Below are 144,179 nucleotides of genomic sequence, written 5' to 3'. Positions count from 1 at the left end.
TCTGAGGCTGTTGCCTCTGGACCTAGGCTCCCCCGTCATTGAAAACATCCTCTCAACATCCACTCTATCTAGGCCTTTCAATATTCAGTAGATTTCAATGAGATTCTCCATCATTCTTCTCAACCAGAGATTCCCAACCTAGGATCCACAGACCCTTTGGTTAATGGTAGGTGTCCACGGCATTAAAAAGTTGGGAACTCCTGTTCTAAACTCTAACTGTAGTTATAGTGAGCAATACACAAAACAATGCTGGAGGAATTCAGCAGTTCTGGCAGCATCTATGGAAGGAATGAACAGATGACAATTTGGGCAAAGACCCTTTGTCAGAATTTGAAAGGAAAGGGGCAGAAGACAGGTTTTTTTTAAAAAAAGTTAAAAATTAGTGCTCTTTTATATCAGACCATACAGATATTGGCAGTATGCAAGGTTACAGTTTGAGTGGAAGAATAAGAAACAAGGTTAACTAAATGGTAGAATCATAAACACAACAGTTTCTGCAGATGCTGGAAATCTGGAGCAACACACACAAAATGCTTGAGGAACTCAGCAGGTCAGGCAGCATCTGTGGAAGGAAATGAACAGTCAATGTTTCAGGTCGAGACCCTTCATTGGAACTGGAAAGGAAGGGGGCAGAAGTCGGAATAAAAATTTCAGGTTGAAATCCTTCTGAGATGTTGACTGTTCATTTCCTTCCATAGATACTGCCTGACCTGCTGATTTTCTCCAGCACTCTATGCGTGTTGCAAAATGAGAAAGGAGGAAGTGGATGTTTGCACATAAATTTTCTGAGCTGACTGACCAAGTTGAAAGTCTGTTAAAAAAAATCATACAGATTCTTGGCTTTATTATTAGAAGTCTTGGAGTAAATGATAACAGTTAAATAGCTGAAGTTTGGAGTTAGGTCAGAAGTTGAAAGTATTTTTTTAAAAATGCTCACCAGTTCTAGTCCTTTGATTTCTACTTTGTCTAGGTAAGGGAAATTCTGCTCCAATCAAGCATGTTGCCAACTTCAATACTTTGGTAAGTTTAAAAGCCTCTGATTTCATGCTTCTTACAAGATGTACTATGAGCAGCCAGGTTTCTAAGGACTCAGTGTTTGAAAAGAAATGGGTATGAGTCTAGGAGAAGACGGTATGACCCTCCCAGGTATCTCCATATCAGCTCCATACTTCTCTAGGATTAGACTCCATTCTTCAGGGCATAGCTGGACCTGGCTTTGCTTGCAACTGGTTCAATCTCCAGGGTAGGGATTTCCACATCTGCACTGTTGGCAATCACATCTATCTAGCCACCCAGCCTGCTCAGGAGTCTTCCACACTTGACTGAAAGCATGCATACCAATGCTGCTGATTTCCTGTCAATGATTAAAGGCAGAAACCGTGGAGTTAAAAGTCCAATCCTCAAATTACTGGTTTCCCATCCAAAACTCCTCCCTTCACCTAGGTAACTGACTCTTGGTGTTTGACCCTTCTGCTCTCTGTATAATTTTATACATCTCAGTTAAGCATCTCCACAGCCTCCCCTCTTCTAGAGAAAACAATCTGAGTTTATCCAATTTTCCCTCATAGCGATAAATCATCCTCATAAATGTCCTCTGCACTCTCTCCAGTTCAATCACATCTTTCCTCTAAATGATGTCCAGAACTATGCGCTGTTGTTATCAGAGCAGGGGAAAAAAAATCAGCAAATATTTGACAGAGATGTTCACAAATATAAACAGCTCAGATGGAGTAAGATAGAAAACTATTCCCAGATTAAAAAAGGGCTGGAGTAAGTAAATGGCAATGCAGACTTCTAGGTGAATGTAAAAGAACGGGCAATTTATTAAGATAACGTATCTCCTTGAGTGGCTTGGATCTGGAAAGCAGTTTTTGAAAGGGCAGGCAAAATAGATTCAAAAATAACATAGGGAAGGGAACTAATCCTTAAAACACAATTTTCAGGGCGATGTACAAAGTGCAGCATGGTAACAGCGCACAGTAATCACCACTTAGGGTTCAATGCCCACTGCTGTCTGTATGGAGTGCATACATACTCTCTGGGTCCACCTGAGTTTTTCTGGGTGCTCTGCTTTCCCCCTACCTTCCAAAGGTGTACAGTTACAGTTAGTGAGTTGTTGGCATGCTATTTCGGCACCAGAAGCGTGGCGACACTTGTGGGCTGCCCAGCACAATCCTTGCCGATCTGGTTGGACGTAAACGATGCACTTCACTGTATGTTTCAATGTACATGTGACAAAAAGCTAATCTTTAATCTAGGAAAAAGGGCTGGCGAATGAGATTAATATGATTTGTTCTTCCAAATAGTCAGCATGAACTGTAACCCGAAATATCTCCTTCTACAGTGCTTTACAGGTTGGGCCAGACAGAGTGAAGTCAACAAATTATAATATGGATGTACTTTGTGATTTATGGGTGTTGCTTGTGGGTTATGGATGGTTAAATTGCATTCAGGTAGCCTCCAACCTGATGGCATGAATATTGATTTCTCCTTCCAGTAAAAAAAAAGCCGCCCCCCGCCCCCTTCCTCTATTCTCCACTCTGGCCTTTTTTTTCTTCTCATCTGCCTACACCTCCCTTTGGGTCCCTTCCTCCTTCCCTTTCTCCTACGGTCCTCTCCTATTAGATTCCTTCTTTTCCAGCCCTTTACCTTTCCTACCCACCTGGCTTCACCTATCACCTTCCAGCTATCCTCCTTCCCCTCCTCCCACCTTTTTATTCTGGTGTTTTCTCCCTTCCTTTGCAGTCATGAAGAAGGGTCTTGGCCCGAAATGTCGACTGTTTATTCATTTCCATAGATGCTGCCTGACCTGCTGAATTCCTCCAGTATTTTGTATGTGTTGCTTTGGATTTCCAGCATCAGCAGACTTTCTCATGTTTATGATCGGGTTAATAGGTTAGGTGATGTGAGATGGGGAGGGGGTGGTGGGTGGGGTGGGGGTTGTGGGGAGAGAGCTGTAGAGGTAAGCTAATTTCCAGATCATGTTTAGTGCAAGCAGGCCGCTATGTCAGGAAACCAACTGACTCCTGTTCAAACCTGAGAACACTCTCCAGGTCTAACTAACTGGCAAACGCAAGAATAACATCAGTCAGCATCCATGGAGCAACTATTAACATTTAAGGCCAAAACCCTTCATCAGGATGGCCCAAAATGTTGACTGTTTATTCCCCTCCATAGATGCCCCCTGACCTGCTGAGATCCTCCAACATTCTGTGTGCTGTTCAGTATCATTGGTGTTGCTCCAGCACTGAAGGGCAATTCTCTATAATCGCACCTTTCTAAAGGAATGTAGTGTGAAAGTGAAGTACTGCCGATGCTATGCTCTCCTGCTCCACGTGGTTGCCTCCCAGCCCCTCCTGCCTCCACTGACTCTATTAATTCAACTCATTTGTCTTAAGCGCCTTTATAAATAATGGAGACCTTGCAAGGGGACCTTCTGTGTGGAGCTTCAACTTCCCTTATTCCCGCGGGAGAAATTGTGAGCAAAAAAACTAATTTTGCTGTAAATAGTTTGTCAGTAGACCCACAGAAAGCCATAAATTATCAGTGTAGAGTCAGGAAGCAGCATGTCACTGGAAGCAGAAGGGAGAACAGTACAGTCCAAGTGTGACTAACTTTTCCACATAGATTAATAACAGCTTCCAAAGGGGATTTGTTGTGAAGTGGTAACACTGTAAGAAGGGTCAGTCAGAAGCAAATGGTGATGAATTGGTCCAGGCTTTTTTCCCATTTCTTATTTTAAATCTGTATACTCTTGTACCACAGGCCAGAATCAATAACCTTCTTGGAAACATGTCGTGTGGCAGCAAAAAGCCTAGAGGAAGCTACAAAACAAGCAGATTATAGTGTCAATGCTTACTCTGTGCTTTTCATTGTTCGATTGATTTATAAAATTGTGTAGCTCAAGCGGATAAAACTTTATTAGATTCTGGCAGTTAAACCTTTAACCCCGTTGGGTAAAAGGTCATGTAACAAGGTCCATCTTCTTTTAACTCTCAGCAGTTAAACTGAAAACCAGTTTTCTTTTCCCCTAATTTTTCCTGTCGCATGAGTTTCTTTGTAAACTCATCTTGTTCTCTGGATCCTACCTAAAATTACTGCACTATTCCCCACCCCAGCCCTAATATAAATGCTAGGATGTTTCCCTACCAGAACAGAGAATTTGCCTCAGCCTCTTTGTTCTTTTCAGAAGTTCTTTTGCAGGGGTTAAAACCCTGGGGTCCATGGAACCCTCAGTTAATGGTAGGGGTCCATGGCATAAAAAAAGATTGGGAACCCCTGCTTTAAGGTGTTATTGGCTTCTAAACTAAAAGACCGTGCTTCCATTTTTTGCTTCCCTCCAGGGCATGGTTGATCTGATGTAAGTTTCACACTGCTTTCATACGCTTTGCTTCCCCGCATTGGAATCAAAGCTCACCACACTGTCCCCTCCTATAATTCATTGTTTCCCAGGACTGTAAAACTGTAGAGTTCCTTGACTCCTTCATTTTTCCAATCCAATCCTTCTACAATTTACAACTTTTTAAAATACTGAGGCATTCTTTATGTACATTGTATACTGTACTTTCAAGCCTCTATTGACCAAGATATAAGAGAGTCTGTGAGTGGAGTGAAAAGCCCTAACAAGATTCCTGATGCTATTGCCTTCAGTACTGAAGAAGAAATACCTTAAAAGGTGACATGAATAACCTTATGGAGATAAATAAGATTGTAAGTGGATTACAAAATGTAAATCCAGAGCAGTACAAGTAATAGACCAGAAGGTTGTTAGATCTTAAGACACAGGAGCAGAATTAGGACATTCAACCCATCAGGTCTGTTCCACCACTCAATTGTGGCTGATTTATTTTTCCTCTCAACCCCATTCTCCTGCCTTCACCCCAAAACCTTTGACGCCCTTACTAATCAAGAACCTATCAACCTTTGCTTTAAATATACCCAATGATTTTGCCTCCACAGCTGAATTCCACAGATTCACCACCCTCTAGCTAAATAAATTCCTCTTCGACTCTGTCCTAAAGGGATGTCCTTCTATTCTGAGGCTGTGCCCTTTGGCCCAAGACTCTCCCACTATAGGAAACATCCTCTCCATGTCCACGCTGTCTATGCCTTTCTATATTTGATAGGTTTCAATAAAATCTCCCCCCATTCTTCTAAACTTCAGCAAGTACAGGGCCAAAGCCATAAAATGCTCCTCATACATTAACTCTCCCATTCCTGGGATAATTTTCCTGAACCTCCTCTGGACTCTCTCCAATCCCAGTAAATGCTTTCTTAGATAAAGGGTCCAAAACAACTCACATTATTCCAAATGCTGTCTGACAAATGCCTTACTGTATAAAGCCTGAGCATTGTATCTTTAGAACGGTAAGGCAAAGGAACACAACTTCAGAACTAAAACAGATCATACCAGAAAAACTCAACAAATCAGGCAGCATATTTGTGTAAGAGAGGCAGTTAACATTTTGGGTCTGAGACCCGTCGTTTCTCTTTCTACAGATGCTGCCTGACCTGCTGAGTTTTACCAGGATTTTTTGTTTTTATTCCGGATTTCCAACACCTGCAGTTATTTTTTAAAGTTCAGAATAGCTTTTTTGTCAAATATTCATTTTCAGGCTATTGGCATCAGAGTGAGATCAGCTTTTATTGCCCATCCTTGACTACTCTTGAGGAGGTAGAACAAGCTGCTTTCTTGAACCACTGCAGTCCTTTCGATAAAGGTAACATTTCTGGTGTAACATTGGGAGATTCTCTATACTGTATAATGTGCAGACAGGATGCTTGAGTTGGGCTGTGGAAGCAAAATTTCTGGCATTACTTAAAATACACTTGGATGTTCTGAATGGTTCCTACAGAATGGAATGGCTTCTTGTTCTGAAAAAAAAGGTGTGTGATTTTGATCTGGAAAATTGTAATTAATTTTCAGATGGGCCATATCATTCTGGACCTTAGGGTACAAGGTTGTGTTGGAACAACAACTTTGCACTCAATGTCAACAAGACCAAGGAATTGACTGTGGACTTCAGGAAGGGGAAGTCGAGGGAAAACACACCAGAAGGCATGACAGCGGCTATATTACATTAGGAGTTTGAGGAGAATTGGCATGTCACCAAAGACACTTGCAAATTTCTACAGGTGTAGCATGGAGAGCATTCTAACTGGTTGCATTGCTGTCTGGTGTGAAGTGGCCACTGCACAGGATCAGAAAAGGTTGTAAACTCAGCTAGCTCCATCATGGGCAATAGCCTGCCCAGCATCCAGAACACGTTCAAAAGGCAAGGCCTCAAAAAGGCAACATCCATCATTAAGGACCCCTATCACCCAGGGCGTGGCCTCTTCTCACTGCTACCATCAAGGAGGAGGTACAGGAGCCTGAAGACACACACTCAACTTTTCAGGATGTTGTGCAGTCATGCCACATGCAAATCATTTTCTAATTATCTAATAGTTTGGTGATGAAAATGTGTGAGCTTAATTTTAACATCCAAAAGAAAAAGGGAGTATTTTCATTTGTATGGTATCTTACAAAATAGAACAACGATCCAAAACACATTCTTGACAAAGTCATGCTCGTTATTTAGACAAACTAGGTAAATTAAAACTTTTGCATAAGACGGACATTGAGATATAGTCAATTTAATCTCCTTTAGTGGCACTGACTAATGAATAAATATTGGTCAGGACACCGGGAGAACTTGCTGTACTTTTCAAATAGAACCGGCATGGGAGACCTCAGTTTTATGTACCAAGGCTTGAAATTTTTGGCAGTGTTACATTCCCTCAGCTGGACCTCATGATCCTGAATAATAATCTCGGAGTAATGAATCACTTTTCCTCATGAGGAGGGCAATGTGTACCCAATTTATCCTGATGAGGTAGGAACACAGCTAATAAGTTTTGCACCTTGATTGTTTGTCAGTGTTTGTTATTAATAGTTTTTCATAAATTAAAATCATACAGCACAGAAACAGTCCCTTTGATCCATCTAGTCCATGCCAAACAATTTAAACTGCCTTGTCTCATTGACCTGCACTGGGACCATAGCCCTCTACACCCCTGCCATCCATGTACCTTTCCTTAAACTTTGAAATCAAGCTCACATTGTTTGGCAGCTCGTTCCACACTCTCATGACCCTCTCAATGAATAAATTTCCCTTCATGTTCCCCTTAAACTTTTTACCTTTCACCCTTAACCCATGGCCTCCAGTTGTAATCCCCACCCAACCTCACTGAAAAAAGCTTGCTTGCATTTACCCTGTCTATTTTGCATACCTCTATCAAATCTCCTCTCAGTCTTCTATGTTCCAAGGAATAAAGTCCTAACCTATTCAATCTTTCCTTATGACTCAGGTCCCCCAGTCCTGGCAACATCCTTGTAAGTTTTCTCTGTAAACTTTCTATTGTATTTCTTTATTTTCCTGTAAATGCCTGCAAGAAAACAAATCTCAACATAATAATAGTGACATATATGTACTTTGATAATAAATTTACTTTGAACTTTGAATAACTGGATACTGAAAAGAGAACCCAACAATACTTATTAATTTCAAAAATGGAGCCTGGATGCTGTGTCTAGAAGTGGGGATTGCAGTCTCAGAATATCACATAATTCATTTAAGAAGGAAGGTATCACAGGCTGCAGAGGGAGACGAGGAACGTCGTATTGAGATCATCAGAGATCCTCACCGCCCAGCTCATGCTCTCTTCTCACTGCTGCCATCAGGTAGAAGGTACAAGAGCCTCAGGACTTGCACCAACAGGTTCAAGAACAGTTACTACCCCTCAACCATCAAGCTCTTGAACAAAAGGGGATAACTACACTCATTCTATTTCTGGTGTTCCCACAACCAATGGTCTCACTTGAAACACTCTCTATTTTGTTATTTCATGCTCTCGTTTTTTATTGCTATTCATATTTGCACTTGTGCAGTTTGTTGTTCATTGATCCTGTTTACAGCTACTTTTCTATAAATTTGTTAAGTATGCCCACAGGAAAAAGAATCTTAGTGTTGTATGAGGTGCCATGAGGTATATGTACTCTGAAAATACATTTTACTTTGAACTTTGGTGGAGCAGGTAGGAAGGATTGTTCTCTCTTCTTCCATTCCCCATTCTGGCTCCTCTCTTACCCCTTCTCCTCAACTGTCCATCGCATCCCTCAGATGCCCCTCCTTCTCCCCTTTCTGTGATTGTCCACTCTTCTCTCCAATCAGATTCTTTCCACTTCTTCAGCCCTTTACCTCTTTCATTTATCATCTCCCAGTTTCTCACATCACTGCCCCCTCCGCCACCACCTGCCCTCTTACCTGGCTTCACCTGGCTTCACCTATCACCTGCTGGCTTATACTCCTTCTCCTCCCCCACCTTCTCATTCTGGCTTCAGCCCCCTGCCTTTCCAGTCCTAATCGGCCTGAAACATTGACTGTTTACTTCTCTCCATAGATGCTGCCTGACCTGCTGAGTCCCTGCAGCATTTTGTTTGTGTTACTCTGGATTTCCAGCATCTGCAGAATCTCTTGTGTTTATGGCGTGCTTCCCTGGCACCTGTTTTTCTATGTTGGATGCTTTTCTGTTTCTATAATCTTTAACAGTGAATATCTGTCAGCTATCTAACAGTGACTTTCTTTATTTTCACTTTTGGGCTGCAGAATATTTGTGAATACTCTAACTAAGATACAGAACCTATGAATTAATTTTGATATACTCACCTTTTGGTGATATTTGTTTGAGGAAGAAGGAGGTTGATTCGGGCAGGAAGACAATATTTTTAAATAACAAGAATTTACTCATTAACTCCATCCAGAGAGAAAGAAACAAATAAAGAAGCTCTGAAACTAATGAAGAGGAGTTCTTCTAATCTTCTTTCTCTCTTTAAAAGAAGCACGGTGACAGTGAAGTATTTGACTGCATTCTCTGGCAGCTTAAGCATCTAGGTGACGACAGTCTTATCACCTTTGAGGAAATGCTGACAAATACTGTTGCAAGGGAGTTGTTACCCACCGACCTTGCCACCCCCCACTTTCAATCCTAATATTACTGTGCTCTCTCTTCCTGTTTCTAGTCCTGTTCAAAGGCAGGCAGTGCTCGGGCTCCCTCACTGTTAAAGCTGTTTGCTTTTGTCAGGAAGACAAAGAACTTCCCACTCGCTTTGTATCACACTGTCAGGCACAATTATCAGCTGACAGGACGGGGCGGCAGGGGGAGATGGGCACTGAATAGCACAGGATGGAAACGGGCTTTTGAGGAGCATGCTGGCGCGGGGTTAAAGGCCGGACAGGACAGAAGGGAAAGTGGAAATAGGAGGCGGGGGAGACAAAAGAGGAGGATGAACCAGGAGCTGACAAGCAGAGAAGGAGAAATAAAAGGCAGAGAGTAAAAGGCAGGAAAGAGATCCTGTCGAAAAGGAAAAGATGCTCATGAAACAGATGGTTCGGAGTTAAGCTGAAAAGCAAAGTAAAAGCAGATACATTAAGGGCAGACATAGAAATACAAAAGGATATATAGAGTAGTAAACAGAATGTGATCTCTCCTAGTGACTCAACTGGTAACACTATGAGGAGCTGAGATATTATGACCAAGAAGACACAGGTCATTGGTAGACCAATGTGGATTTTAAAACTGGTGGAGATGGAAGGCCTCCCTAGTCTCCTCAAAAGGACAGAATGGCTGTGTAAATATGGGAAGTAGGGAGAATCCACCTGGACAATGACACAAGGGCAGACCGCATTTGGAGCATTGTGAGCAGTTCTGGGTCCCATATCTAAAAAAAGACTTGCTGGCATTGGAGAGGGTCCAGAGAAGAATGATCCCAGGAATGAAGTGTTTAAAGTATGAGGAGTGTTTGATGACTCTGGGCCTGTACACACTGGAGTTTAGAAGAATAAGGGGGAATCTAATTAAAACCTATTGAATATTAAAAGGCCTAGATAAAGAGGAGGTGGAGAGGCTGTTTCCAGTAGTAGGTGAGCCTAGGAACAGAGGGCACTCCCTCAGAGTACAAGCATGTTCCTTTGAAACAGTGATGAGGAAAAAATTCTTTAGCTAGAGGGTGGTGTTTCTGTGGAAGTCATTGCTACAGATGGCTGTGGAGGCCAAGTCATTGAGTATATTTAAAGTAGAGGTTGATAGGTCCTTGGCCGGTAAGGACATCAAAGGTTATAGGAAGGAGCAGGAGAATAATGGAGCAGGATGGCCTAATTCTGCTCCTATGTTTTATGGTCTCATGGCTGAACACAAGGCCAGTGTGTCGGCTTGTATGTAGACTGGATGAGAGGGCAGTGCCTGAGCCTTACATTACAGCAGATTTAGCATCCTCAGAGTGAAGGTCATTGTGTTTTTATTTAATTTGTTTTAATGCCCTAGTTAACATGTTTTTGTGAATAAAACTCTGTTGTTACAAAAGTTCACCTCCTCAGACTCAACTCTTACTTGCAAGATCTTAGAGCTAATATTTGGAATCACAGATTAACAGTGTGGAAATGGGCCTTTTGGCCCAACTTGTTTTGTACCAACCATTATGCCCATCTATAAGTTAGTCCTATATCCTTCCAAACCCCTCCTATCCTCGTGCTCATCCAAATGCCTTTGAACTGTTATTATTGTACCTCCCACAGCCACTTCCTCTGGTAGCTCATTCTATCAATGCGCCATCCTCGGTGTGAAGAAGTTGTTCCTAAGGTACCTTTTAAATCTTTCTCCTATTTTCTCTGTCAGAATCAGATTCACGTTTATTATCACTGACATATGCTGTGAAAATTGTTTTATTGTGGCAGCAGTACAGTGCAAGACAGAAAGAGAGATAGGCTCAGAGACAGGCCATTTGGTCCATCAAGTCTGCTCCACCACTTCATCATGGCTGATCTAATTTTCCTCTCAACCCCAATCTCCTGCCTTCTCCCTGTTTCCCTTCATGCCCTGACCAATCTATCAACGTCTGCCTTAAATATACATAAAAACTTGGCTTCCACAGATGCCTGTGGCAAAGAATTCCACAGATTCACCACCTTCTCGCTAAAGGAATTCTTCCTCATCATTCTAAAAGGATGCCCCTCTATTCTGAGGCTGTGTCCTCTGGTCTTAGACTCCGCCACCATAGGAAACATTCTCTCCATATCCACTCTATTAAGGCCTTTTACCATTCGACAGGTTTCAATGAAGTCAGCCCTCATTCTTCTGAATTCTAGTGAAGTTAGGCCCAGAGCCATCAGACGCTCTTCATATGACAAGCCACTCAATCCTGGAATCATTTTCATAAACCTCCTTTGAACCCTCTCCAGTTTCACAACATCCTTTGTAAGGTAAGGGCCCCCAAACTGCTCACAAAACTCCAAGCGAGGCCTCACCTGTGCTTAAAAAGTCTCAATGTTACATCTTGGCTTTTATATTCTAGTCCTCTTGAAATGAATGCTAATATTGCATTTGCCTTCCTCACCACAAACTCAACCTGTAAATTAACCTTTAGAAAATCCTGCACAAGGACTCCCAAGTCCCCTTGTGCCTCAGTATTTAGTATTTTCTCTCCATTTAGAAAACAGTCAACCCTTTCATTTCTTCTACCAAAGTGCATCACCATACACTTCCCACCATCTGCCATTTCTTTGCCCATTCTCTTAATCTGTCTAAGTCCTTCTTTAGCTTCTCAACTTCCTCAAAATTACCTACCCCTCCACCTATCTTCATATTGTCTGTAAACTTTGCAACAAAGCCATCAATTCCATCATCCAAATCATTGACATGTAACATAAAAAGTATCATCCCCTACACAGATCCCAGTGGAACACCACTAGTCACCAGCAGCCAACCAGAAAAAGGCTCCCTTTATTCCCACGTTTTGCCTCCTGCCAATCAGCCACTACTTTATCCATGCCAGAACCTTTCCTTGTATAATATGACCTTGTAGTTTGTTAAGCAGCCTCATATGTGGCACCTTGTCAAAGGGCTTCTGAAATTCTAAGTACACAACATCAACTGATTCTCCTTTGCCTATCCTGCTCGTTATTTCTTCAAAAAATTCTGACAAATTTGTCAGGCAAGATTTTCCCTTGAGGAAACCATGTTGACTGTGGCCTATTTTATCATGTGCCTCCAAGTACCCTGAGACCTCATCCTTAATAATCAACGCCAACATCTTTCCAACCACTGAGGTCAGACTAACTGGCCTATAATTTCCTTTCTTTTGCCTCTCTCCCATCTAGAAGAGTGGAGTGACATTTGCAATTTTCCAGTCTTCCGGAATCATTCCAGAACCTAGTGATTCTTGAAAGGTTATTACTAATGCCACCACAATCTATTAGCCACCTCTTTCAGAACTCTGGGGTGTACACCATCTGGTTCGGGTGACTTATTTACCTTCAAACATTTTCCAAGAACCTTCTTTCTCTTTATGGTAAATTCACACACGTCATGCCTGACACCTGGAAGTTCCACAATACTGTTAACATCATCCACAGTGAAGGCTGACACAAAATAATTATTCAGTTCATCTGCCATTTCGTTGACACCCCTGTTACTACCACTTCAGCATCATCTCCCAGCCGTCTGATATCCACTCTCACCTCTTTTTTACACTTTACGTATCTGAAGAAACTTTTGGTATCCTATTTAATATTATTGGCTAGTTTACTTTTGTATTCCATCTGTACCTTCTAAATGACTTTTTTAGTTGCCTTCGTTTGGGTTTTAAAAGCTTCCCAGTCCTCTAACTTCCCACTAATTTTTGCTCTATTATATGACCTCTTTTTGGCTTTTAACTAGGCTTTGACTTCTCTTGTTAGCACTGGTTGTGTCATCTTGCCTTTAGAATACTCTTTCTCTTTGGGATGTATATATCCTGTACCTTCTAAATTGCTTCCAGAAATTCCAGCCATTGCTGCTCTGCTGTCATCCCTGCCAGTGTTTTTTCCCCCAATCAATTCTGGCCATCTCCGTTCTCATGCCTCTGTAATTCCCTTTACTCCACTGGAAAACCGACACATCTGACTTTAGTTTCTCCTCCTCAAATTTCAGGATGAATTTGATCATATTATGATCACTTACCCCAAAGGGTTCTTTCACCTTAAGCTCTCTAGTGTATGCTGACCATCAAGCACCCACTCTTATTCTAATCTTCCTCTAACCAAAATGATTATCTCCACCTCCCCAACAATTCCATTCAACTCCTACCTCACCCCCCCCACCCTCTGCACTCACCACCTCCCCCGCCCCCCCAAACACACACACACAAAATTCACATTCTTCACTTCACTCTCCTATAACATTGGGGCAATTTAAAGCTGCTAATTAATCTTCTGAGCCACACAGTCACAGGGAAATTATGCAAACTGTCCACACAGACAGCACCAGAGGTCAGGATTGAACTTGGGTCACTAGAACTGTGTGGCAGGGGCTCTGCCATTGTTTCACCTAACCATTCTAACTCCTCTAACAATTATTGCTATTTTTAAAATTTATTTGATTCTAATTTCTTTGGGTTTCTGGTTAGGCCAACATTTTGTCCTTCCCTATTTGTTTCTTGAATATTGTTTCTTACTGGGCAATTTTAGATTCTGGATTGGCCCTTCGCTCTCAGGTCTTCTGCTGGTCTCTTGTATTTAAACAATCTCCCTCAAAAGGTAATTGGCAGGTCAGCTTTTTTTTTGAACTAGGCTCCTAAACTGTGGAATTCAATACCTAAAACCATAAAGGACACAGACTCAGTGGACACTTTTAAACACCAGCTCAAAACTTATCTATTTAACATAATTTTTTCTTTTATTTTCACGTTTATTTATATTCTTTATTTTTTATTTTCATATTTGTACTTTTATTCCATTGTAAAGTACTTTGAGCTGCATCATCTGTATGAAAAGTGCTCTATAAGTTATTATTATTATGCTTATAGATATTAGCAAACTGGTCAAGTGTTTAAAGAGATTTGTCACATGTACAGTAAAATTCATCATTTGTGTCAAATCAAATCAGCTGGGAGCAGCCTACAAGTGTCACCATGCTTCTGGTGTCAACATAGCATGTTCATAACTTACTAACCCTAACCATACATCTTTGGAATGTGAGCACCCATGCGGTTACTGGGAGAGCCTACAAACTCCTTACACTTACAGCACAGAGGCAAGATTTGAATCTCAACTGGTAATTGCTGGTGCTGTAAAGCGATTGGTGCAAAATGATAGTTTACTATTTATCTTTGCTAATTTTAGATTTGTTTAATTACTTGCTTAAATCTGCCAGCTGCTGGGATGAGGTTCAAATGCATGCCTCCAGCACAACAGTTCAAACTGCCACCTATTCTTTCTGCACACAGTGGTACCTTGCGTTGAGAGCCTTTATCTGAAATACCTGGGTTTCTCAGTTTAAAAGGAAACCCGCTTCACACATTCTGTCACATCAGTAAGATGAAAGAGCTGATTGTGGACTTCAGGAATGGTAAGATGAAGAACACATACCAATCCTCATAAAGAGATCAGAAGTGGAGAGACTGAGCAGTTTCAAGTTCCTAGGTGTCAAGATCTCTGAGGATCTAACCTGGTCCCAACATATCAATGCCGTTATAAAGAAGGCAAGACAGCGACTGTAGTTCATTAGGAGTTTGAAGAGATTTGGTATGTCAACAAATACACTTGAAAACTTCTATAGATGTGTCGTCGAGAGCATTCGGACAGGCGGGGTGCTACTGCACAGGACCGAAAGAAGCTGCAGAGGGTTGTAAATTTAGTCAGCTTCATCTTGGGCACTAGCCTACAAAGTACCCAGGACATCTTCAAGGAGTGGTGGCTCAGACAGGCAGGGTCCATTATTAAGGACCTCCAGCACCCAGCCTCTGCCATCCGATTCCTAAATGGACATTGAACTCTTGAACACAACCTCACTTTTTAATTATATATTACTTCTGTTTTTTGCACGATTTTAATCTATTTAATATACATATACAGTTATCGATTTATTTATTTATTATTATTATTTCTTTTTTTTCTTCTATATTATGTATTGCATTGAACTGCTGATGCGAAGTTAACAAATTTCACCTGCTGGTGATAATAAATCTGATTCTGATTCTGATGAAACTTATTGTGATGTGCTGTAGCCCTTAGCAGGGTGCAGTATGAAATACTGTGCATCACAATACCCTAAAGGTGGCAGATATATTCAGAGCAATACTGGAGATGCAGCAAGGAGGAGTGGATAGATGATCCAAGATATAAACCAAACCTCAGCTTCCAGAGACTGAAAAGTAAGAAAGAATTCTTTATGTGGATAATCTGCACAATATCCCTGTGACCGCGAGGGTTTTGTCCAGGTGCTCCGGTTTCTTCTCACATCCTAAAGACGTGTGCGTCAATAGATTAATTAGCATTTTTAAAGTACCTCGGGTGTGTAGAATATGGGTTGTGTGGGGGAGGGAGGGGGCAGGGAGTGGTGGAACAATAAAATGGGTCAGAGGAAGATGCTCGAAGAAGTTGCAGCGGTGGCAAGAGCAAAAGAATCGAACCTCTTCATCACGAAGGATGATTCCATTTCTTACTTTAATGGCTAGAAGGTCCATTTTGTTGAATTGGAAAGAGATTAACCCTCCTAAGGTATTTCATTGGTTTTCACAAACTATAGCGTGTTTGAATTTGGAGAAAATTAGAAGTACAGTTTATGACCCTTCCATTAAGTTTGAAAAAACTTGGAGGCCATTCATTCAGCATTTTCACTTGATGTAATTTGATCATTTCCAAACTTGTTTTATCTCTCTGTACTGTTGTTGGAGGGGAATGGAGTCGTCGGCACTAAGGTTTTCTTCTTTCCCATTTTTAAGTTGTTAGGTTTGCCCAAGTCTTTTAGTTTGGTTGATTAATTCTGTTTTTCTTTGGGGATAGGGTTTTTTTTTTGGTTTTGTTTTTTTTTCTTTTTCATGATTTTTCTTCAGTTTTTTTTTGATTTGTATTATCCGTTGTCAGTTCTACATGATTGGGAGCTTTGTTAACTTACACTATTTGATTTTACAATTACTTTTCTTAAGTGTAACAATATTTCTCCTACTATTTGTATTATTGCTATGTTTTGTTTCTATACTTCGAAATTAATAAAAAGATTGAAAAAGAAAAAGAAAGAAAGAATCGCGCTGAGTATTTTGATAGTGTAAATGACCTGCCTGTGGCTTTTCGAAAAAGAAATCTACAAGGAACACTCCAAAAGGCTTAGTGTTCTGAGTAAAGTACAAATGGTCGCTCATCCTCGACTATCATCACTTGCCACCTTGAGAGGCTCACAGCACAGAGAGCAGCTCCTCTCCCCGGAGATCACTCCCAGACAGAGGGAAATACACAGGGGAAGCTGCAGAGTGTTAGGAGGATGGGATAGAAAAGCTGTGGAGTGGGGGGAACAGATGAATTCAGTAATTTATTCAGGAAACAAAGCATTTTTCAAAACTCTGTGATGAATTGCTTTCAGAATAGAATCACAGCTTTCAGTCCAGTGCTGAAGCTCCAGAGCTGGTTGCTGTTGTCACCTGGCAGTGTTTGCTAAGAAACAGGCAGTTATATGCTGTTTGTTAATGCAGTGCATTTATTCAGTAAAGCAAGGAGATCAGGAAGATCTCTGATTCAATCTTTCCTCTAACCCAGGGGTTCCCAAACTTTTTTTCATGCCATGGACCAATACAATTAAGCAAGGGGTCCATGACCCCAGGTTGGGAACCTCTGTTCTAGCCTGTCCTGGTGAACAGCCAGACCAGCAACATCATCTACAATGGGACGCAGTGCTCTCATGTCAAACTGAACAAAAACCAAGCAGAATTCCTGTTCTTACATCTGCATGGTGGAATTTAATTTCAGGATCTATTTACACAACATGGGGTGGGTACCAAGAGCCACAGCTATACAGTACAGAAAACATGTCCTTTGACCCAACTCACTCAAACTGAACCATTTGCCTGCTTGGCCCAGAGGATAGTGAGTACCTGGAATGAGCCACCTGAGCAAGAGTCGAAGTGGGTACAATTGCAACATTACATTTGGATAGGTACATGGAGAGAGGAGGGACTTGGAGGTTCATGGGCTGAATGCTGGCAACAGGGATTAGCAACATGGATGGTGTGATTGGTATGGACCGCTTAGGCTGAAGGGCCTATTTCTATACTGCATTCCTGAATGACACATTCTTGTAAACCAAGGGCCCCCAACCTGGGGTCTATGGATGCCTCGGTTAATGGTAAGGGTCCACGGTATTAAAAGGATGTTGGAAATCCAAAGCAACACACACAAAATGCCGAAGGGTCTTGGCAAGCCAGGCAGCATCTATGCAAAAAAGAAAACAGTCGATATTTCAGGCTCAGTCCCTTCTTCAGGACTGTTTACTCTTTTCCAGAGATGCTGCCTGGCCTGCTGAGTTCCTCCGGCATTTTGTGTGTGCCCCTTTTAAATCTTTCCCTCTCATTTTAAATTTGTACCCCTTAGTTTTAGACTCCCATACAAAAAGATCCTTAATGAGAACATTAAATGAGAGGAAACTTAAATTCTTGGGCCATGTCATCAGAAAGGGAGAAATAGAATGCCTTACATTACAAGGCCGTATTCCTGGGAAATGTGGTAGAGGAAGGCAAAGAAGAAAATATATGGACACTGTGAAAGAATTAACGGATCTAAGTGTGAGAGATGTCATTGATGCTGCGAGGGATCGTTCGATGTGGAGAGCCATGATCGCCCAAGCGTGTAACGCACAAGGCACATGAAGAAGAAGAAGTTTTAGACTCCCATACCTTGTGGGAAAAGACCGTGGATATCCACTTTCTCAATGCCTCTCTTGATCTTGTGAACTTGTGTAAAGCTGCCCCAAACAGACAAGGCCTATTAACCAAAAAGTTTATTGTTAGGGAGTGCAGATGTGGATATCAGGGTAGGATAAGACTTGGTTGCTGCAGCTTAAATATGAAGAATGGTGGCTTCGCTGACATAGGTGCTCACCTGATATCAGGATTCAGTGACTTAAGTGTGGAGACCGTTTAGAAGTAATAATGCACCTCTCAATCAAACTTGTCTTTATCATACCTCCTCCTTGGACCCCCACCCCCAAATCCCTAGCTCTCATTTAACTTACTGCCTCTCCAACATGGAGGTAAATATGAATTTGATTCGTTTCTAAAATTTCAAGTGCTGCTTCAATTTATACACTCAGTGGCCACTTTATTAGATACCTCCTGTACCTAATAAAGGGGCCACTGAATATGCTCGTCGACTTCTCCAGCTGTAGCCCATCCACTTCAAGATTTGACATGTTTTGCATTCATCAACGAGCTTCTGCACGTCTCTGTTGTAACACAAGGTTATCTGAATTATTGTCACCTTACTATCAGCTTGGACAAGTCTGGCCATCATCATGTGACCTCTCTCGTTAACAAGGATGTTTTCGCCTACAAAACTGCCTCTCGGTGGATGTTCTTTTATTTTTGAACCATCGTCTGTAAACTCTAGAGACTGTTGTGATGAAAACCCAGGGCATCAGCAGTTTCTGAGATACTCAAACCACCCTGTCTGGCACCAGCAATCGTTCCATGGTCAAAGTCACTTCGATCACATTTCTTCCCCATTTTGATGTTTGGTCTTGAAGAACAACTGAACATCTTGACAATGTTTGCATGCTTTTATATATTGAGCTGCTGTCACATGATTGGCTGATTAGATATTTGCATTAACGAGCAAGTGTACAGGTGTATCTAATAAAGTAGCCGCTAAGTGTATATGTGTTTTTATGTGAAATAGCAAAGATTTCTCAAATGAGTTAGCTTGAGATCATTTGATGTTTTGTATCAAAACAAAAGATTCCTGATTGAGAAACGGCATGGTAATAACCCACTGAGCTCTTCGCACCTTGTCTGGTGGCTCGCCCATGTGGAACATCATAGGTGACCTGGATTGTGCCCCCAATGTATTTCTGCCGGGATGCTACATTGTCAGATGAGGTTAACTTGAGCTTCTACCTGCTTGCTCATGTAGATATTGGTAGTCTAGCAGTACCCATAACAGCATCAGCAACCTGGATTCAATCCCACCACTGTCAGTAAGGAATTTTTATGTTCTCCCTGTGTCTGTGCGGGATTTTTTCTGGGTGCTCTGATTTCCTCTCACATTCCGAAGATGTTCAGGTTAGTGGGGTAACTATTCTTATGGGTGTAATTGGACAGGGTGGGCTCATTGGGCCAGAAGGGCCTGATCTCTAAATACAACAAAATAAATTATTAAAAACTGAGGGATCAGCTTTGCATCTGACCATTATTAATCTCTCAATCAACAGAACAAGAATTGCTTAACTGTTCAATACCTTATCAGTTATGTGGGACATTGCTGTGTCTCCTCCAATCTATATAACAATGGTGGCCATGGAGTGCATTGGGATGTCTGGAAATTAAGATGGTGCTGCATTCCTTTGTTATCTTCATTTAAACCAATATGCTCTTGAGAAGAAGACACTTCAGATATTTGGGTTTGATCTGACCTTGGTTGCTGTTTGTGTGGAGTTTGCACACTCCCCCACTCCCACCACCTCCACCCGATGACCTTGTGGGCTTCCTCCTAGTTCTGTCATTTTCCCCCAATTTCCAAAAGCACGTGGGTTAGTAGGTTTATTGGCCATTGTAACTTGCCCCTTGTGTGCAGGTGAGTGGTTGAATTTTGAGAGAGTTAGAGTAGAGTGATTGTTTCACTCAGTACAGAAACAGGCCCTTTGGCCTAACCTGTTCGTGCTGACCAAGATGCACCTAAGCTAGTCCCAATTGCCTGAGTTTGACGAATATCCCACCAGAGAATAACTTCACTAATGGCTAATTATGAGGCAAACATCTCTGCAAGGGCCTCTGCAATTTCCTCTCTAGCCTCCCATGAAGCCCGAGAATGCACATGGCGAGGCCCTAGGGAGTTATCCTCCCTATCGCGTGGTACGGCTGCAGATACCTCCTCCCTAGCAATATGAATGTCCTCCAAAACGTCTTCACTTGGGGGAATAAAATGGCTTAGAGTGGGATTAGTATAAAAATGGCAGACTAGGTGGGCTGAAGGACCTGTTTCTAGTGTTGTCTCCCTCTATGAGACCAAGAACAGAATCCTGACCTTTGTTTCACCTCCTGTGCTCTGAGCCACTGAAGGGACAGTTACAACCTCTCCTGCTGTCCATTGTGATCAGCAGAGGCCAAGGATGTAATTCAGGGACCCCTCCTACTCATTTGATCAAACCCTGTGCTTAACTACCCAGACAAAGATTTGTTTTTGTATGTATGTATGTATATATATATATATATAAGCTGCTCTATCACGGCGAATACAACAAATTAATTTACACTCACCACAAACTTGAATAGTCAAAGAAACTTCTTGAAAGACAAATAGTGTCATTACGACACATGGTTCCTCTGTTATCATTATGTAATTATCTGATTCCACTCGACTCACTAACCGCAGCAAATCTGTGTTGAAGGAAATTTGTAACATTTGTCATTAAGTGGAATTTAACATACTGTCATTCATCTTCTCATGGTGCTTGAGTGACAGGCAGGAGCTGGCGAACTGATCGGGCAATGTATCATTCACACACACCAATCTGATTAAATAAAGGCCTAAATGAAGAGATACTGTTCAGTGCCAGCTGTTTCTTGAGAATATCAAGTATGGTGCAATTAGTGATTAATAAACAAAGTAGAAACTGTGCATCTTATAGCATGTCCCATCCAGTTTGTTTGGCAGTGTTTAAAAGGGCAATGCCCTTGCAAAGCAGACTTTCCCCCTCCTTTTACAAAGGTACTGGGTTCCAGCATCATCTAGCCTATAAGGTTCAAACATGTATACTCTGTGGCCACTATATTAGGTACACCTGCTCAATTATGCAAATATCTAATCAGCCAATCATGTGGCAGCGACTCAATGTATAAAAGCATGCAGACATGGTCAAGAGGTTCAGTTGTTGTTCAGACCAAACATCAGAATGGGGAAGAAATGTGATCTAAGTGACTTTGACCCTGGAATGATTGTTGGTGCCAGACAGGGTGGTTTGAGTATCTCAGAAACTGCTGATCTTCTGGAATTTTCATGCACAGCAGTCTTTAGAGTTTACCAAGAATGATGCGAAAAGCAAAGAACGTCCACAGAGAAGCAGTTCTGTAGGTGAAAATGCCTTGTTAATGAGAGTGGTCAGAGGCCAATGGCCAGACTGGCTCAAGCTGACAGAACGTATTACAGAAATTGTGTGCAGAAGGACATCTTTGAAATGAATGGGTTACAGCAGCAGAACACTACGACCATTTTCTAATGGCCACTTTATTAGGCACAGGAGGTATATGAACCAAATACTGTGTTGTTGGCAAATCATTTCTGCAGAGCAAATATAGCATGTGTTCTGCTGTCAACTTCCAGCAGAAAATCTCGATCCGTTCTGAACCCTGAGCCACAAAAATTAGGAAAAGCTCCTGACGTCGACTGTTGATACCTCTGCGTAGATCTGCTGAGTTACTCTGGCATTTTGTGTGTGTTGCTCAAAATTTCCAGCATCTGCAGAATCTCTTGTGATAAGGGACAGAAGCTGGTCACTCGTCTCTTTAGGCTGCTTATCTTTTGTCAACATCATGGCTGTTCTTCTATCTCAGTGCCATTTTCTTGCACTATTGCCACATCTCCTCATTCCTATCCATTTCTTTTTCAATGGCCCCAGAAACCTCTCAGGTAGAAAACTCCCTAAAAATTACCTTTGTTTATAGTATTATAATGGATACTGACCTTCATGAGTCAGGGGTTTGATATAGAGTCGTGTACCTGGAGTTCTGTGGGCAGCTCTAGTCTCCAAACTATAGCAAGGATGTGATAATGTTGGAGAGAGTGTAGAGGTAATTCACCAGGAAGTTGTCTGGGACAGAGAATTTCAATTAGAAGGAATCAGAATCAGAATCAGGTTTATTATCATTGAAATATGTCAAAATCTCTCATCGTTCCTGGAAGTTAACTCTCAAATTCTGTCTTTTCTTTCTGTATCAATTCACACTTTACTAAGTTCTGAAACTCCACCAATACTCAGGCTAAATGCTTTTCTGGGAACTTTATGTGTTATTTAAAATTAAATACTACCTTTAATTCCTCCTGTCAATCGCAGCATTTCCTGTTGGGGTTTTTGCATTTTGAAGGAACAATCTTCTTGCAAATGCTGCCTTATTTCCATAAATGCCTGTCCACCAAAGGCCAACAGTAGCAGCCCAGTCACTCAGCACAGACCAAAAAGTAATTTCTCCTGGTCCATGTGTTTCAGCTGCCCACTGAGAAAGTTCACTGAACCATTGAGAATGTGCACTTAAGGCTTTTACTGGAATAGGAATTAATGACTTGCATTTATAAAGCATTTATAAAACATCTTTCAGACTTAGGTTGTCTCAAAACACTTCGCTAGCAGTGATATACTTAGGGAGAATGCGTTTAGAATCCAAGATATGCAGCTGGCAATAAGAGCACACCATGTTCCAAAACATAACCATGTACAAATGTCTGGCTAATACTTTATGTGATGTTGATTGAGGAACAATTACTGCCCGAGGTATTAGGGTAATTCAGCTGTTCTTCATCATATTGTGCCATGAAATCTTTACTTACAGGGCAGATCAAGACTTGATAATATCTCGTCCATAAGCTGGCCCCTTCATAGCATCCTCTCAGACTGTTAGCCGTGGTCGGATGTCAGGCCGGCAGACCAGCGCAGAGAGGACAGGTTCCCCTCCCACCAGGGTCATGGGTTCCAGAGTCGGAGTCCCATGTGGGCAGGAGGAATAAGGTTCGATGACCCCCCCGAGTTTGCAAATCAGTGAGACTGGAATTCGAGGCCCAGTGTTTGAGGACGCGCCATTTGAGGCCTAGTGTTCAATGACTGGTGGGTCCTGCAGTCGATGACGAGGATTGAAGACCAAGGGTTGAATCGGAAGCCTGGAAATCAAGGCCTATTGGCTGCCGCTCGAGTCTGCAAATCTTTGCAAATGCCCTGGGAAAGTCAAAGCCATAAAGTCTGCTGGTCTGAACTCAAGCCTGCTGGAGCCTGAGGCTGAAGATGGCCTGTTCAGTGTTTGAAGGACTGTGTATGTGCATGGCTGGGAGGGAGGAATAGGAATGAGGTTTCTTTTGCTTTTGTTATATTCTGTGTTGTTCTGCTGAGCACTGTGGGCATGCTACGTTGGTGACACTTGTGGGCTGTGCCCAGCACACCTTTGGATGTGTTGGTTGTTAAATGGAGATAACACATTTTACCGTAACACACACAAACTGCTGGAGGAACTCAGTAGGTCAGGCAGCAGCTATGGAAGTGAATAAACAGTCGATGTTTTGGGCTGAGACCCTTCTTCAGGATTGAAAAGGAAGGGGGAAGACACCAGAATAAAAAGGTGGGGTTAGGGGAAGGAGGAAGAAGAGCCAGGCAAAGCCAGGTGGGTAAGAAAGATAAAGGGCTGGAGAAGAAGGAATCTAATAGGAGAGGAGAGTGAAGCATAGGAGAAAGGGAAGGAAGAAGGGCCTTTTTCTGTATGTTACTACGTACATGTGATAAATAAATTTGAATCTTGAATCTTGAAATCTTTTTGCTAACATTACTGAAATAGCAAGAACTGCCAGAATTAGCTCTTGCAACTGGGAAATGAAAAGTACAGTTAGAGAGTTGTTTGTTTATGCAATGAGTCCTAATTCACAGGATTCCTGAAATCAATTCATAATTCAAAGTTCAAAGTAAATCTAGGATCAATGTCACCAACCTGAGTTTCTTTTGCTTGTGGGCACACTCAGTAAATCCAAGAACCACAATAGAATCAATAAAAGACCACACCCACCAGAGTGGACAAACAAGAAATGCGCATATACAAAAAAGAAATAATAATAAATAAATAAGCAATAACTCTCAAAAATATGAGATGAAGAGCCCTTGAAAGTGGGAACATAGGTTGTGGGAACAGTTCAGTGATGGAGTGAACTAAGCTGAGTGAAATTATCCCCACTGGCTCGAGAGCCTGATGGTTGGGGGGTAATAACTGTTCCTGAACTTGATGGTGTGAGTCCTGAGGCTCCTGGACATTTTTCGTGATGGTAGCAGCGAGGAGAAAGCACGGCCTGGGTAGGAGGGGTCTTTAATGATGAATGCTGCTTTCCTGCGACTGCGCTCCATGTAGACGTACTCAATGAAGAGAATTTTACCCATGATGGACTGGGCTGTATCCACCATGTTATACATTTATGATTTTATTTGTAGAGTGTAAGTAGCCATTGCATGTGGGCCATATGTAGTGATGCTTAGGTGCAGAAGAACAATTGTGTTTATAGATTTAGTGATACAACATGGCTCTTCAGACCCAACGAGCCTGCACTGTTCAGTTGCACCCATGGGACCAATTAACCTACTAACCCGGAGGTCTTTGGAATGTGGGAGAAAGCCCATGCAGACACGGGGAAAATGTACAAACTCCTTCCAGGCAGTGGCAGGAAATGAATTCAGGTTACTTGCATTAGGATTATGCAACTGCTATACTACTGGACCAGAGTGGCAACCAATATACCTCAGAATGTTTTTTAAAAATTCCTGTGCAACAATGACTGAGTATGAGCTGAGGTCCCTGGAACTGAGACTGTGGGAGTGAAGCTGCTGAATTTTGGGGCTGTCTGAGTCACAAACCAGAATTAGCCATAGGGATATGACTTAGAACCCCATTTCTGTGAGATGTCTTATAAGTGAGGAAACTAGTCTAACAGAACCGAATAATTATTCAATGATGGAACATAATTGTATCACTGACATGTATCCTCACGTTCTTTTTCACAGAATAGAAACATAGAAAACCTACAGCATGATACAGGCCTTTCAGCCCACAATGCTGTGCTGAACATGTACTTATTTTAGAAATTACTTAGGGTTACCCATAGCCCTCTATTTTTCTAAGCTCCATGTACCAATCCAAGAGTCTCTTAAAAGACCCTATCGTATCCGCACACACCACTGTCACCGGCAGCCCTTTCCACACACTCACCACTCTCTGCGTAAAAAACTTACCCCTGACATCTCCTCTGTACCTGCTCCCTAGCACCTTAAAACTGTGCCCCCTTGTTTTCATCATTTCAGCCCTGAGAAAAAAGCCTTTGACTATCCACACAATCAATGCCTCTCATCATCTTATACATCTCTATCATGTCACCTCTCATCCTCCGTCTCTCCAAGAAGAAAAGGCCAAGCTCACTCAACTTATTCTCACAAGGCATGCTCCCCAATCCAGGCACATCCTTGTAAATCTCCTCTGCATCCTTTCTGTAGTTTCCACATCCTTCCTGTAGTGAGGCGACCAGAACGGAGCACAGTACTCCAAGTGGAATGCGAAAGTAAATTTTCATTTTTATTTTTATGAGGCCAAAGAATGTTGGTACTGAAATCAATATGCTTTAGATTACGGAGTCAGTACTAAACATGCCCATGTTATCATATTAGCTCATTAGACAATATCAAATATAAGTGTACCAGATTTTTAAAGCTAAAGCAGAGGTCTTTCCTCACTGTCCCAATTAAATTGTTCTTACTCAGGTATTATACTAATTAAATATTTTGCACAAAAATCACTCCAACTTCATTTTATGTCCATCTTCACTACTGTTGTGTCTTGTTACTCAAATCCAGTCAACCCTGCAATGACCTTCTCACTGATTAGTAGGTAAGACTGCTCTCCCACTTTATGCAAGTCTCAGCAATCTTACCTACTAATCAAGCAACAGTTCAGCAAGATCATCCTCAAAGAATAATGCAGTTATTACTGCAGAGGGCTGTAATCCCAGCCAGCTCCAACATAGACACAAGCCTCCCCACCATTAAGGACATCTTCAAAAGGTGATGCTTCAAAAAGGTGCCTTTCATTATTATAGAAACATAGAAAACGTACAGCACAATACAGGCTCTTCGGCCCACATGTCCCTACCAGGCTCATATCCCTACCTTAGAACTACCTAGGCTTTACCCATAGCCCTCTACTTTTCTAAGCTCCATGTAGCCATCCAGGAGTCTCTTAAAAGACCCTATCGTTTCTGCCTCTACCACCGCTGCTGCCGGCAGCCCATTCCACGCACTCACCACTCTCTGTGTCAAAAACTTACCCCTGACATCTTCTCTGTACTTACTTCCAAGTACCTTAAAACTATGCCCTCTTGTGCTAGCCATTTCAGCCCTGGGGAAAAGCCTTTGACTATCCACACAATCAATACATTATCTTGTACACCTCTATCAAGTAACTTCTCATCCTCCGTCGCTCCAAGGAGAAAAGGCCAAGTTCACTCAACCTATTCTCATAAGGCATGCTCCCCAATCCAGGCAACATCCTCTGCACTCTTTCTATGGTTTCCACATCCTTCCTATAGTGAGGTGACCAGAATTGAGCACAGTACTCCAAGTGGGATCTGACCAGGGTCTAATATAGCTGTAACATTACCACTCGGCTCTTAAACTCAATCCCATGATTGATGAAGGCTAATGCACCGTATGCCTTCTTAACCACAGAGTCAACCTGCGTAGCAGCTTTGAGTGTCCTATGGACTTGGACCCCAAGATCCCTCTGATCCTCCACTCTGCCAAGAGTCTTACCGTTAATACTATATTCTGCCATCGTATTTGACCTTGTTGTGTGTTCATCCATCGTCGTCGACGAGGACCTCGACACCATTATGATGGTGTCAAGACTAGCACATGATTTGGATTTAAGTGAGGGAGCGTTGCGCAGCATCAGTCTCACTCTCTCTTCCCAATTCCCATCTGGGTCCAGTGGCAAGATAGAGTCGAGACGGCTGGAGATGGGACTAGGCGCAGTGGATGACCAGGACGTCTCCTGTGTCTTGTCATGCTCTACATGATCCACGACGCTTGCAGAGACTGCCTTCTTGACCGTTGGACCTTCCATTGGTCTCGTCCGCTCAATCCATTGGAGTCTGCCTTCACATGCTGGGATAGACAATTCCCTATCTCACCGAGGGTTTGAGACCCGTCGGCTACCCTCACCTGGTTTAGCCGGCTTGTCGAAGCCGTTGCCCGGGGTGTGGCCGCTGTCACATGCAAACAGCTACGGGGAGCCACAGGTGAGAGCTGAGTGCCAGGTGGGGACCAATGGTGGACTAACCACCTTGAAAAGGATGCGACATGTTCCCCCACCAGAGGTGCTACCCCTCCCTGACACCCCATACACCCCATTGACCTACAAATATTATGAACCCCCACCACCCAGGACATGCCCTCTTCTCATTGTTACCATCAGGGGAGGAGGTACAGAAGCTTGAAGACACACTTCACATTTTAGGAAAAGCTTCTTCCTCTCTGCCATCAGTTTTTCTAATGGACAATGAACCTATGAACACTACCTCAGTATATATATTTCAAACTTATAGCATATTTTGTATATTGTACTGTACTGCTGTCGCAAAACAACAAAATTCATGATGTATGTCAGAATAAACCTGATTCTGATTCTGAATACTTTTGGACATAACCTGCAAGGTAGATTCATAAGAGGAAGTGCCACACAGTATTTACATGAAGCTCATAAAATCACAGGTCAAATGTAGGCAAGGAAACCGCAGTCACCTGCTATCCTCGCTCGCTAATGAATCAGAATCGAGTGGCTCACTTGTGCTGATACCAGGGCTGCTGTCTCACGGCTTAACCTCTTGACTTCAGTCCTAACCTGGTGCTGTCTGTGTGGAGTTCTCCCTGTGATGGTTTGGGTGCTCAGGATCCCTCTCATATGCCAACAGTGTATGGGATTGCAAGTTAAGTAGCCACTCTAAGTCACCCCGTGTGTGTAGGTAAATGGTAGAAGGTGGGGGAGGGTTGATGGGAATGTGGGGAGAGTAAAACGGGTTAGTGAAAGATTGGAGTAAATGTGTGCCGCCATTTGCGGGCTGTCTCCAGCACACCCTTGTGTGTGTTGGTTGTTAACGCAAATGATGTATTTCACTGTATGTTTCAATGTACATCTGCTAAATGAGTCTGGATCTGAATCAGACTAATAGGTGGCTCAGTGAGAGGAGGTACTTCTTTCTGTGCTGCATCTGGTTTCTCCTTATTTCAGCACAGAAAGTAAAAGCAACGCACAATAGATTTTGCATCATCAGGAGTGGCTTTGTGGTACTGGTTTGATTGACATGTGAAGTTATAAAGAACAGAGGCTGTCCAACTGAGGCAGATGGTGAGGGAACTAACACGGAGAAACCTCATCTTCACCATCCTCATCTGAGTATAAATGTACTGGCTGGAGTAGTGTGTCCCTGCACAATTTGTAACCCGAAGGCTAAGCTTCATAGTTTTCTATTAATATAAAGCCAGGCAATGAACCTGAACATGGTCAAGCTATGACACAGAATGACATGCATGCTAAATAGCAGACGCTTCATAATACAGATAGAGTTAAGCAATCCAGCAACCAGCAATACTACAGTCCTCCCACATTTGGACAGGATGGTGGTACACAATTAAACAGCTGAGGAGACTCCATGACCATTCTCATTTTGAGTGATTTTGTGGGTACATAACTGGTATCCACCCAATACTGTAGACAATTGAACATGTGAACTCTGTGGTTGGTATGGACTCATTGATCTGAAGGGCCTCTATCCATGCTATATTGCTCTATGACTCTATCTATGTTGTTTTCATAGACATGAGAGGAAATTACAACCCCTCACACAGCCCTTGACCACTAGCAAACAATCAAAGGTGTCAGGTACGACCACTGAGCAACCCTTACTCACCAATATTGTGCACACACTCTTATCTCACATACTGCAGAGACCACCTGACTGCTGACCTCATTTGGCAAAAGAGTTGAACTTCTGAGGGAGGAATGGAAGGACTTACATAAGAGCACAACATAGTACAGCATAGTACATGACTATGATGTTGTGCAGAACTTTTAAACTACTCCAAGATCAAGTTAACACTTCCCTCCCACGTAGACCTCTATTTTTCTTTCATATATGTGCCTAACAGAGTCTCCTAAATGTTCCTGATGTATCTGCTTCTGCCACCACCTCGGGCAGATACATTAGGGACATTTAAGAGCCTCTTAAATAGGCTCACCCTCCACAATCTGTGTAATAATCCTACTTCTGACTATACGTTCCTCATATCCAGTCACTTTAAAATTATGCCCTCTCACATTAGCCATTTCCACTCTGGGAAAGAGGCACTGGCTGTCTATTTATATCTCTTATCATCTTATACACCTCTAAAAAGGACTCTCTCCTCCTTCACTCCAAAGAGAAAAGCCGTAACTCGCTCAACCTTTCCTCATAAGACCTGTTCTATAATCCAGACAGCATCCTGGTAAATCTCCCCTGCACCCTCTCTAAAACTTCCACATCCTTCCTATAATGAGGAAACCAGATCCGAACACAATATTCCAAGTGTGTTCTAACCAGAGTTTTGTAGAGCTACAACATCACCTCACAGTTTCTGAACTCAATCCCCCAACTAATGAAGGCCAACACGCTATATGCCTTCCTAACCAACATCAACTTTGAGGGATCTAAGGATGTGGGCCCTCCACACCACTAAAAATCTTGGCATTAACCCTGCCTTCAAACTTGACCTTCCAAAGTGAATCACTTCACACTTTTCCTGATTGAACTCCATCTGCCATCTCTCAGCCCAACTCTGCATCCTAACAATGTCCTGAAGAAACATAAAGCAACCTTCCACAAGGGTTCCCAACCTGGGGTCTGTCCTTGCTTAATGGTATTGGTCCATGGCATAAAAAAGGTTGGTAACCCGTGTTCCACACTATCTGGAGCACTACATATTTAACTTGTTAATAACAGGTAATAACACTTACCTGTTAACAGGGTAGAATTTAACCAAGTATAGATGAATGAGTCTTAATTAAATAAGCTTCACTGGGAGCCATGGGAAGAACTATCAATTGGCTGGAGTAATTTGTAGCAGGTCCACATGGGATTCAAGGCAAGTGATTAATTGGATCCAAAATGGCGTGGTGATAGGAGGCACAGGGTTCTGGTGGAAGGATTTTTTTTCTCTGATTGAAAGCCTGGTGTACAATAGTGTTCAGTAGTGGGACCTGTGCTGTTGTGTTAAACAGTACAGAGGATTCCAGTTAATTAGGACACATCGGGACCAGTACATTTTGGTGCAATTAAGTGTCTGCCCCAATTAGTTGAAGTTTCATGGAAATAGTTAAAAAGATATATAAAGGACAAACTGAGCAGAAAATTATGTATTTAAATGAAATACAGAACAAATTAGAACACTACCAATAGAACTACAGTACTATAAAACATGTATTAGTTCCTAATAGTTATTGATGGAGGAACTTCTCAATTGCCACGTACTTTTGATTGACTGTAGATAAACAAAATCAGCCCAGAAACCTAATGCAGATAATTAACTGCCTCCATACAATGCCATCGACGATTGTATCCTCCAAATCTTCATTTTCATTGCAACAGTCAAGATGATTGTCGATACTTTCAACTTCCTCATGATTCCTAACTTACTGAAGTAGTGAAATCAATTTATTATCACTCCCGGCAACAGTGAGCAAAATAGTTCTGAATTGTCTTACTGCTTATTTCTTGCCAGCTATCAGTGGCAAAAATCACTGCTTCTTGAGCACAAATACACGCAACCGATACTATTTAAAAACTTTTCACTGTAAGCATGGTGTGGTGTCTAACAGCCACCCAAGTGCATGGGACTGACACTAGTTAGAATCCATTTGGCAACAGTCTCCTGCCCAATTAAGCAGCATAGTATCCCAAATAAATGAAGGGAATCCTGACAAATCTCTTGATTAGCTTTGTTCTTTAAGATTTGTCCCAAATAAGTGGCTGCCTTGATTAACTGGAACCCACTGTATATTAATGACTTGTGTAACGCGCTGTAAGGTTTCACTGCTAATGTAATGGCTTCTTTGTAATGTTCGCTGCTGAGGTAACTGTTTCTCTGTAGCAGCAATGTTTGGGTTATGGCTGGAGATAACAAGATGCATGTTAATAGATTATTGCTGTGTTTTGTGAATCTGGAAAGATGTTTTCTCGCGGTCTTTTGTTGAGGAGAGATGAAGAAGGAAGATGCGTGTGAGAGAGCTGGTAGACCAGCGGACAGAGTGGACTGGGATCTGAGGGTCTGAAGGTCGGTGACGCTCGGAGGAGACCGATGGTGGAAGAATGACTACTGAGTGAGCTCCAACGTGAACTTTTGACTTTTCCTTGAATTGGGCCTTTTTCTTTTCTTCTAACTCAATCTTTTTATCTTCAAATTCTTTTACTGCTGCTTTCTTCTTTTTAATATAATTCTTTTCCACTTGTTCTGTCTCCAGCTGCAGAAAAAGCTCTGCATTTTGTATCCTTTCCTTGTATTGTTGATGTAGTTTCTTCATCCTTTTCTGATCCTCCTGCAAAGTGCCTTCCTGTAACTGCTGTAGCTGCCTTTTGAGAGATGTCAATTTTTCCTGGTACATCTGCTCTTTTACTTCCAGGTAGTCTTTATCATCCTGCTTATTGGCAATACCAATTTCAGTTGAATCCTCTGTATCTTCATCTGATTCACAGCCACAGATACTGCGTTCGTCCTCATCGTCGATGCTGTCTAGTTCCTCCTTGTCGTTGTAATAGTCGACAATGGGTGAGAGGAGAGCTGCAGACATCTTCCCCGCCGAGCTGCCCTCCTTTGTTGACACATCTAGTGCCTTAATGGTGTACTAATCCAACTGGATTTTCCTGAGTCATTCACGTGTCAGCAACGGTGGTCCTCCAACTTTCAGTACATAGAGGTTCAGCTGCTGTGTTTTGTCTCCGTAGGTCATTGTCACTTTAATTTTACCTTTGGGATGCACTTTCTGTCCTGTGTAAGTCTTTAGCAGTAGTTTAGTTCATTTCAGAGGTATGTGAGAAAACAGTCGTTTGTAGTCGTGTACAGAGATCACTGTTAAAGCTGAGCCTGTGTCAAACTCCATTTTCAGTCTCATGCCCGCCATTGTGGAGTGATCCTTATTACTCTTCGATCATCAGTCTCTTTCACACTGTGAGGTTGCTGACAAGACAATTCACTTTCATCGGAGTCGTTTTCATCAGAACTGCTTTAATCAGAACAGCCTTCTTTCATTTTGTGTACCTTGTTTTATTTTCCTTTCTGGGGTTTCTTGTTTCTCTGTATTTTACCCTTTTTCTGCTGTTGACTAGCTTTGCATACTCTGCCCATGTAGCCCTGTTTGCCACAGTTTCTGCATTCTTTGTCTTTAAACCAACAGTCATTTGGGTCATGTGACCTGTTCCCACAATGGTAACATTTCTTTCTTTCATTTCTGTTCAGTGACATTTTATTTGTGGCATATTCCAGAGATTTTTGTTGTATTTCTGAAGCACCCCATGCCGCTATTTCCGTTGATATTGCAATGTTTAGAGCTTTCTCGAATGTAAGGTCTCTTGCACACAGAAGCTTCTTCTGTGTGGTTTCACAGTGCATGCCACACACAAACCTGTCCCTCAATGCGTCCGATAGACCAGCTCCAAATTGACAATGTTCTGATCATTTGTGCAATTCAGCGCAGTATTCAGAAATGCTCTCATTTTTGCTCTGATTCCGATTGTGAAATTTAAATCTTTCAGCAATGACCAGTGGTTTAGGGTTTAAATGCTGTTGGAGAGTGTCTACTATTTGCTTGAACATTTTGTCAGCTGGCTTTTCAGGGGCTAACAAGCTCTGTAGCAGCCCATATGTTTTTGCTCCCTTAATACTGAGTAAGACGCTGGCTTTCTTTTCATCATTAACACAGTTAGCCTCACAATATAACTCCACTCTCTCAATGTAAGTTGCCCAGTCTTCAATGCCACTATCAAATGCTGTAATGGTTCTAATCATCGTCATCTTTGTTATGTTAATTTAGCCCCGTTTTCCTCTTGTTTTCTTTTTGACTCGTGTCCTTTTTGCTAGCGCCACGAGTGCACTCCGTCTAGATGTGTGTGTGTCGCTCCTTTTTATCTCCCTTCTGGGGCAGGTAGACCCTGAGCCCCTGGGGGTCAGCACCGGCTGTGGTCTTGGCTGGACGTGTTGTGGCTCCGACTGAGTCTCTTGGTCTCCCGACATTCCCAACCCCGGCTGTGCTCCCGCTTCCTTTCAGACTCGCGGCCTCGCTCTGCCTCCTTATCCCGCTTCTTGGCTTGTTCCTTGTGCTCTTCTTCCGAGTGTCATTATCAATTAAAACACAGTGTTCCAATAAGATGTAGGTTCATTAACCTTGTCGCCAATTTGTTGTGTATGTGGCCTGGTTACACAACAATGCTATTAATAAAAACGCTGGAGACGGGAGCTAAGATTCATGGTTCTTTACCGGCATCATCCGAACTCAGCACACACATACAGATCAATATGCACCTAATAGCGCATGCTCAATGTGTGCCTAATAGCCCATTCAACGACATGTTACTAAAACATAAAGTAGTCCCTTATTATACTGTAGGCTATACGGTACTGTTTCCAATACAGGTTTCCCCTGCCGTCCGAAGGTAGAGCGTTCCAATGAAACGGTTCATAAGCCGAAATGTCGTAAAGTGAAGAAGCAATTACCATTTATTAATATGGGAAAAATTTTTGAATGTTCCAGACCCAAAAAATAACCTACCAAATCATGCCAAATAACACATAAAACCTAAAATAACAGTAACATACAGTAAAAGCAGGAATGATATGATAAATATACAGCCTATATAAAGTAGAAATACTTTTTGCAATCATTGAAGCACTACCTAGCGCAGCGAAAATCTCACACATGCGCTCTCGGCAGAAGCACTCTCTTAGTAACCTTTAAGCTATGAGGCTGCCAAATCGTACCAAATAACAAATCATACTAAATAACACAAAAATACACAGCCCATATAAAGTAGAAATACTTTTTGCAATCATTGAAGCACAGACTAGCGCAGCGAATATCTCATGCATGTGCTGTCGGCGGAAGGTACTGTCGGCGCAGGCGCTGTCGGCGGAAGCACTCTCCAGTAACCTTTAAGCAACGAGGCTGCCAAATCATACCAAGTAACAAATCATACTAAGTAACACAAAAATACACAACCTATATAAAGTAGAAATAATGTATGTACAGTGTAGTTTCACTTACGGGAATCGGGGTGGTGTATTAGGCTGAGTCGTCGGAAATTGGGGCGGTGGAAGGTAGAGGAGACTGGGGTGTCATCTCATCGTAGTCTGTTTCCAATAGGGTAGCCAGGTCATCTTCTTCTATGTCTGCCTGCCTCGATGTCGAAGGTCGAGGTTCGTCGTCTGCTGTGGCTGATGTGCAAGGCTTGAAAAACGACAGTATACTTGACTGCTGAGCCTCGCGCATTTTTCTATCATACAGTTCTTTGTAAGCACTCAAAACATCCTGCAAACCTGCCCTAAACCTATCTGTCCTTTCAAAATTAAAGTCATACCTTTCTCCAATCATTGCAGCGCTGTCAATCGCAGCGAAAATCTCACGCAACTGCTTCACGTTCAGTCCCTGGACGACTTCATTTTCGCTACTGCGTTCCGTTTTAATTGTTAATCTTTCCTTTTGCAATTGCATCAGCTCTTCATCTGTCAATTCTTGGTCATGGGATGCCAAAACCTCTTCAACATCATCTTCGTCAACTTCCACAAACCCTGCCTCCTTTGCCAAGCTCACTATTGTCGTATTTATTGTTGATGGTTCGAAGCCTTTAAAATCGTTCACTGCTTCGGGACATAGTTTCCTCCAAACGTCATTTCTCATTGAGACTGTTAGCCTATCAAGAGCATCTCTAATGTCGGCGATTGCTAGTTTTATATTGTAGTCTTTCCAGACCTCTCGCAAAGATGCTTCGGAGTTGCCCACTTTGTCAATGGCACTTGCAATAAAACGCATCACATTTTGCGTATAGTAAGCCTTAATTGTGGCTATTAGGCCTTGGTCACACGGCTGCAGCAACGATGTCGTATTCGGCTGTACGAACGCAACACGAATGTTACCGCCATACTCGGTAACGGCAGGCGGATGAGCAGCACAATTATCGACAATCACAAGACACCTATTATCGAGGTTATTTTCTCTACAGTATTTTTCAACAAAAGGACTAACGTATCTGCTCATGCACTCAGAAAAAAGCTCTTGGGTGTTCCAACTGCTTGGATGTGAATGGAACACAACGGAAAGTGTTTTCTTATCAACGCCTTTAAGTGCCCTCGGATTTTCTGAATGGTAGAGGTTTAAGGACAGCATCACCAGTGGCATTAATAATAGGCATTGGGGTAAACCTGTCCTTTGATGCCTTGTGTCCCTTAGCCTGCTTTTCTTCTTTCGAAATAAATGTCTTACTCGGCAATTTTTTCCAATAAATTGCATTTTCGTCGCAGTTAAACACTTGCTTATAAGAATAACCACCTTCTGTAATTATTTTCTTCAGTTCTGCTGGAAACCTTTTGGCAGCTTCAGTATCAGCCGAAGCACTCTCTCCAGTAAACGTTGAACTATGAAGCTGCCCTCGCCTCAGAAACCGATCAAACCACCCGTGACTACCTTTAAATTCCACTTTCGCAACACTTTCATCACCATCGGCCAGTGCTTTCTGTTTCAGCTTATTAAAAAGACTGACTGATTTCTCCTTAAGTATAAGATAACTTAAAGGAACACCACGTTTTGTACACCCATCAATCCACTCAAGCAACAGACTTTCCATTTTATCCACTACTGGATGCCGACTAAGAGAGATCACTTTTCTACGAGCAGAACCAACAGTAACATCGGCAGCTTTCAAGATCTTTTCTCTCTACGTATAAGTAGTGCGAATGGTGGATGCAGGCAAGTTCAACGCGCGGACAATGGCCTTGCTTCGTTCACCACGATCGAACGCTTAATTATGTCTAGTTTTACGCTAAGTGTAACACCCTTACGAGCTCTTTTAGGCTTTTCCAATACCTTAGAACTCATCTTGTTAACGGACGCACAAAATAAATCGAGATAAAGCACGTGTTTAAGCAATGGCGGCTAGAATGCAGTTCCGGGGGAGGAGCTTGGCTGCTCGGGGCAGGCGCTGCTTTTTTTCGCACTCCGGCATTTTTTTTCACACGCCGCCATTTTTCGCGCGCTGCTTTTTTCGTAACAGTGAAAAAACCTTCTGTTAGGGAAAACAGGGTACAAATGTAGGTCTTTCGTAACAGTGAGGTTTCGTAAAGCGAACGTTCGAAAAGCGGGGGATATCTGTATCTCTGTTAGGGGCAAAAGTTTTTTCACAAACTACCATATCTATGCCCCTTATAATTTTGTATATCTCCAGCAGGTCCTCCCTTAACCTCCAAGAAAAACAAATTGAGGCAAAACAGTCTCCCCCCATTACTGAACCAGGCAATATCTTGATAAATCTCCTCTGCATCCGATCCAGTTCAATTACATCATTTCTATAATGTGGTAACCAGAACTGCACACAGTCCTCCTACTGTGGCCTAAGCAAATTGTACCATGACCACTCTACTCTTATACTCTATTTCCCCGACAGAAACAGTTATTATCCTACAACCATCAGTCTCTTGAACCAGCGTGGATATCTTCAATCACCACTATGAACTGATTCTACAAACTACAGACTGGCTTTCAAAGACTCTTTACAACTCATGCTTTCAGTATTATTTTTTATTTGCACAGTTTGTTTTTTGCCACTGGTGTTTGTCAGACTTCGTCTGCCTGCAAGTAAATAAATCTCAAGGTAATATATGCTAACATATACGTACTTCAATAATGAATTTACTTTGAACTTTGAACAATCCCTCAGTTCATCATTAAACCCATCACTGAACTGAGAATGCTCAGACAATCTCTTCAATTCAGCCACATGTGCTGAAATGTACCTCCTTCTTTTTGATTCCACTTATGAAACCTAAAGCATTCTGTAGTCAACAATGGTTTCGGTTCTAAATATTCTTGCATTACGTTCATTACATAAGCAAAGCTCATTTCAGCTGGTTTGGTTGAGCAGTTAAAACTTTTTAGCAAACTGTATGTCTTTAAATCCAATACACTCAGCAAAATTGGTACTCTTTTCTCATTGGCTATTTTTTTTACTATAAAATACTGCTCAATTTGTTCAGTATACACAAATCCAGTTATCTGTCATGGAATCAAATGCACCTATCTTTCCGATGTAGCCAGTCATTTCTGCTTTTTTCAAAAAAAAAATATTATTATAATTACCTGGTACTCACTGTTTATGAACCCATGAGTTTGTCAGTTTTCTGCCTTTTTTTTAACTTGACCATGTTCTTTCTCCCTTCCAAAGAGTCACATGCTGCACTTTTTTTTTAACACAAATATCTCACTTTGCCTTTTTTATTTGACGTCTAATGGCGCTTCAGCAGATAGGTAGTTGTCTTGAGTTTGTTTTAAAAATACCTCATTCTCTCTATTATGTTTTGTAACCTTAAAACATGAAACTAATTGCAAGGAAAAGACATATTGTAGCTTGTCGAAAGACGTGAGCCCAGGAAAACAGGTCTTAGTTTTTTTTATTTTGATGAAGCATGCATGTAAGACGTGATGAAGTTTGCTATTTATGTACTTTTACAGATAACCCATAATTAATTATTTAAACAAACAATGCTGAATCAACAACATATTTACAATATAACTCAAATACTTCTGAAATATTACATACACAACACTTACCTTAGACTAACAAAACAGCCGATGCTGGAAATACAGGCATTCACAGAAAAACCGATCTCTCAGCCCATACTTCTATGCTAATCATTAAGTACCCATCAAATCTGAAATAAAAACAGAAAATCATGGGAACGCTTAGCAAATTTAACTGACTCATTTAATTCTGATGAGGTGCTCTGGACCTGAAATGTTAACTCTATTTCTCTTCCCACAGATGCTGCCTAATCTGCCGAGTGTTTCTAGTATTTTCTGTTTTTATTACCTGAAACTACAACTTGATTCAGTAGTCTGTACCCAGTAAAAACCTTCCAGTTACTACTCTCAAGCTCTCCCAGACTTCTATGTTTCAATGAGATCATTGAAGTCCACTAAGTCAGGCATATCAACCAAAGGATCGAGCTAACAGTTGTTTACTGAACCACCTCTAAAGCCCATGTACAGAGCCCGCAACTGCATACAGCAATCAAGAGAATTAGTCTCACCAAAGACCTCTGTGATCAAAATCTGGCTTCTCTATTACAGTTATACAGCATGGAAAAAGGCCCTTCAGGCCAATCAATCCATGCCAACCAAGATATCCATCTAATCCAAGCTTTTATTCTTATACTAGAACTCCCATGCATTAAATTACAGCATACCAGTTACAATCTCGGTGTGCTACTTGTACGTTAATTTCTGTACTTTGTGTACAAGACCACTGCATCTCCCCACCAAAATATCCCTCTGAATGTCACCGTTTACTACTTTCTCATCACTGAAGAATTATTACTAATGATCTTTCTCCCTCTTCCTGTTATGTTCTATCTGCCACCTTCTTACCCACTGGCAAGCACTTGTATGTCCTCAAATTTTGTGCCTGTGTGAAAGAAGAAAGAAATTTGTGCATGTCCTAAGACCGCCCATGCTTCCATCTGCGTACCTATGCAGCTGTTTCCAAGCATGGAAAGCCAGTTTTATTATTCAATGAATGGAATTGTTTTATTTTAGTTCATCTGCTCACTCTCTGGTTTGTTTTCTCCAGGTTCCAGAATTGTTCCAATCCCTTCAGCAGATTACTAACTGTATTTCAATATGTTTTGTTACAATACAATTTATGACTGTACTTCTAGCTAGCCTCCTTCCCTCCCCCTCCCACCTTTTTATTCTGGCATCTTTCCCCTCCTTTTCAGTCCTGAAGTAGGATCTCGGACCGAAACGTCAACTGTTTATTCACTTCCATAGATGCTGCCTGACCTGCTGAGTTCCTCCAGCATTTTTTGTGTGTTGTATTGTATTTCCAAGGCTTCTGTTGTGTGGAATGGAGTGGTGGGAATGATACTGGTGTGTCATTAACCAGCCAACACTTGCTCCGCACATAATTCCACTGTAAAAAAAGTTCAGCAAAATCCCGTGTACCAAGGGCTGTTGTTACCTGAACTCTAGAAATAGTGAAAAAGAGCTGAATTATACAAACTACATACAGTATTGCATTTTGTTTAAACATAGATTTGTAACAGATGGTAATATCCCAAAGGTTGTTGGAAATACCCAGCAAGTTCATGTTTGAATCATGTTTGAATCACTGACCTTAGTAAGCTAAGTTTATGCATTTCAATGACATTTATAAACATGGTTTATGCATTAGGTGAGAAATGTGTATTGCACCTATTAATAGAGCAGCCCGTGAAAGGGTGGCTTTTAATGTTTTCAGTCTTGGTAGTTTTAAACGTTCTTTCAACTTAGTTTCTTCATAAAATATAAATCTCTACAGTCCAAGACCTATCATCAGGACCTAAGTCCGAACAACATCAGGACCCAAAATGTCAATAGTTTGCTCCTCTCCATAGATGCTGCCAGGCTTGTTGAGTTCCTCCAGCGTTTTATGTGTAATACTCTGGATTTCCAGCATCTTGTGTTTATAATCTCTGCAGTCCCTTCTATTTCAGATTATTCTTGAAATATTTCTCATTTTAAAACATCTTGTTTTGGAATGTGGGAGTCATTGACAAGGCCATAACTGGCTGCGTGGTAGTGTAGCGATTAGCATAATACTTTACATCACAAATGATCACCCATTGGGGTTCAATTCCTGCCACTGCCTGTAAGGAGTTTGTACATTCTCTCCGTGGCTATGTAGGTTTCCTCCAGGTGCTCCAGCTTCCTCCCTCGTTCCAATGGTATATACAGTAATTAGGGTCAGTGAGTTATGGACATGCTATGTTGCTGCCGCAAGTGCCCAGCTCAATCCTCACTGATTTGATTTGATACAAAGAGATGGATTTCACTGTATATTTCAATGTTTCGCTGTACATATGACAAATAAAGCTAATATTAATTCATTGCTGATCCATAATGGTCCTTGAGAAGGTGGTGAGGAGGCCCCTTTTCTGAAGCACTTCAGTCCTACTGGTGAACATACCCAGAGTGTTGTTGGATAGAGTCCCAAGGTTTAGATAGAACAACAATGAAGATTCTAGATTCAAGGGTCTCGGCCCGAAATGTCAACTGTATTCTTTTCCATAGATACTGCCTGGCCTGCTGGGTTCCTCCAGTATTTTGTGTGTGTTTCTAGATTCAAGTTTATTTATCACGTTTATCGAAACAGCCCACACACCCGAGAACGTGCTGGGAGGAGCCACAAGTGTCACCACACATTCTAGCACCAACATAGTATGCCCACAATGCTCAGCAGAGCAACACAGAACACTATAAAACAGAACACAACAAGGCAACAAAACAACAATAGTAAAGCAAGCCCCCGTTCCTCCCTCCTACCCACATACACAGTCTTCTAAGCCCGAGACAGTCCGATTTCTTTGGCCTCCTACCTCCAGCAGACCTGGATTCTGATTTACAAGTGGACATGCAGACATTGCTCTTTTGACTACTCCAGTGGACTTGCAGAGATTCGCAGACCCGGGCCTCTAGTAAACAGGTCTTGATTTCTGGACTTCCGATTCAACCCTCAGGCTTGGACCTCGGCATCAAAGCTAGGACATGATGATCACTGAACACAAGGCCTTGAACTCTACATGCACTGATTCACCAAACCCAGGGAGCCATCAGATCTCATACCTTCTGCCACACAGAACATTGCGACCTGCCGACAACTCATTGATCCAGAAGGAGGCACCTGCCTGTGACAATGCTAGTCTGTCATGAACAGCAATATATTTCCAAATTAGGATGATGGCTTGGAGGGTTGGGATTTATATATATACAGGGCTTATAAAAACTATTCACCCCCTTGAAAGTTTTCATGCTTCATTGTTGTACAATATTGAATCACAGTGGATTTAATTTGTCTTTTTTGTCACTGATCAAAAACAGTCCTCTACAAAGTGATCAAAATTAGTTACAAATAAAAAACACAAAATAATTGATTGCATAAGTATTCACCCCCTTTAATATGACACACCAAATCATCTCTGGTGCAGCTAACTGAATTTAGAAGTCACATAATTAGATAAATGAGGATCTGTTTTAGGAGTCCTGTGTGCAGTTAAGGTATTTCAAAAGATTGTAGTAAAAATACACCTGTATTTGGAAGGTTCAATTGCTGGTGAGTCAGTATCCTGGCAAAAACTACACCACAAAGACAAAACGCAGACATGAGGAAATCTGCAGATGCTGGAAATTCAAGCAACACACACACACACACGAAATGCTGGTGAACGCAGCAGGCCAGGCAGCATCGATAGGAAGAGGTACAGTCGACGTTTCGGGCCGGAACTCTTCGTCAGGACTAACTGAAAGAACAGATGGTAAGAAATTTGAAAGTGGGAGGGGGAGGGGGAGTTCCAAAATGATAGGAGAAGACAGGAGGGGAGGGGTGGATCTAAGAGCTGGAGAAGGGAGAGGATCATGGGACGGGAAGCCTGGGGAGAAAGAGAAGCGGGGAGGGGAGCCTGGAGGGTGGAGAGCAGGCAAGGAGTTATAGTGAGAGGGACAGAGGGAGAAAAGAGAGAGAGAGAGAAAAAATGATAAAGGGGGGAAAATAAAAATATATATTAAATAAATAAATAAGGATGGGGTGTGAAGGGGAGGAGGGGCATTAACGGGGGTGTGTGTGAAAGGGAGGAGGGACATTAATGGAGGGGTGTGAAGGGGAAGAGAGGCATTAACGGAAGTTAATAAGGTGTATATTCCATCTGGGTAGACTCCAACCTGATGGCATCAATACTGACTTCTCTAACTTCCGTTAATGCCCCCCCTCCCCCTCACACCCGATCCCTTATTTATTTATTTAATATATTTTTAAATATATTTGTTATTTTTTCTCCCTTTTTTTTCTTTCTTTCTCTCTCTCTTTTTTCTCCCTCTGTCCCTCTCACTATAACCCCTTGCCTGCTCTCCACCCTCCGGGCTCCCCTCCCACCTTCTCTTTCTCCCCAGGCTTCCTGTCCCATGATCCTCTCCCTTCTCCAGCTCTTAGATCCACCCCTCCACTCCTGTCTTCTCCTATCATTTCAGATCTCCCCCACCTCCTCCCACTTTCAAATCTCTTACTATCTCTTCTTTCAGTTAGTCTTGACGAAGGGCCCCGGCCCGAAACGTCGACTGCACCCCTTCCTATAGATGCTGCCTGGCCTGTGGCGTTCACCAGTATTTTGTGTGTGTGTTCCACTAAGACAAAAGAACACTTCAAGCAACTCCATGAAAAGGTTATTGAAAAGCATAAGTCAGGAGATGGATACAAGAAAGTTTCCAAGTCACTATCCCATGGGGTACAGTTAAGTCAATCAGCAAGAAATAGAAAGTTTATGGCACAGCTGTAAATCCTCCAAGAGCAGGCCATCCTCAAAATCTGAGCGACCCTGCAAGAAGAGAACTGGTGAGGGAGGCCACCAAGAGACCCATGACAACTCAGGAGAAGTTACAAGTTTCAGTGGCTTAGATGGGAGAGACTGTGCATACAACAACTGTTGACTGGGTGCTTCACCAGTTGCAGCTTTATGGGAGAGTGGCAAAGAGAAAGTCATTATTGAGAAAAAACTCACATGAAATCTCAGCTAGAGTTTGTCAGAAGGCATGTGGGAGGCTCTGAAGTCAGCTGGAAGATGGTTCTATGGTCTGTTGAAACCAAAATTGAGTATTTTGGCCATTAGACTAAACACTTTGTTTGGTATAAGCCAAACACTGCACATCATAAAAAATGCCCCGTCTGTACCATGAAGCACGGTGGTGGCTGCATCATGCTGTGGGAATGCTTCACTGCAGCAGGGCCTGGAAGTCTTGTGAAGGTAGAGGGTAAAATGAATACAGCAAAACACAGGGAAATGCTGGAGGAAAAAAACTGATGCAGTCTGCAAGAGAACTGCAACTTGTGAGAAGATTTGTTTTCCAGCAAGACAATGACCCCAAGCATAGAGCCAAAGCTACACAGGAATGCCTTAAAAACAACAAAGTTAATGTCCTGGAGTGGCTAAGTCAATTCAATTGAGAATTTGTAGCTGGACTTAAAAAGGGCTGTTCACTCACAATCCCCGTGCAATCTGACAGAGCTTAAGCAGTTTTGTGAAGAATAAAGGGGAAAAATTGCAGTTGAGATGTGCAAAGCTGATAGACACCTATCCACACAGACTCAATGCTGTAATTGCAGCTAAAGATGTATTTACTAAATATTGACTTGAAGGGGGTGAATATTATGTAATCAATTATCTTGTGTTTAATAATTGTAATAAATTTAGACCAATTTGTAGAAATTTGTTTTCACTTTGACACAAAACAGTTTTTATAGGCACAGCAGCTAGGGTCCCTAATACTTTGCACAGTACTGTATTTGTCAATATGGAGCGGACAGCGGGTTTGTAAATCTGGTGGGAGCAAAGGACGTTGGGAATGGCGAGGGTGGAGCAGCGCAGGAGGGGTGTGGGACAGGTGGCAGAGAAGGAGTGCCAGAGGCTGAGGGTGATGCGGATGCAGACACACCCAGCCCTGAGACACCAGGAAAACTCACTTTACTCCAAACAATTAGTTTATTGACCATTACAGAATGTCTCTCTGGTGCTTCCCCTCCATCCCTTTTCCCCACCATGATTACCCTCTCCCTGCCCCCTTCCCACTCTCAGCCCACAATAGAGATCCATATCAGAATCAGGTTTATCATCACTCACGTATGTCATGAAGTCCTGACAGACCCATTCTCCTTGGCTACTATGACCACTAGTGTTGCCTATGGACTCCACTCAACCTTGGAAAGAATCCTTTTGCTCTCCATGTAATCTGGCCCACTGGCTACTTTATCAAAGATGGTATAATGAACCAGATGGGCTTTGCAAAACTTGGGTGTGGCAGTTTCATTTAACACTATTTTACCCCTGATACTGTATGTTTGAGTTTTCCAATGCCATCCCTGAACACTGCTGTGACATGATCCACTACCTTTTAAAATTAGCTTTCAGTTGACCCTTTTGCAGGGTATGTGGCATGCAGATGGAGGATGGCTCTCCAGTCAAGTTCTGGTTGCCTCAGCCAGTCACAGCCCAACAATGCTGGCCCTTCTGTTTTCACCACATACAGGCCCAATGTGGCTTCCTGTTTGTTGTATTTCACTGTTACAAATGTCATTCTCACAGGAGTTCTCTTTTCTCCAGTATACAGTCTGTAGGCTTCAGTTCAGTATCTTAAAAGTGCCGTTCAGACTCATTTTGGAGAATGACCAAAACGTCCGAGCCAGTGTCCAACTCTGTTTTAATTAATTTGCCGTTCACCTCTGGTGTAAGCCATATTGCTTATCTTTTAGTTTTCACATTGTAAATCCGAAGCCCTGTACTCTAACCATTATCAGATGTTTCATCAATAGCGCGCAGATTAGTGCTCTTTTTGAAACTGCAACCTGGCTTTTTATCTTTTTATTTCCCTATGCAACCCATTTACTTTTGTTTGCCCAGCATGTTCTTTGCATGTGCCTTACTCTGTAAGTTCACCTTTAAACCTGCATTGGTCTGGTGTATGTGAGCCTGCGCCACAATGGTAACACAAGTTGTTCGGCCAGACCGATTTCTGTTTAGGTGTTGTTACTTTGTTCACGCTCACTTTCATTCCTGACTGCAACTCAGCTGCATGTCTGGGTGCTGTTTCAAACGAATCAGCTATTTCAACTTCTCTTTTAAATACAAGTTTACTTCGGTTAGAAGCCATTTCTGAATGCTTTCTCGTAAGATTCCACAAACTAAATAATTTTTCAGTTGTCTGGTGTCTCAGGGTTGGGTGTGTCTGCACTCGTAACACCCCCCCCCCATACCTGGCAATCCTTCTCTGCCACCTGCTCCACACCCCTCCCATGGCATTCCACCCTCGCCATTCCAAACATCCTTTGCCCTTTCCAGATTTACAAACTTGCTCTCGCTCCACGTGACAAATACAGTACTGTGCAAAAGTCTTAGGCACCCTAGCTATATATTGGTACAGGAACGCAAAAGTAACTCAAGTGACAACAGTAATGCGTTAACAACAGTGGTGCGCAGAACAGCATCTCTAAGTACACAACACGTCAAACATTGAAGTGGACGACTTACAGTGGCAGGAGAGCACAAAATCCTGTACCTTATAAAGTGGCCATTGAGTGTAAGTTGGAGAGGGAAAGCGGTCTAGAGATACAGGATCAGCTGTGAATTTGGATGGCAGAGAAGTGTAAGGATGTGTGCATGCCCATAATGATGGTTGGTTGCCCTGTAATAGTGCAGCAGAGTTCTAATGTAGTCAGAACCAAGAGTTTTGAAGGGCAGCACAGCAGCGTAGCGGTTAGCATAATGCTATTACAGCACCAGAGACCTGGGTTCAATTCCTGCCTCTGTCTGTTAGGAGTTCTCCCCATGACCATGTGAGTTTCCGCCAGGTGCTCTGGTTTCCTCCCACATTGCAAAGGCTTTTGGATGGCGAGGGTGTAATTGGGTGGTGTGGACTAGCTGGGTCAGAAGGGCCTGTCGCCCTACTCTAAAAAAGAACCAGTGGGTGTCCCTTCTCCCAAAGATGATGAGATCCCTAAAGACCCACACACAGCTCCAGACAACGTACGTGATCCTCCCAATGCAGACCAATTCCATTAATGCTGTCAAGGGTAGGCCAAACTGTAATCTAAGCTCATTGTTAAAAAAAACTGTTTTCCATTCAATTACTGAGCATGCAAAATATGATCTTAAAGAGATCTGTGAATGACTTGTATGTAGAAATAAGTGAACCATAAAATCAAACTCACATCCTTGACTACAGAAAGCCAACTGTCTTACTCAGTTCTACATAAGACTTTCTAATTATGCAGTTAACCCTTGTGACTGTAATGTGACCTGCAAATAGTTTATTCCTCAACATTCCGCCCCACTGGTGTCCTCAGTCACTAACACTCTTCGCGTAGTTGCTTATTTTCATTTTTAGGTCTTGCGCAAGTCATTCTTCCTTTTCTCCCCCAAATTATTAGCCTCCCTTTGCACCTCTGAGCTCCCAGGTTACCAGTCGGGTTGACTCAATGTGCATAAGCGATGTTTGACTCATTCCCTTCTCCTCGATCCGTCACAGCGTCCCGAAGCAAAACCCTGTCTCGTGTCCGCACTGGAGACCGCAGCCTCTCCCGTGGCAGTGTACACAGTTCACAGCGTGAGTCAAGAGTCGACTCCTGATCAGTTACACCGGCACATTCGCGTCATCTCATCGGTCGTGATTCTTAAATATAATTTTCGATTGTTGGTGAAGTTTGGACGTGTTTAGAATTTATTTCGTGAAAAGAATGCAGTTGACAAGCAAGGATTAAGAATTGATACCGGGGACTCTTATTTAGCAAAATTGTTGTGAATTCTAAACTCCGGTAAGGTAGAAAAAGGAATCAAGAGGTAACCAGAAATATTCTCAATAGCTGGTTAGAAAAAAAAACTGCTTCTCACACTGGGGACGGAGGGCCAGGCTTTTGAAGCCTCTGATCGCAAACGTTCTCTCTAGCTTCCAAATTTCAGATATCAAACATCAAACGGGACGTCTTGGAGCAGATTTGAAAGTTGGAACTTGCTGAGCCTGTGTCTTTAAACCTCTCAGGTTGGTGAAGCATGTCACTTACATACACACACACACCCCCTTCCCAAATCCGAAAGCAAGCGAGCAACCAATCGCAGCTCTCGCCGTCTGAGCAGCCCGTTCCTACACATCGTCCTGTGAATAAAAACAGGCGGAAGTTTCCGTTCTATGCGCGAGCTGAATTGAACCGCTTTTGAGAAAAGGTCCGATTCATACTCAGTGGCATAAAAAGAGCAAACGAGACTGGGCGTTAACTGGATTACAGATATGAGTGTATTCGAACGGGAGGCAGGTAAATCATTACAGCGTCCTTTCGAATCTGGCAAAGAACCAGAACGGAGATGCGTCTGATTAACTTTGAAGGCGATTTGATGGGAGAGCTTGCTCAAGTAGCATTGCATTGATAGTCAATAGCCAACACCGCAATAATCAGCGGGTCTATTGTTTAAAAATGTTAGTTTATTAGGTAGGGCTCGAATAATCGCAATGGTGTGAGAGGGAGGAGGGACGGCGAAAGGGAGCGCAAAAAGAGGCAAGGAAATCGCGAGCCTTATAAATGACCTGTACATCAGACGATTCACTTTTATGCAACCTCTGCTTTCTGTTGCATCTACAGATCAATAGAGTGTAGCTGCACTTTGTTCTTCAGACGCCACTATTGGGTCCCTGGATCCATTGGATACCCTAGTGAGCCGGTTAAAGAGGAGAGAAACTCGCCGAGACCCTGGTTTGTAGACACGTCACTCCCTGTGTTACCTGCTTGGAGGACAGCGTCCAAGACCATCTTCACCTTGAAAGAGTAGCAAGGAATGTCCCATAGCACAGGACGATCAGGTATCTTCACCGCCCTCCTTTGAACACAATTTGTCCGCATGAGGTTCAGCAAAGGCCCACGCTCCTTGGCGATTCCCAGTTCACTTTTTCTAACGTGGTCCTAATGTGCAGTGATTTACAGTTGGATATCCAGCAACACAGTAGAGAAAGAACATTCTCTATGGCGTGTGAAAGGAATTGGTGATTTGAATTCACCAAATAATACATTTCTGTCATAAAGTAACCAGCTGATGTTTATAGATTTATTTATACATGATTTGCGGCCTTTGCCTATATTTAGCTCTTCCGGGAGTCAGAGGGAGTAATATCTGGGCTGCTGGTTTTTAGTCATTGCAAGGGAGAATTGTTTTAAATAAGATACGCTTATTTGGACGCCGGCTACAGTGAGATACGAGTGGATCTGACTGATAGATCTTACAATGAGATCTTTTTTCTCTGAAAACCAGCACTTTAAGTGACGCCCACTGTGTTAGTTTGATTACAATCAGCCACAGAATGTGTTTGCCTCTGGTATATTAGTGTAATTTTGGCACATTCGGTGACAGAAGCTGACTACTGTGACACAAAAAATGATTTTTAAAAATATATAATCAGTTTAGTAGGAAAGACTGGCCCTAGCATACGTCTCTATTACATCAAGTACTGGACGAGATTTGCCTTATTATGTGTATTTTTGTATTACAATCATGTACTTGGTCAGATGACAGTGCTACATGGGTGTAATCTTTGTTACATTTAGTTATAGGATCTGATTGACTGTGGTGTAATAATGTGTTTTATTACACTCAAGCACTCGGCGAGATTGACTCAGGCACGTGTAATTTCCTTTATTTCCGTCAGATACAGGGCAAGATTGGCCGTGGCACATGTGTGTAATAATTTCATTACAATCAGGTCAAACTTGAGATTGCCCCAAGAGCATGTGTATAACAATTTTATACTAGGGTGTAATGATTTCGAGCAGGTACAGGGTAAGATTCACGGTGTGCAATAATGTATAAGCACCTGTAAGTGACTCGGTGTAATAATTTTATTAGACAAACCTGGGATGAAATTTATGTGATGGTGAATCGGGTTTAGTTTATTTGCACCTCTATATTTAGCTTGTACTGTTTTGGAGTCAGGTGGTTTTCTTCACATTGGCAAGGAAGTTTACCTTGCCGAGCTGCTATCGGTGAGCTCTGCGTTCGCTTAAATTAAATCGAAATTCCCCAGTTGAGTGTGAACTTAAGTATGGATTTAAAACAACCATGGCCTGAGTGCTGAATTACTCTGTGTGTGTGTGTGTGTGTGTTGGACGAGTGGGCCTCTGTTAAATGTAATCAGTTACACTGAATGAAATCGCAGTTGTTTGAAAGGTTATTCCGTTCTACACCTTCTCCTCAGTTGTTTCGATCTGTATCATATTCATGCTGTCCATCTCGGTAACTCCACAAGGAGAATTACTGCTTGCTGTGGTTCGACTGAGCCCAGACTTCTGTTGAGACTGTCGAGATTGTAACTTTATCGAAGTTTTGGAAATAGCCGATCCTTAGGGAGGGGCAAAACATAAAATCCACTCTTTTAATTTTCTGTTTCGAATCTCCATTTACTCCCTGTTTAATTATTGACCGATATACTAACAAATTATATTCAAAACCGTTGCCTTTTGCACGGTAAACGGTGGTATGTCGTCTCTTGTACAATTCTGAAATTCTCGTAAATCTTTGAGCACAGAAGTGCAAGTTTAGCTTCGACGCTAAACTGAAACCCGGGTGTATTGGAAAGCAAGTATCAAGTAGGGAGTTGGAAGAAACTGTACAAAATTAAACTTCTTTTATCACTGATAACAAATAATTTCGCATAAATGGGAAATGAAATATTTAATATAAAACCACCTCACCGGCCCCAGGAAGAGTTCCCGTTGCCATTAACATTGGCAGAGCATTTGATTACTTAAACCTGTCCAGACGCCAGGGTTATCTGCGAGTTTGCCCACCCCGAGAATGGATGTGCTTCTGTGGGGTTTGCCTGTTTAAATTGGATTTAAAAGTTGTAGTAAAGGCAGATGGATGCTTCAAATGGCGTCCACGGGTTATGTTCTGTTCTCTCCTGGCACGATTTGTTTAAGTGATCTATTATGGTATAAAAATAAGCGGAGCCGCAGGGGAGATGAGTCCTAGGTCCCTTCTTCCAGCACATTAAACGGGGTTTCCTTTGTGCCCCCCTCCCCCCCGCTATTCACACTCAGAACAAACGCTCGATAACACTGGCAATATAGTTACTACTACCCCTCAACTATCAGGCTCTTGAACCGGAGGGGACAACTTCACTAACCTCAACACTGTTCCCACAATTTGTGCACTCACTTTCAAGGGCTCTTCATCTCATGTTCTCGATATTATTATTAAGGTTTTATTGTATTTGCACAATTCGCTGTCTTTTGCACATAGGACATGTGTTGCCCGTCTGGCGTGCGGTTTTTCATAAATTCTATTATTATTTTCTTGCCCGCAAGAAAATGAATCTCAGAGTTGATGTGATGACATGTATGTAATTTGATAATAAATTTACTTTGAACTTTGAATACTGGCATGCAGAGGCGTTACGCAGGCAGAGCTGGGGCAGGTGAAGCAGGCACGGAATGAGATCTGATAGAGAACGGAGGAATAAATCCGGTTTGGGAATCTTTCAGATGTGCTCGTATCAAAACAAAACTGTCGAGAACAGCCGATTTATGAAATACTGCCGCTCACGCAGTCGACGAATGATATTACACCGGACTGACTCAATGTTAAATTGAGTACATGAAATTTAATTAATTATTTTATATTTCAATGTAATGTACTTAAATATAGTTAAATTTTGATAGAATTGCCCGATTATGGACAGAATTACCGATCGATTCGGCCCGTTTTCGATATTTAAAAAAAAAATCTATTTCGCTTTAAAGAGGCTTGCCAGGACTTTCGTGTTATATTAGGTCCACAATCAAACTCCGTTGAAGGGGTTGATATTATCCCCAGTCTACGAAGCTTAGTCGAGTTAAACCACTACAACACTGCATCTTATTCTAAAAAGTAACGTGTCTCCATTCTCAGCGGCGGGAATGCAGTGTTCCCGGGGCGAACGTTAACTGCCCACTCTCACTTGACGTTATTTGGGGGGGGGGGCCTTCTTTATTTTTCGCCATTTGCTAGTTAATTTGTTGCAGGCTTGTAGAATTCGACGAGGAAAATCATTTGGTAGAAATATTCCATTTTATCGGGTAAATATCTCGTCAAGTGGTAAATGATGTGAAATCTCCGCAGACAGATGGAGAAGGTTGCCCAGGTATGTGTATTGCATATACCGCTCAGAACAGAAATCCCCAGCATCAATTGACAGCTGCTGATCCTGTTTTCCCTACAGGTTAATCCGACTGATTCAGGTTCCAAGTGGTGGAAATCTCTTCTGGACAGTCAGCTAGCTGTAAATAATGTGAATTTTAACGTACATTTTCGTAATTGCAAAATGGGTTGATTGAAACTATGCAGGTCTCTGCTGGCGGCTTGGGTGAGTGGGGAAGGCTCTTGCAACCCTGGGCAGGTGGAGGGTCGCAGAGCGGCGATTCACGATGCATCCCGCCGCCTTTATTGAAGGCCGCTGCAAACTCAGGCACAAGTTATATGTTTGCGCGCCCGTGTGTGTGTGTGTGTGTGTGTGTGTGTGTGTGTGTGTGTGTGTGTATGTGTGTGTGTGTGTGTGTGTGTGTGTGTGCGCAGAGTTAATTACAAAGAGCAGTTGATTCAAGAAAGTGACAGTGATTGATCTCCCGGTCAGGGCTTTATTTTCCCAATTTGAACCAGACGCTCTATACTGTATTACATATATTTTAAAAATCCCTTCGGTTGACAAAATCTAATGCTACTGGCAATTATTATTCATCCAACTCACTCGCATTTAGCCCCCAATTCAAGTGGGTTTATAACGAAGACACTGGCCTCGTGGCCGTTTTCCGCGATATTTTTAAATTTGCCGCTGTACTCTTCGAAGTCTGGAAGCGCATAAAGTCACCGTCTCTAAAGAATGGAATCACAAATTATGGCTAATACTTATAAAGATAGGTTAATTGTATTTGTCATATGTACATCGAAACATGCGTTGTTCGCGCCAACTCAGGTACAATACCTTAAACATGAAATATCGTGAATCAGTGAGTGACAGTGAAAGATCGAACAAGAACAAAGTAGATGCCGAGACAGTTGAACATGTCACTCAACTCCCGGGGGTGGGGGGAAGAGTTTGTTTCCAACATCTCGGGAAGAGGAGTATTTCACCTTATGTTTGCACATCAGTTTGTTTTATCTCCAGTCTTTGCTTCGACCAGAGCGGAAATTTGCCGCTAGGAAAGTTGATAATGGATCCAGGTGAGGCAACGAGCAACAAGTCTAGCCGTTCCAGGGGCACCGCAGTCCCGGCAGGCTGCTGCAAGCACCCGGTTTCGGGAACACCACCACTTCCCGCAGTCCCAACGTGGGGCAGGATAACTCTAAGAATTTGTGTCCTTTGGAGTGAATATTCAGTTTTGTTCCCGATGATCCTGGTCACCGACAGATATATCAGACGGAAGCCGACGAAATAATTTCCGATCCTCTGTCCAGTTAGTCAGTTAACTGATGAAGGGTCTCGCCGGAAACGTCGTCTCTTTATTCCTTTCCATAGATGTTGCTTGACCTGTTGAGTTTCTCCGGCATTTTGTGTGTTAGTCCGAATTTCTAGCACCTGCCGAATCTCTTATCTTTCTAGTTAGTTAACCTACGTTTATGGCCCGGTTTATTCCGAAAATCAACAGGAAAACAACCATCGTCGACAAACATCAATATTAAACGAGAGCTGGTGTTGTAACATTGACCCGCCGTTAGTTCCCATATAAAGGCAATTTAATTTATCGAAATGATTTTAATTTAGTAACAAATTGAATCTAGTACTATATGTAGCATTGCTGAAAGTCGTTTACAGCATCGAAACAGATTCGCACTGTATAATTTATAAAATAACGCTGTAAAACACTACGACTATAATTCATGGGGTAATCTCCAATTCTTGCAACTAGTTTGGGTAGGAAATGTTTCTTGCGACATTAAATGGAAACAGTGCACATATCAGAGGTCTGAGGCGTGCGCAGCAGAAATCGATTGAACGGGTGAACGAAACGAAAGTGCAGGCTTGTGATCTTTCTCTCGCAGTCTGCTCAGAATAAAAAATAATTTCAAGTCGAGCCTCATACACGCTGGGGTATCGTATGATAAATGTGCACGAACATATGCAAACCTCACAATATGACACATGCACGGAAAAGAATGATTGAAGGATCAAAAAGTACGGGAGGAGACAAGAGCGGCTTGGAGTTCACTGCTGCTCTGGATTTAAAGCGATTTCCCAGCGTTACTGGTCCTACTCTCCCAGTACCAGCATATTCCTTCCTAGTTGTGCGGCTTTGGAATTGCCACCTGTTTCCCCTTGCGTTCTCGGCCGATACATTGCTCTCTTCGTGGAAATCGGCGACTTAAATGCCAATTCAAAAAAAAAATTATATCTAAAACTAGTATACAGGGTTGGTGCCTGAAAGAGGAAATTCGGGTTATCTTTAGCTTCTAGTTCTACGCTTAACTGTCTTAAAAGTCCTATCTTTTTAACCCGTGGAGGTTAAAAATAGAACCACTGCCGCCTCTCTTCTAATGTTCACATTTTAAAGGATTTCTGTTCGGAATAAAACAAAATCCCATTTGGAAAATTGTGCCCGCGTGTAACCGTCATGTCAGATTTACAAAAAAAGTAATCCCGACGAAGGAACAACGATTACACTACTGGTGGAAATCAGCAGATGTTGGATGGGAGTGGGGCGGGGGGAATGGACAGGGGGCATTTCGGGCGGAGACTCCGCATCGGGACCCGAAATACCGATGGTCCACATACACATGCTCCCCAAGCCACTTAAATTCTTCCAGCATCTTGTTTGTAACTTCCGATTCCAGCATTGCACTCTTTTGTATCTCCAATAGGCAGTCTTTTTGGCTGACATTTGGACGGTATTAGCCGCACGAACCGGACAGTCCTTTCGGTGTCATGATACCCACTACACCCGTTGGAGATCACTGAAATAACTTGGCCGGACACCGCACATAGAGAAAAAAACACGGCTCTATCCAATCCCACAGGTCATTAGCAGTGACAATTAGGTGCGAGAATTAGCTGTCCGCGACCACCGCGTGGATTCATCAACAATGAGATGACAGGCGATTCTTAATTTTAAGTAAATGGGAAGCAAGTTGGAAGGGAGGGGGTGTGGGTTGACATCAAGCAGATGGAGCAGGTGTGTGGGGTTGGGTCAGAGGTCTGTCCAACGCTGGACACCGCCTCCGGCTTTTTTATTCACACCGGCTCTTGTTGCGTTGCCCCCGGGGCTCTTGCCGTTCCGCCAGCCCTCTGATTTCCCGAGCTTGCGAAGAGGCAGAAAGACATATATCAGGTCAAGGCAGCCTTTATTTTCGTTTAATTTCCGCACGGCAATTGAAATGGAAATTAGAGGCGAGCCGCTCTAGAATGGGTTAACGAGGGCCGCGGCGGTGGGGCAGTGAAGCAGAGAGGCAGCAGATCTATCAAAGAGAAGGTAATTAGAAACAAAAACCCCTGGCTGGGTTGGGGAAGGAGGCCAAGGAAAACCGGGAGGTAGACAGAAATAGCGACAGAGACGGAGTCAGTGGAACAGGGAACGAGCGACGAAGGGTCAAACCAAAGAGACAAGTATCAGATAAAGTGGGGATAAAACGCAACTTGGAAATGAGGCGTGGACGAACAGACAAGAAAAATAAACCCAAAAGGAGGGAAAAGAAAGCAAAACGTTTTTAATAAGATGCTCTTTTCCATGCTGTATAACTGTGACTCTCAGAATATGTTGAATGAGCGGTAAACAGAAGTATAATTATGGAATGATAAAGAGTGCATTAGACTCGAGGTGAAATTGGCGATTTTAGAAACAGTTATCCAAGTAGTCCCATTCTCTTAATTTTTCTGTATAACCACACCCCTCTCTTGCAAGTAGTAACTAAACCCGCTTCCCTCGTCCTTATGGGAGATCGGAACAGTTTGCTGTGTACACCTAACCGTTTCGTTTGCCACACATTCGTGTCGTCTGGTGATTCGCTCTATTCTACCGCAAACAAAATCTCATCACTTTCCCCATCAAACTCCAGTCTAAAGTAATTTGAACACTTCCGCTAAATCTTTATTTAATCGTCCCCACAACCGTGACAACTGTAGACAATTGGTTTCCAAGGGAATCTTCGTAAGCTTTGCATTCGATTCAAAATCACGGCAGGCTCATAGATATACGGGTCTTTGTATTGTAATTTCATTTGATTAGTCTTTATACAAAGTAGCAAAATATAATTTTCCTATGGCAACAATAGAACATAGAACTTAATGGCACAGGACCTTCTACAGGTCCTTCGGCCCACTATACCTGTACCGACCATGATGCCAAATTAAACGAAACCTATCTGTCTTTTCTTGATCCATATCAACACCCCTAACGCGTTTCCTCAGTATGTAGGGCATGGAAAACAGTTCTCATAGTTACTTGTACATTGTGTTTTATAGGATTGCTTATGTTTAATATATGTTTTTTAATTATGTTCTTTATGCTTATTGTGTTTTTTATGCTGCATCGGATCTGGAGTAACAATCATTTCGTTCTCCTTTACACTGGTACTGAAGAATGATAAACAATTTTGAATCTTGAATCTGGAATGGAATCCAGATCCAAATCAAGGTGCAATAACTTTCTAATTTCCTCAACTGTGTAATAATTATAATTTTATTTTCTTTTGACAATTATATTGAGGTAACATGTCAGACCAGCATTTATGTAAAATTAATAATTCTGTAATTCTGGATTTTGATCATTTTTAAATACTCTTGACAAATTGATTTCTTCCAATGATTTGCTTGCCTGAGATTATGAGTCAGTGCACAGTTTGAGATAGTTTGCAATACCACTGGGATAACACCATTTCATGGATCTTGTCCTGGTTATAACCATCAGGGAATCTTCTCACCTTGATGGATGAGTATCTTTTACTAATGCAACTAGTAGATTTTGTTTAAATTATTTCACCCTCTCTTCGCTTTTTCTTCTAGCCTTTCTCCACCTAAAGTTCCTGACACTCTGGTTCTGCAGAAACAGACCTTTGGTAGCTTGTCAAGTGACCATTTACACATGTGAATTAATATTTGACAGTATCAGGGTCAAGTTCGATCAGGTCTCGGACAAGTGATCAACATTCAGTCATATGGCTTGACTGATTTCTGCACCTGCCCCCTCCTGACCCATGCACCACCCTCCCCTTTCAAGCCTGCAGATAGAGAAGACAATTGCAGTGGTCCTTTTGAGACCAGCTAATTCAAATTCCTCTTCCAGGCTTGTATCTTTCAGTTCCCCATGACCGCTATGTTTGATGTAGTTTATGGGCTGACCTTGGCACAGACAGTAATTCTATTACTGGACCTACAATGTTCTAGATTATAATGTAAAATGAATAAATAAAAGCCAAAATAGGCAGATGGAGTTGTAGCAAATAGTTAAATAGACATATAATGAATAAATACTTTGTTGAGAAACAGAACTGCATTTCTATTCTACTAAAGTAATATGCTTATAATGGTGTTAAGAACATTAGGCATCCTCAGCATTGAGAGAATTACAGAGCCTGGCAACGGATGGCCAAAGACTGATACATAGAGCTACTTAAAAGGAAAATGTATTTTGCAAATTAATAGAGCTTTATTGACGATATAACAGGATTGATAAGTCAATGTACATTTTAAAAGGTGTTCATCAAAGTACCAAATGAGGGTTGCTACATAAAAAACAGAAAATACTGGAAATATCCACCAGGTCAGGCAGCATCCCTGAGAGAGAAAAGGCGTTAATATTTCAGGCTGTGGTGAAAGTTCATCAGCTGAGAACAGTAATTCTAGTTTTCTCTCTCCATGGATAATGTGTGATCTCTTAAATATTTCCAATATTTCCTATTGTTATTTCAGATATCTGCAGTTTTTAAAAATGCAAACACGAGGAATTCTGCAGATGCTGGAAATTCAAGCAACACACATCAAAGTTGCTGGTGTACGCAGCAGGCCAGGCAACATCTCTAGGAAGAGGTATAGTCGATGTTTTGGGCCGAGACATCGACTGTACCGCTTCCTAGAGATGCTGCCTGCCCTGCTGTGTTCACCAGCAACTTTGATGTGTGTTATCTGCAGTTTTTTTTTGTTTTCTGATTATTGCTGGCCCCTCAGCTAATTATGATCTAATCTGAGGCTCTTGTTGGTCGGGGGTCAACCATGCACATTGTGACCTAGCTGTCTACGTGATACACAAAGCAGTATGATATGGAGAGCAAGTTGTTGCCTATACAGCAGTCTCCCCCTCTCCGTGCAGCTGATTAATCCAAAGGAACAGCAGAGATAGATATAGTTTGACACCAGCGGTGTCGCTAATTTGCCAGTCAGCATTGAACTCATTATAGGACACACTTGAGGACTCCAGCTCCAGATTTTTCCTTGGGGTTTACTTCCGAAGCCTTTCCCATGATTGGGTATAGCTGTAAGGCAGCAGCAGTTTGAATCTGAGTTTTCCTTCTTCTAGCTGAACTGCCAGCCACACTGAAGAGCCCCACCTGCCTGAGGTACTGGTTTTAAGGTGCCAGTAACCTGCCTTTGCCCTTTTCCTGTTAGTAAAACAGTTCCACCAGGGTTAGTAGCCAAGCCCCATGTGAAGGCTAGGAGCTGGATTTGGACTTGGTTGTCAGAGGCTATTGAAACACACACCATTGGGAGCATTTAAAAGTTACAGGTATCTTATTCCCACTACGATCCCCAGTTACGTCAACCTTAAGAAACCTATGGTTTATATTCATAATGTAAATGAAAGAGCCAAGAAAATAACATCCTGCATGAATAGGATGCAAAGAGCTTGCCAAACTTGAGTGGGCAAAAAGATGGTAGATATGTTATAATGTAGGAAATATGGGAGAATTCATTTTGTTGGAACTGGAACACACAGATTTTTATATTGTGAAAAGCTAGTGAATAGAGACTTATAGAGTTTTTTGTGAATGAAATACAGAAAATTAATCTGAAAATGTGCAGGGATACCATGAAATTTGGAAGATAAATCATTATGTGGCAGAATGGACTCTGGAATACAAGAGTTAGAATACACATTTTTTGCAATTACGAAGGCCACTGGAGTGCTGCACGTAGTTTTGATCTCGGTGTCAAAGGCATGATATTCTTGTTTTCAGTGTAGTACATAACAGATTCAGTCTTGCAATAAAGGATTGCCATCCAAGCTGTGAATTAGTAGCATCAGCTCCTTGGTAGAGTTAAGGAGAATAAGATGTGATTTCACTGAAGCATAACATTCTAAAGGGGCTCCAAGAATAGATGTGGAAAAACTGTTTGCCCAGTTAAAAGAATCAAGAGCTAGTAGAAATAATCTGAACAAGGGGACTCAGACATTTAGGGCTGAGATGAAAAGAAGTTTCTTCATTCAGAAGGGCTGTGATTCTGTAGAATTCTCTCTCCTAAAAAGGCTGAGGATGTTCAGTTATTCATGTAATCAAGAGTAAGAACAAAAGTATTTTGGATACTTAAGATAATCAATTGGTTGCTAAATTAGAGCTAGAATGACAAAGTGACCTTGAGAGGACACCTGGCTCACTGGCCCCTACTCCTGTCACAGAATACTACACCATGAAATAGTTTTAATCTGGGAAATCTATTTTTGTTGCTGATAGGAAGACAGGCCAGAAATAAAGTGGATCAGAGACTTGCTTGGCTTTGGTACTAGACTGTAGCCTACACTAATAACCAAATATTATTATGGAATTTTGAATTAATTGTGAACAATGCAAATAAAAGTATGCATGCTGAGATTGGCACAGGAATACAAGCTGGGAAGGAAGCCTACACTGTTTTACAAAAATTTAAAATACTGGCCAGTGTTTGCGGCAATGATGGAAGATTTGGCCTTGGTGCTTTAGGTAGGGGAAAAGCAAAGCTGCTTGTTGCAGACACAGGAGACAACAACAGAACTTCAATAAGCTCTTTGGTTCTAGTGCTAGGAATAAACTCTGATGCCTCCCTATATGATCAGGTAGCCTGCTGATACTGAGGAACCTAGGGTCAGATATGAAGAATAAACACTTGGAAATGGAGCATAGACAGTGTAAACACCTTTGGGGGAGAACTAATGAAAAGGGATCTTGAGGAATTTGTTCTAAAAGTTGCTCCAACACATGTCAAAATCATAGAGGATGTGGAATATGTGAACCTCTGCTTCCTGTTCTGATGTCTGAACTGATAAGTAAAAGTTTCTGTGAGTGCTGTCTAATATACATTCCCAGCTGGAAAATAGTTCTATTTTTTAATCTATTCTTCCCCAAGAAAGTAAAAGATGAAATTCCTGTGTTAATAAAAATTGATATCCTGCATATACTGTATAATTACCTCCTAACAAATTACTGCTTTGAACCACAGGACTTCTATGTAGTTTTGTTGCTTTAGGGCTGTCTTTTCTGTGACCCTCAAACAGGCAATCTGACCCTCAAAACTCATAGTGCTCCTTTTGATTTCTCAGTTTCTGCTTGCACTTCTTACTTCTTGGTTTACTGTGCTTTTCTTTGGTTCTTTGACTCATTGCTTCGCAGATAAATGAATTCTCAAAGCCAGATTAACACTGTTGAGGAGGCTAATATTTGACTCGAATTACATATGGTTTGAAAGACCATTTGAGCAAACACCTATTCATAATTCATAGACCAAGGTTTGTTGGTAGTGACGAGATCACATTATTTTAAATAAGGGCATATCGCCATTCCAATGAATCAATCTAGAGCAGGGATTCCCAAACTTGCTTAATGGTATTGGTCCATGGCATAAAAAAGGTTGAGAACCCCTGATTGAGAGAGACCTTCATATTATATCACTGTAATAATAAATTGTTTCTTAAATGGTTCAATAGCTGTTGCCTCCATTATGATATCTGGAACCTTACTCTGCAAGCTGACAGTCCATTCTTTGATAATATTATTACTGATATTTTAAATTTGAATTAGTTAATATTCCATTAGATTTTTGAAATAACATTAGCAACCCTATAATGAATAATATAATGCACCTTGCGGAGCAGACTCAAAGGGCCAAATGGCCTAATTCTGCTCCTATATCTTATTGGTCTTATAAATTACAAATGGATAAATGGACTGAAATACCTCTTCATTCCTCAGAAAGCATTTAACTATCTTGCTTTCAGATAATCAGTACACAAGCACTATAAAGTTTGATTGGAATCTCCTTGAACTTACATTTGACAGTTTTGCCATTGTTATTCAGCATCAGAACAGCTTTGTTGATTGTTCTGCTCATTGGTTGGACTATTTGCGCAAACTGTCTACTAGACTTCTTAAATCACTGTTAGCTTTGTTCTTAATCAATTCAACAGTGATGGTCGTCTGCCATCTGTTTCCTTCCCTACTACTTTACTGTTTACTGCATTAAATACATCTTTGTTCATTCACATCTTTGGTTTAACAGAATTAGTGGTTTATATATTACAACCATCATGTTATCATTTCCTGTTTGTCACCTTATGTACAGACACCCATCTCTAACATCACTTTATGGACATACAATCTACGTACATAAGCTATCTTATGTATTTATATATATTGTGTTTTTTATCAGTATGTACCTTACTGTTTTTTTGCGCTGCATCAGATCTGGAGTAACAATTATTTCGTTCTCCTTTACACTTGTGTACTAGAAATGACATTGAACAATCTTGAATCTTATACAACATTACATAAATTTGACCAATTTGCCCAGGTATCTGTATATTAGAAACAATGGAACTCCATTACCCTTCTCGAATTTGCACACCAAATAATCTCACAAAAATACCAAATGTATCCTCATTTTCGGCTACTTAATTCTCAATTTCCAAGGCCCACTATGAATCTTAGTTTACTTATTGAAAACCTAACTGCAACTGAAAAGCAAACAATTGAGATACATAAACTGTCAGGAAATACAGAAGAGACTTGACCCAAACTCAGAGCAAAGAAGATGATTTGCAGTTAGTGATCACTTTTATAATAACTGCAAAATAACAAGCATCACCAGTGACCAGTGGGTGTTAAGAATGCTGTCTACCACTCATCACCCTGGTGGATATAGATCAGGTTGTATGCACTCTGTAGATCCAGTTTGGTGAAGATCTGGGCCTCACAGAGTGCATCATTCATCAGAGGAGAGGTAGCAATTCTTCATGGTGATTTTGTTGAGTCCACAGTAGTTGATGCAGGAAGGAAGACCCCTATCTTTCTTTTTGAAAAAGCATTCCGCACTGGCTGTGAACTGGGATAGTCAAATAAAGCCTTGCTGTAGGGCTTTGGCAATGTAGTCATTCAGGCTTGGGTTTCAGGAGGTGAGAAGGAGGGCTGATGACTTCGGGAAGGTGTGGTGCCCAGGAGGAGGTTGTGTGGTCTGTGAAGCAACTGAGTATTGGCTTCCTTTTTATTGAAGGTGATGACCAAATTGTGGTATTGCTGAGGTTGAGAGCTTCTTCATTGTCCATGAAATTACAGGGTGAAGTAAGCAGAGGTTGCAGGCAGATGGGCCCCAACTAGACAGTGAACTGTACGATCAGGTGGAGTGAGGGTCGTGAGCGGAAAGCTGGAGCAAGACGAGAGGAGTATTAGGCAAGGTGAAAGGAGGAATTGGATGGACTCACAGTGCTCCCTGATGCTCATGTGCACAGGCTGTATGTGTGCTATGACCATCCCAAACCCCAAGGAATGTCCATCAATGGCTCTGATGCAGAGGGGGCGAGAGGTGGGCTCAGTAATCCAATCTGCAGTCTGGACTAGAAGGTTGACTGCTGGACCAGAATCCACCAGAACCTGCTGAGGGTGTTGAGCCATAGGGGTGTGGAGCACAGGGAGAGAGAGTGTCAGGCTATGGTGCTGGAATGAGAGGCCAGGCGGAACTTAACGGATAGAAGTCACCTTGTCTTTACCTGATGGCACTGTTTTCCACAGGTGCAGTGGATATTTGATATGTAGACGACCAGTGGCTTCTCAGTAAGCATACAAGTTGCTTCTCCATTGACGCTCATACTCCATGTGGGGTTAAGGGAGCTCCTACTGGCATTAGCTCTGAAGGCATTGACATTGAGGGTCCTGTAGCCCAAAATGGCTCCGAGAACAGAACTGGGTCTTAGCTGATGACTTGGAGGGTCATTCCATAAGACACTTATCGATTCAGAAAGCTAGATGAGGCTTGAGGTTGGTGGGCATCTCCCAGGTAGACACCTCATCTTTCATGCACTCAGAGTGGCCGTGATGGTAATGGGTCAGCAGAGTGTCTGCATTCCAGCTGCACTCTGCCACAAGGGTCCTGAATGCCACAATGTAATCCAACACCAAGTGTGAGGAGAAGTATCCAATCTGCTACCTCCCATCCACTCCCCACATGGTCAAAAACCCAACAAATACCAGGGGTAAAATCTTCATATTGGTTGCAAAGGGTGGGGGGGGGGTTATTGTCCCAGTTAGAAATGGCTCAGGTCAGAGCTCACGAAGGCAATCTTGGCTTGGTCCATAATATACAGAAACAGCTGGAGCTCAAAGTGTAAAATGCACTGGAACAGGAAGTTGCTGGTCATCAAAGCATTCATGCACCAGAATCCAGGTCTCAAAGGGAAGAGGTTGAATCTCACTGTGACTGTCTCGTTGCTGTATCGAGATGGAAAATTAGTTGAGAGTTGTAAAAGGATGGTCAATGGTTTTTCTGCTGCTTCAGGATCATGTGCTCCTGTCAACAGACAACTTCCTTTAGGCAAGCATATTCATTTGGGTAAATCGTTGGTTCACTAATTCTGTCAGGAAATGCAGAGGAGGCTTGACCAGAGCAGCAGAGAATATTAGCAGTGAGCAATCACTTTAATGATGAACTACAAAATAACAGGCCACAAGGGGCCACAAAACAAGAGCGAACAGACACTTTAACATGGCAAGGCAACAAGATAACTGAAGGCTAGGAGCAACTGGTTAAGGCTGGCTGGTTCATTAAGACAACAAGGGCTCCCCTCCCGATAAGACCTGGGTTTAAATAGTCTGCAGGTGATAAGTTGGGAATGAGTGGTAGGTGATTCCTGTTCACTGGGTGGAGACTGGGAGGTGCCTGTCTGTGCAGGCCTGACATAAATTCTGAAATAAAAATACAAAATGCTGGAAATACTCAGCAGACCAGGCAGTTCTGATAAATCATCAACCACCTGAAATGTTACCTCAATGTTCCTTTCCACAGATGCTCACTATTTCCAGTATTTCCCACTTTTATTATGAGTTTGCCCCAGGCCTTTCAGTTTGTTTCATTCATAAACAGATATAGAAGGCTGGTCAGGCGGGATCTATAGTTTCCTTCATGATATCGGGGTGTATCCACTGGTATTTGATTGGGGTGGGTGGTCTTGTGAATCCCCATAATAGACTCAGGGTACAATAATGACACCAGCAGCACAGTAGCATAGGAGTTAGCTTAAAACTTTACAACACCAGCGATCAGGGTTCAATTCCTACCATGGTCTGTAAGGAGTGAGATGGTTCATTTTGGTAGGTCACATATAATGGCAAAATATAGTACTAACGCAGATAAGTGTGAGGTGGTTCAATTTGGTAGGTCAAATATGATGGCAGAACATAGTATTAATGGTGAGACTCTTGGTAGTGTGGAGGATCAGAGGGACCTTGGGGTCCAGGTCTATAGGACACTCAAAGCTGCTGCGCAGGTTGACTCTGTGGTTAAGAAGGCATACGATGCATTGGCCTTCATCAACCGTGGGATTGAGTTTAAGAGCCAAAAGGTAATGCTATAGCTTTATAGGACCCTGGTCAGACCCCACTTGGAGTACTGTGCTCAGTTCTGGTCATCTCACTACAGGAAGGATGTGGAAACTATAGAAAGGGTGCAGAGGAGATTTACAAGGATGTTGTCTGCATTGGGGAGCATGCCCTATGAGAATAGGTTGAGCGAACTTCGCCTTTTCTCCTTGGAGTGACAGAGGATGAGAGGTGACCTGATAGAGGTGTATAAGATGATGAGAGGCATTGATCGTGTGGATAGTCGGAGGCTTTTTCCCAGGGCTGAAATGGCTAACACAAGAGGGCACAGTTTTAAGGTGCTTGGAAGTAGGTACAGAGGAGATGTCAGGGGAAAGTTTTTTACGCAGAAGGTGGTAAGGGCGTGGAATGGGCTGCTGGTGACAGTGGTGGAGGCGGATGCGATATGGTCTTTTAAGAGACTCCTGGACAGGTACCATGGAGCTTAGAAAAATAGAGGGCTACAGGTAATCCTAGGTCATTTCTGAAAAAGTACATGTTTGGCACAGCATTGTGGGGTGAAGGGCCTGTATTGTGCTGTAGGCTTTCTATATTTCTATGAGTTGGTATGTTCTCCCCATGATTGTGTATGTTTCCTCCAGGTGCTCCAGTTTTCTCCCAGATTCCAAAGACATACAGTTCAGGATTAGTAAGTGTCTTTTTAGAGTGGTGAATCTGCGGAGTTCTTTGCCATTGGCAGCTGTGGAGGCCAAGTATTTATGTATAATTAAGGCAGACGTTGATAGATTCTTGATTGGTCAGGGAATGAAGGCATACGGGGAGAAAGCAGGAGATTGGGGCTGAGAGGAAAATTGGATTAGCCATGATGAAATAGCAGAGCAGACTCGATGAGCCAAATGGCTTAATTCTGCTCCTATATCTTATGGTCTTGTTATCTTTCAAAAGCTACGGAAAATATGATGTCATCACATCGCGTTCCTTTTCTCCTCACCATGAGCTTCCACCCACCCCACTCAGTACATCATCAGTCTCCTTTCTTTCGGCAATGGGGCAGCATGGTAGTCTAGCAGTGAGCACAACAGCTTTAAAGTGCCAGTAATCATCAATCGGAATTTAATTCCCGCTTCTGCCTGTAAGGAGTTTATATGTTCTCCCTGTGTCCTCATGGGTTCCTCAATGTGCTCCGGTTTCCTCCCTCATTCCTAAAATGTGTGGGTTAGGATTAGTGAGTTATAGGCCTGCTATGTTGGGATTAGTGAGTTATAGGCATGCTATGTTAGGATTAGTGAGTTATAGGCATGCTATGTTAGGATTAGTGAGTTATAGGCATGCTATGTTAGGATTAGTGAGTTATAGGCATGCTATATTAGGATTAGTGAGTTATAGGCCTGCTATGTTGGGATTAGTGAGTTATAGGCATGCTATATTGGCACCAGAAACTTGGCGACACTTTTGTGGAACGCCCCAACAAAATCCTTGGACTGTGTTGTTCATTGATGCAAAATGACTCATTTCACTATATATTTTTTGACGTCTGTGTGACAAATAAATCTAATTTTTGAAAATCCATGCACACTGCCTGTAGTTTTGGAGTTTTTGGGTGAATGAATACTTCTCAAACTTTGATTGAGTTATTTGGAGAGAAGACAGAGATTGAGATGACTGCACCATCATTTCCCAAGCATTGGACTGAGGGATAGGAGTTAAATTTTGCTCACTTTTACAGGTGCACACTTTGAACAATATCAGACAGAGAGGTAATGGTAGAAGCAGTCTGAAGGGAAATTATGCTGATTACTATTTACTTACTTTGTGAGATGACCTCAAAACTATTTAATTCTATATATGGAAGATTTCAGAACAATTCAGAAATTTACTGCACTAGCTGAAAGGTTCACATATACTTGAATGTAAAAGGTGTCACAGATACAATGAGTTTGGGAATGATAATTTTTACCTGTAATTATGTGAGGAATCACTGGAGCACTAGATTTATTGGGAAGGCCATGCTACAGAATTAAACACTTCCCATTTAAGTTGTCTAGTTTTGGAAGCTAGCAAAGTTCTCATGAGTATGAAGTACCCTCTTCACACCCAGGGCCTTCACCATGTTATGTACTACCATTATCCTGCTGGATGGACAGAATCAAAACAAATCACAATAGGAATGAATGCCATCTCACTGGCTCAAATTTGCAGCATATGACAGTGATAATAAGCCTGATTCTGAGACCAGCACCTTGAAAGTTGAGTACCTAAGCTCTCCAGGCTACCAGAACTGTTCTTCTCCACACCATGTAACCTCACACCTCTCTGTCCATTATTTGCGTCGTCAGGAACCAATCTTGTTTAAACAGGGTGTTTAGAAGGGTACTTTTAGTTTTTAATCTGGTAAAGTTGTAACATAGGACTACCTATATGCAAAAATGCAGCAGACAGACCTAATCTAATGCACAATCGATAGATCAGATTGATTGTAGTTCTAGTACGTATATCCATTTGTGAATACTGAACATCTACATAGATAATGGAAAGAGGATGCTTTAAGAACATTCACATCCTCCGCATCATCAGAGGACGGCACTGGAGTTCCAACAACAAGACACTCTCAATATCTTCATATCAGATTCCAACTGAGGTCACAAGCAACACAGAAATCAGACTTCAACTAAAAGTGACTGAGAATACTGGATAAGACAAGTAGAACCAGTAACATGAATCAGAATCAAGTTTATTATCACCGGCATGTGATGTGAAATTTGTTAACTTAGCAGCAGCAGTTCAATTCAATGTAATACATAATCTAGCAGAGAGAAAAAATAATAAATAAAATAAAACATAATAATAAATAAACAAGTAAATCAATTACGTATATTGAATAGATTTTTTAAAAATGTGCAAAAACAGAAATACTGTATATTAAAAAAAAATGAGGTTGTGCCCAAAGCTTCAATGTCCATTTAGAAATTGGATGGCAGAAGGGAAGAAGCTGTGCCTGAATCACTGAGTGTGTGCCTTCAGGCTTCTGTATCTCCTACCTGATGGTAACAGTGAGAAAAAGACATGCCCTGGGTGTTGGAGGTCCTTAATAATGGACCCTGCCTTTCTGAGGCACTGCTCTCTAAAGATGTCCTGGGTACTTTGGAAGTGCTCAAGATTTGAACTCTAAAACTTATTGCATCTCTAGACAAGCTGTCCTAGTTCAGTAACATCATGAGCATCCACCTGACTGTGTGGAAAGTTGCCAGGAATGTACTGTGCACAGAAACCAGAAAACAGCCAAATTACATTCCAACTGCTTTCTCCTCAATCATCAGTAAAGTGATGGATAGTGTTGCTGGTGTTGGTTTCAAGCCACCCTTATTAATCTATCTTCTAGGCTCTGAGTGGTCTTGGTGTGTGTGTGTGTGTGTTCACGCACACATGCAGAAATTGTGAGATAATGTGTTACGCATGAAAGTCCATGGGCCTCAAAAGATCCATAGAATACATAATATTATATATATATTTTTCACATAACTATAACATATTCTATATTCATTAATGCTCCAAATCTATGGTTACCTGATTGTCATTTTAGTTGCTTTCTCGAGTCATGAGAGTTTCAAGTACAGGAGGATCATTTAGGAAGCTCTACGTGGAGATTCTCTACTGTATATCCAGCTTTTGCCTTAGCTCCAGTCTCAGAAGAGTGCATTTGATTTTCAGAGAGGCATTCTCCATTTCCTAACCAATTATCTTTCTAATTACTAATTTGTATCAGAATCATGTAATTTTTTCACTGAAATAGTGCTTTGAGCTGTACTTGGTTTGTATATGCACGAACAAGAGAAAATCTGCAGCTGTTGGAAATCCAAGCAACACACACAAAATGCTGGAGAAACTCAACAGGCCAGGCAGCATCTGTGGAAAAGAGTAAACAGTTGGCGTTTTGGGCCAAGACACTTAATCAAGACTGGAGAAAAAAGATGAGAAATCAGAATAAGAAGGTGGGGGGAGGGGAGGAAGAAACACAAGGTAGTAGGTGATAGGTGATAGGTGAAACCAGGAGAGGAGAGGGTGAAGTGAAGAGCTGGGAAGTTGATTGATGGAAGAGATAACTTAAGCTGTGGTAGCGGGTCTGGGTGAGCACATAATTGAAGAGTCAGAGTGTACAGAGATCACAGAGAGGGAGCAATGAAAGATGGTTTCACTGAACTCATTTCAAATCCCACCACCAAGCACTTCTTTCCCCTCCACCCCCCTGAATTTCTGCCTTCCACAGGGATCGCTTCCTACGTGACTCCCTTGTCCATTGATCCCTCCTCACTGAACTCCATCTTGGCACCTATTCCTGCAAGCAGAACAAGTCCTACACCTGCCCCTACACCACTCTCTCACTACCAATCAGGACCCCAAACAGTCCTTTCAGGTGAGGCGACACGTCGCCTGTGAGTCTTTTGGGGTCATCTACTGTATCTGATGCTCTCGGTGTGGCCTCCTGTATATCGGTGAGACCCGACGTTGATAGGGAGACTGCTTCACCAAGCACCTATCTGCCAGAAAATGTGGGATTTCCCAGTGGCCAACCCTTTTAATTCTACTTCCCATTTCCATTCCGACTTGTCAGTTCATGGCCTCCTCTATGCCACGATGAGGCCACACTCAGGTTGGAGGAGCAACACCTTATATTTTATCTGGGTGGCCTCCAACCTGATGGCATTAAACATCTGTTTCTCGAACTTCTAGTAATAGCCTCACCCCTCTCCTTCACCATTCCCCATTCCTATTTCCCTCTCTCACCTTATCTGCCCATCGCCTTCCTCTGGTGCTCTTCCCCTTTCCCTTCTGTCCATGGCCTTCTATCCTCTCCTATCAGATTCCCCCTTCTCCAGCCCTTTCTCTTTCACCATTTGATTTCCCAGCTCTTCACTTCACCCATCCCCCTCTCCCGGTTTCACCTATCACCTACTACCAGGTACTTCTTCTCCACTGTCCCCACCTTCTTACTCTGACTTGTCATCTTTTTTCTCCAGTCCTGATAAATGGTCTCGGCTGAAAGGTTGACTGTTTACTCTTTTCCATAGATGCTGCCTGGCCTGCTGAGTTCCTCCAACATTTTGTGTCTGTTGCTTGGTTTGTGCATGTATTGGTGTGAATGTGCAGACCTCATTTAATTGTATGGAAATGTTGGAAAAAGCATATTAGGGAACACTCAGCTTTGGCATAACGAACTTCCTAAGTAACACTTTAAGGTCTTATTTATGCCTTAGGATTTCCCGAAAATGATTCACTTATTTCAAATCATTCTGATATTATGTAAAATTCACAGCAAATATGAGGAAAGTTTTAGATATGAGACGTTGTGTTCCTGGTTGGAAGTATGGATGCATGAAGCACACATTGGAAATTTATCCTCACTTAATTTCAGAAGTTATTTTGTAAAACTATGGGGCAAGTAGGTTTTTGACATCAGTATTCTCTACAATCATTAAAACATCTTGTCAAGAGAATTGGATACCTTCCAAATTGATGTCTGCCCATCACTCACAACTTGAGCTTTCAAGATGGTGTAGGAGAGACTCTGTGTGAACTGCTCTTAGTGGCAGAGCAGAGATGGCACAGTAGTGTAGCATTTAGCGTAATGTTTACAGCACTGGCTATAAGATCCGTGTTCAATTCTCACTGCTATCTGTAAAGAGCTTGTACATTCTTTCAGTGACCGTGTGGGTTTCCTCCTGGTGCTCCAGTTTCCTCCATATCCTAAAGATGTATGAGTTATTGTTAGTAAATTGTAGGCATGCTATGTTGGCATCAGAATCATGGCAACAGTCGCAGGCTACCCCTAGCACATGATGGATTATGTTGCTCATTGACACAAAAGGGGCATTTCACTGTAACTTTCAATGTATGTGTGCCAAATAAAGCTAATCTCTAATCTCCAATTATGCCTGCAATGACATTGTTTGGCACATTGAGACACCTTGCCAAACTCTTCCCAGGATTTCATTCAGCCACCAAGTAATCCCATGGAGTTGGATCACTGAGTGTCAGGATTCAGTGCTGAAACAAATCTGAGAGATTTTACTCCCAATGAATGACCAGCCTCACTGTCAGTGAGCAGTCAGAAGGTTCATTGTTCATTATTGGTAGAGGGATCCCATTTAACTTTCAGAGCCAAAATAAAACTACTGTGGCTGTCTGTGTGAGTTGGAGGATCTGGTTCATCATTACTGAAAAAGAAATCGCTGCACAGAGAATCAACAGGGAACAATTAATACTTTGAAATAAGTTGCATGGCTATAATCTGTTGACATCACAAACACAGAGATCAGATAACAACTTTTAGTTTTTGCCATGCAGCTATTTTTGTAATGTTTACTTTTTCAATTGTTAATGGGATTTGATTGATATTTATAAACCAGGTTTCTTCCTCTCCTCTCTGCCTGGCAACAACAGATGTCAACAATCGCTGGAAATGGTCCTTAATGCCTCGCGCCTTGAGGTGTTTTTAAACACACGAGCCCACAGAGGTCAAAAACACAAAAAATTCTGCAGACATTGGAAATCGAGAGCAACACACACAAAGTGCTGGAGGAACTCAGCAGGTCATGCAGAATCTATGGAAATGAATTAACAGTTGACATTTTGATCCAAGACTCTTTATCAAGACAGGTGAAGGGTCTCGGCCTGAAACATTGAATGTTTATTCACTTCCATAGATGCTGTTCTGCCGAGTTCCTCCAGCATTTTGTGTGTGTTGCCGCAGAGGCCAATGGCAGGTTATTCATTTATTCTGACAGTTGACCCCCTATCTTACCTCCACCTGAAATAACTTTGAGGATTTGGATGTTACATCTTTTGCTCTTGTCCTTGCGTGATCTGGTAATGGCATAGATTGGAATGGAAGCTAAGCATTACATGTCTCTATGACTAATCAATTGAGTGGCCAATACAAACCCTTTAAACCATATTTATCTGAGCGATAGAACATGCTTACTGAAATAATACTGAGAAAATATTGTTGAGTTGATACCCACAGGGTATAGACATAATGTGATTAGTAACAGAATCAGAATCAATATGAGAAAGATCTGTTTAATGCTACAACAGAAGCGGATTTGGAATGCATTACCTGATTAGAAGATGGATGAAGGTTCAGTAATGGCTATAATTAAATATATGGTTGAAATACTTGAAGGATAAAAACAGGAAGAAAGAATGGTTTGCTGGGGATAACTGGATCTTTTTTTGAATTAGCCTGCAGAAATGCCCAGTCACTGCCCAATTTTGTTATGTACAAAGCATAGTTTCAGTTGTAGTTCATGTCTCAGTAAAATAGTTATGGGTTCAAGTAATACTTCAGAAACTTGAATATTAACAACAGTCTGACAATAGAGTGTGGAATTGAATGAGTACCTCATTGTCGGAAGTGGCATCTTTCAGATGTAATTGGAGGCTATCTGTACTCTAATGAGGATGTAAAACATCATTTGGCACTAATTTGGAGAAGGGTTGACCTCGATAATATATAAACAGGAGAAATTCTGCAGATGCTGGAAATCCAGAGCAACACACACAGAATGCTGGAGGAACTCAGCAGGTTGGGCAGCACCTATGGAAAGGAATAAACAGTCAACGTTTTGGGACAAGACCCTTCATCAAAATGTCGACTGTTTATTCCTCTCTATAGATGCTGCCTGACTTGCTGAGCTCCTTTGCACTTTGTGTGTGTTGACCTGGATAATATCATTTAAAAAGATTGTCTAGTCATTATCAAAATGCTTATTGTGGGACTTGGCTGCTAATAAATTGTTTGCTATGATTTTGACATTATCAGTGACCAGATTTTGAAAGTACTTCATCAGTTGTAAAAAGCTTTGGGGCTTTGGGAGATGTGAAAGGTGTAAGATTCCTATTTTCAGTAACGATAAAATTCAGAGTACCAAGCATCAGACCAGTTATTCAATCTAAGCACATCTGTTGATCCACACATTTTGGTTGTAGCTTTCGCAAATATACTTAGAGTATCTAACCATCCATAGCTGACAATTGCTGTATTAGAAATAGGGTGGATACAAGAGATTCTGCAAATGCTGGAAATCTGTGCTACTCATCAAGGGGTTGGTTGACTGTCCAGGCTTGAGACAGAGAAATTTCTTCACCCAAAGAAATTTTTGTATTTCTCTACCCTAGAGGATTGTGGAGGCTCTGTTATTCTGTGTGCTCAGGGCAGAGAGCGACAAAGTTTTAGATATTAAGGAATTGGAATTAGCACAGGAAAGTATCGATGAATAAAAGTTCAGCTATGAACTTATCAACAGTGCAGAAATACAAGGGCCATCTACTTTACAACAAAGTTTCTTCCCCCCGGGCACTTAATCAGAATAACAGTTCTAGTTAGTGCCCCCCTCTACCTAGTACCCATGTCACTGCACTGCACTGTAGACATATTAAACCATTTCTTATAATGTTGTTTACAATCTAAATACATGCTGGTATTTACAGTATTTACTTATGCATATTTTATTCCATATCCATCTTTAACCTCTAACTTTATTAGCTTTTCTTATAATTCTTTATTGTTTAAAAGAATTCTTTATTCTTTATAATTGTTGAATGTTGTTTTTTTACTGTATGTCATGCCTTGATCAACACAACATGGTAAATTCGTAATACATGTAAATGTATTAGGCTAATAAATTTCACCCTTGATTCTTGAACAATGTATCCTTACTATTTCTTTGCTACCACTGATTAAATCCTTTAACTTAACTGTTTTTTTTCTCTGGAAGATTTCAATTGGATTAATTAACATTAAGGTGCTCCACATGTGGTTTAGCTGGTAAATCAACTAACTGCTGCATGCTCAACCAGCTGATTTAAAGATCTTTATTTCCATTCCAGTGGCTGCTGAGATAGTTGATCACAGCCAAAGCTGAATTAAAGCACTGTAATTACCCTAGTCTGGAAATGAGTTAGGAATGGGGAAAGCCAGGCTTTCTGTTCTTGTTTGCTGTCTAACTGCTTGCCTTGGGATAGCATACACAATGAATAAAAGTTGTTTTGATCTTCTGTGGTCCAAGAATAAACTAATCCTTCCTGCCTACGTTCACAAACAACTACCTCCAGCACTGTAGAACTTGCAGATCCATATTGACAAACTATGGATCAGATGAGTAACAGCTAAATAAACAAGTGTTTCTCAGTTCTTTGCTAGCTCCCAACATATAGTGTGTTTTCCTTAGTTTATTTCCCTACTAAAGGTAATCTTAAAAGCTTTAGAACAAAGAGCATACACTCAGTGACCACTTTATTAAGTAAACCTATCCATGAGCTTATTAATGCTAACATCTAATCAGTCAATCATGTGGAGGCAACTCAATGCACAAAAGCATGTAGACAAGGTCAAGAGGTTCAGTTGTTGTTCAGCCCAAACATGAGAATGGGTAAGAAATGTGAACTAATTGACTTTGACTGTGGAATGATTGTTGGTGCCAGATGGGGTGGTTTGAGTATCATAGCAACTGCTGAACCTAAGTCTCTGGTGCTGTAATAGCATTTTGGTAATGGTTAGACTACCAATATCTGCATAAATACTTTGTAAGTAGGTAGAAGCTTAACTTAACCTCATCTGACAATGTGGGATCCCAGTAGAAATACATAGGGGGCACAATCCTAGTCACTTACGATTTTCCAACAGATGAGTTACTTAGAGGCCAGTCGATTATTACCATGCCTTTTCTCAAACAGGAATCTTTTGTTTTCACAGTCCAGAGAAAAAATGATGGGTTTTAGTACAACATATTGAATGATCTCATGTTGAATCATTCGAGAGATTTTTGCTGCTTCACATAAAAACACATATGTACACAGTCTTCAGTTTATTAGGTACACCTGTACACCTGGTCTTTAATGCAAATATCTAATCAGCCAATCATGTGACAGCAACTCAGAGCATAAAACCTTTGAGACATAGTCAAGAAGTTCAGATATTGTTCAGAACAAACATCAGAATGGGGACAAATGTGATCTAAGTGACTTTGACTGTGGAATGATTGTTGATGCTGGACAGGGTAATTTGAGTATCCTGAGATTTTCACGCACAATAGTCTCTAGAGTTTACAAAGAACGTGTAAAAAACAAAAGAATAAACCAGTGAGCGGCTGTTCTGTGGGCGTAAATGCCTTGTTAATGAGAGAGGTTAGAGGAGAATGGTTGGACTGGTTCATGCTGACAGGAAGGAGACAGTAATTCAAATAGCCATGCGTTATTACAGTGGTGTACAGAAGAGAATCTTTGAACGCACAACACATCAAACCTTGAAGTAGATATACTACAGCAGCTGAAGATCACAGACAGACATTCAGTGGCCACTTTATTAGGTACAGGAGGTACCTAATAAAGTGGCGACTAAGAGTAGACCATACAAAAAAAGAACATTACAGCACAGTACAGGCCTTTGGCCAATGACGCTGTGCCAACATTTTAACCTACTCTAAGTTCAATCTAACCCTTTTCTCCTACACAGTCCTCCATTTTTCTATCATCTATGTGCCTATTGAAGAGTTTCTTAAATTCACTTAACATATCTGGTCCTACCACTACCCTGGCAAGGTGTTCCACACACTCACCTCTCTTTGTGTAAAAAGCTTACCACTGACATTCCCCCCCCCCACAATACTTTCCTCTAATCACCTTAAAATTATGCCCCCTTGTATTAGCCATTTCTGTCCTGGGAACCAGTCTCTGGCTGTCTACTCAGTCTTTTGTGCCATAACAGGCAACAAATTTACCATGTGAACCAGAATACATTTTCCAAAAAAACACGTTTTTGTCAATTTATCTTCCTTTATTTACTTGACAATGTTGTAACTGACACATTGCTGGTGCATGTCAGGGTATTATGCTTCCTTATTCCATCTCTCAGAGAGAAATGTTGAACCTTCATGGAAACGGCTAACATAAAATCAGTCTATTCAGAATTCCTGCAGTAAACACCAAATCAAACAAATACCCTATCTTATGGGTATTGACAGATAAGATGTACCTTATATAGAAAGCTGTCATTGTAGATTGAATCCTTTCTTACTGTCAAGCTTCAGACTATAATTGTATTTTTATTTGTTTATTCATAGGGCGGTCAGTATTTATTGAGTATCCACTATTGCCTTTGAAAAGCTGGAGAGGAACCAGCTACTTGAACTAATGCAGTCCTGGTGAATGTGCTCCCACAGTGCTATTGGGAGGGAGTTCTAGGATTTTGTCCCAATGACAATAAAGACATGGCAATATATTTTCAAGTCACGGTGGTCCACAAATTTGGTAGAATAAATTTAGTATATAGCTTTAGTCCTTGTCATTCCTAGTGAATTTGAGAGATGCTGTCAGAATAATTGCAGTGCATTTTGTAGATAATACTCCTTGCATTGGGTAATGGAAGAAGTTAGGGTGCTAATGAAGCAGATTGCTTTGACCTGGAGTATCACTAGACTTCATTCATCCAGGCAAATGGACAACATTCCATTGCACCCAAGACCAATGCCCTATTGATGGTGGAAAAGCTTTGTGTTTTAGGGGTGAGGCACTCACCACGGGATACACAGTCTTTGTAGCAACAATATTTATGTGTCTGATCCAGCTGAGTTTCTACTCAATGGTGGTCTTCAGTTTGTTGACGGTGGGTCTCTGACTGAAGGTTGTGCCACTGAATATCAAGAGTAGGTAGTGAGACTCTCTCTCTTGTTGGATATGGCTATTGCCAGTCATATTTGTAGCAACAGTGTTACTTAGTCCATGTCTGAATATTATCTATTTGTTGAAGCAGAAAAAAACCTCTTGGAACACTCAGTAGATCAGACAGCATCTGTGTAGGGGGAAACAGATTCAACATTTCAGGTCAGTTGCCCTTTATCAGAACTGGAAAAGTAAGATTGAGTTTTAAGTTACAAAGGGTAGGCAGGGAGAGAAAGAAGGCATGGCTGTAATTGGTTGGAAACCAAGGCTGTCTAGGTAACAATTAATTTTGATGTGGCAGAGACGAGAGAAGTAAAGAGCATGCTGAAACTGTAAGATGCAACTATGCAAGGAGTACCCAGGACATCATGCAGCATCTGTGGAGAGAGAAAAATTGAATTAAAATTACAGATAGAGGATGTCAGGAAATGTAGAGGAGGCTTGAGCCAATTGCAGAGACAATTAAACCCTGAACAACAACTTTAATATTAAACTGCAAAATAACAAGCCACAAGAGACCACAAAACGAGAGAGAACAGGTATTTAACACAAGGTGACTGAAGGCTAGAATCAGCTGGTTGTGGCTAGCTGGTTCATATGAGTGAACAAAGACTGTGAATGAGACCTTGGTTTAAATGGGCTTTCTGGTGATGATTTGGAAATGAATACAGGTGACTCCTGTTAGCTGGATGGATTCTGGGAGGTCTTGCCTGTGCAGGCCTAACAGATGATCTTACATCAGAAATGGCCAGATCAGATACAAACTGGAAAGGCTAGTTATATAAAATTTTTGAATTCAATATTGAGTTCAGTATTTGGGCCAAGACCCTTCATCAGCATTGGAGAAAAAAAGATGAGGGGTCAGAGTTAGAAGGTGGAGGGGAGGGGAGGAAGAAACATAAGGTGATAGGTGAACCTGGGAGGGAATCTGGAGCAGTGAAGTAAAGAACTGGGAAGTCGATTGGTGAAAGAGATAAAGGGTTGGAGAAGGGGGAATCTGATAGGAGAGGACAGAAGGCCAAGGAAGAAAGGAAAGGGGAGAGGAGTACCAGAGGGAGGTGATGGGCAGGTAAGTAGATAAAGTGAGAGGGGGAAATGGAAATGGGAAATGGTGAAGGGGAGGCATTATCAGGAGTTCAAGAAATTGATGTTCATGCCAGTCCATGGCCTCCTCTACTGTCACGATGAGGCCACACTCAAGCTGGAGGAGCAACATCTTGATTTGCAGCTTGGTAGCCTCCAATATGATGGCATGAACATTGATTTCTCAAACTTTCAGTAATGCCTCACACTCCTCCCCCCTCCAATCTCCTTCACCATTCCTCTCTCCACTGATGCTGCCTGATCAGCTAAGTGCTTCAGGGGTTTTGTTTTTGCATATTTGGACAATAGCATTGCTTCATTTGCTGTGCACCTGTCAATGGTTTTGAACATTGTGAAATCATCAGTGAACATCCTTACCTCTGATCTTACAATAGAAGGATGGTCATTGATGAAATCGCTGAAGATAGCTGAGGATTCTATCCTGAAAAATTATAAAATGTCAGGGTTGGGATTATTGACCTCTAATACCATCCAACCATTTACCTTTGTCTGAGGTTTGCTTCCAAAAATTGCAGTGTTTTCCTCTTGATGCCCATTGAATTTAGTCTTACCAGAACTCCGTAGCAGCACATTCAGTCAAAGGTGCCACAACGTCAAGGGCAGTTACTACTTTATTGTCGCCAAACAATTGATACTAGAGCATATAATCATCACAGTGATATTTGATTCTGCGCTACACACTCCCCGGAGTACAAATCGATAGTAATTATAGTAAAAATTTAAATTATAAGTCATAAATATAAAATAGAAAAGGGAAAGTAAGGGTAGTGCAAAATAAACTGAGAGGCACGTCTGGATATTTGGAGGGTACGGACCAGATCTGGGTCAGGATCCGTTCTGCAGTCTTATCACAGTTGGAAAGAAACTGTTCCCAAATCTGGCCGTATGAGTCTTCAAGCTCCTGAGCCTTCTCCCGGAGGGAAGCGGGATGAGAAGTGTGTTGGCTGGGTGGATCATGTCCTTGATTATCCTGGCAGCACTGTTCCGACAGCGTGTAGTGTAAAGTGAGTCCAAGGACAGAAGATTGGTTTGTGTGATGTGCTGGGCTGTGTTCACGATCTTCTGCAACTTCTTCTGGTCTTGGACAGGACAACTTCCATACCAGGTTGTGATGCACCCTAGAAGAATGCTTTCTACACTGCATCTGTAAAAATTAGTGAGGGTTTTAGGGGACAGGCCAAATTTCTTTCACTTTCTCAGGAAGTAAAGGTGCTGGTGGGCCTTCTTGGCAGTGGAATCTGCTTGGTTGGACCAAGTCAGGTCATTTGTGATATTGACCCTGAGGAACTTAAAGCTCTTGACACCACTTGTGCACCACCGATGTAAATGTGGTCGTGCGGTCCGCTACTCCTGAAGTCAACAACCAATTCCTTCGTCTTGCTGACGTTGAGGGATAGGTCACTACTACTTTACCTTGGGAATTCAGCACTTTAGTCTATGTTCAGATCAAAGCTGTGAAAAGGAGTGGAACTGAGATGATTGGTACTGCTTTTGATGATAACTTATATCATTAGATGATGAAGAGTAGATTGACTGGGCAGTAGTTAGCCAAATTTCACTTGTCCTGCTTCTTGTGGATAGAACTGTTCTTGGACCCTTCCCTTCCTGTTACCTGTATGTCCACAACCAGTTATTAAGTACAGCAGGACTGCACAGTTTTGATCTCATCCATTGGTTGAGAGAGCATTTATTGTTTATTTTAGCTGTTTATCATGTGCTGCAGATTCATCTGCTTGCATCTTAATTTTACAATTTTAAATATAAAAATTGTAAAAGAAAACTACAAATGCTAGAAATCTAAAATGAAATAGAAAACCCTGGAAGTACTCAGCAGGTCATTTGACATCCATGTAAAGAGAAACAGAGCTAATGATTTCAGCTGAAAACGCTGCTGAGTGTTTTAGGCATTTTCTGTTTTAATTTCAATTTTAGCATGTGGCATATCTTTTTGCACTTCCTTTTGAACCAGGGTTGAGGCCCTTGCTTGTTAGTAATGGTAGGGTGAAGTATATCAGAATCAGATTTATTATCTCTGAAATATGTTATCAGATTTGTTTTGTTGCAGCAGTACAGTGCAAGACACAAAATTGCTGTTGATTACAAACATTAAGAAAACAGTGCAAAAGAGGAATAATGAGGTCGAACTCATGAGTTCATAGACCATTCAGAAATCTGATGGCAGAGGGGGAGAAGCTGTGCCTAAAATATTGAGTGTGGGTTTTCAGGCTCCTGTACCTCTTCCCTGACAGTAGTAACACAAAACGGGCACATCCCGATGGTGAAGATACTTAATGATGGATGCTGCCTTCTTGAGGCACCCGTCTTGAAGATGTCCTCGATCGTGGAGAGGGTTGAGTCTACAACTTCATTCCATCCTTCGCATTGGAGCCTCCTTACAAACCAGTGAAACAAACAGTCAGAATGCTCTCTACCATACGTATATAGAAATTTACAAGTCTTTGGTGACATAATTCCAAATGAAGTAGAGCTGCTGGTATGCCTTGTTCATTATTGCATCAATGTGTTGGGCCAAAATAGATCTTCTGAGATGTTGCTTCCGAAGAATTTGCTGAATAATAAGGATATGGATTGTGATGGTGTGCATTTCTGTTGCTGATGGCTCACATCACATTGCGAGTGCTGAAGGTATGTTATAAGTTCATCCAATTTAGCACAATTGTGATGCCATAAAACAAGATGGAAGGGTTTCCTCAATATGAAACAACTTTGTCTCCTCAAAGGCCATGTGATGGTCATTCCTACCAATGATATCGTGACAAATCTATCTGTCACAAGTGCATTGGTAAGGACAAAGTCAAGTAAATATACCCTTTGTGTTGATTCATTATCTGTCACAGACCCACAATAAGCAGTTATGTCCTTGAGAATTCAGCCAGCTTCGGTCAGTTGTAGCCTCCTGTGGTGAATGGATAGTTAAGTCCCCTATCCATAATACATTCTCTGCTCTTGCTATGGAACAACTGGCTTATCAGCTGACGGAGAATAGTGAATGAGAGACAGGGGAAGCATGCTTCCCATATTTGACATAATGCTATAAGACTTCATGAGATCTTGACTCCCAAAGCAACATTACTACAGTTTTTAAAACTTTATCTGTATGAAAGTGAATGCAGCTTCCAGGAAATGGCTGAACATGGTTGAAGTTGACACTAAAATATGTAAATAGGTGCAATGCTTTTTGAACTGTGAACTCACTATTGACTTCCAAGGACTGGGAACTGGTAAAGGGAAGCTGACTACATCTAACCAGGGGACACCCTGGACGGAGGTAGATTGTCATTACATGGGATGAAGATGCCAAGGGATTCCTGCCCATTAAGCTACATAAATAGCACCCTCCCTGGTACAGGCAACTGTCAAAAGAAGAAACACTCCAGATTCTGGAGCTACCAAAACTGAATATGTTCTGAATATCTCTGAAACATGCAAAAAACATTAAAATCCATTTAAACTATTAAAAGAATTAGAAGTTAGTAATGTGGAAAATGTACTAAAATATGTATCTATCACAATAAGTGAGAAGATTTTCCTCGGGTGTAACCTTGCATTTGGTTCTTGGAGTAGATTCCTCCCCATTAGTTCTGAGGAACTGACACACTACTTGCATGATCTGTTCTGCACTCCATGAAGAGTGTATTATCAGAACACAGTGATCAACATCACCATAAGTCCAGGCCAGTATCGATCTGCTAGAGGAAATGTACGTTTAGTGTCCATTTTATTTAGGCACACCTATAGAACTACTTGTTAATGGAAATATCTAATTGGCCAATCATGTGGTAGCAACTCAATGCATAAAAACATGCAGACATGATCAAGAGGCCCAGTTGTTGTTCAGATTGAATAACAGAATGGGGAAGAAGTGTGATCTAAGTGACTTTGACTGGGGAATGATTGTTGGTGTCAGATGGGGTGGTTTGAGTACCTCAGAAACTGCTAATCTCCTGCGATTTTCGTGCAAAAGAGTCTCTAGAGTTTACAGAAAATTGTGCAAAGAAACAAAATAAAACATCTAGTGAGTAGCAGTTCTGTGGGCAAAAACAGCTTGTTAATGAGAGTAGTCAGAGGAGAATGGCCAGACTGGTTCAAGCGAACAGGAAGTCAAGTTTAACTCAACTAACCACACGTTACAACAGAGATGTACAGAACACATCGAACCTTGAAGTGGATGGGCTAGAGCAGCAGAAGTCGAGATCGGATTATACTCCTAAACCTAAACAGGTAGCCACTGAGTATATATGCCACAATTTAGCCCCCTTCCATTGCAGAGTAATATATTTAACCGTAGGGAAACAAAAAAGGGAGAAAATATTTGGAAAATGAATACAGGGAAGAAGTCAGGGCTGAGTCTTCAAGGCAGAGCCAAACAGAACAAAATTTTGCTTTAAATGTAGAAAAAAAACATCATTATCTGCTTCAAAACAGCACTGCCTTTCAGGAAGCTGGTACCCCAAGAAAACACACCAGTGCCTTACTTCCTTTACAGGTTAGGGAAATTTGGCATGCCCCTGATGACTCTCACCAATTTTTACAAACCAAAGAAAGCATAATCTGGACACATCACAACTTTACATAACAACTGGTTTGCCTAAGACCACAAGAAATTGCTGAGTGAACACATCCCAGTGCATCACAAAAATTTGCTTCCCTTCTATTGATTCTGTCTACACTTCTCACTTGCTTGGGAAAGACTCCTCCCAACCCAGTTGTTCTCTCTTCTCCCCTCTCCCATAGGCATTAGATACAAAAGCTTGAGAATATATATCATTCAAGGACAGCTTACATCTCAGTATTGTCAGACTCCTGAACGTACCTCTTATATGATAAAGATGAGCTCTTGATCTCTCGGTCTATCTCTTCATGACCCTTGCATCTTATTTGTCTATATGTTCTGCACTCGTATGTAACTGTAACAGGACATTCTGCATTCTGTTATTTTTTTACCTTTGGTAGAACTTCATTGTACTTATGTATGGAATGATTTGTCTGGATGGCATGTAAACAAAGCTTTTCGCTATATCTCCGTACATAACACAATATTCAACCAATTACCAATCACAAATTTTGAGCAATCCAATTAAGTCAGATTTAAATGGCTCATGCTCTTCTTTTTCAGGACACGGTGGAATAAATCAACTAGGAGGCATGTTTGTGAATGGAAGACCGCTTCCCGATGTGGTAAGGCAGCGCATCGTGGACCTTGCACATCAAGGAGTACGGCCTTGTGACATTTCTCGACAGCTCAGGGTTAGTCATGGGTGTGTCAGCAAAATCCTTGGCAGGTAGGAAACAATGCTTATAGAAATCAACAACTTTCAGTGGAATTAATAAAATTCAGCAAACTGCAGATACCAGATATCTGAAAGAAAAACATAAAAGTGTTGCAGCTTGATAGGTAAAATGTAATGAGACAGTACACTATTGATGAGAAAAGGAATCTTGGGGTCTAAGGTCATAGATCCCTGAAAGTGGCTACACAAGTTGATAGGGTGGCTAAGAAGGCATACAGCATGCTTGCCTTTATTAGCTGAGGCATTGAGTTCAAAAGTCAGGAAGTTATAAAACTATATTTAGGCCACACTTGGAGTATTGTATACATAAGAAAGATTTTGAGATTTTGAAGCGGGTGCAGAAGGGGTCAGTCCTGGGTATGACTCTAAACTGCAACCGGTGATGAGGCTCTGATTGGGGACTTTCAGAGCTTTGGGGAAAGTGGAGTTACCTCTTGGTCATTCATTGCTCCTAGGGCCGCTCTGACCTGGAATGGTAGCACCTGCAAGGGTTCCTGCTCAGGATACGAGCGAAGGCCAACGGCAGATCCGGCAGGTTCAGTAACTGAACTTATGACGGAGAAGGCGGTTGAGCTAGGACCTCAAATGTCAATGGCTATAGTATAGGCGGATGAACATTTGGGAAGAGAAATGGCGATTTCTTTAGTTCGCCCAACGGTAGGCAATAGCAAACCACCGTTGCTATTTGCTAAGAAAACCATGGTCAAACTCACAAAATGTATCACACAACAACAGCGTCAAGAGGATCTTCAAGACAATTCTGAAGATGCTTCGCTCGGTAGGGTTGATTCTGGCCAGCTGGGGATCCCCGACCGTCATCAAGCTACTGCTCATAAAATTAAAGTAACACAAAAGAAAATGATTGCCACTTGGAATGTAAGAACCCTGCATCAAGCAGGAAGATTGGACAATGTGATAAATGAAATGGAAAGACCAAAGATTGACATCATGGGAATTAGTGAACTTCATTGGATAGGTGGTGGAACATGTCAGATTAGAAATAAAACACCAGTTTATTCTTGTGGAACATCCCATACTAATGGAGTAGGAATTCTTATGGATGAAAACATGGCAAAAAGTGTTTTAGGACATTGGGCAATATCAGAAAGAATGCTCCTTGTTAGATTCAGAGGACAACCATTTGATTTAGCAATTATACAGGTATATGCACCAACAACACATGGAACAAATGAAGATATAGATAAATTCTATGAAGAGCTTGAACAAGCAAAGAACGGATGCAAATCTCAAGATACTGTTATTGTCATGGGTGATCTAAATGCTAAAGTAGGACAAGGTGCTGATGGAAATACCATAGGAAAATTTGGACTAGGGGAAAGAAATGAAAGAGGTGAGAAATGGGTGGAATGGTGCAAGATGAATAATCGGGTCATTATGAATACCTACTTTAAAAACTATCCAAGATGCTTGTGGACCTGGAAAAGTCCAGGTGATAATACTAGAAATCAAATTGACTTTATCACTATAAACCAAAGATCTAGAAACTCAGTGACTCAATGCAAAACATATCCAGGTGCAGACTGTAATAGTGACCATAACCCAGTAGTATGTCATGTTAAAAAACTAAAGAAGCAAAAACCTGAACAATCCCTTGATTGCTTGCAATTAATTAAAGAAGAAAGCTTAAGACAAAAATTTACAGTTGAGGTAAGGAATAGATTTCAAAGTCAAGAAATAGAATCTGTTGAAGATGATAGCAATCAGAAAGAATTGAAATTTAACTCTCTAAAGGATGCCTTGGTAGAATCAGCAAAGTCAGTGATTCCTAAAAAAGAAAAAAGCACTAAGAATAAATGGATGACAGATGAAATAAAAAATCTAATGGAAGAAAGGAGATAGAAGAAAGCAAATCCTATATAAGTCCTTAGATAAAAAAGTTAAAAGCTTATGTCAAAAAGCCAAAGAAGAATGGTTAAACCAGGAACGTGAGCAAATAGAAAGAATCCCTATTACTGATCCAAAAAGGTTACATCAACAAATCAAGAATATCACCGGTAAAAAGCTCCTCTGTTCTTCAGGTGGATGTTTGAAAGCAAAGGATGGTACCGTTATCATGGAAAAAGATGAGATTATGAACAGATGGACTGAGTATATTCAGGAATTGTTTGAAGACGATTGAGGTGAAAAACCAAAAATTAAGAAAAACATTGAAGGTCCAAGTATTTTAAAATCTGAAGTTCGTAATGCAATAAATAAGATGAAGAAAGGAAAGGCAGCAGGTCCTGATGAACTAGTAATAGAACAAATTATTGCCCTTGAAGATTATGGAATTGAAAAACTTTCTGATTTAATCAATGACATTTATGAGACTGGAATAATACCAGAAGAGATGAAAAAATCAGTATTTATCACTCTTCCTAAGAAAGCTGGAGCAATAGAATGTGAATGACATAGGGCCATAAGATTAATGAGTCATATCACCAAGATTCTTCTGAGACTTTTGATGCCAAAAGCTAAAAGTAAGATACAAGCTGAAATAGGCAAAGAACAGTGTGGTTTTGTGAAACACAAAGGTACAAGAAACACAATATTGATGTTAAGGATACTATTAGAAGGAGCTATTCAAGTGCAGAAAGATTTGTTTGCTTGTTTTATCGACTACACAAAAGCATTTGATAAAATGAGGCACAATAAATTATTCGAAATATTACAGGAAACTCTAGATCTAGATTTGAAAGACCGCCACCTAATCAGAAATCTGTACTGGGAACAAACTGCTGCTGTAAGAATAGATGGAGAAGTGAGTCAGTTTACGAAAATCAAGAGAGGCATTAGACAAGGGTGTGTTTTCTCCCCTGATTTATTTAATGTGTACATCGAAACAATATTACAAAAAATAAGAGACATCTTGGGAATCAAAGCTGGCGGTGAAGACATCAATAATTTCAGATATGTAGATGACACTGTGTTAATTGCAAGTACGGAGGAAGAACTACAAAACTTAATTGATATAATTGTTGAAGAAAGTGCAAAAGTAAGTCTATCTATCAATTGCAAAAAGACAGAATGTATGGTGATACCCAAAAAGAAGGAGAATCCTATCTGCAGGCTGAGAATAAATAGGGAAGACATAAAACAAGTAAAGAACTTTTGGTACTTAGGAAGCTGGGTGACATCAGATGGCAGGTGCGACTTGGACATCAAAAGAAGAATAGGGATGGCAAAAGACACCTTTACGAGAATGGAGAGTATATTGACCAATACTAAACTAGGCATGACAACCCGCCTCAGACTACTGAAATGTTACATTTATCCAGTTATATTATATGGCTCAGAATGTTGGACAATTGTAGCAGCAGAGTTGTGATTTTTGAGGAGGATGCAAAGAATATCATAGACGAAACGAATATCTAACGAGGATGTCATGAACAGAGCAAACACAAAAAGAGAAATAATGTATGAGATCATGAAAAGGCAATGTAATTTCATTGGACATGTGATTAGGAAAGAGAAGTTAGAATGCATGGTAATTATGGGAAAGATTGAAGGGAAGAAAGCAAGAGGAAGACAAAGACAAATGATGATGGAGACAGCAGCCAGAGAATTGGAAATGAATACCAATGAATTGATCCACTTGACCCGAAACAGGATTGCGTGGGCCATGGAAGTCAAAGCTCAAACTGGGCATGGCACCTGATGATGATGATGATGAGGATGATGCAGAAGGGGTTTAGCATGATATGGTCTAGATTAGAGGGCATGTGCTATTAGAGGTTGGACAAACTTGGGTTGTTTTTTCAGAAATAGTGGAGACTGAGGGGAGATTTGATAGAGATTTATAATATTATGAGTGGCATACTTAGAGTAGATAGACAATATCTTTTTCCCAGGGTTGAAATGTCTAATGCCAGAGAGCATGCATTTAAGGTGAGAAGGTTAATTTTTTCCACAGAGTGGTGGGTGTCTGGAATGTCCTGCCTGGGGTTATGCTAGAGACAGATACATTAGGAACTTTTAAGAGATGTTTACATAGACACATGACTGTGAGAGGGTAAAATAGAATGATATGGGCATTGTGTAAGCAGAAGGGATTAGTTGAGTTGGCCGTTTAATTGTATTGGTTCAGCACGATATTGTGGGCTGAAGGGCCTGTTTATGTGCTGTACAGTTCTATGTTCTAAAATGCAGAAAATACTCGGTAAATCAGGCAGCATCTGTGGAGAGAGAAACAGAGTTAATAGTTCTAGTTGAGCCTTCACCTGATGAAATGTTAACTTTGTTTTTCTTTCTAATTACATGTTGTCTGACCCATTGAGAGTTCAGGGAAATTAATATCCTTGTATGACAAATCCTAGGAATGTTGCAAAATCTAGATAAATTGCTTGATGTAAATGCATTGCCAAGGTGAGAATGGCAATAAAACATGCACAAGAAGTTGATTCTGAGCTTGAATCCTGGGTGGTACTCCAATGATCTCAGGGGATTAGTAGCAGAAATATTACAATTCCCTCACTGTTACTTAACCGGGGGAAAGAAGAAACAATTGTCTCCCAGCAGCTAGATGTAGTTCCTGCCAATTGGCTTTGCAGGAATGCATCACCAACATACAACTGTATTCATGGGAAACTTTAATCTACAAATGAACTAAATCAGCAGAAATAATGTGAAGGAGGAATTCATGGAGTGGGGAAATAATGTTTTTTTTAGACCAAGACACTGAAAAGCAGATTAGAGAAGAAACTATCCTGGACTGTGATGGTGCAATAAGAAAAGAATAAGCAGTCTGGTTGTGTGTGATCATTTTAAAAAGACCAACGACAGCATGATAGGATTAATTCTTTCAAAAATGAAGTAAGATCAGAAACTGAGATCCTGAATCTGAGCAAAGGAAATTATGAAAGTATTAGGCATGGGTTAGCTATGAAGCATTGAGGAATTTTACTAAATAGACTGATGGTGGATAGGTAATGAATAATATTTAAAGGATTATACATTAATTATTTCTGTTCTGTACAAAGTTAGAAAATTGGGTTAATCCGAGGGTTATATAGGAAGTTAAGGGTAGAGGAGAAATATAAAATTGTCAAAGAAAAAAAAGCAGCTGGTCTGATGATTGGGAGCAGTTTACCATACAACAAATAAGATTGTAGGGAACATAAAAACTGACTGTAAAGGCTTTTTAATGATGGAATGAAACATATCCACTGAACATTGCAAACAGCCATTTAAAATTCTTTGTGACACAGTGAGTCTTAGCTAATACTATTAAGTGAAAGGAAATATAGGTTTTCTACATTCGGAAAGTAGGTAAATAATAACTGGAAACGAAGAGATGACAGTGCAATTTAACATGTACAATGGTTCAGCCTTCACAAATAACCTCACAGACATGATTGGGGAAACAAAGGTACACAGAGAGGGAAGAAATCAAGGAAATCAATACTGGTTTAAAAAGAAGCACTAAGCAACCATTGGGGTTAGAGGCCAACAAATCCCAAGACCTTAAAATCTATATCACAGAGGACTAAAATAAGTGGCCCTGGGAACAGTGAATGCGTTTGTGGTCATCTTTCAAGATTCTCTACTCTGAAGCAGTTCCTACAGATTGGAGGGTGTAAAACATAAGCCCACTATTTAAAAGAGGAGGGGGAGAAACATAGTAAATGACAGACATGTACACCTGACATTTTTGGCAATGAGAAAAATGGAATCAATTATGAAATATGCAATAGCAGTACTCTTGGAATAGATTAATGTAAAAGACTTGTAGTCATTTCTCAAGAGTTCAATATTCAACATTAAAGCACGTGAGATTGGGATAATATAGTGGAATGGATTGAGATTTGATTGACAGAAAGGAGACAGTAAGAACGAATGTGTCCTTTTCTGAGTAGCAGGCAGTGGTTAGTGGATGGTACAAGGATCAGTTCTTGGATTCCAGCTATTGAAGTATACTGTATATCGACAACTTAGAAGAGGTAATCGAATGTAAAGCTGACACAAAGCTGGGGGGAGTGTGAACTGTGAGTAGAATTCAAAAAGGCTCCAATGTGATTTAAGTGCTAGCTAAGTGGACAAATGCTTGGCTTATGCAGTTAACATTGATTAAAGTGAAGTTATCCACATTGTTTGTAAATTCAGGGAGCTGGATTTTATTTATTACTTATATCTGAAAGATGATAAATTGAGAAAAGATAAGGTGCCAGGAGACCTCAGTTTCCTTGTGCACCTGTTGCTTTCAGGTACAAAGAACAGTTAGAAAGACAAAGGTATATTGCCCGTCAGTGCAAGTGCATTTGAGTACAGTGGTAAAGTTATCTTGCTACCGCTGTACAGGATGTTCTTGCCATGGAAGGAGCACTACACTGATTCTGGGATGGCAGGACTAATGTATGAGATTGGATCAGTTAGGCCTACATTCACTGGAGAGTAGCAGAATGAGGGGGGAAACTCATCAAAACCTATTAATGTCTAACAGGAGCAGGCAGATCAGGTAAACCAAGACCAGGGACGTTTTCTTTACAAAAGAGGGAAGTGGAGGCCAAGACAGAAAATATATTCAATGAGATATACTGTAGTTCTTAATATCAAATGGATTATGAGATATGGAGAGAAAATGAAAAGAATCAAAATCGTGCTGAATGTGGAGCAGACCTAAAAGGCCAAACAGCCCACTCCTGCTCCTATCTTCTGCGTTTTCTGTTTAACTTGCTGCCTGCAGTTACTGCTTCAGCCAGAATCACTAGAAGTGGACATTTAGGTGATTGGAACCTACTTGTGTCTATAGAACTCTACCCTATTTTACTGTAACGTTTTGCATCTGAAATAAAAGCAGAAAGTACTGGAAACACTCAGCAGTTCAGGCAGTATCTGTTAAAAGAGGCAACGACTTCATGTTTCATTTGGAAAGAATTTCTTTCAGTTCCTCCATAGAATCTGGACTGAACTGATATCAAGTTAGATTAATTTGCCTTGTTTCGCTAACAAGCAAAAGAAGGAACTGCACTGGATTGTTGTCCATAGAATATCACAAGGCACAATACTGTAAGTAAAGACACACTGAAACACAGAACAGGATGAGGGCCATACGTGAAGGGGTAATGAGTTGCAAATGTCACCCCCCCCCCACCACCCCAACTGCCATGAGAGCTGCTAAATAATAACAGGAAAGACTTGTGGACCTCTTGATTTCTGAGGACATCTTCAAAAGGTGATGCCTCAAGGAGCTGGCATCTATCATTAATTTTATTTTTATTTAGAGCTACAGCATAATAACAGGATACTCCAGCCCAATGAGCACCCACCACCCAATTGCATTCATGTGACTAACTTGTATGTCTTTGGAATATGGGAGGAAACCCACATGGTTAAAGGAGGGAACATACAAGCTCTTTAAAGACAGCAGTGGGAATTGAACCTGGGTCACTGGCATTGTAATAGTGTTACACTACCCACTATGCTACCGTGCTGACCTGAGGACCCTCACCGTCTAGGACAAGCCCTCTTCTCATTACTACCATCAGAGAGGAGTTACAGGAGTCTGAAACAGCTTCTTCCCCTCTGCCATCAGATTTCTTAACAGTCCATAAATCCATGAATACTACCTCATTATTTTGCTCCCTTTTTACATTATTTATTTATATTTCTTATTGTAACATAGTAATTTCTTTTGTGTATTGCACTGTATTGCTGCTGCAAAAAAAATCACAACATATGTCAATGATAATAAACCAGATTCTGATAACTGAAGATTGGCATCTTTTTCTGAAATAAAGTATAGTCAATCAAATAAAGGATGTGTTTGCTGCTTCAAGATCCATGCACAAGTCGAAGTGTTTCATCCTTTATGCTCTGAAATGTGTTGCAGGTACTACGAAACAGGCAGCATTATGCCTGGAGTCATTGGTGGCTCAAAACCAAAGGTTGCGACGCCAACTGTGGTGGAGAAGATAGCAGAATACAAGCGGCAGAACCCTACAATGTTTGCATGGGAGATTCGGGACCGATTGCTTGCAGAAGGAATATGTAATAATGACACAGTACCCAGTGTCAGCTCCATTAATAGGTATGAATTGTCAGCTGTTATATTCAGGCTAAGAATATTTCCGTTCTTCAATGAAGTTTGTGCTTAGGCAGATGAAGAATGTAAGAATATGGAATTTTCTGTTCAATATCAACCGTTGTGTGAATATCAATCAATAAAGCAAGGCAGCTAATTACTCTACACTACATAGCACTCCCAGTCAGAGATAGATACAAAATAAAGTCTTCATTACACTAAATTCTCTTGCTTTTTATCACTTATTCTTTGAAAAGTGTGTGCTTGAACTGAATTGGACTTGGTTGTGTTGAATATTTACTGATACTCACTGTCTAGATTTGTGGTTACGGTACTATATGTTCCCGTGGACCATAGCTCAGCGGGAGTTCGAAGGACTGCGGAGGAGTGAATGGGGAAATAATGGTACCAGGAAGATTTATTCTGGCAGTTTAATTGAAAATAAAATTAGAGAGCGGTCTTGACATGGAATCACTTTGACCTGCTTCCAAAAGGATTAGAAGTTGGGTTCTAATGGTCCTTGTTCGTGCTGGTTGCAGTCCACATGGAGGTAAATAATCCACTCTACATAGCAGCAGTGCTTTTTGCTGCTAATGAAGCAGGTTTGATGATGAATGTTTAGACATCTGTCCATTTGTAGTGCTGGCTTAATTGCGAGAGGCTTTGTGATGGGATTGGCAAAAACTTAGAAAGAAGAAATAAACAGCAACAGAATAAGGAAAGGTAGCTTGGTAAGGAAAGAAAAAGGAGTGATGAGTTAAATGTTATGTTTTTCTACTTTGTTTACAGAATTATAAGAACCAAAGTTCAACAACCATTTCATCTACCTCTTGAAGACCATTCTGGGACAAGACTCAGTCCTGGACACACTTTGGGTGAGTAAACACGTCAGAATATGCTCTGGGATTGTTGTTTGTCCCATGACTTTGTGATCATTGTTCAATTAACTTGTTCCAGCACATTCTATGAAGAATAGTGTTCTGTAAAATCCACATATTGATATTTTAATTACTTCACATAACAAGTTTCATGACATATAATAAAGACAATAAATTCATGAAGATGAGGCTAATTTTCATGCTCTGATTTTCTCTATCTTATATTCACTAACAACAGTATTTTAAATTGTGTGTGTGTGTGGGGGGGGTGGATCGCTGAATATTTAACACTATCCTGCAGTGAGGCAAACTTAGCTACACTGCGGTTGTAGGATTGATTCTCGACTCACTAGATTAAAGGACCTTTACTTGTGAAGTTTGAAAGTATTATTGCACCCAGAGCTGTATCATAAAATCATTGACACAGCATAGAAACTTGCCTTTCAGCCCACTGTCTGCATCATCCATCAAACTCCAATTTTTACATTAATCCTACCATAACCTATTCCACTCTCACCACATTCCCATCTACTCCCCCAGATTCTACCACTTCTCAATGTACACAACCCCAAATGCTCATCTGTAAATATTTTTATGGTCACTTTTCTCAGTGCAACTGTAACTGATCTGATTCTGTGTATTTCACAGTGCCCCCCCCCCACCCCACCAGCTCTGCCTCTGAACATTCCCACATCTCTTCATTCCTTCCTTCCCTTCCATTTAGAAACAGAGCTTAGAAATCTCTTTTTGGAACTTCCTTCTGAACCCATCCACCCTTTGTCACTTCCACCTCCCTCCATTAATAGCTGTGAAAAACCCTTTTCCTTTCAAGTATTCTTTCAGTAAAACTCCCCAATTTGGTTCATTGTTGCCTTTTTGAAACATCTGACATTTGTTAGAGGTGAATTCTCAGCACTTTTAGACTCTCTGTTTTAACATGGAAATCAATTTTGCAGGTGTGCACTGGTCCCACATTTAGAGGAGATTAAACTTGCTGATACAGATTTTTAGATTAGTTTAAAATGACATTTCATCTGGCGGTTTATAGGTGCGGAGTGAATTTATATAAAGGTAAGATATATTACAGATTACGGAAGCTGAGAACTCCCAGCATTGGTAGTAGGTACTCTTGGGTCACAATAGAAAGACCCAGATCTGGACTGATCTGTGAGCACCGACAGTGTAAACGGATCAGGCCCTGCAGTTTCTTAATCAAAACAACCTGTATGTCATTGTAAGAGAAGAATTTATTTAAATTAATTTCAACTATTTGGACATATTTAATTGTCTACTTTAATGAGGTCATGGTTTCCCACTTGAACAGAATTTTGGTCAATCTTTCTCCTGATGAAATTAAAATATTCAAGTGGTATAGAAAAATTGAATCTATGCTTTCATTTGGACTCATTCAGACATCACTTTAAAATTTCAATATTGTCAAGGTTTCCAGCACTCCTCAGCATCACTCACAACTCTAGTAACTTGATTTTGATACTAACTTCCAGTGCTGCTTGTGTGGAGTTTGCATGATTCTCCCCAGGACTATGTGGATTTTTTCCTGGGTGCTCTGCTTTCCTAGTAAGTTCCAAAGACAAGCTGGCTGATAATTAATAGGTTTCTGTAAATTACTCTTTGATATGAGTAGTAGGTGGAAGATTTGGGCAAAGCTGGTGGGAACATTAGAGAGAAGAGCTTACAAGTGCTAGAATGGGACTGATGGGAATGTTCTGTGAAACAGCATAGACTTGATAAGCAAAATAGCTTAATTCTCTGTTGTTATAGAGATGGTAGAAGTAGACATCCATAACCCTCTGCTAGATAAATGCACTATTTTCATGGATTGAAATTATCGATGCCTAAAATTATGCAGGTTAGGTTACCAATAAACTCAGCAATCATGAAGGGATGTTGCTGGCATCTTTCCTAACGTAACTTTAATTATATTTTTGTGCCCTTACTGATTGACCAAGGACAATAGGCATCACCAACTCATGCTTAGTTCTGGTGCTCCTTTAGGAATGGATGAACATATTGGCAATATTGGCTCAATGGGTGATTGCATTATGAAGCACTGAGGTTTATGTCCATCATTTATAACTAGCACCCAGATTCAGAATCAGGTTTAATATCATCGGGATATGTCATGAAATTATTTATATGTCATGTAATTATTTATATGTCATGTAAAATATATATAAAAATAAAATTAAATAAGTAGTGCAAAATAGAAATAAAAAAGTAGTGAGGTGGTGTTCATGAGTTCAATGTCCATTCAAAATCAGATAGCAGAGGAAAAGATGTTGCTCCTGAATCTTTGAGTGTGTGCCTTCAGGCTTCTGTACCTTCATCCTGAGGGTAGCAATGAGAAAAAGGCATGTCCTGGGTGATCGGAGTCCTTATTTATGGACGCTGCTTTTTTTGAGGCATCGGTCCTTGAAGATGTCCTGGACACTACAGAGGCTAGTGCCCATGATGGAACTGACTAAGTTTACAAATCCCTGTGGCTATTTCGATCTTGTGCAGTAGCCCCTCCATACCATACGGTAATGCAGCCGGTTAGAATGCTCTCCATGGTACATCTGTAGAAATTTCAAACCAAATCTCCTCAAACGCTTAATGAAATATAGCCGCTGTTGTGCCTTCTTTGTAACTACATTAATATGTTGGGTCCAGGTTAGATCCTCAGAGATACTGACATCCTGGAACTTGAAATTGCTCACTCTTTTCACTTCTGATTCCTCTATAAGGTCTGGTGTATGTTCCATCATCTTACCCTTTCTGAAGTCCACAATCAGTTCTTTGGTCTTACTGATGTTGAGTGCAAGGTTGTTGCTGTGACACCACTGATATATCTCGCTTCTGTACGCCTTCTTGTCATTATCGGAAACTCTGCCAACAATAATTGTATTGTCAGCAAATTTTTAGATGGCATTTGAGTTATGCCTAGCCACATGGGTGTAGAGAGAGTAAAGCAGTAGGCTAATCATTCATTCCTGAGGTGTGCCAATTTTGATCGTCAGTGAGGTGAGATATTTCCGATCTGCACAGATTTGGTCTTCCAGTTAGGAAGTTGAGGATCCAGTTGCAAAGAGAGGTACAGAGGCCCAGGTTCTGGAGCTTTTTTAAAAATCAGAACTGTAGGAATGATTGTGATAGATGCTGAGTTGTAGTCAATAAACAGCAGCCTGACATTGGTACTGTCCAGGTGATCCAAGGCTGCATAATGAGCCAATGAGATCGCATCCACCATAGACCTATTGTGGAGATAGTCAAATTGTAGTGGGTCCAGATCCTTCCTGAGATAGGAGTTAATTCTAGCCATAGCACTTCATCACCGTAGGTGTGAGTGGTACTGGACAATAGTCATTAGGGCAGCTCACCCAATCAACCATTATGCAAAACTGTCCAATGGGAAAATGCATAACCTCAGGGGACTGAATGGCCTACTTCCAAGCTGTACAATATTATGCCACCTATAATAGTGAGTTTTACAAACTGATTCCACAGTTATGCTGAATTCACTACAGTCAACTTGGTAGATGATAGATTGCATATAGTTGTTGTCAATATCCTGAAATAGGAAGCCTAAACAAGTTCCTATTTTGATTTCAATACAGCAAATCTTGGATAAAGTGAAAGTCTCCTATGGTTGACATTAGCTGTTGCCATAAAGTTTGCTACAAATTTACTACTCTTTACAGATTCAGTATTTAGGCTCACTGATACTTGATTGATTGGGTAAATGAATAATCTTGATCTTTAATTTTGTTGTTTTTTCCCCTCCAGTGCCCAACTCGACAGTTACACCCCCAGAATCTCCTCCACCCAGTGATTCCCTGGGTTCATCCTATTCCATTAATGGTCTTCTTGGGATTGTACAATCCAGTAATGAAACCAAAAGGAAACTGGCTGAAAGTAAGGAAACCAGACTGAGTCTCGAATGAAATGGTGCTGATTCTACAATAATTCTCAGCCTGATCACAAACTACTGCTGAGTTTTGTTTTTTTATTTTTAGATTTTAGATGCTTGTAAACACCGCGTTGCTAATGTGATTTCTTCATGAAGTGATGTAGTGCCATGAAATAACCATTAATAAACCAAAGCTGGACAAGATGGGGATTTAAGATCTTAGTCAGGTTATTCTGACTAGGGTTGAGATAATTTCTCTGAAGAGCTGAGCTTCAACGGAACAGGAACAGAGTTGGGATCACAGTCTGATATCCAATAAATTCTTTTGAACCTTTACTATCTAATTTCTGTAGAAAATAGAAGATACTAGAAAAATTAACATCTATTTTATAAAAGTAAAAGATGCAACAGATCCTAGAAATCTATAGGCTGCTCTGCTAATATATACCAGCATTTTCTGTTTTGAAAACTGGTCTTTTCAGTGCCCAGGTTTCACTTTAGAAATTCCTTTCCAGTCCCATCAAAATCTAAATTGGTTCATAGCAAAACATGTGGTAATTGCAGTTGCTGGTTAAAGTATAATTTTTGTCTTTGATTAGAAGTATTCATTCTTGTTCATTATTTATAATCAAAACATATATGTAACCCTCTGCTAAAGACTTTAGACAGGCTGATAAATTACTCGATTAATGCCAGGACATTAGGGATAGAAGTAGACTATTTTGACCCCTTGGATGTGATGAGCTAATCAATGAGATCAGAGATGTTTTGTTATACTTATGTCCTTATCTCATATACGCTAATGGTTTAAGTTAACACGATTCGATGCCATTGTTAAATGATCAGTTTACCCTGTACTATTCATTTGTCTACTGTCCACTGTCCTTTGCCAACTAACAATATACTTTATCAAAGCTCTCTAATTTATTTAATTTTACTTTTATTTCTTACTAACTCCCAATATGAATGATTCAGCAACTAGACAAATCTTCTTTATAAAGAGGTACAAAGAATGAAGACAGTCTTTTCACCCTAGGTGCTGTCTTGTGGTTTGGCCATTGATGCCAAGGGTCTTCATCTCATTTCACATCTTTCTTTCAGACCAATTCTCTGATGTGGTCAGAAGCTGAGAGATTGTGATGAAATGTAAAGGAGCAACAATGGACATTTGTTGATGAGTAAATTATTTGCTAGTGCTTTCAACAAGCCCTTCCATCACGTCTCTGAGACTGAGAGTAGACTGATATGGCTGAATTTAGCTGGAATAAAAATAGAGCATGTTGGAAGTACACAAGTCAAGCAACAACCATAGAGAGAAAATCACAATTAATGTTGATAGCTTGACCTGTGAGTATTTTCTTTATTCTCTTGTTCCATATAGTTACAGTACTATCAATATAGCCTCAATCTCACACCTTCAGGGTTCATCCATGTTGGTGGTGAACATGGAATTTCCCTGCTCAGAGTAATTAATGCTGATTTATCAATGCATTTTATTGACCTACCAGCAGGAGCTTTCCATCCTCACAGTACTTCCATGAGGCCTGGCATTATTGTTGAGGACTCTTAGGGCCTGTTTACCAAATGCATACCAATGAGGCATCTTTAATACATCTGTGCTGCTGATGGGCCAGGGTATAGCAAGGGATGTAATGGAGGAGCCTGGCACATTGTCTTTAAAGCACAGTTCTATGAATGGATGCATCAGACTGTTGCTTGATTATTCCCACCACCTCAGTGAGACAACATTCTCCAGGATGCTTGTCACAAGGATTCTGCAGTCAGTAATGTCCCAGTTCGTGGCTGGAAGTGAAGCTGGATGTTTTTTTTTTGGTTTTATTCTGCTTTAACATGCTGATGCATGATATAACCAAGATGCTCACTAGGTAACTTCATAGGATAGTTAAGAATTTTCTTCTGGAGTTGAACAAATCTAAATTGTATATACAACTGGGTTGAAGGTGAATGCTTGTACATATTTGTGTGCTGAGCTCCAAATCATCATCAAATGCAAACAAGGGTCCCTTACTGACCTGTCCCTGCCATATAGGGGTGCCTTCTAATAATAAAGATGCATGCAAAAGTCTGGAAAAAAGTGGATCACATCCCATATTTGAAGAACCATCTCAGTATCAACAGGCATAGATGATGAGATTTGCTATCATTCTTAATGCACAACATTCGACTAGCTAAGGAAAAGGGTCTTTGAAGATAAAGACCTCAAACCAACACAAAACTCATGGTCTACAGGGCAGCAGTAATTCCCATACTTCAGATACCTGGACTATCTAAAGCAGGCATCTCAAGACAATGGAGAAATTGTCAATGATTCCTCCACAAATTCCTCCAAATTCACTGGAAGGATAAGTAAGCCAACATCCGAGCCCTCTTCCAGGCTAATATTCCAGGACATACGCCCTGGTTACACTCAGTCAACCCTGTAGGGCAGGTGATATGATTTGTATACATGACACCAAACTCCCAAGATAAACCCTATTCCAAGCTCCACTGTGGGAAGAGATTACAATACAGAAAGAAGAAAAGATTCAAGGATGTTCTTAAAGTGTTCTCAAATAATTGCAACATCCACACTTACTTTTGGGAATCTCTGACCTACAGCTGCTCAAAGTGGACATAGAGCATTTAGCATGGTATCAAGAGCCTCAATGGCATGCCAACATCAATAGCAAAAGGAGTGCTCTGGCTTACAAACTAGCCGAATAACTACCCTATCAGGGACCTCCTGAACCACTCATGAAAGAGTCAGTGATTTGCAGATTGACCTCATCATCCACCACTAAACCCACAAAACTAGAGTGGAAACAAGTCATCCTTGATCCTAAGGACTGTCTAAGAAGACAGGACTATGGATCTGGAGTCACTGCTTACCCAAGCCAGGTAAGGAGAGCAAATTCCTTCCATGCCCCACTCCAAAGAAATTAGTGAACCAAATGGCTTTTTACCATGCTGGCAATTTCATGATCCTTTTTACTGAAACTAGTATTTTTTTCAAAGAGCATAGCAATTTATGATACTGAAGGTCATTTGGCATTTGAATCGGTGCTGGTCAACAAAGAGCTACCAAGCTCTTTCAGGGATTTCTTCCTTCACCTGCCCTCTAGGAAGTGAAATCCAGAAGCAGGGTTAAAATTATTTTCCTTATTTTTCACATAATCTTTCTGTCAATTACTTTAAATCAATGCTCCTTGGTTTTTGAACCCCAAGGAAAGAGGTAGGTCCTTCCTATTTACTTAGGACTTACACATTTTGATACACTTTTGCTAAAATTAACCTCCAGTCCCAAATGGAATAATCTTAGCTTATCCAATATTTCATTATATATAACATTTTCCAATTCTGAAATGCAGTAGCAAGAACTGTAAACAATACTCAAGCTGTGGCCTAATGAATATTGTACTCATTTCATGCCTGGCTTTATATCCTATATTTTGGCTAATAAAGGAAATCATCCAATTTGTCTTTTTAAAATACCCTGTCTACCTGTTCAGTTATTTTTAATTATTTGTGGATGTACACTCCAAGGTAACTCTACTCCTCTACTCCATTTATTTGGAGTACTGTGAGCAGTTTTGAGCCTCTTATCTGAGAAAGGAGTTGTTGGCATTGGAGATGGTCCAGAGGAGGTTCAGAAGAATGATCCCGGAAATGAAAGGGTTAATGCATAAGAAGCATTTAATGGCTCAGGGCCTGTACCCCCCGGAATTTTGAAGAATCAGGGGTATTTCATTGAACCCTCATATTAATAGGCCTAAGTAGAATGGATGTGGAAAGGATGTTTCCAATAGTGGGGGAGGGGGTCTAGGACTGGGGGCACAGCCTCAGAATACAAGGATGTCCTTTTAGAACACAGATGAAGAGATAACTTCTTTAGCCAGAGTGAATCTGTGGAATTCATTGCCAAGGAAAGCTGTGGAGTCCAAGTCACTGGGGATAGTTAAACCAGAGGTTGATAGGTTCTTGATTAGCAAGATGTCAAAGGTTACAGGGAGAAGACAGGAGAATGGGGTTCAGGTGGAAAATAAATTAGCAATGATGAAATGGTGGAGCAGACGTGATCTGTCGCATGGCGTAATGTCCTATGTCCTATAGTCTTACGGTATGTTCCCTTATCACGTTGCATCTTTCCAAATGCATTACCTGACACTATATTTTCCCCTAAAATCAAAAGCTTTCCTTTTCCTTGTTAACAATACTGCAACTTTCACCTTATTTAAGTCTAGGTTAAATACTCTACCAACTAATGGCAGTTTGTGTCCCTGGATACTTGCCCTCTGTGCTACTATTCTGAAAAGCTTAAGCATATAGACATTAATAAAGAGGATGTGCTGGAGCTTTTGGAAAGCATCAAGTTAGATAAGTCACCAGGACCGGATGAGATAAACCCCAGGCTACAGTGGGAGGCGAGGGAGGAGAATGCTGAGTCCCTGGTAATGATCTTTGCATCATCAATGGGGACGGAAGAGGTTCTGGAGGATTGGAGGGTTGCAGATATTGTTCCCTTATTTGAGAAAGGGAGTAGATATAGCCCAGGAAATTATAGACCAGTGGTTGGTAAGTTGATGGAGAAGATCCTGAGAGGCAGGATTTATGAACATTTGGAGAGGCATAATATGATTAGGAATAGTGAGCATGGCTTTGTCTGATTGATTTTTTTGAGGATGTGATTAAACACATTGATGAAGGTGGAGCAGTAGATGCAGTGTATGTGGATTTCAACAAGGCATTTGATAAGATACCCCATGCAAGGCTTATTGAGAAAGTAAGGAGGCATGGGATCCAAGGGGACCTTGCTTTGTGGATCCAGAGCTGGCTTACCCACAGAAGGCAAAGAGCAGTTGTAGACGGGTCATATTCTGCATAGAGGTCGGTGACCAGTGGTGTGCCTCAGGGATCTTTTTTGGGATCCCTTCTCTTCATGATTTTTATAAATGATCTGGATGAGGAAGTGGAGGGATGGGTTAGTAAATTTGCTGATGACACAGAGGTTGGTGGTGCTGTGTATAGTGTGGAGGGCTGTCAGAGCGGGACATCGATAGGATGCAAAACTGGATTGAGAAGTGGCATATGGAGTTTAACCCAGATAAGTGTGAGATGGTTCATTTTGGTAGGTCAAATATGATGCCAGAATATAGTATTAATGGTAAGACTCTTGGCAGTGTGGAGGATCAGAGGAATCTTGAGGTCCGTGTCCATAGGACACTCAAAAGCTACTGCACAGGTTGACTGCGTGGTTAAAAAGGCATATGGTGCATTGGCCTGCATCAATCATGGGATTGAGTTCAAGAGCCGAGAGGTAATGTTACAGCTCTATTGGACCCTGGTCAGACCCCACTTGGAATACTGTGTTCAGTTCTGGTCACCTCACTACAGGAAGGATGTGGAAACAATAGAAAGGGTGCAGAGGATATTTACAAGGATGTTGCATGGATTGGGGAGCATGCCTTATGAGAATAGGTTGAGTGAACTTGACCTTTTCTCCTTGGAGAGACGAAGGATGAGAGGTGACCTGATAGAGGTGTATAAGATGATGAGGGGCATTGATCATGTGGATCGTCAGAGGCTTTTTCCCAGGGCTGAAATGGCTAATATGAGAGGACATAGTTTTAAGGTGCTTGGAAGTAGGTACAGAGGAGATGTCAGGGGTAACTTTTGTATGCTGAGTGGTGAGTGCGTGGAATGGGCTGGGCTGCCGGTGACGGTGGTGGAGGCGGATACAATAGGGTCTTTTAAGAGACACTTAGATAGGTACATGGAGCTTAGAAAAATAGAGGGCTATGGGTAACCCTAGGTAACTTCTAAAGTCAGTACTTGTTCGGCACAGCATCGTGGGCCAAAGGGCCTTTATCATGCTGGAGGTTTTCCATGTTTCTATTCTATGCAGTAAACCCCAGTACACGAACCCTCCCAAAAATACTGCTAGCTTGCAGTAATCTTTGGGTTCTCCAACCCACCCCACCCCGCCGAAATAATTGATAGCTGGTGAGGTCAGCTGTAATATTTATGTGGCCAGCCTTCCCAAAATCAGCTTAGTTAGCTTTCTGTAGCATCAATAATTGCATTTAACAACTGACCTAATGGGGCTATAATTAGGATATCATTAGAAGAATGGAGCACAAAGCAATCACATTAGACAAATAAAGAACAGAGTTGGTTTGTCTTCATTTTTTAGACAAGGTGGTGATGATTCATGGAGAATTAGCAGACTAATGATTATGCTGTGCACCTATTGTCTTTATGAAACATGCTTGATTGTCTTTTAAAGTACTGAGTTGGTGTTCCTGACTCTGTACCTGAGGAAGGACGACTGGTTTTGGAGCCAGTGCAGTGTAGATGTAGTCAATTCCAGAGAGTTGCTCGATGAGAAACAATTGACGAAGCTGGGCACATACTTAGTGGTGTTTCACAATGGCAAGATGGTGCTGGTGATATACGACCATGTTTTGCAGGTAGCTTACAAAACTACGAGATACTCTACTGGATATACTTCTGAATTATGATCATTGCCTGTAATTTCCCAATATCATCCCCACTCGGGGCAGTGGGAGTTTCTAAGGAGCAATAGATATAAACGGTTGGTGGGGGGGGGGGGTGCTCGGTAGCAAGAGGGGCAGCTGAGGGATCACAGGCTTAATTTAAAAAATGAATTATTTATAAGTATTTGATCCCCAGTGCCTCATAATTGATTACAATGATCATGCTCAACTCTTACTAACCCATTGTTCTCTTAGACTTTGTTTGAAGCATATTATAGTTGTTGAAAAGCTAAGTGACACTCCTGTATATGGCATATCATGAGAAATCTGGACGGAAGAAATTGTGTTATCTTTGGGCCTAGAACACGCTTATGCCGTTCACTACTGTAGTACAGTGTTAGCTAGCTGATTCCCATACTATAATCACACAGTTGAGCCGGTTGCTGAGTAATTTTTTCAATCAAACCTCACACAGAACTGCAGACTAATACAGAAGGCGATTTAATTAGCGTTTGCTCTCAAATACCCATGCTGGTTCTATGAAGCTTTTTACTCTTTATCCTTTATAACTTAACTAATTTTAAAAAATGGTATTATTGAACTTGTTTCCCAATCTTTTCAGATGGTACATTCCACATCCAATGAACTCAATGTGGAAAATGTAAATAATAATTGCTTGTGCAACATCCTGTTGAATGTTATTTGAAATCCATGTACACTACATCTGGGGCTGTCAGGGAACTGGCAGGAATTATCTCTGTGCTTTAAGAAGAATTTCTTAAAGCTCAGAGGTAACGGTTTGAAGCAATGAATTAAGAGCATACATGTTAAACATATAGACGTATTATTAAGGTGATTTAAGGAGTGTTAAAATTAAGTGTATGGTCATGTGCACGAGTATGGTAAGGTAGAGGTACACTGAAAACCCTGCTTGCAGAGGCATCATAGGCACTTAGATTCAGACAACATACAAAACTTAAATTATACAAAGAGTGAAGAGAGAAAAAAGACTGCAAAATAAGACATTAGACACAAGAGGTTACAGTATATCAGGCGAATAACAGCACAGAAACATGTATAATTCATGTCAATTCAGACCACAGAGATGACAGATTTTAGTATTAATGTGAATCAAATTGAAAAGTGCATCTCTGGACTTTATTGTTTAGGCACAATAAATGCACATTATTTACTTTCACTTGCAGGTGAGGAAGATATTTGTGTGATCAGTGCTGACTCCCAGAGTAGTAGTGGGGGCCCTCGAAAACAACTCCGCACCGAGGCTTTTGCCCAGCATCTTGAAGCCCTGGACTGTGCCTTTGAACGACAGCATTATGCAGAGGTCTTTGCAGCTGCCAGTCACACCAAGGGAGAGCAGGTGAGTAAAGAACGGCCAGCACTCTTGGCATTGTGTTTGAAGTGGTGGTTAACTACTGAAATTCAAAATATAGCATTGTGCAGAAATTTATTACACCAGGATGCATGTCCTGTGTGAACTCAGTTAAACTAGCTGCTCACCATTCTGCTCACTTGATACGTGTGTATTTGAGACAGCAGTGATCAGGATAAATTGGCGAAGTGTATTTTTGCAGATTAAAGGTTATCTGTTCTTTTTCCTCATGGAGCACTGTTCCAAATTATTCAGCTAAATAGTTGCAATAAAGGTTCTGAGATCTCAGTGTACACAGACATCAGAAAGAACTGGGGAAAGTGAGTAAGCTTGTTTAAAGCTAGAACAGGATATGTTTGAGATGGAAAGTTGGGTAGAGTTTTGGCAGTGAAAATTTAACCTTGACAAGTGTGATAAATAGTGTACCAAGCAGCACTTACAGCTGAATGTGGTTGTACCTGCCTGTCTTTGGCACATGAGGCCATCATTGAGGATCAGAGTTTTCTTGAAGCCTGTGATTAGTAAATCTTTGACAGACATTTGTACAGGTACAGGTGCATTGAAGAATATGGAGTTAATGCAGGCAAGTGAAATTATTATAGATGATGATCGGCGGAGATGTGGTGAGCTGTAGGGCCTGTTTCTATGTTGTACAACACTATGATTCTTTAAACTGCAATCTTGTTGTGCTACTCATATTCCAGACTGCTCTGTATCCACTTTCAACCTTAAGTAATGGAATGGATGAAGGGAAGCCAAGTTTGTCCTCTTCTGCCACTCCAATAGGCAGGAATATCTCTGGATCACAGGGATACTCAGTAGTGACAGGTGAGTATGTTTGTAGAGGGCTCTATGTTCTGTTCAAACAATTAAATGGGAAAATATGGAAATGAATGTATGATTGGCAGAGAATTAAACACTAAGTGCCTTATAAATTGCAATATACTGTATACTATACCCTGCATAGTGTATATGGTCTTCATTTTAGATTCCCTTCAAACCTTCTTTGCACAGGGGTTAAAGAATAGCTTATTTGTCACACGTACATTGAAACACGGTAAAATGTACTGTTTGCATCAACATCCAACACAGTCCAAAGATATGCTGGGGGCATCCCGCAAGTGTTACCATGCTTCTACATCAACATAGCATGCTCACAACTTACTAATCCTAACCAGATCAACATAGCATGTTCACAATTTACTAACCCTAACCAGATCAACATAGCATGCTCACAACTTACTAACCCTAACCAGATTGGAGGAACAACACCTTATATTCCGTCTGGGTAGCCTCCAACCTGATGGCATGAACATCGACTTCTCTAACTTCTGCTAATGCCCTACCTCCCCCTTGTACCCCATCTGTTATTTATTTATATACACACATTCTTTCTCTCACTCTCCTTTTTCTCCCTCTGTCCCTCTGACTATACCCCTTGCCCATCCTCTGGGTTCCCCCCCCCCTTGTCTTTCTCCCCGGACCTCCTGTCCCATGATCCTCTCATATCCCCTTTGCCAAACACCTGTCCAGTTCTTGGCTCCATCCCTCCCCTCCTGTCTTCTCCTATCATTTTGGATCTCCCACTTCCCCTCCCACTTTCAAATCTCTTACTAACTCTTCCTTCAGTTAATCCTGACAAAGGGTCTCGGCCTGAAACGTCGACTCTACCTCTTCCTAGAGATGCTGCCTGGCCTGCTGCGTTCACCAGCAACTTTGATGTGTGTTGCAACATAGCATGCTCACAACTTACTAACCCTAACCAGATCAACATAGCATGCTCATAACTTACTAACCCTAACCAGATCAACATAGCATGCTCACAACTTACTAACCCTAACCAGTATGTCTTTGGAATGTGGAAGGAAACCAGAGCACCCAGGAGAAACCCACACAGTCATGGGGAGAATGTATAAACTCCTTACAGACACTGTAGGAATTGAACCCTGATCGCTGGCACTATAATGGTGTTACACTAACTGCTATGCTACTGTATTGCCCAGAAGGCAGAGGATGGCAGATTGGTTGGTGCAGTGCCAGGGGTGGTAAGTGAATTGATGGGAGGATAGTGGAGGAAAATTTAACTATGTGTAAAGTATATTAACGGGATTGAGTATTAAATCCAAACAAAAATTGCATTTAGATTCAGCAGAAGAACAAAAGACTTTGGATTTTGGCCCATTCACAAGTAATTTTGAAAAATAAAAAAAATAAGTTTTCTGTATGTCATATTACATTATGGAATTCTTCATTTTACTGATTTAACAGTGACAGATTCTAAGTAAATATGTGGGGCCGAGGAAGGTGAGAAGGAAGAGTACCTGCCAATGTACCATTACATTCAGTATTGGGGAAGTTACCCACTAGGCACCATACTTCACTCAGAAGCATGTGTACCTAGAATTTCTAATTCATCCTAAAAATTTTGCTAAAATGGCAATGATGAAGTGAGATAATATTTGTTATGGTCTACCCGGTTGGAAATGAGATGCTGGGAGGGAGGTAAAAATTGGTAGTGTGCTGGAGGAATGGTCAAGAGACAGTACAACACAATGGTGGTGGAGGTGGTGCAGGGAAAAGTGCTCTCGGAGTATGACACAAGGGAGGGGGTGGCAGATAGGGGACGGTGGCTGGGTTGCTGCAGTGACAGGAGTAGTAAGTGATGTGATGAAAAAGTAGTGGAGGAAGACTTAACAGTGTATTAAGAGACATGGAAAGGACCTTACATATCTTGCAAGAATTCCAGACTTCAAAATCATAGTATGGTATAGAATTGATGTTGTAAGAATCATCATTGTACTGAAGAAAATTGCGGTCCAAGTTTCCTATATTATTCCTACATGAAGTAAGGATATAAGAGCTTAGAGCAGACCATTCAATCCCTTAAGATTGTTCAGAAAGTTCAAGTCAAATCTACTACCTCAAATAGCATTTCTTGCACTAATCCCATATGTTTTAATATCCAGAAATCCATTGGCTTCTGTTTAAAAAACTGAGCATCAGGGTAGAGAATTTCACAGATTCTTATTCTTTTAGTAAGAAACTTCTCTTCATTTCAGCTATACATGATGAGATCTCATGCATCCCTGCCACAAGAATCATTCCAGGCCATATGCATGGCCTGAGTAGATTCTTTGAGGGATGCAAGACAACCTGCAAATGGTCATTATCATGCCTCACACCCGGAAAGACTGATTTTCAATTTCACAATCCTGCAATGAACAGTAATATGCCATTGAATCACCAGGCATGAATTTAAAAATCATTAAATTATTACTTGAAAATTTAAAAACCTGCAAATAGAGTGGATTAATTGAGACACATCCAGACATTATAGCCCAATTAGCCAAAGTTTCATGGAAATAGTTAAGAAGATATAAAAAAAAACTAATGTTTAACTGAGTAACAAGTTATGTATTTAAATAACTGATGGCCCAATTAACTGGAATTCACTGTTTGGGAAATCTAAAGCAAAAATAGAAATGGCTGGAACATTTAGCATCCATGGAAAGAGACCCAAAGTTAACATTTTAGGTCAAAGACCTTTTGTTTAAACCGATGAAGAGTTTTTGACCTGAAATTCTAACTCTTAAACTAGTACATGTTGTTTGTATTTGAAACCACTCCTTGTCCTGTGCTGATATATGCATTGCACTACCATTATACTGTACATTACTTTACTTCTTAATCACAAAACATAGTAGTCACTGCTGTTACAGTATTCTGAACCCATCATTTTAAAAAAAAAGTTTTGATAAGTGGCTGACACTCAAAAATCTTGCTAATACTGAAAATCGGATATATTATTAAAGACGTATAAGAACATAAGAGATAGGAGCAGGAAAAGGCCATTTGGTCACTTGCCTAAAAATTCTAAGATGTCTGTTTAGGCACATTAAATAGACGCAGCAGGCTAACACTGAGTTCTGCACTGGAAAACATAGTAGCAGATAAGTCTCAAGGGAACTGGTCATGGTGATGTGCCATGGTAGTGCAGTGGCTAGTATAACACTTAACTACACCTGCACACAGGGTTCAATTTCCACTGCTGTCTGTAAGGAGTTTGTACTTTCTCCCTGTGAATGCGAGGGTTTCTTCCAGGCATTCAAGTTTCCTGCCACATTTCAAAGATATATCAGTTAGTAAGCTGTGGGCGTGCTATGTTAACATAGAAGAATGGCAATACTTGCAGGCTGCCTCTAGCACATCCTTGGACTGTATTGGTTGTTGACACAGACAATGCATTTCACTGTATGCTTTAATACACATATGACAAATAAAGCTCATCTTTCATCTGGATGGTGCAGAGTTTGGGACCTAGTCACAAGGTGGGTTAACAGGGATATCATTGAGGGTAGAGACCTAGGAGGAGAACAGAAATTGTATCATGCACAAAGAGATGTTACATGATCTAATTTTTTACCAGTTACTTCTTTCGCCTCTGATACCTGTGTATGCAAGCATGTACAGATATGCAAGCCACTGAATTTTGTTCCACAATATTTCAGCCAGTCCAGCACATGTTCAAGAATGCACTGGAATATCCAGTCCCCGCAGTCTGAAATTCCCCAGCAACATTATTCCTCATTTAATATATACAAACCAATGAATTACACCATACTGAAATATTAATTTGCTGGAATACTATATCCATAGTATTTTTTGCAATTTATTTTATTTTTTGTTCTCTTACTCCATGAATATTGGACTGGAGATTGAACCCAGTTATTTTTGTTGCTTTACTGTCTTTAAGTAGTTTTTTCCCTCTGTTGTCAGTTGTGAATTGACAGACCACCATGGGTATATTTCTAATTCAGCCATTAATGGGTAACAACATTAATGGGTAACAACACCCACTAATCCATACAGGTTCAAATCTATGGGATTTATGTTTTATTTACAAATGCCATGTCTGTGGATGGCCAGTAGTCCCATTTCAAGACCTTAACCCATGAACCATTTACATATATTTAAGCTCCATTTTCAAGATTAGTTTCAACTCTTTTTTTCTGCCATTTCAGATTCATTTCAAGCAGATGTGAATCAACCCCCCCCATATCAGATTCAGATTTATTTATCACATGCACATGAAAATATACAGTGAAATGTATTGCTTGTGTTAACAACAAACACAATTTAAGGATGTGCAGGGGGCAGCCCGCAAATGTCATCACACATTCTGGCACAAACATAGCATGTCCACAATGCTCCAAATATCCAAAGTATACTGCTTTTGATTTGGAAATTGAACAAGTATTATCTCCTTTTACAAGTAGCCAATAAATTGTAGAAAACTATGCTCGTGACAATAAAGAGATGCTATAACTGATTTCCACAGATTTTGTGTAACTTCAAGCCCTTGACTGTAATTTAGCTTTTCCTCCAAAGATGCTGAGTTTGCAGGTGTATGATTTCATGAGCTCCAGCAGTCCTTGGGTCTGAGGTCTGAATCCCAATCTATATTTAATTAACAGGTGCAGCTACAGTAACGGTAATCCACAGCGATGAGCTTCAGTGTTTAGGTCTTGAAAAGAAATCTTAATTAATATTTCTGCTGATCACAATAAGACAGCCATCTGTTGGCATCTTCAAATATGCAGAAATTGGATAAAATAGATAAAATGGCTCAAACATTGGATAATTTGCATTCAATACCCAGCAAGGGGTAATCATGGACAAGGTCCTCCTAAGTGTGGCTGGGATCAATGGGATACTACACAGTACTCTCAGGAGACAAAAGGAGGTTGAATACCAAATTTAATAAAGAAGTACTTTATTTGAATCTGTATTTCAGTTGAGTTGAAGAGATGACACCAATGGACCATAACTTTACAAATTATAATGTCTTCTAGGGCGTGAAATTATGAGCTCAACGCTGCCAGGGTACCCCCCTCACATTCCTGCAAATAGTCAAGCCAGTTACACATCATCTGCCATCGCTGGAATGGTGACTGGTAAGCACTCTTATTTGGCTCATTGCCAGTTATTATCAGAACATACACATGGTGTTAGGTATTACTTTCAGTGGCCCAAGACCTGCATCTTTCACCCAGGTAAATGACTGCACAGAGAGATACTTGCAGCAGGGACAAAGAAGAAATGATCTTGCATCAATACAGTACATTACATTTCACAACCAATATGTTTCTTATGATCTCTGCACTAGGGTCCTCATAATTTTATGTGCTGCAATTAATTCTCTCCTCATTTTCCATTATTCCAAAGAAACTAACCCCAAACCATCCAGTCATTCTGAATAGCTAAAATATTCCAGTCTTGACAACATCCTTGAAAATCCCTTCCGCACACTCTGCTACACAATCACAACTTCCCTGTAAAGCAGTGACCAGAAATGAACAGAGATTATGAAATATGGTAAGTGTGTTGTATCGATAGCCTTTATGTTCTTTTGTAACTTTAATTTCTCAACTTATCTGCCTCTATAGTCGTCTATTCCTCTAATAAAACCACAGAAAATCTAAGGCACAGAAGGAGGCATTAAACCCACTGAGTCTGTGCAAAATACAGAAGAGCTACCCTTGCTGAGCAAGTCCACATAGCCTTGTAGGCCAAGAACAGTTTAAATGTGATGTGAGTTTTTGCCTCTACTACCCTTTCAGGCAGTGAGTAACAGAATACCCACCCTCTAATCCTCATACACCAGGTAAAAACACATTCCTCATCTTTATATTAATAGCTCTTTCAGTTACTTAAGTGAATGTCCATCACCCTGGCCAAGCTCTTTTCTCACTACTACCACTGGGAAGGAGGTACAGGAACCTTAGGTTCCAAACTATCAAGTTCATGAACAGTTATTGCCCTTCAACCAACAAGCTCCTGAACCAGCGGTGGACAACTTCACTCACCGCACCACTGCATTTATCACTGAACATAACCTACGAACTCACTTTCAAGGACTCTGTAATGCATGTCCTCAGTATTATTTTTTGTCCAAATATTTATGTATTTTCTATCTGTATGTCTATTTATTTATTTACCCATCTAGCCAATCATACACTTATCTATCTATGTGCTTGTTTATTTATTATAATTACTTTTTTTGCATTTGTACAGTTTGTCTTTTGCATATTGTGTTTGATTGTCAGTATTTGTGTATAGTTTTTCATTGATTCAATTGTATTTCTTTGTCTACTGTGAATGCCTGCAAGAAAACAAATCTCAAGGTAGTATATGGTGACACATATGTACTTTGATACTAAATTTACATTGAACTTCAGAACTTTTTTAGTTTTTGGTCCCAAGGTAAGGAGTATAGTCTCTATCTATTTAAGTCCTTCATCATTTTATATCTTTCATTTAAATCTCTCTTTATTCTCCTTTGTTTCAAATAAAATAACCCCAGTCTCTCAAATATTTTATTATAATTACAATTTTCCTGTTCTGCTAACATCCTTGTAAATTCCCTCTGTGCTTCTCCAGTGCAATAACAGCTTTCCGGTTATGCAGGTATCAGGACCTTTTATAATGCTTAAAAATTTAGCCTACCGAGTGTCAATGGGAATGAAACAAAACCATAAGAAATGTTAAGATCTAGTAAAGCTTCCCTGATCCTATATTGTATGCTTTATCTAATAAAGGAAAGCACCATATTCCAATTTTTCACCACCTTATCACACTATACTGTTCCAACTTACTCTATATTCCTAAAGACAGGTACTAAAATGGCATGAGTTTACCTGACATTAGTGTACTTTAGCCAGGGAGATATCCCAGCTCCACTTCAGAGTCTATGGAGGTTTGGCATTGGATGAAACACTGGCTAATTGGATACTTCCTTGTGAAATTCCAGCTTTGAGGTTGAGGCACATTCTGGCAGCCATATAGGGAATGTATACTTGGCTATCTGAGTTACTGTCATGATTCTGTCAGCTTGAACCAGTCTGCCCATTCTCCTCTGACACCTCTCATTAACAAGGTCATTTTGCCGACAGAAAGGCAACTAAGGCAACTAAGTCTTAGGCACATGTAAAAAAAATCTGTAAAGCAAAGATGCTTTCAAAAATAATGAAAAGTTTTTAAGTATCAAAATATTTATTATAAAGAGCAATAAATAGTAAAAACAACTAATCAAATCAATATTTGGTGTGACCACCCTTTGTCTTTAAAACTACATCAATTCTCTTCGGTACACTGTTATGTAGTTTTGTAAGAAAATCAGCTTTAGGTAATACCAGACAGCCTCGATGATGTCAAGATCAGGGCTCTGTGGAGACTATAGCATCTGAAACCAATAAAAATACCTAGGGTGCCTCAGACTTTTGCACAGTATTGTAGATTTGTACAAAATCTATTCAGAAGCAGATGCGCTTACATCATCAAATGAATAAAATAATATGAGATAATGAGCCAAAGCTTGGCTCAAAATGTTAACCATTTATTCCTCTCCAGATATGCTGCTTGACTAGCTGAGTTCCTCCAGCATTTTGTGTGTGTTGCTCAGGATCTCTTGTGTGAATGAGATAATATGTTGTCCCAAAACTGCTCAGTTTTCCTAAATAGGAGTACCTCAACTCTGTTCATCTGGTTGACAAAAAGGAAAACAAATATTAAACTTTTCTCCTGATTATTTTCTAGTTTCTTGCATGGCCAGAATATCAGCAGTTCTTGGCTTCAGTAAAGATCTAATTTTCCTAAACAGTAGAAAATCTTGAAGTTCACCAACTTTTAACATAAATAATACAGGATGGCTGATACTCTGAGAATTAATGATTTTGGGGTTAAACAGTGACTATTTTTACAAAAATTACATTTTGTTTGTAAAAGTAGCTGTGAAGATCTTGGAGTTTTAGACTTGAACAGATTTACAGAAATTCTGTTAAAATTTATGCAAAAGAAAGTGTGCCCACATGCTCAGCAATAATTGTCATTAATTGGAAGTTCCACTCCATAACAGGCAGTTAATGATTGAACAGGCCTTTTGCTGACCTGCTGACTTTTGTTTTGATGCAATTAAGTATTTTTGCAATGAGACAAGATGAAACATGCATGTATGGGGCAGAAGATGTTCTCCTTGTTCCTTCTGACCTAGATTGTTGATGCGTTACTTTGGTAACACAAAATGCTTCTCTCAGCCATGAAATTCGATGGTTGCTTTGAACATCAGAAAGAGACAAAAAACACCCCCAGGCTGGGCTCTTCTATTAGTCACTAATTAATCAAAACTGAACATTTTATGCACAATGCTTGTGATAATTAAAAGAATTTTATTTATTATTCTGACTCCAGGAAATGAATATTCAGGAGGCCCTTACACTCACTCCCATTATACATCCTATAATGATGCCTGGCGTTTTACCAACTCTGGATTAATAAGTAAGCATCACTGGAATTTACCTGTTAAATTTTGACTTATTTTTAACTAGTAATCTGTCTATGTTGCATTTATTGTCACCCTGTCGTCCCTTGATTTTCTAACTTTACTTTTGCTTTTTGACTTACAAGCGATATTCTTTTTGTGATTTTGTACACTGACTTTATATAGACTGACATAATTGTCATAGCATTCTGAAAATCAAATGAAATAATGATATACTGTATATTGACATTGCTGCATCGATCAGGATAGTAATATAAGTCTTATGAGTAAAGTCATTGTACTTGAGGAAATAGGAGGACAAAGGTAACCTGAATAGCCTACTACCTACTGGATTATACTAGTGGGTACATACAAGATCTGACTTTATCAACATAGCCTGTCTGTCATCAATTCACTGACCAGGTACATCAACAGCAAAATGGTTACTTTAGTGAGGTACTTGAGAGGTACTGAAACCTTTGGAAATACACTGTAATATTGAAAACTGGAGAGAATTAAATAGCTATTTATATATAAAAACAGTAATGCTGATAGAAAGTGCCCTGTGAGTACAAGCTTTTCAAAGCATTTGAGGGGTGCTGAGCTTTTCAGTTTTCAATAATATTTAACCATAAAGAGGCTACTTAAAAGAGCTTCAGCAGTGCCATGTGATCTGAGTCATGACATTTTGTTAATGCATTGTTATGTTCTTCCAACCGTCTTTTCTTCTTGTCCGTTAACTTTCAGGTTCCCCTTATTATTATAGTTCCACTCCAAGGACCAGCGCACCTCCCGCTGCTGCGGCTGCCTATGACCACCTCTAGTTTCCACAGCAACCAGGGAATTGTGCAGAGAGATGCCCTGGGGAATCATGTGCTGTCAGTCTAATTGATTTGAACACAAAGCAATGTGAAAAACTCTATTTATGAATGAAATTTGAACGATGGGCAATAATTTCATCACTGGATGTTTTCGAAACATGCCAGAAAGGATCCCAAAATAAGTTCAGCAGTGAATTGCCTTCGTATTCTGGATTTACAGTTAACTCACAGAACTAAAAGCCATAGACCATGGCTGGATAGAAATTGCTTCTGAGAACAGTAAGGGAAACAAATGCACTATTAGTATTGTAAATTATACATGGATTTTGCAAAGTCCACTCAAATGGGCCACAGACAATGTGTATTCAAGGCTCTAATAGGCTCATTATGTGACTTTAATTATGAGTGTGATGAGTTGGAGAAACAATAATGCATTGGGAGATCTTCCTCCGGTGAAACAGGGAGCTACATTTAATAGTAACTGAGTTTTTACAGTGGATGGCTTCTGCAGACAAAAGGAAAGAACTTTCAAAATTACACAGAGCTTTACAAAGAGAAAGGCTGGCAACTTTCATTACTGACTGATCAAGAAATTCATTGTACTAGCATCATTATTGACCCTGCAACTCAACAGAAGACCATGACAAGAAAATAAAAATTCATTGTCTCTTTACATAATGTCTTTAGGCTCAAGGCAAATTCTCAGCACTTCCAACATTGTTTAAGACATGAAAGTAAAAATATGAATAGCTTAGAGACACTGGTTACAACATAAAGATTTTAAATTTCACCTTGAAGATTCAATTTGTATTTGAACCTCCCATTCTGCTCACATTTGACCTTTCAAAAAGCATCAAAATAGCAGGATTAACAAAGTAGAAATCAATAAATGCATTGCAATTAATTTACCTTTGTGTGCCATATTCAAGATAAACCTGTTTAATTCTTTAATGTTGAAATGGCCTGATACTCAGCTTATGTGAAACACATTTATCACATGCCAGAGCTACATTTTTATTAAGCATACTAGTTTTAGACACATGAGGACGTGTGCAATACATAACTCAGCTACCACAGACGGATGTCTTCAAGGACCGAAAACAACCTAAGTCCAATGCCAGTTTTACAACCTGTTCACTTTTGAACGACATGATTAAGCTGCACAGGCCTGGGATTTTTCATTTGCTATGTATGTATGTAAACTATGAAACTATCAAAAGAAAAATATTTTAATTCAGTGTAGCATGAATTCAAATCTTGGAAATAAAATTTGTTGACAGTAGAAATTATCTGAGAACTTATTTTGTTGTATTCTTGTTCCCTATATGAGTGCAATAATTTCTTATCAAGAAAAGATCAAACTATGTGCATCTTATATGAACTGGGGCCAGGAAGGTGGGAGGAAAGCACAATTAACATTTTGTGTTCATTGTCAAGTACTAGCTAATGCAAGGGTTATAAATTCACCAAAAATCATCTTTTCCAACATTTTTTGTCTCTATTTATTTTAACAGTTTGATATCTAGCCTTGGAACACAAAATAAGTCCAGATTGTTTCCAAGAAATGTTAAGAATTGAGCTCAGATAGAACTGAAAAATCCCCACAAAACTCAAGAGGTATTTCATGTATTTGATTTTATAAGTACCAAACAATGTAAATATTGGCTGCACCACCTTCTCTTTTCAACTTCCTTAAAAAATTAACCCTGTTAAATATATTTAGCAATAGGATACCACCTTATCATTCTTGTCCATCAAACCCATCTTCAACAAGATGGTTAGACACTTCTGGAAACAGATTAAGGATATGACTCTTATTTCACATGCATTTCTGCAGTATTTTTGGTGGAGCAATAGGACTTTGAAAATGTTAATACTATAATGTCTTGTTTCAAATTACTTTGCAAACCTTGTTAACTCAGTAAAACTAATACTCAAACACCTAGAGTGAAAACATGTATAAAAGAAAAAAATACCATCACACTAGTTTCAGTTTTTACCATTTGTGAGGTTAACACTGGAAATATTAGAAATATTCAGCAGATCAAGCAGCATTTTTTGAGGATTAAACTGTAAACACAAACGATTCTACAGATGCTAGAAATCTAGAGCAACAGACACAAAATGCTGGAGAGACCCAGCAGGTCAGACATCCCCTGTGGTGAGGGAGAAACCGTACTAGTTTTAGATTGTGATGTTCATTAGGGATGTTTTCTTTCCACACATCACAACACCCTGGAGGAACTCAGCAGGTCGGGCAGCATCCGCGGAAACAATCGGTCGACGTTTCGGGCCGGAACCCTTCGTCAGGACTGTAGAGAGAAGGGGCAGAGGCCCTATAAAGAAGGTGGGGGGAGAGTGGGAAGGAGAAGGCTGGTAGGTTCCAGGTGAAAAACCAGTAAGAGGAAAGATAAAGGGGTGGGGAAGGGGAAGTAGGGAGGGGGTAGGCAGGAAAGGTGAAGAAGGAATAGGGGAAAACACAATAGGTAGTAGAAGGAGGTGGAACTATGAGGGCGGTGATAGGCAGCTGGGGGAGGGGGCAGAGTGACATAGGGATAGAGGAAGGGAGGGGGAGGGAATTACTGGACGTTGGAGAATTCTATGTTCATACCAAGGGGCTGGAGACTACCTAGACGGTATATGAGCTGTTGCTCCTCCAACCTGAGTTTAGCCTCATCATGGCAGTAGAGGAGGTCATATCCGAATGGAAGTTGGAAACAGAGTTGAAGTGGGTGGCTACTGGGAGATCCTGTCTGTTGTGGCGGACGGAGCAGAGATGCTCGATGAAGTAGTCCCCCAATCTGCGTCGGGTTTCACCGATGTAGAGGAGGCCGCTCCATGAGCACCGGATGCAATAGATGACCCCAACAGACTCACACGTGAAGTGTTGCCTCACTTGGAAGGACTGTTTGGGGCCCTGAATGGTGGCAAGAGAGGAGGTGTAGGGACAGTGTAGCATTTGCGCGTGCCAGGTGGGAGATCCGTGGGGAGCGACCAATCCCTGCGGAAAGTGGAGGGGGTGGAGAGGGAAAGATGTGCTTAGTGGTGGGGTCCTGTTGAAGGTGGCAGAAGTTGCGGAGGATAATGTGTTGGATCCGGAGGGTGGTGGGGTGGTAAGTGAGGACAAGGGGAACTCTGTCCCTGTTGTGGTGGTGGGAGGATGGGATGAGAGCCGAAGTGCGGGAAATGGAGGAGATGCAGATGAGGGCATCATTGATGACAGCAGAAGGGAAACCATGATCCTTAAAGAAAGAGGACATTTGAGATGTCCTGGAATGGCAAACCTCATCCTCAGAGCAGATGCGGAGACGGAGGAACTGGGAATAGGGAATGGCATTGAGAACAGAACTGAGTCTGTTGGGGTCATCTATTGCATCCAGTGCTCCCGGAGCGGCCTCCCCTACATTGGTGAAACCCGACGCAGATTGGGGGACTGCTTTGTTGAGCACCTCCGCTCCGTCCGCCGCAACAGACAGGATCTCCCAGTAGCCACTCACTTCAACTCTGTTTCCCACTCCCATTCAGATATGTCCATACATGGCCTCCTCTACTGCCATGATGAGGCTAAACGCAGGTTGGAGGAGCAACAGCTCATATACCGTCTAGGTAGTCTCCAGCCCCTTGGTATGAACATAGAATTCTCCAACTTCTGGTAATTCCCTCCACCTCCCTTCCTCTATCCCTATGTCACTCTGCCCCCTCCCCCAGCTGCCTATCACCTCCCTCATGGTTCCGCCTCCTTCTACTACCTATTGTGTTTTCCCCTATTCCTTCTTCGCCTTTCCTGCCTATCACTTCCCTGCTTCCTCTCCCCCACCCCTTTATCTTTCCCCTTACTGGTTTTTCACCTGGAACCTACCAGCCTTCTCCTTCCCACTCTCCCCCCACCTTCTTTATAGGGCCGCTGCCCCCTCCCTCTACAGTCCTGACGAAGGGTTCCGGCCCGAAACGTCGACCGATCTTTTCCACGGATGCTGCCCGACCTGCTGAGTTCCTCCAGCGTGTTGTGAGTGTTGTTTTGACCCCAGCATCTGCAGATTATTTTGTGTTCTTTCCACACATGCTGCCTGCAAAATATTTCTAGTGCTTTCTGCGATCAGATTATAATATAAAGATAGCTACTCAAATGACAGCATTGGCAGTAGTACAAAACATATGGTAAATTACTCCCTATTATGAGCTCTTCCTGAATTTCTATTATATTTACCTTAATGCAAAGGAAAGGGATGGGAATTATGAATGATCAATCACAGCAGAGTTTGGCTGCAACTACCAGTTTCTAGCCAGACTATTAATAATTAGCGTTGGGGAGCTTAAGGCAATTTCTTCCACCATTTTAAGATATCCCCTGCCAAGAATTTCAATGCAGAGATATTTATTGTGTCACTTCATAATCTTTCTTGATGCTATTCTACCTTTATGCACTTTTATTTTTACATCTATATGGTGCAGTTCATCCCATTAAATTTTCCTCAAACATATTAGAGAACCTTTCCATGAGGTCTTTGGTCCCAGTCCTGTTGAAGTGCAACACTTTCTTTTTGAATGGATGTCTCCTGTCCGAGTTACCCAAGTTACACATTGACTCTCCTTAAATGTTTAGCTTTATTCTTGTCGACAGGTGATACTGGGAATAATCTAGACATGAATGTCTTTAAAATTCTGCATTTTTTGGACTTTTTTTTCCCTAGTTCCAGAAAGTCTGATAGTAGGGCCTCTATGCTTGCCTTCTCTATGTTACTGGTATCAACATACAGTAGGCAACTTCTGCTTCAGTCCTCTTCCCCTGTAGAATATTCTACACCTTCTCAGTGAAGTCTTTCATATGGCACCAGAGAGATTAGATAGTACATGGGACTCACAATCTCAGTAACAAAATCTTATGCTTGTCCTATGCTATGGAATATCATGTAACAACTGTATTTTGATGCTTTGTTTTTCCTCTAATCTAACTCCAGAAGGATAAAACCCCTCAGATGAACCCTAGTCCAGAGGACTGTAGCCCTGTAAGGGATTATCAGTCACACAAGATTTCAACAATGAGTAACAATTTGAGAGTAGTATGTCTCCAGAAGACATTCTTTCTATCCAGTGCAATATTGTGATAAAAGTCAGCCTATGTAGCAATATTTAAATCTATATTGTATAATTGTTTGTGTCCAGTTGGGGCAACATAATATATGTTTGGTAAGATGCTTGACTGCAAATAGGTAAAATTTTAACTGTTTCCCTAGACAGCATAGATTTCAAAAGGGAAAATCTTCCTAACCGATTGAAGAGGTAACAGAGAAAGTAGCCAATGGTAATTTAGTAGATCTATTTTATTTTGATTTTCCTATAACAGATTAATACAGATCAGATAATGTGGAGTTAGGAGACAAGTACCAGAAGTGCTACTGAGAAGCTCAGTAACTTCTGGATAATAAACAGAGTGTGGGCATAAAGAACAGCTAGTCACAGTTGTAAAGAGAAAGTATTCCACAAAGGTGCTGGAAGTACTACCGTTAACAATTTATATTTTTGATTTAGATGTTACAATTAAGAAAATTTCTAAAGTTGTGAATAATATCGAATGCATGAATGGTAGGTGGAGGAAGGGGTAATGGTGAAAGATTAATCTAACCTGAGGAAAACTGCAACAAATTACAGGAGGATATTAATTATCTTGAAGAATGGACAACTAGTTGCTAAATAAAGTTCAACATAGATAAATGGTTAGTGGTATGGTCGGGTTGGATGGATATGGAGAATATTTATTAGTTGCAAGCTGCGGTGAGGTAGAAGAACAAAGGCATCTTGGAATCCAAGTATATTAATCATTAAAAGTTGCCCCACAGGTTGGCAAAACCATAATAAAAAACTAAAGCAAGCACTGGGTTTTATTTGCAGAGGGATAGATGTGAAAAGTAGGCAACATGCTAATCACCTATCAAACCACATTTAGACCATACAGCATAAATCCTGGTCATATTATAAACAAAATTAGAGGCACACTGAAAAAAAATGTAAAGATTTACATGGACGACAGAATTGCAAGGGTATATGTATCAGGAAAGGCTGAACATAATGAGTGCATTTTCTCTTCAAAAAAGGCCAGCCAAATAGAGATATTTAAAAATATGAAGGATAAATTCTGAGAACTTTCACAAAGGAAGGAGCAGATCTAGAAGTCACTAATATAAAATAGTCACCAAGAAATCCAATTAGTAACTCAGAAGAACAACCCAAAAAGTGGTGAGGTATGGAACTTACTTCCATGGGGAATGATTGAGGTAAATAGTATAGATGTATTTAAAAGGAGACTGAATATGTACATGAAGGCCAAAATGAAGAGCAAGGAGAAGAGGCTCCTAGAAGATTTACTCTGTCATGCATAGTTTAGTTGAATGCTTTGTTTCTGTGCTATTAATCCCATTAAATTCTTGTGCAAAATGTCCAACTGAATCTGGAAATGAGCGGCACAGCATCATAGGAACATGATAACACATAAAATAGGAGCAGGAATAGGCCATCTGGCTCATCGAGCTTGCTCTGCCATTCAGTAACATCATGGCTGATCTGACTATGGACTCAGCTCCAGCTGCCTGCCTCTTCTCTTACCATGTAAAAATCTAACTGCATCTTACTTATATTTAATAAGGTAGTCTCTACTGCTTCCCTGGACAGAGAATTCCACAGATTCACTACCATCTCGGAAAACAGTTTCTCCTCAAGTCCATCCCGAATCTTGAGGCTGTGTCCCCTAGTTCCATTCTCACTTACTAGTGGAAACAACTTTCCTGCTTCTTTCTTATCTATCCCTTTCCTAATGTAATATGTTTCTGCAAGATCCCTCTCATTCTTTTGAATTCCAGCAAATATAGTCCAAGGTAAATCATACGCTAACCACATTATCTCCAGAATCAATCTTGTGAACCTCCTCTGCACTGCCTCCAAAGCCAGCATATCTTGCCTCAAGAAAGAAGAACAGTGTACTCCAGGTGTGGCCTAACCAGTACCCTGTATGATTGCAGTATCCTCCCTGGTCTTAAATTCAATTCTCTCTAGCAATGAAGGCCAACATCTATTATTCCCTTCTTTTTTGCTTGCTTAGTGGTTCTTTGCTGCTTTTCAAAGTTTTCCCAATCTTCCAATTTCCCACAAATCTTGGCGACTTTGTATGCATGAGCTTTTAGTCTGATGCCTTCTTTTATTTCCTTAGTTATTCAAAAGTGGCTCTCCTCACCCTAACTGGCCTTGTATTTTAGATTAGATTATGAGGACACTCAGTCCTCGTTTATTGTCATTTGGAAATGCATGCATTAAAAAATGATACAACATTCCTCCAGAATGATATCACAAGAAAACACAGGACAAACCAAGACTAAAACTGACAAAACCACATAATTATAACATATAGTTACAACAGTGCAAAGCAATACCATAATTTGATAAAGAACAGACCATAGTCCCGATAGACTCATCATCTCACACAGGCGGCAGAAGGGAGGAACTCTCCCTGCCATGAACCTCCAAGCGCCGCCAACTTGCCGATGCAGCACCATTGGAAGCACCCGACTGCAGCCGACTTTGAGTCTGTCTGAAAACGTCGAGCCTCCCACACAGCCTCTCTGAGCACCATCTCTGCCAAGCGCTTTGACCCCGCCCCGGCTGCCGAGCAATAAGCAAAGCCGAGGACTCGGGGCCTTCTCCTCAAGAGATTCTGGACCACACAGTAGCAGCAGCAGTGAAGCAGGCATTTCAGAAGTTTCACCAGATGTTCCTCCGTACTCTCACGTCCGTCTCCATCAAATCAGGATTGTGCACAGCACCCTACTTGACAAATAACAGACATCACCACCGGAGTGGCCGCAGCGAGCTGCATCGCGCTGCCATCTTCCCCTCCCGCCTTGACTGGAATACACTTCTGTTGAGCATGTAAAAAAGCGTTTAAAAGTCTTCTCCTGTTCTTCAACTGTACCACCATATACAGTGCCTAGAAAAGTATTCACCAACCACCCCCCCCAGAAGTTTTCATGTTTTTATTGTTTTACAACATTGAACCACAGTGGATTTAATTTGTCTTTTTTGACACTGTTTAACAGAAAAAGACTCTTTGTGTCTAAGTGAAAAAAGATCTCTACTAAGTGATCTAAATTAATTACCAATATAAAACGTAAATAATTGATTGCATAATCATTCAACCCCATTAACATAACACACCAAATCATCACCGGTGCAGCCAATTGATCTTAGAAGTCACATAATTAGTTAAGGTGTCCGAGCTATATTTAAACCTGTGTGCGGTCAAGGTGTTTCAATTGATTGTAGTAAAAATACACCTGTATCTGGAAGGTCCAATTGCTGAATAGTCAGTATCCGGGTAAAAACTACACCATGAACACTCCAAGCAGCTCTATGAAAAAGTTATTGAAAAGCACAAGTCAGGAGATGGATACAAGTAAATTTCCAAGTCACTGAATATCCCTTGGAGTACAGTTAGGTCAATCATCAAGAAAAGGACAGAGTATGACACAGCTGTAAATCTGGCTCAAGTAGACCATCCTCAAAAACTGCCAGAAGGGGACTGGTGAGGGAGGCCACCAAGAGACCAATGACAACTCTGCAGGAGATCAAGCTTCAGTGGCTGAGATGGGAGAGACAGCACATACAACAACTGTTGCCCGGGTGCTTCACCAGTCGCAGCTTTATGGGAGAGTGGCAAAGAGAAACACACTGTTCAGAAAAACTCACATGAAAGAAGGTTCTATGGTCTGATGAAACCAAAATTGAACTTTTTGGCCATCAGACTAAACGCTATGTTTGGCATAAGCCAAACATGGCACGTCATCAAAAACACATGCTGTGGGGATGCTTCACTACAGCAAGCCTTGAAAGGTTTGTGAAGGTAGATGGTGAAATGAATACGGCAAAATACAGGGAAATCCTGGAGGAAAACCTGATGCAGTCTACAAGAGAACTGCGATTTGGGAGAAGATTTGTTTTCCAGCAAGACAATGACCACAAGCATAAAGCCAAAGCTACACAGGAATGGCTTAAAAACAACGAAGTTAATGGACCAGAGTGGCCAAGTCAGGGTCCAAACCTCAATCCAAATGAGAGTATGTGGCTGGACATGAAAAGGACTGTTCACTCGTTCCCCATACAATGGGGAAAAATTGCAGTGTCCAGATGTGCAAAGCTGATAGAGACCTATCCACACAGACTCAAGGCTGTAATTGCAGCCAAAGATGCATCTATCAAATACTGACTTGAAGCAGGTGAATACTTATGCAATCAATTATTTTGCGTTTTATATTTGTAATTAATTTAGATCTCTTTGTAGAGATGTTTTCACTTTGACACAAAAGCACCTTTTTCTGTTGATCAGTGTCAAAAAAAAAACCATATTAAATCCACTGTGATTCAATGTTGTAAAGCAATAAAACATGAACACCTCCAAGGTGGGTGAATACATTTTATAGGCACTGTAGCCAGTGCTTCCAGTCTATGCTAGCCAGCTATTTCTTCATCCTGTTGTAGTCTCCCTTGTTTAGGCATAAAACACTGGTTTTAGATCGAATCATTGCACCCTCCATTTGTATGAGAAATTCAATCATACTGTGATCACTCTTTCCAAGAGGATCCCTATTTACAAGATCATTAATTTTACCTGTCTCACTGCACAGGGCCAGGTCTCAAATTGCATTATCTTTTGTAGGTTCACCAACATGGTTTTTCATTTAAAACATCTCTTATTTGAGTTACAGAAATACAATTCTATGCTGAATGCAGTACCCTGATGTAATTTTCTGGCATCAATAGCTACAGTGCAGGCAAGCATCAATTCTGTCCATTGGCACTAAGTGCACAATATCTCAAAGAAAGTGCTAAAAGAAATAGCTGGAAGCTGCTTCTGAAAACAGTGGACGCAAAGATGTTTAAACATGCCTTTCATCATAAAGGAACCTGAAAGTGTTCATACATGTTAAGCAGTTTCCCATTCCCAAGTTTTTGAATTTACATAATAAACAGGTCTTAGTTATTTGTTAGAAGTTGGAGAAATGTCCAATGTTTGGTTCATGAATGTTGACTAACGTGTGCCAATTACATTCCACACAGTTTTCCATTGATTGTGGAAGTAAACCAATGTCAGTACCTCCAGTTGAACTCTGTCTTTTTGTGTGCTTCCCCCGAGCTGTCAGTCTGTGGTTTTGTATTGCCATGTGCTCTGTCCCTGCTCCTTGCTCGACTCCAGCCCCTGTATTACTGAGTACTGCGTCTCTCATCTGCTTCTCATTATTACCTGTATTGCTGCCACTTCTGTCTCATTGTGCTCCATCTATCATCTGCCTCTCTGTTTATTGCTCAGTGTATTTCAGTCCTGTGTTTTCACCCATTTGTTGCCAGATTGTGCCAGTGAGTTTTCCTGAGATGTTCCAGTATTTTTATCTGAATTCTGTCCATCCGAATATCGACTCTGCCTGTTTCCTGATTTTGGATTTCTCTGGATGTTTTGATCTCTGCCTGCACTTTGACACTGACTTTGTTTGCACCTTGGGATTTGTTACTCAGTTAATATCACTGTGTGCAGAGTACTGGGTCTGTGATTGAATCCCTGCTCCAGTGCCCTGACAACTAATAACTACATGTAAACAAAACATTAAACATTTTCTAAACCTGATCATCCACCTTATCTGCCTAGACCCCAAATCTATCTTCCAACTCTTGCCTTTAAAGTGTCTCTTTGTCTAAGATTTTATTTCCACCTTTGCACCCCACATTGGTTTAGTTCTAATTATTCTTCTCCATTAAAGGAACTGTATAATTTCAATTTGATATTGCTGATTTTAAATTTTAATTTAATGGATATGGCTTGAAATAAAAGGATTAAATGCCAAATTTCAGAATATCCAGCTTGCTGAACAAAAGGTTGCTGGGTGCCTGGTTTGAACATTAAAAGCTCTTGCATGGGATTTAATTTATCACTCATTTTCAAGTAAACATGTTTTCTTTCACAAAGAGTTCTGTAAAATTGTAACTGGATCATTAACAATATAAGTGAGAGTACAGGAGGTTGTACTTTGTGAAATGCTTTCACTGGGTCCATGTTATCCTGCAAGCAATGGGTCATGTGATGTGTGGCAGATTTGCATTCCCTGCAGGACCACCTAGCCATACAGTGCCATTTGATATTGTTGGAAATAGTTTCCCATTCCTGTGTTTGTGCATTTGAATAGTAAAGTGAATGATAGAACATTGAACAATGATCAATATTGCTGATTATTACACTGATCATCTCTGATTATATTTGAAGGGAATCAGTGAATAATCTTGAAAGGAAATAGACTCTAGATGAAGTGGTACATTAGTGATAATCATACCTGAAGCTGTACCCTTATCTAACTAGAATGGCTAATTCAGGTTTATCAGGAAACCTGGATGATCCATCAATAGGAGGGCTAACTGGTTGTAAAACAGTCATGGTATCACATTAACAAGTTACCTTGCTTGGGTATCTGCACAGAACTCACATCTGGTCAGTTTGTAGAGTAGCAGTTAGCATAGCATTTTACAGCGCCAGTGACCTGGGTTAAATTCCTGCCATTGTCAGTAAGGAGTTTGTACATTCTCTCCATAACTCTGAGTTTCCTCAGGATACTCCGGTTTCCTCTCACATACGGGTTAGGGTTAGTAAGTTGTAGGCAAGTTCTGTTAGCACCAGTAGCACGGTGACAACTGGGGGCTGCCCCCAACACATCCTTGGACCGTACTAGTTGTTAACACAAATGAGACATTTCACTGTATATTTTGATGTACATGTGACAAATAAAACTAATCTTTAATTATTAAAACTCATAGTGCCCTAAGACTGTGAGTTACATGTTACCTACAACTATCAATAGGTGTATTCCAAGTGGAAAGAATGGCTGAAGTGAATTCCACTTTTTCTCAGTTGTTTGGCAGTTGCAGGAATGCAAGAAATAGAGGCAATTGGAACCACTTAGCTGCTCATGCAACCTCTAAAATCACTGTTGGTATTTTACTTCAATGTCCTCTCCTGAACCAAACTATTGATTCCTTTAATATCCAAAAATCTATCATTCTTAGTCTTAGATTTACTCAGAAACTGGATATTCACAACCCTTTGTGGTACAGAACTCCAACAAATTACCCTGCTTTCTTGGGTGAAGAAATTTCTTCTCCCTTCGATCCTGAATGGAGAAACACTTATTTTAGTATTGAGATGCTTGATATAGTCAGCTTCACCAGGGAAAATATTATCCCTTAAATTTGCTGGTGAATGCAGCAGGCCAGGCAGCATCTCTAGGAAGAGGTACAGTCGACGTTTTGGACCGAGACCCTTTATCAGGACTAACTGAAGGAAGAGCTAGTAAGAGATTTGAAAGTGGGAGATCCAAAATGATAGGAGAAGACAGGAGGGGGAGGGATGGAGCCAAGAGCTGGACAGGTGATAGGCAAAAGGGATATGAGAGGATCATGGGACAGGAGGCCCAGGGAGAATGAAAAGGGGGAGGGGGGGAAACCCAGAGGATGGGCAAGGGGTATAGTCAGAGAGACAGAAGGAGAAAAAGGAGAGAGAGAGAAAGAATGTGTGCATATAAATAAATAACGGATGGATACGAGGGGGAGGTGGGGCATTAGCGTAAGTTAGAGAAGTCAATGTTCATGCCATCAGGTTGGAGGCTACCCAGACGGAATATAAGGTGTTGTTCCTCCAACCTGAGTGTGGCTTCATCTTTACAGTAGAGGAGGCTGTGGAGAGACATATCAGAATGGGAATGGGATGTGGAATTAAAATGCGTGGCCACTGGGAGATCCTGCTTTCTCTGGCAGACAGAGCACAGGTGTTCAGCAAAACGATCTCCCAGTCTGCGTCGGGTCTCGCCAATATATAGGAGGCCACATCGGGAGCACCGGACACAGTATATCACCCCAGCCAACTCACAGGTGAAGTGTCGCCTCACCTGGAAGGACTGCCTGGGGCCCTGAACTGGGTTTGTTGGATATTGTAAGCACAATATAATGAAGTGGAAAGCACAATAGAAATGACTCACTAAAGAGTGTCAGGAAATGAATATCTTTGAGTGAGAATCTAACCACCTGCCCTGGACATTCAATAGTATAATTGCTGAGTCTCAACATGAATCTACTGAGGCTCACGAGTAATCAGACACATAGATACAGTGGCTACTAAGAGCAGGTCAGAGGCTGGACATCTTATAGTGACTACCACACCCATTGATACCCCAATGCCTTCCCATTATCTACAAGGCACAAATCAGGAGCATGACAGAATACTCTCCACTTGCTTGGATGAGTGCAGAACCAACCAAGCTCAAAAAGCTCAATGTCATCCAGGACAAAAACCTGCCTTACTTCTCTAAACATTCATTTCCTCCACCACCAGGCACGGTGACTGCTTTGTCCACAATCCACAAAATGCATTTCAATTACTTACACAAACTAAATAAGAACATAAGAACCAGGAGAAGGAGTAGGCCACCTGGTCTGTCCAGCCTGCTCTGCCATCCAATAAGACTACGGCCAATCTGGCTTGGTCTCAGCTCCACCTACTTTCCTTTGCCCCATAACATTTAATTCCCCTGCTATACAAAAATCTAACTGTGATTTAAACATACTTAATGAGTTGCCTGTACTGGGCAGAGAATTTCACAGATTCATTATTATCTGGGAAAAGTAGTTCTTCATTTCTGTACCACACCTACTCCCCTGAATCTTGAGGCTATATGCTCTAGGTCTAATCTCACCTTCTAGCCTCTATCTTATCTATCTCTTCCATAATTTTATATGTTTACATAAGATACTCCGTTATTCTTCTAAATTTCAGCAAATGTAAACCTAGGTGAATCAATAGGCTAACCCCTCATCTCCACAATCAACTTGGTGAACCTCCCCTGCACTGCCTCCAAAGCCAGTATAACTTTTTTCAAGTAAGGAGACCAAAACTGCCCGCAGTGCACCAGGTGCAGCTCACTAGTACCCTGTACAGTTGCACCATAACCTCCCTGCTCTTAATTCAATCCCTTAAGCGATGAAGGCCAACACTCCATTTACCTTCTTGATAATCTGTTGCATCTACAAACCAATCTTTTGCGATTCATGCACAAGCACACCCACACCTCCAAAAGCACCCTGCAATCTTTCACTATTAAATAAAAATCTGATCTTCTATTATTTCTTTCAAAGTGGATGACTTTGCATTTCACAGCATGGTATTCCATCAACCAACCCATGCCCGCTCACTTAATCTATCTGTATCTCTCTGCATCCTCTGCACAATTTACTTTTCCATTCAATTTACTCATCAGTAAACTTAGATATGCTAGTTAGTCCCCTCTACCAAATTATTAATGTATAAAGTGAACAGTTGCAAGACCAGTACTGACATTTGTGGCACTCTACATACTACTGATTGCCAATCAGAGAAACACCCATTTATTCCAACTCTTTGGCTCCTATTGATTAACCAATCCTCTATACAGGCTAATACATTACCCTCAATTCCATGCATCCCATCATATGGATGTCTTTTATGTGACACATTATCAAATGCCTTTAAGAAATCCAATTATAAACATCCACCTATTCCCAGCTATCCACTGCACTCAAACAGATCTATCTTTCATGAATCCATGTCTGCCTGATGAAACACTTCTATCCTATTTCACTATGCTCACTATTTCAAAGTTCAAAGGACACTTATTATCAAAGTACATAAACTATATATACAGCCTTGAGATTTGTCTCCTTACAGGTAGCCACTAAACAAAGAAACCCAATAGAACCCAGTAAAAAAAGATCATCAAACACCCAATGTGCAGGAAAAAAAATCATACAAACAATAAAAGTAAGTCAATAACATTCAGAACTGAAGTTCACGAAAATAAGTCCACAGCCACAAAGCCAGTCATTGTTGCAGCTGATCCAGGAGCACGTTAGTTGCAGGCCACTGACTCAATTTTGCGCAGAGGCAAGTAAATCTCATGGGGCAGCAAGCTGAAACTTGCCTCCCTCATCTGTTGTCTCCGGTCCCAACACCTTGACCTTTTCAATCTAGCCTGGTGGTTAAATAGGTAACCTTGGGTTATTCCTTGCTCTTGGACCCGAGACTAGGCCCCACTGCCTCGATTCAGCCCGTACCTGCTACGCCGCAACTGTCCTGCACCTTTGAGACTTCAGTTAATACCATATAAATGCCAGGTCATACAAAAGGTTCTGAAGCCAAACTCCTAAAGGGAAGATACAGGCTACTCATTGTAGTGATTGTATCTGAGAAAAAGTGTGTTCAATAGAGTAATTTATAATTTTGTTTTGTTTGCTATCAGCAAGTCACTACTGTGCTTCACTAGCACCTTCTTAAACTATTTCTCCCTTAATGATAGCTTAAAGCATTTATCCAACCACGGACATGAAGCTAACTGGCCTATGGTTTTCAGATGCCTTTAAATATTTAGGAGATTATTATGGGTTATGACTTGGAGGAAACCAGTAGGTGGTGGTATTCCTATGTATTTGCTACTTCTGTCCTGGCACTGAACAGAGGTGCTCTGAAAAGCCAAAGTTCAATTACTTGGCCAATATTTTCAGGAAAATTAAGAAAGCTTCTTTGGACTTTGAAACTTGGAAAAAAGTTGAAAACAGATGACATTACTAATGATGCCACAATTGATAACTGACTCTGCTTGCATCAAGTGCATCGGATGGAAATGAGTAAGAGGTTTGAAAACCAGCAAATGGATTACTTTCTTAAAAAATATCAAACGAAGGTAATTTCATTGAGAAAACATTTGCACAACAGCACATTCTGTAGTTCCTGACCCTAACCTGATTGTTATTTCTGTGTTTCCTTGTATCATGTGCCTTTAACTAGAGTCAGTTTAGTTGAAAAAGAACCAGTGACAGATATTCCAAAAGTTTTTTCAATTTTCCATTGAGTTTGATCAACCCCACATAATCTTTTTGGACTGATTCCAAAATTTAAAACATTCAATACAGATGAGCAGTCCCTGAAAAGGGAAGACACATTCACTTCACTTTCCCTTGACAGGATTTGCCAGAACATATTCCTATATTAACAAGGCAGCTTATCAAAACTCGATTGTCAAGAGATGTCACCCTGAGTTCAATTAGTGTCATAATAACAAAAGCATGGGGAAACATTAACAGAGAATTAGCAGAGTAAGAGTCTGTGTCAAAATACGTTCCAGAATTGGTTTTCTAACACATTTCTGGCAACTCCAAAGTAAATACCAACCTATTACTCAGATTATTTGGGTTAACTCTGATGCCACAATGGAATATTGGAGCCACAATCATTCAGCCACTGAATCAATGTTAAGTGCCAGACTTCAAAATCTGAAACTTACTAATATATGTGGAAGGCTAAACAGAAGTGTAATCTATTCTTATTGGGAAACCCCAGCATTAAATAAGAATCAAGAAATCAATGATTTTAATGGGGTTGGTTTGATAAAGATATAAGATTTATTATTTTTAATTCCTTACATGTTTTTAATTAACTGAAAGTGTTTAAATATATATTAATATCTGTACTATTTAAGGGGTATTGAAATCCTGGACAGCTTTTACAGTTGGCAAAGCCCTCCCCTCAGCTTTGCCTGCTGTTGAAGGCCACCTGGGGGTGGACCTTCCTCATTGTTCTACCCACAGTCCTGTAACCATGTAGAATGAACTGAATTAAGAAACACACAGGGCAGGCAAGGTAGCTTCTCCACATCTAGCCCAGATATGTGCATTGATAGAATGGATCATCAAAATTCATTGTATTTACCAGAAACAAACATGGGCAGTTGGTGCATGTCTATCACTCTAACTACTTTCCAAGTCAAAAGCTGAGGAAACTTCACGGTTCTCCTTGTCTCACTACTTTATCCCTACAATGGTCTGTCCATTACTTAATTCATTGCCAAAATATGTGTGTTGCTCATTGGTTTGAGGAGATGATGCTGGCTATCCTCTTTAAACATTGCTGTTTCTGTATTAAAGATAATCCCAAACAACTCTGTAAGGAAGGAAACTCCAGATTTGTAGACCAGGAACAAAACAAAGAAAGAAATGTAGATTTGAGTTGCAATAAAAACAGATCAATGCACAGATCAAACAGCACCTGTGGGAAGAGAAATGATGAGAGTTCGAGGTCTGAGACCTTTGTCCAGAAATGGGAAAGAATTCCGATTTCAGATTTTCAGCCTGTGTAGTCCTTTGCTTTTAAGTTCTGATAACATAAGTCTCAGCTAGAAAATTGTAAGTGACAGTATTGCCAAGCACTTTCTGGCCTTGCATAACCAACACATAAAAGGCCAAGGGCCAAGGCTGGAAAATGGCATTGTTATAAATATGTTTTTGATGGATAACATGGACAAAGTGTGCTGTAGGCACACTTTCTTTTTTTTATTGCTCCATGAGCCAATCTTTTATATCTCAGAGATTTTAAAGAGGACACTCTGGTTGTCATCTTTTAAAGCTATAAACATCTTGAATTCTCCACTATTTAAGGAAGAGAGAAAATTGGAAACTACCAACCTGTTAGTCTAATTTGAGTGGAAAGCATAATATTGGAATCTATAGAAAAAGGAACAGTATGAATCTGTCAGGCTGAAGACCCTCTATCAGAATTGGAAAAAGAGGAAATTACTTAGTTTTCATTTGCAGAGAAGACAATAAAGGGATGGATAGCGCAAAGGGAGCTTCTGATAGGGTGAAGCCAAGGGTGCTGTGGGGATAAGCTGTACATTGAGACATCCAGTAATAGTTAATGAATAGATTAGACAAAGAGTGCATGAACAAAGCAACATAAACAGTATAAAATGAGGACAGTTGGAGAGAACACAAATAAAGGAATATAATTGATTCTTGACCTCGCAATCTACCATGTTATGCTCTTGAATCTTATTGTTTACCTGCACTGCAATTTCTCTGAGACTGTTGCACTTTATTCTCCATTCTTTTATTATTTTACCCTGTACTACCTTGATACACTGCGTAAGGAATTGATCTGCATGACCAATATGCAAGACAAGGTTTTCACTGCTCTATGATTCCATTACACATGACAATAATGAACTAATTCCAGTTCCAAATGCTCCACCACTTGGTGGTGCATGATGGTGGGAGAAAGGAAAACTGAAAACTGAATGAATATTAACTAATCGATGACCTCAGCAAAGCTGACTAGTTCTGATGTAGATGGAGAAAACAAGTTACTTGAAGTTGTAGAATTTGACACTGAGTATGGAAGGCTGCAACACGTTCAGGTAGAAGGCTAGACGCTTTTCCTCAAGTTCCCATAGGGCCTTTTCAAAACAGTTCAGCAGGCTATAGACAGACAGGTCAGAATGAGAGTGAATGGAGAATATAATGTGAAAGTAATGGGAAGCTCAGTCGCCTTGGCAGATTGAACCCAGATACACTGCAGAGTGTTCTCCAAGCCGTTTTTGGTTTATCCATTGTAGAGGAGACCATATCATTAACAGCAAGTGCAGTAGACTAGACTCGAAGAAGTGCAAATGAATTACTTGTTTCACTTGCACTTGAGTCTTCACACAGTGAAAAGCAAAGGCAGGTCTGTTCACAGAAGGTACTGCAAATACTTAGAAGCAGTGAGCATCTGTAACAAGAGGAACAAAATTAACATTTCATGTCAAAGACTCTTTGCTAGAGCCAGGACTATCACCCTACCTGGTTATGATTATCTGTAAAATAATGAACAATACTTTGACATGTTTCATTAGATACTCAGGGAAACTTGAAAATCATAATGACAATATTGCAAAAGTCATAGAATTTAAAAAAAAAACTTTCTGCAGGAAATTAACAAGTGTTGCATTTGATGTACTGTTAAGTTTGAAATTTACAGCATTTGAAGACCAAGGATTAATAACTAAATCTAGCTGAATGATTTCATTTTTAAAATTACACCTTACAAATTTCTATTCCTACTCAAGGATCATTTTCCCCAAACTATACGGACTTTTGCTTGGATAGACAGGAAATTTAGATCATCTGTGACCTCCGGTAATTTTTCACTGATACTTGTTTTGCTATGCAGCAGATTTAACTGTATCAGCTTGCAACATGTTGTAGAACCAGTACAGAACCAAAACTGCATACACTGAATGCACAATGTCTGCTCATCCAGTTATAGCTGATACCCAATATACTGGAAGCCACAGAATGTGTCCTTACAGTTGACTGTACGCCTTATGAGAATTTACGCATCCTGTGCAGCAAGGTTGTTATGGATAATTATTAATTATTCTACCATTAATGGCTGCCAATTCAGATAGGCTGGCAGTTTCCCCAAGGAGAACTGACTGATGCATGATTGCTAGGTAACACATTGAACTATAGTGGTTCCTGATTACGTCAAAGACTTAAAAGTCATACACCAAAGCTTGAATTGATAAAATGCCAGAAGAATTTTCATAAATCCTGTTTTATGGAAGCCCATCCAGTGAAAAGTAGGTCATATGAAACCTTTAAGCTTCAGGGTCACATTACTACTAAATATGAATATCTCACAGCCAGTTCAGTGAAGACTGGGCAGATCTCTCCGCAGGCACAAGAAAGCCTTCTTTAGATAGTAAGATTTAGTTTTATACTGATTTTCTAAATGTTGGTCTAGGTTCCATGCACGCTCTTCTAACTTTTACAAATGATTGCTTTTCTGCAAAGCAAATTTGGTCTTTCTTACACCATTTGTTAATGTTTTTTCATGAATATGTATATAGATGTTGCAGAGCTTCTCCTTCCTAGATAGGAGTACAGATTGGGAAAGAAATATTAAGCAGCCTTGTAACCTGTTCCTAGATTTGAGAGTCTGTTTAAAAAATGCATGGCCTTCTACTCTGTGGTGAGTCATTACCAGTGTCATAATTGCACATGTCTCAAAATGCCTGCTGCACTCCTACCTTCCATCAGTATCACCATGCTTTAAAGATAAACAAGTAACCTGGGGATATCTGATGCATATGGGATCTTTAAGATCTCTAAACCAGCTCCACTTTGCCACATAATTGTGGTTATAATCTGAAATATACTGTCTGAAAAGGTGGCCAAAGCCGGTACTCTCACAACACTTAAGAAACATCTGGATGAACACTTGGACCGTCATGGTGTAATAGGCTACAGACAAAATGTTGTAAAATTCTATGATTCTCTAAGAATCCAGTAAATCAATATGCTGAAAATTATTTCCATATCCAGTCATTGACTAACAATCTTTATGCATTTCTTTAGCGCTCTCTTGTATGCTTACCTATCATTGCGCCAAGCTAAGCTTGTAGACAGTTATTAAGTTGCAGTGGATAATTTTGCAAATAGCTGTGAAAGTGATCTATATATTTTTTGTCATGAGTGGCAGCAGTCCAGCTGGCTGCTTGATAAGACCAGAAGCATTTGTGGAATGACAATGGTGGGTTGTGGATGTTATCATGATCTGTGATTCATGCTATCACTCCTTTGAAGTGAGAGATCATCAGTCCTGAAAATCTGCTAGAGGATAGATTGTTGTAATACTGTGAAACCCTGTCTAATACTGGAAGCCAGTGCCATGAGAGCAGCAATAGATCAGTGCTTCCATTATATGCGCTGTTAGCTATGTAGCTTATGCCTGGGTTGGAATAAGCAAAAGCATTGATATTCAGCTGGTTTCCACATTTATCCTGGAAGGGAAAGTTCTAGGTACTGCATAAGCCCTTGTGCAAGGCTACAGTTGACTTCTTCATGCCTTTAGAAGTCACACACAGAAATGTCCCAACAATCTCCATATCAATACCATTTGTTATTGTTTCAAAATGCCTGTTGCAATTTGAAATGATAATAGAGAAGCACAAATCTGGGAAAGAGTACAAGACCATCTCAAAAGCACTGAACATTCGTCAGAGCTCAGTCGTACATCGTGAAAAAGTGGAAAAAGAGTATCAAAGCATGGCTAGGTCAGTCTCCCCCTATAAACGAAGTCTCCAGAAAAGAAAGCACTTGTAAGGCAGGCTACTGTGATGGCAACAGTCACTCTGAGTGAACTGCAGAAGTCAGCGGCTGGTACTGGAGATGAAGTTCATGGTTCCACAGCCTCTAAGGCCTTGCACAAAAAGGGTATTTATGGAAGAGTGGCAAGGAAGAAGTCCTGGCAAAAAGAAGCATAAATTTGCCGGTAAAGACTTTGCAAAGCATCACTTAGAAGATACTGTAAATCTGTGGAAGAAGGTCTTGTGGACAGATGAGACTGAAGAGGCACTTTTTGGCCTCACACTAGTCATAGAGTCATAGAGGAGTACAGCAAAGAAACAGGCACTTCAACCTATCTAGTTCATGATGAAACCATTTAAACTGCCTACTCCTGTTGACCTGCACCGGGACCATAGCCCTCCATTCCAAACTTCTCTTAAACATTGAGATCGAGCTGGCATGCACCACTTGTGCTGGCAGCTCATTGCACACTCTCACTACCCTCTGAGTGAAGAGGTTTCCCCTCATGTTCCCCTTAAGTTTCTTACCTTTCATCCTGAACCCATGACCTCTGTTTGTAACCACACCCAACCTCAGTGCAAAAAGCCTGCTTGCATTTACTCCGTCTATACCCCGCATAATTTTGTATACCTCTATCAAGTCTCCTCTCAATCTTGAATACAGTCCTAACCTATTCACACTTCCTTTATAACTCAGGTCTTCCAGGCCTTCTTGTACATTTTCTTTGTACTCTTTCAACCTTGTTCACATCTTTCCTGTAGGTAGGTGACCAAAACTGCACACAATTCTCCAAATTAGACCTCACCAATGTCTTTGGACTCTGGCATGGTGTCAGAGGAATGGAAAATTGCAAATGTCATTCCACTCTTTAAGAAAGGAGGAAGGCAGCAGAAGGGAAATTATACACCAGTTAGCCTGACCTCAGTGGTTGGGAAGATGTTGGAGTCAATTGTTAAGGATGAAGTTATGGAGTACTTGGTGACACAAGACAAGATAGGACAAAGGCAGAATGGTTTCCTTAAGAGAAATCTTGCCTGATGAGCCTGTTGGAATTCTTTTGAGGAGATTATATGTAGGATAGATAAAAGGGATGCAATGGTTGTTGTATATTTGGGCTTTCAGAAGGCCATTGACAAGGTACCACACATGAGGCTGCTTACCAAGTTAAGGCATTACAGGAAAGTTGCTGGCATGGTTAGAGCATCGGTTGATTGGTAGGAGGCAGCAAATGGGAATAAAAAGGATCCTTTTCTGGTTGGCTGCCAGTGACTAGTGGTGTTCCACAGGGGTCGTGTTGGGACCGCTTCTTTTTATGCTGTATAACAATGATTTAGATGATGGAAGAGCTGGCTTTGTTGCCAAGTTTGCAGATGATACAAAGATTAGTGGAGGGGCAGGTAATGTTGAGGAAACAGGTAGGCTGCAGAAGGATTTAAACAGGTTAGGAGAATGGACAAATGGCAAATGAAATACAATGTTGGAAAATGCATGGTCATGCACTTTGGTAGAAGAAATAAATGTGTGGACTAATTTCTAAATGGGGAGAAAATCCAAAAATCTGGGATGCAAAGGGACTTGGGAGTCCTTGTGCAGAACACCATAAAGGTTAACTTGCAGGCTGAGTCGTGGTGAGAAAGGCAAATGCAATATTAGCATTCATTTCCAGAGGTCTAGAACACAAGAGCAGGGACGTGATGCTGAGGCTTTATAAGGTACTGGAGAGACCTTTCCTTGAGTATTGTGAACAGTTTTGGGCTCCTCATCTAAGAAAATATGTGCTGCCATTGGAGAGAGTTCAGAGGAGGTTCACAAGGATGATTCCTGGAATGAAAGGGTTATTCTACAAGGAATGTTTGATGACTCTGGGTCTGTACTCACTGGAATTTAGAAAGATGAGGGAGGATCTCATTGAAATCTTTCGAATGTTGAAAGGCTTAGACAGAGTAGATGTGGAAAGGATGTTTCCCATGGTGAGGAAGTCAAGGACAAGAGGGCACAGCCTCAGGGTAGAGGGGCATCCATTTAAAAGAGAGACATGGAGAAATTTCTTTAGCCAGAGGGTGGTGAATTTGTGGAATTTGTAACCACAGGCAGCCGTGGAGGACAGGTTGCTGGGTGTATTTAAGGCAGAGATTGACAGGTTCTTGATTGGACATGGCATCAAAGGTTACAGGGAGAAGGCCCAGGAGTGGAGCTGAGGAGGGGAGAAAAGGATCAGCTATGATTGAATGGTGGAGCAGACTCAATGGGCCAAATGGCCTAATTCTGCTCCTATGTCTTACACAACTTCAACATAACATCCCATCTCCTGTACTCAATACATTGATTTATGAAGGCCAATGTGCCAAAAGCTTTCTTTATGACCCTATCTACCTGTGACACCACTTTCAGTGAATTATGGACATGTATTCCCAGACCTTTTTGTTCTACCACACTACTCAGTGCCCTACAGTTCAATGTGTAGGACTTACCCTGGTTGGTCCTACCAAAGTACAAAATCTCACACTTGTCTGCATTAAATTCAATCTGCCAATTTTCAACCAATTTTTCCAGCTGATGCAGATCCCTCTGCAAGCTATGGTAGCCTTCTTCGCTGTCCATTACACCCCCAATCTTGGTGTCATCTGCAAATTTGCTGATCCAGTTAACCACATCATCATCCAGATCATTGATATAAATGATACACAGCAAAGGACCCAGCACCGATCCCTGTAGCACACCACTAGCCACAGACCTCCATTCAGAGAGGCAAGCATCTACTACCACTGCCTAGCTTCTCCCACAAGTAGAGGAGGCCGTGGATAGACATATCAGAATGGGAATGGGATGTGGAATTAAAATGTGTGGCCACTGGGAGATCCTGCTTTCTCTGGCAGACGGAGTGTAGGTGTTCAGCCCCACCTCCCCTCCGTACCCCATCCATGCCCGGTAGCACATGCTTTGCGGCCCCGTACCGATCCGCGGCCCAGTGGTTGGGGATTGCTGCCTTAACCACTTGGCCACGCGCCAACATAGGTTTATGTTTAGAGCTTTTTTTAAACATTGGAACAACACTAGCTATCCTCCTATTCTCTGGTACCTCTCCTGTCACTAAGGATATTTAAATATTTCTACTAGGGCCCAGGCAATTTCCACACTTGCCTCCCGTAGGTTCTGAGGGAACACTTTGTTAGGCCCCGGGGACTTACTTATCAACCCTGATTTGCCTCAGGGCAGCAAACACCTCCTCCTCTGTAATCTGTACAGGGTATATGAAGTTGATGCTGCTTTGCCTGACTTCTATAGACTCTGTATCTGTCTCCCAAATAAATACAGATACAAAGAATTATTTTAAGATCTCCCCCATCTGTTTTGGCTCCACACATGGATTACCATTCTGGTCTTCCAGAAGACCAATTTTGTCCCTTGCGATCCTTTTGTTCTTAACATATCTGTAGAATCCCTTGTCTACTAGAGCAACTTCATGCCTTCTTTTAGCCTTCCTGATATCTGTCCTAAGTGTTCTCTTGCATTTATTATACCCTATAAGTACCTCATTTGTTCCTACTTGCCTATACCTGCTATACATCTCATTTTTTCTCTTAACCAGGGCCTCAATATCTCTTGAAAACCAAGGTTCCACACATTCATTATCTTTACCTTTTATTCTGACAGACAAATACAAGCTTTGTACTCTCAAAATTTAGTTTTTGAAGGCTTCCCACTTTCCAGGTAAACCTTTGCCTGAAAACAGCCTGTCCCAATCCAGACTTGCCAGATCATTTCTGATGCCATCAAAATTGGCCTTTCTCTAGTTTAGTATCTCAATCCACAGACCAGACCTATATTTTTGTATATTTATTTTGGAACTAATGCCATTGTGGTCACCTGCCCTATCTCATTCCCCAAAAGCAGACCCAGTATCACACGCTCTCTCATTAGGGCTGATGAAGGAAACTTTCCTGAACACATTTGACAAACTCTATTCCATCTAGTCCTTTTACCAATTTCCCCCGGGATCAATAAAGTTAAAAATAGACTATGACTATTACAGTATGGGATTACCAGTCAATATATAGAAATTTAAAATCACCAACTATAACAACCTTATGCTTCTTTCAACAGTCTGCAATCTCTTTACAAATTTGTTCCTCTAAATCCCTTGGACTGTTGGGTGGTCTGCAATATAGCCCCATTAACATGATCATACCTTTCTTATTTCCAGTTCCACCCAATACACCTCATGTCACGTTCTCCAGTCTGTCCTAACAGAGCATTGCCATGACATTTTCCCTGAATAGTAATGTAAACCCTCCTCCATTAATCCCTCCCACTCTGTCACGTCTAAAACAACAGAACCACAGAATATTGAGCTCCCAGTCCTTCCCATCCTGCAACCAAGTCTCACCAATGGCTACAACATCATAATTCCAGGTCTTGATCCATGCCCTGAGTTCATCCACCTTTCCTACGATACTTCATACATTGAAATACAAGCACCTCAGGACACTGGTTGCACCATGCTCAACCTTTCAATTCCTGAATTTGTCTGAGGTCTTACCAACATCTGCCTCCACTAACTTCCTGCACTTTGGTTCTCATCCCCTGCAACTATAGTTTAAACCCCACCATACAGCATTAACAAACCTTCCCGCTAGGCTATTAGTCCCCCTCCAGTTCAGGTGCAAACCATCCCTTCTGTACAGATCCCGCCTTTCCTGGAAGCGAGCCTGATGATCCCAAAACCTTATGCCCTCCCTCCTACACCAGCTCCTTAGCCACGCGTTAAACTGTATAACCTTCCTCGTTCTGGCCTCACTAGCACGTGGCACAGGTAGAAATTCTAAGATCACAAGCCTGGAGGTCCTGCCCTTTAACTTAGCACCTAACTCCATGACCTCCCTATGAAGAACCTTGTCACTCATCCTATCCACGTCATTGGTATCTACATGGACCATGATGTCTGGCTGTTCATCCTTCCATTTAAGAATGTGGAGGACTTAATCTGAGAGGTCCTGGACCCTGGCACCCAGGAGGCAATATATCATCTGGGAATCTCATTCTCGCCCACAGAACCTCCTGTCCATTTCCGTAACTAACAAATCTCCTATCACTGTAACGTACCTCTTCTCTCCCCTTCCCTTCTGAGTCACAGAGGCAGAATCAGTGCCAAAGACCCGACTGCTGTGACTTTCCTCTGTTAGGTCATTCCTCTCCGCAACGGTATCCAAAGTGATATACAGTACCTGTTGTTGAGGGGGATGGCTACAGGGATACTCTGCACTGGCTCCTTAACCCCTTTCCCCTTTCTGACTGTCACCTAGTTTCCCGTGTCCTGCACCTTGGGTGTAACTACCTCTCTATACATCCTATCTATCACCCCTTCAACCACCCAAATGTTCCAGAGTTCATCTAGTTCCAGCTCCAACTTCTTAACACGGATTGTTAGAAGCTTCAGCTGATGCACTTCTTGAAGTTGTAGTCATCAGGGACACTGGAGGTCTCCCTGCCTTCCCACATTCCACAAGAGGAGCATTCAACTATCCTGCCTGGCACCTCTACTGTCCTAACTGAGCAGGTATAAAAATGGAAGGGGGGTAAAAAAACTTTACCTGGAACTTTTCTTTTTTTGCTTTCTCTGACTGAAGTCTCTCTTTACTGAAGCCTTAAAGAGCTAAGGCCTTAAAATCACCACTTTCGATGGCCGCTGCAACAATGACTGCAGTGCTTCTCCTGTGCTCTTGTTAATCAATCCCAAACACAGATTGATCGCTGGTCAGAGCTCAATTCCACTGCCATGATCCACCACTGCCTTTTTCTACTTGGGCAGTGGATGTGAGTGAAATCCCCTCCACTCAAACTTCTGATGTTTGGATTGGTCAGTGGTCAGAGCTCAATTACTAAGCAGTATGTGTGGCATAAATCTATTACTGTGCATCAGTCAGGTAACTGTAAAGTATGGTGGAGTTAGCATCATACGATGGGGATTCTTTTTAGCAGCAGGGCTGGGAATCTAGTCCGGATTAATGGGAAGCTGAATGCTGCTAAATGGATGTACAGAGGGATCCTGGATAAGAACTTGCTAACCTCTGCTAGAAAGCTTAAACAGGGGAGGACGTTAGTTTCTCAGCAGGACAATGACTGAAAACACCCTGCCAGAGCAACAATACAGAAGCTTCAAATGAAGAAAATTTTGTCTTTGAGTGACCCAGTCAGAGCTCTAACCTTAACTCGATTGAACATCTCTGGCAAGACCCTGAGATTGCTGTCCACTGCTACTCCCCAACTAACTTGGCACAGCTTGAACAATTTTGTAAAAAGGAATAGGCAAATCTTGCTCCATCAGGTTGTGCAAAGCTAACAGAGATTTATCCAAAAAGACTACTGGCTTTAATAGCTATGAGAGGTGGTTCACTAAGTGCTGAGCAAAGGGAGGGAGGGGAGGGAACTCAGACCATGAGAGGTCGCATCGGGCATTTTCATGCTTTACAGGGTGCATATTGGAAGTCTATGTGGGGTACCACTCCTCGCACAGACTAGAGCAATGTGTGATTAAGTGCCTTGCTCAAGGGCACAAACAAGCTGCCACAGCTGAAGCTCGAACTAGCGACCTTGAGGTAACTAGACAAACGCCTTAACCACTTGGCCATGAGCCCAACACAAAAGGTCAAAAGGGCAAAAGGGAATGAATACTTGTGAATACTGACATTTCAGCTTTTGAAGTTTTAGTTTTTCACGCTTTGCAATTGTCCCTGCTTTTTCTACTGTGAAAAATGGAGCATGTGATTCATAAATTAAAATACTCAGTTAAATTGATCAAAATCCCTAGTTGTAATATTCATTTATGTGAATAAAGGGTTGGGGGTTGAATACTTTTACAAGACACTGTATACTGAGCTTTGGTGATATTACCTGTAGAATATTATGTACAAGTCTATATATGGTTAAGGCAGAAGAAGGTGAGTTTGGCAGCTACCTTGGATATAACAGTTGACTGCAGAAAAACCGTGAAGGGCCAAATGGCTTACTTTGATTCTTCCTGTAATTTCTTATGATCTTCTTCGGGATATCCATTGTCTCAGAATAAAGAATCAGCAGTTTGGAACTGAGATGAGGAGAAGTTCCTTCATTCAAAGGGTATTGTGGTCAGTGAATATCTATTCAGTAAACTCAGAACATAGATTGACAAATTCTTGGATATTTAGGGAAATACAAGAATTTTTTAAAAACTTACTAAATAATTTATAGAATTATAGGCGGAAAGTTATGAATTTCGAAAGGATTTCAATGGGCAGAAATACAGTATAACACATAATCTAGATAAATACAAAAAGTATTTAGTCAGAGCAAACAAAGGAAAACACACTAACTGTTGGTGTAATGGGACAAAGGAATCTCAGAGTACCGACACACAGATTCCCAAAGACAGCAGGACAGTTAAAAAGAGTTATGAAAACATTTATTCTATTACCCAAGACAGGATATAAGGTGATAGACTTGCATAAAACACATAGGATAGGGCTTGAGTACTATGTACAGTTCTGATCAACACAATGAAATAATGATTTCACTGTACGGGAGAGGATACAGAGGAGGGTTTTGAAGATATTGCCAGGACTGGGGAAGTCTAGTCATGAGGAAACACTGAACATGCTGGGGTAGTTTTCTGTCAAATGAAGGAAGCTTTATTGTGACATGCACATAATTATGACAAACCTATAGCAGAAAAAAGTGTAGCCTACTGCACTCATTGCTGGGGGAGAAGCTCTGTTCAGTGCAGGTTGGCACATCCATTGTATCCTAGATAATGGACTACCTGGCTGGCAGACCACAGTTTGTGCAGCTTCGGAGCTGTGTGTCAGACATGGCTATAAGCAGCACAGGGGTCTGTATTGGCTCTCTTCCTGTTCACCCTGTACACCTTGGACTTTGAGGAGGTGACCTGGCATATAGATGAGGGTATTGCAGTGGATGTGATCTACATGGATTTTAGTAAGGCGTTTGACAAGGTTCCACACGGTAGGCTTATTCAGAAGGTCAGAAGGCATGGGATCCAGGGAAGTCTGGCCAGGTGGCTTGCCTGCAGAAAGCAGAGGGTCGTGGTGGAGGGAGTACATTTGGATTGGAGGGTTGTGACTAGTGGTGACCCACAAGGATTGGTTCTGGGACCTCTACTTTTTGTGATTTTTATTGACGACCTGGATGCGGGGGTAGAAGGGTGGGTTGGCAAGTTTGCAGACGACACAAAGGTTGGTGGTGTTGTGGATAGTGTAGAGAATTGTTGAAGATTGCAGAGAGACATTGATAGGATGCAGAAGGGACTGAGAAGTGGCAGATGGAGAAGTGTGAAGTGGTACACTTTGGAAGGACAAACTCCAAGGCAGAGTACAACGTAAATGGCAGGATACTTGGTAGTGTGGAGGAGCAGAGGGATCTGGAGGTACATGTCCACAGATCCCTGAAAGTTGCCTCACAGGTAGACAGGGTAGTTAAGAAAGCTTATGGGGTGTTAGCTTTCATAAGTCGAGGGATAGAGTTTAAGAGTCGCGATGTAACGATGCAGCTCTATAAAACTCTGGTTAGGCCACACTTGGAGTACTGTGTCCAGTTCTGGTCGCCTCACTATAGGAAGGATGTGGAAGCATTGGAAAGGGTACAGAGGAGATTTACCAGGATGCTACCTGGTTTAGAGAGTATGGATTATGATCAGAGATTAAGGGAGCTAGGGCTTTACTCTTTGGAGAGAAGGAGGATGAGAAGAGACATGATAGAGGTATACAAGATATTAAGAGGAATAGACAGAGTGGACAGCCAGCTCCTCTTCCCCAGGGCACCACTGCTCAATACAAGAGGACATGGCTTTAAGGTAAGGGGTGGGAAGTTCAAGGGGGATATTAGAGGAAGGTTTTTTACTCAGAGAGTGGTTGGTGTGTGGATTGCACTGCCTGAGTCAGTGAATGATTGCACTGACTGAGGCAGATACACTAGTGAAATTTAAGAGACTACTAGACAGGTATATGGAGGAATTTAAGGTTGGGGGTTATATGGGAGTCAGGATTTAAGGGTTGGCATAACTTTGTGGGCCGAGGGGCCTATACTGTGCTGTACTATTGTATGTTCTATGTTCTGTCTTCTGTGTTTTAGATACAACACAGAGTCATGCCATCTACCGAAATTCTCTGATAACTTGGCAATAGTTGGGTGTATAAAGGGAGGACAGGAGGATAAGTACTGTATAGGGCCCTGGTGAAAGACTTTGTCAAATGTTGCAGCTCAGCATCAGTAAGACAAAGAAGATGGTGATTTACTTTAGGAAAACGAAGCCTGCACTTCTCCCTGTTACTATTGATGGTGAAGATATGGATGTGGTGAGGACCTACAAGTACCTGGATGACAGTCTTAAGCGGAGCACCAACACAGAGGCTGTGTACAAGAAGGGCTAGAGTTGCCTCTACTTCCTGAGGAGACTGAGGTTCTTTGGAGTACGCAGGCTTCTCCTTCACATGTTCTACTAGTCTGTTGTCGCAAGTACAATCTTCTATGCAGTGATGTGCTGGGGCAATGGCATCAACACAGGTGATGCCAACAGGCTCAATAAACTGATTAGAAAGGCTCCCTCTGTTATAGGAGTCAAACTGGTCACACTGGAGGCTATGGTAGAAGAAAGGACCATATGGAAAATCCTGGCAATTCTGGATAATGTTTCTCACCCTCTGCATGCTACCTTGGCTGAACAGAGGAGCACTTTTAGTAATAGACTAAGACAACTGCATTGCTCCGTAGAGCATTATATGAGCCCATTCTTACACTTGGCCACTAGGCTCTGTAATGAGTCAACCTATAATCAGGGAAGTGATGACCTCCTCCTGTTAGACTGTTTGAGGTAACTTATTTTTTATTCTTTCTTACTTCTCTTCTAATATTTGTAATATCTGTGCACTTGTAATGTTACTGTGACACTGTAATTTCCTTTGGGATCAATAAAGTATCTACCTATCTATCTAGTAGAAACAGAAAACTGTGATAAAGATAACATACTTTTTGGCTATACACTTTGCAATAATTTCTAAAGATGAGGACAAGGAATTGGAAATTTAATTAATCTCAGTAATTCCCTCTTTGGCTGGCCCAGGAACAAGGAGGTGAATGGCTTTCTAATCTGTACATTTCTATGATTCCACATGTTGATGGTGCAAGCACATGGAATTACAAGATCAGCATGATCTTATTGAATAGTACAGCAGGCTGAAAGAGCCCAGTAGCTTATTCCTGATTCTTTTTCCCTTTTGTTTATACATTTTAATCCTGCAAGTAGAGCAGAATTGCAGGTATATGGTCTGTAGAATGAGAAAAACAAGATGGGGAGGAATTGAATAAATCTACCATCAAACAATCAAGTCAAAACAGACCAATAGGAACATTATTTTTCTTTTATAAGTTGTTTTCAGGAAGAAGCATTAACAGAATAATATTTTCCACACATAAAGAGAAAGCAAAGGTGCTGAGTATTTATTCTTTTCTGCAGCCTTGTTAAGGATTACAAATATAGAGCTCAAAAAGGGGATGCATTATTGTTAAAATTAAAGACATTAGCATTTACCATTAGCTCCCCTTAAATGACCATCTTTTTCACTTTCTTCTTAAAGGGTTTGCCATATACGGCAAAATTAATCCCATAATGGTTCTGTGATCACTGAAGTGATGCAGTTTCATTAGACGTAAATCAATTGTGTAACAAAACCTGAACGGAAACAAATACACTCTGAAGTCAACCTGCTTGAACCATCCATTAACAT

General features: G+C 41.0%; 1 protein-coding gene across 7 annotated transcripts; it reads left to right on the top strand.

Moving 5' to 3' along the window:
* Positions 1–46,825: 46,825 nt before the first annotated feature.
* On the top strand, positions 46,826–113,666 carry LOC134351071 (paired box protein Pax-8-like). 7 transcript variants are annotated; one of them, XM_063057119.1, is made up of 12 exons: positions 46,847–46,958; positions 47,283–47,500; positions 55,238–55,292; positions 81,386–81,447; positions 89,389–89,586; positions 90,370–90,455; positions 94,245–94,373; positions 102,068–102,240; positions 102,957–103,080; positions 108,105–108,206; positions 111,499–111,585; positions 112,335–113,666. In XM_063057119.1, the coding sequence occupies exons 4-12, from the start codon at positions 81,425–81,427 to the stop codon at positions 112,454–112,456; spliced, it is 1,044 nt and encodes a 347-aa protein (XP_062913189.1). In that variant the 5' UTR covers positions 46,847–46,958; positions 47,283–47,500; positions 55,238–55,292; positions 81,386–81,424; the 3' UTR covers positions 112,457–113,666. The 7 variants fall into 7 exon arrangements, with proteins under 7 accessions (XP_062913184.1, XP_062913189.1, XP_062913186.1 ...); XM_063057116.1 differs by having other exon boundaries at positions 81,386–81,551; XM_063057118.1 differs by lacking the exon at positions 55,238–55,292.
* The last annotated feature ends 30,513 nt before the right edge of the window (positions 113,667–144,179 follow it).

The sequence above is a fragment of the Mobula hypostoma genome, chromosome 8 (genome assembly GCF_963921235.1).
Source record: "Mobula hypostoma chromosome 8, sMobHyp1.1, whole genome shotgun sequence".
Lineage (NCBI taxonomy): Eukaryota > Metazoa > Chordata > Chondrichthyes > Myliobatiformes > Myliobatidae > Mobula > Mobula hypostoma.
Note: the sequence above shows the minus strand (reverse complement) of the source record. Positions and strands in the feature narration are given on the sequence as shown.

Excerpts from the sequence above, each read along its gene's own strand:
- LOC134351071 (XM_063057114.1), top strand. The coding sequence starts at position 46,934 with ATGAGTGTATTCGAACGGGAGGCAG. Across the intron at positions 90,456-94,244 it reads CAGTCCTGGACACACTTTGG|TGCCCAACTCGACAGTTACA; the intron begins GTGAGTAAACAC and ends TTTCCCCTCCAG. Across the intron at positions 94,374-102,067 it reads CAAAAGGAAACTGGCTGAAA|GTGAGGAAGATATTTGTGTG; the intron begins GTAAGGAAACCA and ends TTTCACTTGCAG.